The sequence below is a fragment of the Mixophyes fleayi genome, chromosome 6 (assembly GCF_038048845.1).
Source record: "Mixophyes fleayi isolate aMixFle1 chromosome 6, aMixFle1.hap1, whole genome shotgun sequence".
NCBI lineage: Eukaryota > Metazoa > Chordata > Amphibia > Anura > Limnodynastidae > Mixophyes > Mixophyes fleayi.
In genome coordinates, this window is record NC_134407.1 from 170,688,972 (window position 1) to 170,797,632 (window position 108,661).

General features: G+C 39.7%; 1 protein-coding gene across 2 annotated transcripts; it reads left to right on the plus strand.

Moving 5' to 3' along the window:
• Positions 1 to 50,866: 50,866 nt before the first annotated feature.
• LOC142094743 (NXPE family member 2-like) lies at positions 50,867 to 99,721 on the plus strand. Of its 2 annotated transcripts, XM_075177183.1 has the most exons (5): positions 50,867 to 51,434; positions 66,267 to 66,332; positions 81,885 to 81,898; positions 91,220 to 91,423; positions 99,186 to 99,721. In XM_075177183.1, the coding sequence occupies exons 1-5, from the start codon at positions 50,869 to 50,871 to the stop codon at positions 99,719 to 99,721; spliced, it is 1,386 nt and encodes a 461-aa protein (XP_075033284.1). In that variant the 5' UTR covers positions 50,867 to 50,868. The 2 variants fall into 2 exon arrangements, with proteins under 2 accessions (XP_075033284.1, XP_075033283.1); XM_075177182.1 differs by lacking the exon at positions 81,885 to 81,898 and having other exon boundaries at positions 66,267 to 66,328; positions 91,205 to 91,423.
• The last annotated feature ends 8,940 nt before the right edge of the window (positions 99,722 to 108,661 follow it).

The following is a 108,661-nucleotide window of genomic DNA, read 5'->3' on the forward strand; positions in this document are numbered from 1 at the left end:
CAGCCCCCTTCACCTTCACATCTTCAGCCTCAGTGTCAGGTGCCGTCCCCGCACTGTGTATAGGTGCTGGGGATGGATGCCTGCAGTCTCCTCCGATTCACGGCCCATTGCCTATCAACAAGACATACTTCTGGGTCTCGTCGCCTGCGAATGCGCAGTGTGGCCGCGTCCCGCTGCTAGGCAATGGGACGCTTCTTTCCCCTGCATGTCGGCGATCAGGTGCATCTGACCACTGAATCCACCTGCCACCTATCAGGGCCCACCATGGAGCATATATAGCACCTCCTCCCTTCAGCCTGTGCCAGAGTATTGGTTTCACGATCTCCAGCGTCCTGTATCCTGTTTCTGCTGTTCTTGGTTCCTGACTTTTGGCTTAGTTTCCTGACTATTCTCTGAGCTGCGTTTTGGCCATGCTTGATTCCTGGATTCTGAGCTACGGCTTTCTCCTGACCACTCTCTCGGATCACCCCTGTGTACTGCACCATTGTTTGGCTACTGACCCGGACCGTACGACTATTCTTGCTCTCTTCCGCTGCACTGATAGCTAACTGGAAAAACCGAGACCTGCGCACCCCACGCAGCTAAGCCCACACCTCCTTGTGGGGGTCCTTGGTGAATACCGGGGGTACGTTAGATTCCGCACCTCCCAGATTAGTCGTGCCAATATCAGTCAGTGGTATCTAGTCATTATCGTGACACTCAGTAACGCTCATGCATGCATTCGTTCTGCTATACAGGTATGATTTCAATGAAAACTGAATGATTAAAATTGCCATGACCTATTTAAAAAGCCTAGTGGAGCAGAGTGTTGAAAGCACTGGAACGTAAACATTGATGGGGGGGTTGCAGGAAGCCATATTTTAAATTAAGGACAAGTTCATTTTAACCTACCGAGTATTAGCCTGGCGTAAAAAGTAAGGGGACGCAACAAGTGTATTTGCCTAGGGCGACCTGAACCCATAATCAGGCCCTGACTGTATTGGAAAGTATAGCTGCCAGAACACCTAATTACCAAAATATAGTGGCTGCAGTACCAGCATTATACTCAGCCAATGTCATACACTGCACAGCTAATCAGGACTCAGCACATACTCTGCATGGATCTGGGTGCATCTATTCCAAGAAAACAGACTCTGGTATTTTAAATTCAATTAAAAGAAAATCAGTTGTTCTTCCTGCAGCAGTTGTGCATTCTTTTTTCTCGTGTACCACACTGTAGTCTATTTTTTATGATGTTGAGAGATATGCTTGCACAGTATGTTGGGTTATCTTGCTGCTTAACTGACAACAAAATTTCTAAACTTTTTTGGCCTAATCAGGCCAGCCACTATCCCAATTGTAATTGTACCTAATACATAACATAATACATAATAAATAACTTTTCAAACTTATCCCTAGACGAGCAGAGTTTTTCAACAGTTCCTGTTCAATGTATACAGACTGCAAATCAAATACTACCATGGCAAAAGTTTCCATGCATCATGAGATAAAGCTGAGAAGAACACACAAGATTGTGTTTGCTCGCAGTTAAAAAGAGAAATAAAACACATAAATGTTGCCTCTTCTCCAAGTTTCAGTTAAAATGGCAAAATGTTATAGTATTTTTAACATGTTTTAAATTGATGTCCCAACATTACTGTGTTCGAGTAACTTTAATAACTATATCAATAAAACTAGTAAAGCCAATACTATAATACTTTTATACTATTATATTAATATTGTATAGTGTGAAGTGGGAGTTAGTTTATTTGCAGATCAAAAGAAAACAAAGTTTGTGAATTAAAAATAATAATAATAATCATCACCATCATCTGACACACTTTTCAAATACACATGCAGATTTGACACACATTTGGCTCACCGCTGACCGAAATGTGCTACATTCATACATCTTATCAATTAACTACTTTGCATGACTGTACAGCAGCTCATTGTGGTTAGTTATAACATTCCACTTTTTCTGGCTCTGACCCATCAGAGCAAAGCCACACACTATTTAATAGACAAACAGCTTAGTCTGTCATTCATGAAGCTGTTCCTCTTGTATCCCCAATGGATTAAAAGAAGGAAGAGGACTCTTCGTGGATTTAGGTTAATAAAACATGGGCAAAACATGTGTTGTGAAGTTTCTTTTTTTTTTTTAAATAAAGAACTTTGTCACAGTGTCAGTGTGCTTATTTCAGTTTATTTTTCTAACAGGTGCACTACAGGTCCCTGCAGGCCCTGGATGACAAGGCATTCTTGTGCTTGAATTTCTACAAGTGCTCTGGCAGTCATGGGTTTGCTTGCACTTTTAATTTTACTAGCATCAGCATTCCCAAGCAATTTAGCACTGTCAAAGCATGCTGAGTGGGACTGGTTCCAAGAAAAACAAATATATTTGCATTAATGAAGTCTTTATTGGCCTACACCAACCACACCAGGGCTATAAAAAGAGCCGTCAGGCTTTTAACACTGGGCTGTTTTCTCTAGGTGGAAGCTTGCATTTTTTTGTTTGTTTGCTGAACAATAACCCTAGGTAATTCAGCCCCATGCTGAACGGGGTAGGGCTGGTTGACATTATGACATGGGGCTTTCCCTGTTACCATGTCACCAGCCCAGTCTATCATTGTCTGGTGCTATTAGCAGTTTCTGTTCAACTGTTTTTCTCCCCAGATTTAAATAGAGTTTTTTCAACAGTTCCTGTTCAATGTCTGCGGATACAAATTAAATACTGCTACCTCTAAAGTTTCCATGCAAAATGAGAAATAGCTAAGAGGAACATTTCACAGGGGCAGAACTCCTATAGGACAACTGACTCAGGAGAGAGTGGCATGGGTTTATGTAGGAATCAGATTACAAAAGGAATGGCAATAAACACCATTTATTTCACTGAGATAAGAAGCTGAGCAGTATCAGGCAAATGACAATGCCCGAACTTGTTAAACAAGAAGCACTGCAATAAATATCTACCCAGATCCAGCCAGAATTTTATAAGCTGTTTTCTTGTGTTCAAAATTCAGTGTTGAAGTTCAAAGTTTATTTCTAATTCCCAGTTAAAAAATAAATACATAAATTTTGCCCTTTCTGCCAGTTTCAGTTAAAATAGCAAACGTTTAAAGTATTTTTAACAGGTTTTTAGTTTGAAGTTGAAATATTACTTTATTCGAGTAATGATATAATATCAATAACTATATCAATAAAAATAACTATATGAAGCCAGTATTATAATACTTATATACAATTATAATATTTTAGTATAATGTGAGATGTGCATTCAAAAGGAAACATAATTCATATATATAGTAAATAGTTCATCTTAATTTCCCTATTCTTCATTAAATTAAGGTGCATGCTATTTTTATTAAAACAATTAAATCAATAAACTTTTTTTAAGGCATGAAGCATCAAACTAATTTTTTAACCTTTCTAAACAATCTTACTTATATCCCTCCTCTGATTTACACTGTTAACATTATATCTCTCTCTTGTACTATATTATATAATGATCAGTATAAATCCAGATGTAATCTTTCATAATGATAATCTTCTAAACTGACTTGTAACATTGTAAGATGTGACAACCTACTTAACATTTCCTTTAAATCTATTATACAGCAAAACCTTTTTTCTTATCAGGTCTACATAATTAATCTGTGTGTGCAATATCATAAGTGACAAAGGTGCAATCAGATATCTACTCAATAATTTCTAATGCAAATATAGATTGTCCAGAATGTGTCCGTGTGCATTTTGTTGTCCATTGTTGACTCAAAGATATACATATAATACAATTTTGAAATTAGTTGTGGTAATACAGATACATTTTTACAATTCACGGTAATCTTTGACTATAGGAGAAGAAACATAGGGATAAATTCCCTAGTAATATCTAAGAAAAGCATTTTTAAAGTAATAACAGTCCTTAAACCCTGTTGCTGTATCCTAAATGAAGTGAGAAAAAAAAAACATTAATAAAATATAATCAGTATATTATAATAACTTGAATTATATGCTTCAAACTAGTATATAAATTACGTGTTTAAATAATTTAATTAACAGCTTGTCCCCTGTAGAAAAAAATAAACATTTGGCTTTGGGTCCCACCCTGTTTGGCTTTCTTAGGAACAAAGAATGAATAGGTTAATGTTAATTAAGTTAGCAAACAAAAACAGAAGAAGATACCTGGAAACTTAATTTGTAGGCACAGCCTTTTGTAGTATCCACAAACATAAGTTAAATACTTTGGTGTGGAAGGAATATTTCCCATGAGAAAATGCACTTGATCAACATTGAAACAGACAGTAGACTAAAATCTTAATAATAGGGTAAGTTTTAAGTAAAACAATTTAAAATCTTGGAAAATGTTTCTATCAGATATGTTAGTAAAAGCTAGTTAATTTAAGACTAAACATGACTTCACTAATATTATTATCTCAATGTATTTCTATATCTATTATTTCATACTTGCACAGATGTGACTATTTGTTCATTCTTTGGATAAAATCTAAAACTTAATATAATTGTTCATTAATTCTTTAGAATCTTTCCAAACGCATCTATATTTATAGTCACTAGTATTCTTGTAAAATAAGTTAAATAACTCACAGCACAAATCTATGACTGTGTGTATTTTAACTACTCAAAGTTTATTTAATAGTTTATTTCATATCTGCAATCCTTGGCCTCTGAAACAACAAAAGAATAATTTTTTAGTTATACAAGAGTATTTCTAAACAAATGCTAAACATATACAGTTTTCAGGTTATCTGTTCATTTAGTAAGCATTCCATTGTGAGTCTCTGAACCCCATCCCCCCCTCAAAAAAAAACAAAGGCAGTGGCTGGGAATGGTTTGCCCCTATTTAATGGGCTGCAGTATCTGTTTATATAGTATACACATCTGTCACGACTCAGAGTCAATTATTGGATCCCTTGTCTCTGCCAAGGTGGAACCCTCTCATGAGCGCAGATTCAAATGGGTAGGAGGTTTTCACCAGTGACCCCCGCAAGGGGATATGGACTTTGCTGCTCCAGTCCCGCAGGTTGCGGTCTCCCAAACGGATGCTGACAGAGTGGTAGTGGAGCTTAACATAATGGATAATATAGTATTACAGAATCCAAACACTGGCTAAGAGTTCTTGAATCGCTAGTAATAATAGTGCTGAGATATAGTGGCTGAGATATAGCAGGGACTGTAGGACACGGACAGAGTAGGATGACATAAGATAATTCAAGGTAACGGCAAACACAGGGCTCACGGCAACTGGATCAGGCTGAAGGGATGGAACACCACATGCTACTTCATTTAGGAAACCTTTAGCAACTGCAGGGAGTAAATAGAGCAGCAGTTCAATGCTGGATATGATTAATGTGGAACTAGCTATCCAAGATGGTAACTCACAGCAACAAAGACAAATCACTGATACAGCAATGGTTCAAACGGAGGTAGTAGAAGTTTAGGACTAGGCTGATCCACAGATGTAACTCAGTGCAAGGAAACATAATCAGTGACACAGCAACAGTTCAAACAACGAAGATGATAGTATAGGACTAGCTGATCCAAACATAATGATTCATAGCAACTGACGAGTACAGGTACAGCAGTAATCCAATAACATATTAACAAGGAAATAGAACTTAGCTGATCTGTAGGTAGCGATTCAATGTAGCGGGTAAGTTGCTGGAATAGCGGTAGTTCCCATGTAGGTAGACAGAGGCGTTGACTCGTTGATCCACAGATAGTAATCCCAAGCAGCAAAGATGAATACGGGTATGACAAGCAGTTCCTACTTAGAGGTAGCGGAGAAGTTGAGTAGAGCCGTGCGTGAAACTACAAATGACAGGTAGTTCGACAGTAGTCCCAATAGCGAAGCAATAACGATGTTGAGACAGCCAGACAGGAATGAGGGAGTTGAGCTGGAGCAATGAGTACAGGTGTGTTAGGGAGTTCGTAATAGCAGTCCACCACGATGAAGTAGCAAGAAGTGAAGTTCAGCTGAGCCGTGCGTGGAACTACAAGTGACAGGCAGCTCAGCAGCAATCCCAGTAGCAAGGCAATTGTGGTGTTGAGTCAGCTGGACAGGAGTAGAGGAACTGAGCAATAGCAATGAAGAGTCAAGGTGCGCCAAACGGTAACAGCGAGGAGTACAGTTGGTTCCAAGCATACAGTGGACAACAAGTAAGACAAACCTGAGGAAGCCGGGTTCTAGTAATGAGTGGGTAACACGAAGAACAGGCAAAGAACAGAGGACCATGGGAAGTTTGAATAGTGCTCCAAAATACCAGAACCAATGAGAACAGGTAGGAGGTCCAAACAAGGTAACAAGGAGCACATGTGCAGGAATGATGCCTCAGAACAAAGTAGTAGGTCTAATCACTGCTTACAAGAGGAAGGAAACAGCACCAGTACCTGTTTATGGGACCGGAGTGTGACAACATCCTTTTATAAAGAACAATTGTACTGATTACTAAGAACAAAGATATGCAGATTACTCATTTAAGATTCCAGATAATCCCAACTGCCAGGAGTTCAAAATTTTAAATGAAAAATAGAAGTTTCAACTGCCAATTTACATTGTACTGATATAAAAGATACCCTCCAAAAACAACATATAATTCTCTTTTAAAGTTACGAAAAACAACTTTTCCTATTTTTACACATATTCTGCACAGAAAAAAAATAATACAACTTTAGAACCATTTTAAATTACTTAGTTTTTTAATCTATTACAAAATTCTCCTAATTAACTATCATTTTGAATTTTTCCATCTCTCCAGCTCATTTCTATAAAATACTTTACAATATCTTTATCAAACATGCCAACAAAAGGAAATGTTTTTAATATATTATACAATATATTATTGCATCTCCACCTTGCTTATCTTTAAAATGGCCGCTCCATATGGCATTTTACAAAGCAGCCATTTTAAGAGTCCTAAGAATTCCTAACTTAAACTAATGAACTTAAACTGCTTATAAAAATACAGTGATATTTTAAGCTGCAGTCTATTGGTATGATGCAACAATATACATTTAACACATTACTTTCAAATTTACACATTACACAGGCCTGAAAATATACATTAAATCAAATAGTACAGTTTTCTCAATTGACATGCTTAAATCAGATACCTCTATTTGCTATATTTATATAACCAACTTAATATTAGATTTGCGACAGCATGAAAAAATTCATATAAAACTACATTTAAACTTACATTTTTACAGCAAAATATACAATTGAAATAGATATTTTAGGACAAGAGTTTACCTTAATTGTCCCAGAATTCATTTTAGAAGCTTTCAACTAATGGACAAGCCTTCAGTTCTTCACCAAATAAAATAGTTTCTTACCATTTTTCCTTATTCCACTATTTTGTTGATGTGCTGAGACTGGCCATAGCCGAAAGATTGAAAAATCCCATTTTCGAGCCCCCATCTTGTTGAATTCACTTTCAGAATAAATCAATATTGTCCATTCCAATTGTAGGTTTTGCAATAAAAAGAGATTTACTTGATGTTTTATCTTAAGTTACAAAGTTACTAAAGAGATAGTTCAGTTCCCATACAACCTGCAAGCCCATGATTTTGTCGCAGAGAGAAAGATCTGAGTTGGCTGCAAGCCAACTTAAAAACTTAATTTAACTTACAATGGTGGGTGTGTTTACAAAATGATATCATTACAGATGTCACATGGATGGTTCAAAATGAATCAAAATTCACTTCATGGATCTACTTTCTTAGAAGAGATATTTGCACAAGCTATAGTTCCTAGCCTTTTCACAGTATTTTACCAGCAATTCCTTAAAAAAATAATATGTATTATAACAGTAATATATAATAATATTGTAAATCAGGTTGCTCACAATAAATATTATTATTATTATATATACAACTTTAACAGCACTCACATTCAATACAGAAACCCTGCATTGCGCTATAGCCTCTGAAATATATTAATAGCTACCACCAACTGCACATTACATTAATAGCCCCCACATAACATTACTTTCTCCACCAGCCCCCAGATAAAATTACCCCCCTCACCAGTTTCCACATTATATTAACCCCTCATATCAGTCTCCATATAACATTAACGCCCCCAAACAGACACCATTTCCATTTAACTCTGTAGAATGCTGTGGGCGATAATGAGGCAGTGGTGAAGTCTCCATGGGTACCAAGGAAAATAGGGGTGGAAAGTGAGGAGGGCGGTGAAAGGGAGGAGGGCACAAGGAACGGATTAGGGGAAAGATACATGACACAGTAAGCTGGCTGGTCCCGGGGAGCCAGTAATGACCAGCCCGATATTCATCCAAGTTAAAAAAATGGAGGAGGAGGAAAGTAAAATGTTATGTCAGGTCCCCAAGGAGCAGCTCTGCTGCCTCATTATTTGACTGGCCTGAGGCATAAGCCATGGATTTGGAATAAAGAAATATTCTCCACAAGTAGAAACTAGATTTCATAAGATATTAAACAATACAATATTTTTGTAATTTTTCAGCAGAACTTGATTCATATGTTCAATTGAACACTTAAGAGGTAATTTACACAATCCTCTTGAGTGACACATGGGTCTCAGTTTTCAGCAATGCGCCAAAGTTTCTGTACAGTATGCATAATTCATGTTCATATGGCAATGCTGTTTAAACAATTCATAGTTGCTGATTGTGTGTTAATATTTTTAAATAATGTATAATTGTTTTGCATAGATCAATGATGTTTAAACCATTTATATATTCTGCTTGTATCTTAATATTCATTTAGCCATTAGCATGGAGAACTGACCATGTCTAGTGCACGACTAGATATACAATACAACTGCCATCTTGTTTTATACTTCACGTCTTGCACATTTATAAACAAATCAATGTTCCGCCATTCTTTCCACATTTTGCTGGCTTCTAGATTGTTTGGATCTTTATTGAGACCTGTTGCATGATATAATAATGCCATACTTGCGGGAGGCGTGATGACTTCTTGAAGGCCTCGTCCACTAAAGACTAAGGTGAATTGGGATCTGAGAAAGTGGCTTATTCTGCCAGGAGTTCAGAGGATTCTCCAAAATTCAGGAATCTCCCAGACATTCAGGTGAGTAGGCAAGAATGAATAATACTCTAGAACAGGGGTTGGCAACCTTTTTCTTTCAGTGTGCCAGCTAAAATCTAGTCAAGCCCAGGTGTGCCACTTGGGCGCGTGTGTGTGTGTGTGTATATATATATATATATATATATATATATATATGTAATATCATATTATTAGTAATGGCACAAACGTTCATGTTGTGCACACAGCAGTGCCCCCACTTTGCATTATGCCACATGATTGAGCCCCAAATTCATATCATGCTGCCTTATAGTTGTGCCCCAATTCATAGTATGCCACATTTTTGTGCCCCCAAATCATATCATGACACTTAGTTGTGCACGAAAATCATATCATGACACATAGATGTGCCCCCAAATCATATTAGGACACATAGTTGTGCCCCCAATTCATAGTATGCCACATAGTTATCCCCCCAATTCATAGTATGTCACAGTTGTCCTTCAATTCATAGTATGCCAAAAAGTTGTCTCCCCTATTCATAGTATGCCACAGTTGTCCCCCCAATTCATAGTATGCCACAGTTGCCCCCCTATTTGTAGTATGACACTGTTGTCCCCCCTATTCATAGTATGCCACAGTTGCCCCCCTATTTGTAGTATGACACTGTTGTCCCCCCTATTCATAGTGTGCCACTGTTGTCCCCCAATTCATAGTATGTCATATAGTTAATCCCCCCTATTCATAGTATACCAATTAGATGTGCCCCTCAATTTGCTGCTCTTACTTACCTTTGGAGACACGTTTTCCTCCAGAAACCCGGGAGCTGCTTCAGTAAGGCAGCCAATGACAGCCCAGAAGCTCCATTTCGTCCGTTATTGGCTGCTTTACTGAAGCAGCTTCAACGCCGGCGTGCCAGACAGAACGTCTGGCACGCGTGCCGAGGCTTGCCGAACCCTGCTCTAGAATCTAGATATTATATAAAGGGATTTATTACATTGCTCAAAGATACAAAGCTGCCAAACAAAATCATAACAGCCAATTAGTAATTAGCTTTTATCTGTCTAGCTCAGGTTAGATGTCTGTTTATATCTATGATTTCAGTGGTTAATAATTTTCTAAACTGCATATTATTCTCTTGAGAAAATATGCCTAGAATTTCCATTATTTCACATTCCCCGAAATGTAGTTTGTTCAGTGCATAAGAGTCATTCTGATTCCATGTGGGCATAGTAAAAAGTGAAAGTGTTAAATCTCTTTTCACTTACTTTGTAAATTATAGGAATATAACATTCAGAGGTAAATATATTTAGTGTTGAAAAACAGGACTCTCCTGTACGACCAAAGCATATGGAAGTCCTATAATTGTTTTATAATTGTTATAAAGTAAAAGATGTTGTATAATAAAAACCTCCCTTGCCAAGTTAATAAATAAGCTTACTGACATTACATACAGTCTCCACTGTTGACTGAAGACTTCATACACGTCAGATTCCAGTAGCTGAGACCAGTGTCTGTGACAGCCCATTATAATATAAGTGCAAGTCATATTGTTTTATACAAATTCATCTTACAAGTAGATTATTGAATTGCTTGTGAAAACTTTCATTAAGGTAAGAGTTTTATTACAGAAATTTGGTGATGTGTATATCTAGTGTTAAGTGAAATGAGGGCTCTTTTGGCTTAATCCATTTGTGGACATGTTTCAAATTAAAGTATGCAACAGTGGCAAAAGTTTTGTTAAATATACCTAATACATAGTATATCTAATAAACAAGATATAGCAACGTGGGACAATTTGCAAAAATGTCTCTTTGCATCATTAACATGAAAAAAGTCACCAAAAGTTCTCTAATCCTTTAAATATAGTTGTAATACCAATTTTTAAATGCATATAAAAAATTATTTGGAAGCTTGAATTGATGTAGGGTTGTCCTTTGGCCATCTGTTTTATTGTAAAAAGTATGTTAAAACATAGATTTACATTTTACAAATATATTGTTTTAAGAAAAATAGACTGTATTAAACAAAGCACAATGCACATCAAGTTCCACCTTTTCTCACTTTTAGAAAGGGAAAACAAACACTCTGTGTGACAGCTGCTAATTTCACCTCGGTAGGGGAGATAAAATTTATTCCTGACCTTATATTTGGCAAGCAGCTAACTTTTTTGATTAAATCTTAAATCTTACACGTCTATCTGTCTTGTTTTTCCCCTATGTATTATTCAATTCCCTCCCTGTGTATGTCCAGGTTCCTCCCTCCCCGGCTATTTGTTTCTATTTATTATGTGCCTGTTTAACCATACTGGTTAACAATGATGATTTTATAAATACAACTCTACCTTTGTAACCTTTCAATTTTTATTACTCTGTTTTCTTGCACTGTAAATTTGAAAATAAAGAATATATAAAATAAAAATATATATAAAGCTTATGCTAACTTAACATTTATATAGATGCATTTATATACAGTACATGTTCTTATGGCAAAGAAACACTTTCTCAGTAGTCTGCTTCCTTTGGGTATAGTTAAGTATCATAGTGGGTATCCAGAAAATTTTTTTTTTTATATGTTTAAATAGTCTAATTATTGCTAGGCATTGGTTCAACTGTCGATGTTGAGGAAATATATAGATTACCCTGTTTTATTTAAAATCATCAACACTAGGACGGAAAGATTTCCCTCATAGGGGATTTGCATACAGCAATACAGGAAATAAAGCCACCCGGCTACAAGCCTTTACTTTAAACACTACCAATTCATATTCAATTCATCTGGCTGAATGGCACTTTCTCACAGCTCTAGAGGGGATAGGAAACATCTTACAGAGTTACTCTCATCACACAGTCCTTACAAGCACATACATAGTCTAGCACTGGAGACCCTGCTCACCACCCACATAGAGAGAAATAGATTGTCAGTTGAGCCACCATTCCAACAGAATGTCGCAGATAATCATGTCCACCTTGTAGAGTCACAGGACAACCTGGTGTAGACCAGCCCAATCCAGCTGAAGAAGACTCATTTTGTATATGGACAAGAGAGTGAAACTAGCTTCCACTTCATTAACACATGTATTTTCACCTAACTCCATTTCTCTCTACGTGTACTCTACAAGTACTGCTGCCAGTAATAATCTTTTACAGTTGTATTACCAATTTTTGATTGCATATGAAAAAAATATTTGGAAGCTTGAATTGATATAGGGTTGTTCTTTTGTAGCTATTTGTTTTATTGTACATAACATTTTAAAACATAGATTTACATTTTGCAAAAATATTATTTTAAGTAAAAATAGTCTGTATTTAACAAAGCACAAATTCATCAAGTTCCACCTCTTCTACATTTTAGAAAAGGAAAACAAACACCCTGTGAGACAGCTGCTAATTTAACCTCGATATGGGAAATAAAAATGATTCCTATAATTGGCAATCAGCTAACTTTTGTGGTTAAATCTATCACATAATATTCTAATCAGTGGCGGATCCAGGGGGGGGCGATCGGGCCATTCGCCCCCCCTAGCAGCAAAAAGCTAGGTCACAGCCGCCGATTAAAATGGGAGGGGTGGGGCTAAGCGCGAGCGGGGGGCGGGGCTAAATGTGGGCCAGCCAATCAGAGTGGTCCCAGCCGGCGACCACAACGGGAGGGGGCGGGGCCAATCGCGGGCAGAAGGTGGGGTTAACGCAGGCCAGCCAATCAGAGCAAAGGAGGGGCGTGATTATGCAAAATCGCCCCCCCTAAACATAAAGTCTAGATCCGCCCCTGATTCTAATTACAGCAACATATATCATTTCTAGTAAGAAAGGCTTTCAATTCACCAGGAATCAGGAAATCAGTTGTGGAACAAAGTGTTATTGGTTTCATACACATATTCTTTTTCTTTTTTGGCTTTCAAATGGTTCAATAGGGGGTGTCCAGGTAGTGCACAAAGTAGGTGCATGATTTTGAAGGTAAAAGGAAATCAAAGGAAAGGGTTGGATTTTTTCCTCCTTTAGCAGTGTTTCCAGGTAGAATGTATTCATCCTCTTAACCCCCTGTGTAACTCTTTCAATCTTAACACACACTATTAACAAACACTGACAGCTTTTTACTAGCGTTCACAGTGGTATAATGTTTTTAATCCGCTAAAATTACAGGTTTTGTTTTATAGGCTCTTCCATTTATTAAATTATAATTATATGTGTACTGTGTATGCCTTGTTTTAGTCACATTCTTACTATAATATGTGTAAATAAGTTTCACCCAGCAATTGCACAATAAAAATTATTTTAGAAATTATTCTAAATAATTTTTACATTTGAAAAGAACAACGTTAATTTATTGATGATCAGGTATTAACTTTCTCCAAGAAACCCAACATATGAAAGATCTGGGTCCATAACCAAAGTTTAAAAATATTGACTTTAATATTTTTAAAATATCTGTGCTGCATAAGATTAATCCTTTAACTTTAGAAAATAATATATATATTTCATATATTCTGCTAGATCACAGCTTGAAATGGTTTAGATGAAACAACATGCAAAAATGCAAATTATATAATAAAAAAAAATGTTGCTTGGCTGACATTTGTCCTTTGAATTTATCAGTGTTGATATTTCACTAATAAAGCATGGCTTATAGTAAGTATTTTATTATCAGCATACAGTAAAGTATAAATTGATAAAGACTCAGTTTGTTAGCTCTTCTTGTAGAGAGATTTTCGATACATAGATTGACATCAAAAGCAATTTTGCACATTTGCAAAACCATGTTTTGCTATATTAAAGTAATTTTATCGTTTTCCAATAAGCATTGTCTGAGCGATTGCTTGTGTTTCCAACGCACAAATTAATTTATTTAGCATATGCAAAATTTAGCAGTTCAATACATAATTATAATACAGTACAGCCCATATCAAATATATACATACATACCGCCGCGCTCTTCGCTGCGCTCCGCCGGGACCAGCTTACAGTACTTCATTCCAGAATACTGTGGTCAGAGAAATGACTGCAGCTGGTCCAACGAGGCTGTGTTATATACACTCAGTGTTACAGAGAAAACAATGCAGATGATGTGGCTTGCTTCTATAGATCCAGGCTTCAGGAGGGTCCAGTGTACTGCAGGTCATAGGCCAGTTCAAACCAAAATATCCAAAGGTGGGGGTTAACTGTCCAGGGGATGTACTCCGATTTTCCCGCCAAGACTCCAGTTTTAACTAGTCTATTTGCATATTACAGTCAGTATCACTTTAAACATTTATTCCCTAACATCTCTAACTTGAGTATGCAATGTGCAATCTCTTCGGCGAATGAACTGGACAAATATCACTAAAGTGTACATATAACTTTAAAATATATGTATAACTATAAACTAAATACCATCTGCTCATAAATCACTGGGGAATGGAATCATTATAATATGGAATATATAAATAACTAAATGTTAGAGTGCGATTGTGTGCGTGCGTATTTTACAGCGTGATCGCGCCATGCCACATGTTACGTGGCATACTGATCGCAATTGCACGGTAAAACAATAATAACCGATATACTTTCGTTCATGCATTTTCGACAGCTACGTTCAGGGGTGGTGGGGATCACAGTATTAAAGTTATAAATGCACAGAGACACCGTGTTTTGGTTTTGGTTTTGGATCTGGATTTCATTAAAATGGCTAAAACAGGTAAAATCATGTAATTTTTAGCTGTTTTTTTCCTACGTTAGTATTTTATATTATTAAAATTAATTTACAGTCATTGACACCTCACAACTGTCAATATTATCATCAATATTAGACAAAGGCTGCAGCGAGCTGGCTGGCAAATAAAAGTAACAGAGCAGTGGCACAAACACATGGCAGTTTAATAAAGTAAAGGACACCATTAAAACATACAGACAGATCAATGGCTGATAGGATAGTCATTTTAGAAAAGAAGATATCCCAAGGTGTGCCCATCGCACAAGTGAACTGGTTTGAGAAAATCATCCTATTTTGTTCTCTATATTATACATGTAGCACCCCCTTTCCCGTAGATCAGCTGGGTGTCTATATAAGGTGTATTGTAATCTGTGCTGTTTCCTTTACCTTTATTCTTTGTGGTGAAACGAGGTATTAATATCACCTTAATCAGTTTGTCCCTGTGGATTATGGCACATACTTTTTATAGCCCTTGCTTTTGCTCCCCAGCTCAATAGAATACCACTGCAGAGTCTAATTACATGTGTATAAGGGGACATTGTAGCTCATTGTAAATATGTATATTGTTTATTGTATATTGGTGATGTGGCAGTGAGGTTGTTATTCATTGTCTTTAAAGTGAAGCCGGGTGGGTTATAGGTAAAGAACAGGATACAGGTGTTGGGGCTGGAGCTGCATTCATTCTCCCCCCTCCTTCCTCTACAGGAAGTATGGAACAGCTGGGGACCCTGTGACATCACAAAGTAGTGCAAGGGGTTAATTTTAGGAGGAGCTGACTGCTACCTTATCTTTGGAGGTGGGGGAAGCCAATTAGTATAAATTGTTCTCCATAGGACTAGTCCAGATGTTTTTGTCTGCGTCTCAGCAGGGAGCTTCTGTGGAAGTACAGCTCATTCACACTCCCCTCTTCAACCCCCCCAGCCCAGGACTCACCCATGTTTAACAATGAGAGGCCCAGGGAGGGGAGATCGCTCTGATTCCATGAGGGAATAGTAAAAAGTGAAAGTGTTAAATCTCTTTTCACTTACTTTGTAAATTATAGGATTATAACATTCAGAGGTAAATATATTTTGTGTTGAAAAACAGGACTCTCCTATACGACCAAAACATATGGATGTCCTATAATTGTTTTATAATTGTTATAAAGTAAAAGATGTTATATAATAAACACCTCCCTTGCCAAGTTAATAAATAAGCTTAATGACATTACATACAGTCTCCACTGTTGACTGAAGACTTCATCCACGTCAGACTCCAGTAGCTGAGACTAGTGTCTGTGACAGCCCATTATAATGTAAGTGGAAATACATTGCTTTGTACAAATTCATCTTACAAGTAGATTATTGAATTGCTTGTGAAAACTTTCATTAAGGTAAGAGTTTTATTACAGAAATTTGGTGATGTGTATATCTAGTGTTAAGTGAAGTTGATCGTGGAATGAGGGCTCTTTTGGCTTAATCCATTTGTGGATATGTTTCAAATTAAAGTATGCAACACGGCCAAAAGTTTTGTTAAATATACTACACAGTATATCTAACAAGCAAGATATAGCCACATAGGACCATTTGCAAAAATGTCTCTTTCCATCATTAACATGAAAAAAGTCACCAAAGGTGTTCTAATCCTTTAAATATAGCTAATGTTAATCTCATACAGTTGTAATACCAATATTTGATTGCATATAAAAGAAAATTATTTGGAAGCTTGAATTGATGTAGGGTTGTCCTTTGGCCATCTGCTTTATTGTAAAAAGTATGTTAAAACATACATTTACATTTTGTAAAGATATTATTTTAAGGAAAATAGACTGTATTAAACAAAGCACAAAGCACATGAATTTCCACCTTTTCTCACTTTTAGAAAGGGAAAACAAACACTCTTTGTGGCAGCTGTTAATTTGACCTCGGTAGGGGAGATAAAATTTATTCCTGACCTTATATTTGGCAAGCAGCTAACTTTTTTGGTTAAATCTTAAATCTTACATCTCTATCCATCTATTTTTTCCCCTATGTATTGTTCTATTTCCTCCCTGTGTATGTCCAGGTCCCCCCCCCCCCTGGCAATTTGTTTCTACTTATTATGTGCCTGCTTAACCATACTGATTAACAATGATGATTTTATAAATGCAACTCTACCTTTGTAACCTTTCAATTTTTCGTTACTCTGTTTTCTTGCACTGTAAATTTGTAAATAAAGAATATATAAAATAAATATACATATATAGCTTATGCTAACTTAACATTTATATAGATGCATTTATATACAGTACATGTTCATATACCAAAGAAACACTTTCTCAGTAGTCTGCTTCCTTTGGGTTTAGTTAAGTATCATAGTGGGTATCCAGAAAATGATTTGTTTTATATGTTTAAATAGTCTGATTATTGCTAGGCATTGGTTCAACTGTCAATGTAGAGGAAATATATAGATTACCCTGTTTTATTTAAAATCATCAACACTAGAACGGAAAGTTTTCCCTCATAAGGAATATGCATACAGCAATACAGGAAATAAAGCCACTCGACTACAAGCCTTTACTTTAGACACTACCAATTCATATTCAAATTATCTGGCTGAATGGCACTTTCTCACAGCTCTAGAGGGGATAGGAAACATCTTACAGAGTTACTCTCATCACACAGTCCTTACAAGCACATACATAGTTTAGCACTAGAGACCCTGCTATCCACCCATATAGAGAGAGAGAGATTGTCAGATGAGCCACCATTCCAACAGAATGTCGCAGATAATCATTTCCAACTTGTGGAGCCACAGTACAACCTGGTGTAGACCAGCCCAATCCAGCTGAAGAAGACTCATTTTGTATATGAACAAGACAGTGGAACTTGCTTCCACTTTATTAACACATGTATTTTCACCTAACTCCATTTCTCTCTACATGTACTCTACAAGTACTGCTGCCAGTAATGTATCTTTTACAGTTGTATTACCAATTTTTGATTGCATATAAAAAAAATATTTGGAAGCTTGAATTGATATAGGGATGTTCTTTTGTAGCTATTTGTTTTATTGTACATAACATTTTAAAACATAGATTTACATTTTGCAAAAATATTATTTTAAGTAAAAATAGTCTGTATTTAACAAAGCACAAATTCATCAAGTTCTACCTCTTCTACATTTTAGAAAAGGAAAACAAACACCCTGTGAGACAGCTGCTAATTTAACCTCGATATGGGAAATAAAAATGATTCCTATAATTGGCAATCAGCTAACTTTTGTGGTTAAATCTATCACATAATATTCTAATTACAGCAACATATATCATTTCCAGTAAGAAAGGCATTCAATCCACCAGAAATCGGGAAATCAGTTGTGGAACAAAGTGTTATTGGTTTCATACACATATTCTTTTTCTTTTTTGGCTTTCAAATGGTTCATGAGGGGGTGTCCAGGTAGTGCACAAAGTAGGTGCATGATTTTGAAGGTAAAAGGAAATCAAAGGAGAGGGTTGGATTTTTTTCCTCCTTTAGCAGTGTTTCCAGGTAGAATGTATTCATCCTCTTAACCTCCTGTGTAACTCTTTCAATCTTAACACACACTATTAAACACTGACAGCTTTTTACTAGAGTTCACAGTGGTATAATGTTTTTAATCCGCTAAAATTACAGGTTTTGTTTTATAGGCTCTTCCATTTATTAAATTATAATTATATGTGTACTGTGTATGCCTTGTTTTAATTACATTCTTACTATAATATATGTAAATAAGTTTCTCCCAGCGATTGCACAATAAAAATAATTTTAGAAATTATTCTAAACAATTTTTCAATTTGAAAAGAACAACGTTAATTTATTGAAGATCAGGTACTGACTTTCTCCAAGAATCCAACATTTGAAAGATCTGGGTCCATAACCAAAGTTTAAAAATATTGACTTTAATATTTTTAAAATATCTGTGCTGCATAAGATTAATCCTTTAGCTTTAGAGTATAATATATATTTCATATATACTGCTAGATCACAGCTTGAAATGGTTTAGATGAAACAACATGCAAAAAAGCAAATTATATAATAAAATAAGATTTTGCTTGGCTGACATTTGTTATTTGAATTTATCAGTATTGATATTTCACTAATAAAGCATGGTATATAGTAAGTATTGTATTATCAGCATACAGTAGAGTCCAAATTGATAAAGACTCAGTTTGTTAGCTCTTCTTGTAGAGAGATATTCGATGCAAAGATTGACATCAAAAGCAATTTTGAACATTTGCAAAATCATGTTTCGCTGCATTCAGGGTTGGTGGGGATCACAGTATTAAAGTTAAAAATGCACAGAGACACCGTGTTTTGTTTTGGTTTTGGATTTGGATCTGGATTTCATTAAAAATGGCCAAAACAGGTAAAATCATGTAAGTTTTAGCTGTTTTTTTCCTACGTTAGTATTTTATATTATTATAATTAATTTACAGTCATTGACACCTCACAACTGCCAATATTATTATCAATATTAGGCAAAGGCTGCAGCGAGATGGCTGGCAAAAAAAAGTAACAAAGCAGTAGCACAAACACATGCCAGTTTTAAAAAACATACAATACCTATGAACATAATGGCACAGCAGTGACAGATAGGATGGCAGTTTAATAAAGTAAAGGACACCTTTAAAACATACAGACAGATCATTGGCTGATAGGATAGTCATTTTAGAAAAGAAGATATCCCAAGTTGTGCTCATCGCACAAGTGAACTGGTTTGAGAAAATCACCTATTTTAATCTCTATATTATAGATGTAGCAGCCCCTTTCCCGTAGATCAGCTGGGTGTCTATATAAGGTATATTGTAATCTGTGCTATTTCATTTACCTTTATTTTCTGTGGTGAAACAAGGCAGTAATATCACCTTAATCAATTTGTCCCTTGCTTTCTCACAAAATGTGGATTGTGGCATTGTCACGATCCGCCTGGCAGCTCCTACCTTTTGGACTTTATTATTTGTATTTGTTCTTTTTATGTGTTTGTAGCAGTACCTCTGATGTCCAGAGGTGCTGCTATTGTGCATTTCTTGTGCTTTAGGAGTTAACCTTTCTGTTCACTAATTATCCCATGCACCTGGGTGTGGTCTCATTTTCCTTATTTATACCTGTCACTCCCAGCACACATTGCTGGTTATTGATGTCATATCTTGTTGTTGCACCCTGTGGATTCTTCCTCCTGCCTTGCTCCTCTGGTTACATGCTGCTTGGAATCTGTTCATACCTCCTGCTTCCCTGCATTAGCTATGTACCTGCCGGTTTCTGAACATTCATATTACTTCCTGCATCAGCTTGCACCTGGTATTTACTACTACTCTTGATTACCTCCTATTTATACTTTTCTGCAAATAAACAGAGTGTTTTCACCATATTCGTGGCTCCTAGCTGTACTCCTGTATGTAACCGTGACAGTATAACCAGCCCAAAAAACAGCAAGTTTTTTATTTTGGGACCTTTTTGTTCTGCAATTCATTTTTCGTTTAATTTTGGAACATGTCTGCTTTACCAGCTTTTGAATTGCCACAGCTACAGGACATAATCCTGTTATGCTCCCAGCTAGCTAAATTTTCTACTTTGCTTATGGACCCACTCAGGAGACTGTCAGATTATGTCTCTCCTAATCCTGAAGCTGCTGATCTGTCTCAATCCACCTTCTCTGCTGATGAACCTGTGCAAATAGCACCTCTTAAAAGTGCTTCTACAAATTTGCTGTTTTCTAAGAACTATGGGGTAACTAATTCCCAGTTCACAGGTGGTCCACGCCCCCATCTGACCGAAGAGGAGCGACAACACAGAATAACAAACAAGTTGTGTCTCTACTGTGCCAGCAATGCACATTTCTTGCAGGACTGTCCTATCCGTAGACCACGTCAGCTTACTGAACCATCCCTGTTGTTTCCTCTCTGCATTCCAAATCTGTTTATGCTCCACCATTCCTGTTCTCTGGGAAGAGACCCAATCTGCCAGCTCCAGCCGCCTGTCCTGAGGCGCCAGCTCCAGCCACCTGTCCTGAGGCGCCAGCTCCAGCCGCCTGTCCTGAGGCGCCAGCTCCACCCGCCTGTCCTGAGGGGCCAGCTCCAGCCGCCTGTCCTGAGGCGCCAGCTCCAGCCGCCTGTCCTGAGGCGCCAGCTCCACCCGCCTGTCCTGAGGCGCCAACTCCCTCTGTCTCCTGTTGCGAGGTCCCAGCCTCTGTCTCCTGTTGCGAGGTCCCAGCCTCTGTCTCCTGTTGCGAGGTGCCAGCCTCTGTCTCCTGTTGCGAGGTGCCAGCCTCTGTCTCCTGTTGCGAGGTGCCAGCCTCTGTCTCCTGTTGCGAGGTGCCAGCCTCTGTCTCCTGTTGTGAGGTGCCAACCTCTGTCATCTGTGCCGAGGTGCCATCATCTGCCTCTTGCTCCAAGGGGCCATCATCTGCCTCTTGCTCAGAGTCTCCTGCCATTGTGTCCGGTCCTGAGTCTCCTGCCACTGTGTCCAGTCCTGAGTCTCCTGCCATTGTGCCCGGTCCTGAGTCTCCTGCCCCTGTGTCCGGTCCTGAGTCTAATGCCACTGTGTCCGGTCCTGAGTCTCTTGCCACGGTGTCCGGTCCTGAGTCTCCTGCCGCTGTGTCCGGTCCCGAGTCTCCAGCCGCTGTTTCTATTCCTGAGCTACAGCCTGCTCTGAGGGGGCACTGCCCTTAAAGCCTGCTCCGAGGGGGCGCTGCCCTTAAAGTCTGCTCCAGAAATGGCGCTGCCCTTAAAGTCTGCTCCAGAGGGGGCACTGCCCTTACAGTCTTCTCCAGAGGGGGCGATGCCCTTACAGTCTTCTCCAGAGGGGGCGCTGCCCTTAGAGTCTTCTCCAGAGGGGGCGTTGCCCTTACAGTCTTCTCCAGAGGGGGCGCTGCCCTTACAGTCTTCTCCAGAGGGGGTCCTGTCCCTCCAGTCTGCTCCAGAAGAGTTGCCTGTCCATGCGGTTCAGCCCGAGTTGCCTGTCCATGTGGTTCAGCCCAAGTTGCCTGTCCATGCGGTTCAGCCCGAGTTGCCTGTCTATGCGGTTCAGCCCGAGTTGCCTGTCCATGCAGTTCAGCCCGAATTGCCTGTCCATGCGGTTCAGCCCAAGTTACCACTTGGTGCTGTCTGCCCCGAGGCTTCTCACAGTGCTGTCTGCCCTGAGGCTTCTCACAGTGCTGTCTGCCCCGAGGCTTCTCACAGTGCTGTCTGCCCCGAGGCTTCTCACAGTGCTGTCTGCCCCGAGGCTTCTCACAGTGCTGTCTGCCCCGAGGCTTCTCTCAGTGCTGTCTGCCCCGAGGCTTCTCACAGTGCTGTCTGCCCCGAGGCTTCTCACAGTGCTGTCTGCCCCGAGGCTTCTCACAGAGATGTCTGCCCCGAAGCTTCTCACAGTGCTGTCCCCACCAAGTCTGCCACCCAGTCCGGGACTGCTGCCAAGCCTGCCGCCCAGTCCGGGCCTGCTGCCAAGCCTGCCGCCCAGTCCGGGTCTGCTGCCAAGCCTGCCGCCCAGTCCGGGCCTGCTGCCAAGCCTTCTGCCCAGTCCGGGTCTGCTGTCAAGTCCGAGTCATCCTGTGCTGAGGGTACCAAGTCTGACCCGTTGCCTTTATTTGAGGGGCACATTTCCCAACTTAGTGCCCTTCTGAGATTTGCTGTTTCTTATGTTCCCTTTATACCAGAGCTTGTTAACAGCCCTAAGAGACAGGTACTGTTCCTTATTTCACATTTTAGAGGAGAAGCTTTGGAATGGGTAAACCCTTTGATTAAATCTGATCACCCCATCCTGTCTTGAATTACAACTATTTGTTGAGGCTGTGATCAACAAGTTTTCACCAACACCTCCCGCTATGCCATCTTGCGGGGCCTCTACATTATCAGCAGTACCACCCATCTCACCTGGCCAAATGATACCTTTGTGCTCCTCCCAGTTGGCGCAGATCCCAACTCCAAGGAAGTCCCGTAAGAGAGGAGGACGTAAGAAGAGAGGTGGTTCTGCAGTGCTTGAACTGGCAGCTGGCATGGTCCCATTTGCCTTTCCGCCCATGGACAAGGACTTTTCTGCCAGGGCCCCTATTGTGGACTATGATTCTGATGAATTCAGACATTGGTGGTAATTTGGGCGTCTGGAATCCGCCCTTAAGGGAGGGGGTACTGTCACGATCCGCCTGGCAGCTCCTACCTTTTGGACTTTATTATTTGTATTTGTTCTTTTTATGTGTTTGTAGCAGTACCTCTGATGTCCAGAGGTGCTGCTATTGTGCATTTCTTGTGTTTTAGGAGTTAACCTTTCTGTCCACTAATTATCCCATGCACCTGTGTGTGGTCTCATTTTCCTTATTTATACCTGTCACTCCCAGCACACATTGCTGGTTATTGATGTCATATCCTGTTGTTGTACCCTGTGGATTCTTCCTCCTGCCTTACTCCTCTGGTTACATGCTGCTTGGAATCTGTTCATACCTCCTGCTTCCCTGCATTAGCTGTGTACCTGCTGGTTTCTGAACATTCATATTGCTTCCTGCATCAGCTTGCACCTGGTATTTACTACTACTCTTGATTACCTGCTATTTATACTTTTCTGCAAATAAACAGAGTGTTTTCACCATATTCGTGGCTCCTAGCTGTACTCCTGTATGTAACCGTGACAGGCATGTACTTTTATAGCCCTTGCTTTTGATCCCCAGCTCAATAGAATACCACTGCAGTGTCTAATTACATATGGATAAGGCAGGGCCACCTTCAGAAATCATGGGGCCCAGTACGGGCCCCCCGTGCCCCTCCCCACCCCCATGAGCAAGAGCGCAACACATACTTAGCTGGGGTCTTGCAGTCCGCTTGTCTCCGCGACTCTGTCTTCAGCACCAGAATGCTATCGCAGGGGTGGAGGAATCATTCCCCCTGCGATCATGTGATCTGTCACAGGAAGAGCACATGATCGCAGGGGGAATGATTCCTCCACCCCTGCAATCGCATTCTGGTGCCTGGCTGTCACGGTCACAGCCAGGCTGAAGACAGAGTAGCGAAGACCAGCGGACTGCAAGACAGCGGGCCCCCAGGTAAGTATGTGTTGTGCTGTTGTACCGGGACCCTTGGTGAGCCTGGGCCCGGTACAACAGTACCCCCCGTACCCCCCTGATGGCGGCCCTGGGATAAGGGGACATTGTAGATGTGACAGGATGGACCACCTATGCCACCCTGTCTGTTGTTGCTGGGAACCGGCTGGGCTTACTTTGCCACCGTCCCCTTTCGCTATTCCGAATACGCCCCTCCTGCCGCAGTGGGAGGGGCCTGCTGCCACCACTGAGCTCCTTTTATGGCACTCAGAACAACGTTCCTTCTGGATAACTGATGCTGCTAGCATACCTCGTTGCTGGTGTACCTTGGCTGGTAGTCCTGAACTCTTACTATGGATCAGGGTTGCTGTGAATGGATCCCCCATGGCCTATCACACTGACCAGGGCTGCATGGGTAGCAGGAAGAGTGGTGGTACTGGAGATCTGGGTCCAACCTCAGAATCAGCCGGGGAATGGATTAGAGTTTGGGTCTAATCTGTAGGCCACATGATCTTCAGCATGGAAGATATTTTCAAGCAGGTCTATGAAGCGGTGATGTTTATTTGCTCAAACACTGGTTGAAGGTACCAGCGTTCAGGTCAGATGAAATCAGAAAGATTCATTTCAGTGCACAAGTCAGTGCATTTTAAACAGATTTGGACACAGGCTATTTTTAGAATCAGGATGTAACCCCGTTTACCAAAACATAGATTTACATGCATCGCAAAGCTAACAATATTTACACTTATTTGTAAAATTCTAGAAATGCTGTGATATCCTGCATCTTTGTTTTAGACACAGGAAATGTAGCAGCAAGTTTAAAATTAAACCTTCCTGTCTCCAAGTGAAACCTCACATCAAAAGATCCAATCCACATGAATCCTTTCTTTAGACCGTAGCAGGATACGTATTCCCAATGACAGGAACAATGAAGCATTTCATTGCACCAAGATATGCAAAAGGCTTTCAAAACAAAGACTTATTGTATCACATATACATCAGAGATACAGCCAGGTGACTGTAACTCCTTAAGATAGTGGGGTAAGGGACAGATGATGTGGTAAACCTGCCTGGCATTTGTTTACTGTGTGTGCATAATAATCTAGGGCCTGATTCATTAAGGATCTTAAATGAAGAGGTATCTTATTTCAGTCTCCTGGACAAAACCATGTTACAATGCAAGGGGTGCAAACTAGTTTTCTGTTTTGCACATAAGTTAAATACTGACTGTTTTTTCATGTAGCACACAAATACTTGATAGCTTATTTGTACACTGAAATTTAAAGTTGATATTTGTGTGTTACATGACAGGACAGAGTTGACAAGTCTGACTGGGCTCCACCTCCTGTCAGAGCTGATACTCCTCTGTCCCACCCGGTTGTTTCCTCCTGCGCTGATTTTCTTCAGACACTCACAGGGCTTTTCTGCTGACAAGATGACATTTGTTCTTTCCTGACAGGTTTCTCTGCTGACCGGTACCCAGTCCTACTCTTCAACTGCCAGTTTTAAGTCATTCCTCTCCCCTAACTGTCACTTTTCCCTCTAATATAATTCTTCTTCCTTCCCACTGTCACTCTCCCCTTAGCCTGCTGGGAAAAGTTATTTTTATTTATCATTCCCTGACAGTAGTGCACATGTGCGAGCCATCATGGCCGCCGGCACTACATGCAGCAGGTGTGACATGGAGAAGGATAGCAGTGGCAGTAATAAAATGTCATTTTAGAAATAAACTGGACCCAACCCACAAGTGAAATGGTTTAAGAAAGAAAACCGTTGAATTTTATTTGCAATGTTATACTACATGCATGACACATTAGAAGGGAAGAGCAGCGGCAGTAATAAATTGTCGCATTAGAAAAGAAGGTACACCAAGTTAGGCCTCACCTAGAAGTGAAATGGTTTGAGAAAGAAAATGGTCCTATTTCTTTTTCAGTGTTATACAACATGTGTACGGTGGAGAGGGATAACAGTGCCAGTAATAAAAGGTCATTTTAGAAAAGACGATACATCAAGATGGGAAAAGCCCATAATATAAAATAGTATATGATGGAATTGCCCTTGGGTACTCCCACCCACCCTTGTGTTGTATATTGAAAAGGACATGCACAGTTTAGCAAACCAAGCACTTCATCGACAGGGAATAATACTTTTGTGGCTGAAGTGTTTGATTTGTTTGTGCCCCAACAAAAGAAAACATTTTGCTTGTTGTCTGTTGAACTATAGAATAGATAAGGATTTTAAAAATGTACAAATGAGCTTTAGTGGTCTTCTTCCTCAATGTTGACACCCTCATCATCGTGTTCATGGAAATATTATCATCATCACACAATATTAGTTCATCACCACTGGAATCTAGTGTTAGAGATTCTGGGCTTCATTCATGAAGGCACACAAAACGAACGTATTATTTTTTTAAAAAAAACCCACATGTAATTCGGACATACGCATGTCAGTATTCAACTAGAATCTGTTCTGAAGAAACGTCTCTTGTTGAATATGGGTGTAGGTACCTTCTGCATATACAGCACTTGACGTATTGAGACAGACACAACGCAATGTTCGATACACACAATATATATGTGCAATATAAAGTCTCAAAAGAACTGACAGAAAATAAAATATTCAATTATTGTCACCTAATATAGTCAAATATATAATATATAATGGGCACCATGCTGCCCATATATATATGGGCAGCACGGTGGCTTAGTGGTTAGCACTTCTGCCTCACAGTGCTGGGGTCATGAGTTCAATTCCCGACCATGGCCTTATCTGTGTGGAGTTTGTATGTTCTCCCCATGTTTGCGTGGGTTTCCTCCGGGTGCTCCGGTTTCCTCCCACACTCCAAAAACATACTAGTAGGTTAATTGGCTGATATCAAAATTGACCATAGTCTGTCTGCGTGTGTGTGTATATTAGGGAATTTAGACTGTAAGCTCCAATGGGGCAGGGACTGATGTGAACGAGTTCTCTGTATAGCGCTGCAGAATCAGTGGCGCTATATAAATAAATGGTGAGGATGATGATGATAGTCAAAAATGAAAAAAACATTAAAAAGAAACTTTTTTTTCATTTTTTTTTTCGACCATAAAATACATTTATCAGGATGTTATTAATGTCTACTGTACATGAAAATGCATTTTTACAGTTCGTCTTCATTGCAAACACATGTTCTTGCATGCATATGCAACTGTCATTACTAGCATTTACTCTCTGTAGTTGGTGCAAGTGATATTACTGAAAATGACATACCTTATTGATGTCCAATTGGACGCTGCTGCGTTCGCTCGTCCTTGGCACGCCCTTACTGTACATTGACTACGTGCACACGACCCCTCCCTCCCCCAATCCACCCATGAAATCATAGGCAGTCGGAATTGTCATTTGCGTTCGAAGATGAACCATCCTTTGCATGTTCATACTCGTATTGGATGGAGTTATGGGCAAAGTGACACATTTTTTTGAAAAAAATCCTTTAAACCAGCCCAGATGTTAATTTGTTCTGGTCTGCCTCCTGCATCTTCCCTGCTTCTTTTTGGGAAATTTAATTTACGAGCAGCAGCAGCTTGAGAAAGTAAAGGAGGACACGTCGTCAAGCCGAGGCCCAGTTCAGTGGCCAACTCGCTGAGCAATAGCTCCTTGCAAAAGTTCACATCTCGCTCATTTACAAATAAAGACTTAATGTAGGTCTTAAACCTTGGATCAAGCACAGTGGCCAAAATGTACTGATCCGAGTTCAAGAGCTTAATAACTCGAGGATCATTGTGAAGCGAATGAAGTACTTGATCGACAAGGCCAACATACTTTGTTGAATTGCTTGCTTTCAGCTCCTCCTTCATTTTCTCAAGCTGCTTTTCCAATAGTCTAATTAAAGGAATGACTTGGCTCAAACTAGCAGAGTCTGCACTCAGAGCCACCTTAACTACATTATGGGCCCCCGGGCAATGCAGTGCACCGGGGCCACTAAATATATATATATATATATATATATATATATATATATATATATATATATATATAAATAGTGTGTGTGTGTGTAAAAAAAAAATATATGTATGTAAAAAAAGTGATATATATATATATATATATATATATATATATAAAATCACTTTTTTACATATATATGTAGGGGTCCCCTTAACTTTACCTTAAGTCCGATCCCCTTCTCTTCTTTTTTCCGCGCCGCTGAGTCTCTTCTGTGCTCCTCTGTGCTTGCAGTGAATGTTGGGTGTGACATGACGGCCAACATTCACTGCGAGCACAGCACGGAAGAGGGAGCCGGATCGCTGCTGACGTGACCGGAAGGTAAGTATTTTCTTTTTTTTTTTTTTTGCAGGATTTTTTTTTCCAGCGCTGCATCGGACGGGCCCCCTTGCCCGCAGGGCCCCCAGGCACCTGCCCATTGGGCCCAATGGAAGAGATGGCCCTGTCTGCACTCACCTCACATGTCAGAACTTCAAATGGTTTCAGCAACTTGCACAGCACTGAAAGGATTCCCCACTGTGTAAGAGTGAAATACATGCCCCCTCCTTTTCCAATGTCAAGGCTTGTGCAATATGCTTGGATGGCTTTGCGCTGTTCCTCCATCCTCTAAAGCATGTACAGGGTGGAATTCCACCTAGTTACCACCTCTTGCTTAAGTTGGTGGCAGGGCAAGTTAAACTGCTCTTGGAGCTGCTGTAATCTCCTACATGCTGTGGCTGAATGCCTGAAATGGCCTGAAATTTTACGGGCCACCAAAAGCATCTCCTGCACCTCACGGTTATTTCGTAGGAAGCTCTGCACCACCAAGTTGATGGTGTGAGCAAAACAGGGAATGTGCTGGAAATCACCCAGCTGTAATGCTCGCACTATATTGTTGGCGTTATCAGAAATGACATACCCTGGGGAGAGTCCAAGTGGTATAAGCCATGCATCAATCACATCTCTCAGTTTGCGTAACAAATTGTCAGCTGTATGCCTGTTAGTGAAGCCGGTGATACAAAGAGTGGCCTGCCTGTGACAAATGTTATGTAGTGGTGTACATGCTGCTGCTGTTCCTGCTGGTGAAGGTGAATGACCGACCCAGTGGGCTGTCACAGTCATATAGTCTTTGGTTTGGCCACTTCCACTTGTCCACATATCTGCGGTTAAGTGGACAGTGGGCAGAATGGCATTTTTCAGCGCAATCTCTACATTTTTACACACTTTTTGGTATAGTTGTGGAATTGCTTTACGGGAGAAATGGTGTCGCAATGGAATTCTGTAACACGGACACAAAACCTCAATTAACTGTGAAAAACCAGCTGTGTTTATTGTGGAGATTGGATGCAGATCTAACACTAACATTGCAGCCATGGCATCTGTGATTCGCTTGGCAACTGGGTGACTGCTGCTCATTTTCTTGACCTGCCTCTGGGCTGACGATTCACCCCCAACAGCAGCAACAGCAGTAGTGGGACTAACGCTTTCTTCAGAGGAATCAATAATAGTGCAGGAGTCATCCAACCTTAATAAGTGGGATGCCGGGCTAACTCCGAGCGCTACTGAGGATATTGATGAGGATGGTGTGGTGGGTGTATTTTGTAGCAGTCGGGATATCGGTGAGCAGAGGGTCCTAGCTGATGATGGAGTGCTTGTAATTTTTTGGGAAGAACTTTCAGCTTTTCCCAACACTTTGCCATGAACTCTCGTTAAATGGCGTAACATAGACGAGGTTCCAAGATGGTTAAGGTCCCTCCCTCGACTGACTGTGACTTGACATCAGGGCCGGACTGGCCATCTGGCACTTCTGGCAAATGCCAGAAGGGCCGATGGCCAGAAGGGCCGGTCCGCATGTCCGCCGAGCAGCAGCACCCTGCGCGCTGCTCGGCGGACGGAGAGTCAGTGACTGGCGACTATGTGAGTAATCACATGGGACGGCACCACGCCACAGGCGCCGTCCCATGTGATTACTGCATAGTCGGCAGTCATTGATTCTCCGTTGGCTGACCAGCGCGCAGGGTGCTGCTGCTGCTGGATGTAAAAAGGTAAGTGTCTGTGTGTGTAAGTAATAGTGTGGCAAACAGTGGGGCTGGCAAACTGGGGCAAACAAACAAACAGTGGAGGAAAAACAGTGGGGCTAACAAACAAACAAACAGTGGGGCTAACAAACAAACAAACAGTGGGGCTAACAAACAAACAAACATTGGGGCTAACAAACAAACAGTGGGGCTAACAAACAAGCAGTGGAGGAAAAACAGTGGGGCTAACAAACAAACAGTGGGGCTAACAAACAAACAAACAGTGGGGCTAGCAAACAAACAGTGGGGCTAACAAACAAACAAACAGTGGGGCTAACAAACAAACAAACAGTGGGGCTAACAAACAAACAAACAGTGGGGCTAACAAACAAACAAACAGTGGGGCAAACAAACAGTGGGGCTAACAAACAAGCAGTGGAGGAAAAACAGTGGGGCTAACAAACAAACAGTGGGGCTAACAAACAAACAAACAGTGGGGCTAACAAACAAACAAACAGTGGGGCTAACAAACAAACAGTGGGGCTAACAAACAAACAGTGGGGCTAACAAACAAACAAACAGTGGGGCTAACAAACAAGCAGTGGAGGAAAAACAGTGGGGCTAACAAACAAACAGTGGAGGAAAAACAGTGGGGCTAACAAACAAACAGTGGGGCTAACAAACAAACAGTGGGGCTAACAAACAGTGGTGCTAACAAATAAACAGTGGGGCTAACAAACAAACAGTGGAGGAAAAACAGTGGGGCTAACAACCAGACAGTGGGGCTAACAACCAGACAGTGGGGCTAACAACCAGTGGGGTTAACAGTGTGGCTGTGGGGCTAATTTTGTGCATGTGTGGCCCCATGTTGCTATAGTGTACGTGCGTGTTTGGCCATGTTCATATAGTGTGCGCGAGCGCAGTATTTTAAATATAGCATGTGTGTGCGCGCAGTATTTTAATATAATATGTGAGAGAAGGGAGGATCTTAATATAGTGTGGGAGGTAGGCTATTTAATGGTGGAGTGTAGGTGGGGGCTAATTATTTAAGGTGAGGTGAAAGAACCTTTAATTTAATGCTGGGGTGGTTTAGGGCTATCAATTGAATATGGGGCTGATTTTGGGGAGAAGGGCTATTTATTGAATGTGAATATAAATTATTTATTGTCGGGATTGGTTGTGGAAAATGGCTATATTTATTACATTTTAATGCTATTTAATTTATTGCTGGGACTGTTTGGAGGGAGGGAAATATGTCTTGAGTAAATGGGTATACTGTTAATTTTATGTTGGGGCTGGTTGGAGGGAAATTGGTCTACTTAATTAATGTGAATATTATTATTGTGGGGACTGGAGGGAGGCCTAATTATAAAACGTGAGTGCTATTGTTTTAACATTGGGGCTGGTTGAAGTTTTCTAAATCTCATGTACCCATTTTTTTTTTCAAAATAGGGCATCCAATATTCCAGGTTCGAGACAAGAATGAACTGAGCTAAAGAAACCATCTGCTACAAGTGGTGAAAGTGACCAAGACAGGTAGGAGAGAGCAGGACAGTCTGCCAACTGTCCTGAATCTGGTAGGGCAGTCCTGAATTTGGATGACTGTCTCCCTTAGTCAGGATTTGGTCCGACTGCAAGGACAGTTGGGAGGTATGTCCCGCTTCACAACGTACTGCTTGTGAAGGCAACGCTGTGTGCTTCTAACAGTAGGGCCTGTGTATTTGTCTAAAATGCTAAATGTAATGTATTATTATAATGTATGTATCAATGCCCCATGTTGGCCACACCCACAACACAATGAGGTCACGCCGTGTTCAGCGCCACCGCTACGCGGCGGCACATATTTTCATTTCTGCTGGAACTGAGGTGGGCCTGTGTACCTTAAATGCCAGGACTGATTTTTAGTCCCAGTCCGGCCCTGCTTGACATACACTACAAATGGCTATACAATTGTTGTCTGGATTTGGGTAGAAATAATTCCACACATGAATTTGCATGTGAGAGAGTGTTAGGTAGACAAAGACATTATTACAAGATGGAGGAAGACAGTATGGTAGACAGACAAGAAGTGGATTTTTTTGTTTTATGCCCAGGCATGACAATGGCCTTTTTCTTGTCACGTGCCAGAACTGCTGCATCCTCATTAGCGCCCTCGTCGCCTACACAAATCTCCCCCTCATCCTCTTCTAATTCCAAAGTGGCATCCACACTCGGGCTATTAAGGCACACATCAGCAGAATGCTCACGATTAGACATCCCACTGTTGGATGGACTTTCCACAGGGATTGGTGTCATTTGTGAATCAGAGCAAACATTATCCTCTAATGCCTTAATGTTATCTTGCAGCTCGGCTTTGACGCGTAACAGTAGCTGTGCACCAATTGTAGGCTCAGTTACTTTTTGGGATCTGCCACTAATAGTCAAAGGTGAGTCCTCATTCTCTCTTTGTCACTGCGTGTGTAGAATGGCATGTTGGCAAAAAAAAAATTATCGGCACTTAACTATTCCTCAGTTACACTTCTTTTTCGCTTCAACACAGTAAAAAAAAAATTTGTTTTTGTTTTTTGGACTGATTTCGAAACACTGTGTAGTTTGACATCGCCTTGCCAGATGACGTACTGGAAACACTACTATCAGGACTGGTGACAGAACCTGGTTGCTCATTCTGATCATATGTGGACTGCTTTGAATCCATTCTGAGCCCAAAGCACTAGCAGTGCTAAAAATTATTTGGTAAGATACTGCTGACAGATAGTAATTTTGACAGCCAGAAATATTTATGCACAATTATAGGGGACACCCCAAAAGCACTGGGGAGTGCTAAAAATTATTTGGTAGATACTGCTGACAGATAGTAATTTTGACAGCCAGAAATATTTATGCACAATTATGGGGGACACCCCAAAAGCACTGGGGAGTGCTAAAAATTATTTAGTAGATTCTGCTGACAGATAGTAATTTTGACAGCCAGAAATATTTAGGCAAAATAATGGGGGACACCCAAAAAGCACTTTGAGTGCCAAATATTGAAAAAAAAAAAACTCCTCTATCCTCCTCTCTTCTATAGCGATTTTTGTTAGCACAATTGGATTCAGAATATTGTATTCTCTGTCCCTGCTCTAATCAGCCTATGACTACACCCTGCTCTCTCCCTCTGTCAAATGGCGATGGATTGCTGTGGAGGCGTGTATTTATAATCTTCAAGTAACGTGAGAACCGAGCCCCGAGATCCGACGGCGTCACAATGACGTTCGGCCTCGATTTGGATTCCGAACGGGCGGGAGAGTACCGAGCCTACTCGGATCGGTACTCGGATACCCAAAGTTCGGGTGGGTTTGGTTCTCGGGGAACCGAGCCCACCCATCTCTAACTTGAAGCTACTTTTAGCTGCCACCACGCCAGGTGAACACCCAGTAAGATAGGGGAAAAGGGAGAGTTATCTTGCAATTCAGACACTGCTCAACAATATCATTCAAATTAATACAATTGGTTTGTTAAAAAAATAATACTTTATTTTTTGGGGGAGTTATGCTCACAGTCAAGCAAAGAGCCCTGTCTGTTAGCCACATGCTATTACAGATATGATACTACCCCTTACTCAATAGACTTCAGATATGAACACTTTTGATTGAAAAATCAAGAAAAACATTGTTTTTTTGTGGGGTGTGCTGCTTACAGTCAAACTCAGCACCCTGTCTTTTGGCCGCTTACTAGTACAGATGTGAAACTGCCCGTGAGTACATTGGTTTCTCAGTTACTCAGGAAACCAGTTAGGTTTAAAAGTTACTTATACTTTATTACATAACAACATTCAGACATATACTGTATATATATCCAGACCTGGAATAGTGGTTGCATGAACGTGCAGTGGGAGAAATAATATAAAAATGCACAAAGAAGTAGAAGAGATAAGGACATCTACTGCCACAAGCTTAGCCTTTCACCTTTTCCTCACCACCACTGTGATTACAGCCTTCAAAGTAAACAACCACATGCATAGGACACAGACCAAAAAGAGGGGACTGGGACTGCTATGACAGCAGAATTACCCCCGGTCTGTGATTCCATATTAATCTACTGCACATTAAAGATAATGTATCAAACAATCTGTAGTTTTTTTAATGGAAACTAACTAACGGATTGCAGTTAAGTGATAATTGTGACAATAGTGTAATTGATAAGCACAATACTGGACAAAAAGGTTGTTCGTATAGGTTTTATTTATGAAGCAGTAGCTCATTGGTGATCAAGAATGAGCTATTTTGCCCCTTTTTGACAGAAGACATATCTGGAAAGGATTCCAGCTATTCTTGGTAAATGGATAATGTCCTTAAAGGGTAGCATGTGATACAGTGTTATTTTCTGAAAGCAGCGATGTTGCCTGTGAAAGGGTACATACTACCGGTGCTAGTTCCATGAGAGTCTGCTATTGCTCTCTGATAGCACAAGGGTCCAATGGTGTGGTAAATATGCCAATAATCTTGTATTAAAGTAATTCTATCGTTTTAAAATAAGCATTGCCCAATCAATTAAATGTGTGTCCAAAGCACATGGTGGTTTATTTTAACAGATGTAAATAGTCAACAATTCAATACATTATTATATTATGATACAGTACAGTACAGCACAGCCAATACCAAAAGATAAGTACATACCAATGCAATCGCTTGCGCACGCGGCGCAACCACGGGACCCGATGGACAATATTCTGTATAGAATATTGTGTCAGAGTTGACTGAGGTCCCAGTGAGATGCAGCTAATATATATACAGTCAGTGTTTCATTGTGAACAATAGAGATGACATAGATTGTTTCTATAGGTCCAGACGTTGGGTGGGTCCAGGCCAGACAGGTAATAGGTTGATTCAATCTAAGGAATCCAAAGGTGGGGGTCTTCTCTCCAGGGGGTCTGCTCCTTTTCATAGCCAGTATCATACAAAGGTTTACTCTCTAATATCAATAACTAAAGTATGCAATGTGCGATCTCTTCGCCGACTGCACCGGACAGCTGCTGATGATTAGGGCTTCAATATGATATCAGGTATGACACCTTTCTCCTATTACCTAAACCTTTAATAACACTACAATGTACATATAATCACTATATATATATATATATATATATATATATATAGACTAATAATAAACCGAATACTATCTGCTCCTGAATTACAGTGTAACAGAACCAATATGAAATGATATAAATAACTAACTGTTGTAATGCGAGTGTGTGCGTGCGTATTTTACCGTGCGAACGCACCACGCCACGTAACACGTGGCGTACGCTTCGCAATACGCACGGCAAAACAATATTAAACCAATATACTTTCGTTCATCCAATTATACGACTTCAACAGTCCACCCTTTGATAGTACAATAAACTATCACCTTAAAGATGTTATAAGCAGGATCTCAGTACCACGTTTCATTGTTATGTAATACAAATCCCCCTTGGTGTATGTCCACGCTGTTTGTAGATCTAAACAAGTTATCATAAGAGAGAGTCTTAGTCCTCTAAACGACTTCTTTTACTATAAACCGTACACTTCTGGAGCTTGGAGATAACCTTTAGTATGCCCTTCAAGGGTGCAATAAAACACTTAATACATTATTTGGAAAGGTACAAGGTACAGTAGAACATGTATCAGCTATACAGAAGCTATACAGAATTCTCTACTACAGTTCTTCAAGTTTAACAGGTTCTTCTGTCCAACGCATGTCTTTAAGCTCAGAATACATTTAAACACTTCATGTTCATCAATAGCATCATCCTATGTCTATCAATAATGTCATATGCAATCTCCTTCAGCTTGCGTTAATATACACACATCTAATAATGTCACCAGTTCTTTTCATCAACACTTGTGGGCGGGCTATTGTCTGTTCGTTCTTCCCAGTCTCCCAATACTCAGATTTAACAGTGATCGGCTTGTAAAGCATTGGGAGACTTCAGACTAAGGGACCTAGGTGTCCTACTTTTTCCCCTAGTGACCTCCCACCCATAGTTCGGGTACCTCAAGAATATTTAGTGGAAAGAGAACTAATCCTACTTGATATAATCACTGAGGCACATGTGAGCACGCCCAGCACTTTGTTTGGTCTAAAACCTTACCCTCCCAAGAATGATAATCATTCTCAAGGATGCCTGCTCAAGTCCGAATATTACTGGACTGGCATCGCTGGGTGTGTCTCTTTTTAACTATGGGACGCCATACTTACGGACGTAATGCTACTCAGACAATAGCCCCTCGCACTTTCTCCAAGCTCCAAGGTTTCCAAATTTTCCTTTACCCCTGAATTGAATAGAGTAATTGACTGGACTGATTATGCTACTAACTTCTTCCTCCCCAATACCTCCTTATCATTACTTGAACCAGTCTCTGTCACCTGCCAATAATCGAAAGAATTAACCGCCCTGAGAAGAAAATGAAATGAGAGAACACAAAACAGGAAAAACTACAACTTCATGCTGGACAACAGTCTTAGCCTTTGGCTCAGGTGCTACTAACTGCATTCGAGGCCTTCCAGTACAGACTCATGAGTGCCCTTGGACCCTTCTCTGAGTGTTGGCCCCTCTGCAGTGGGTGGTATGGGCACCAGTGTGTCTCTGCTACCCTTGAAGCCGTGAGGCTGGTAGCCTACACCTGGTACCTGTCTGGCAAATAACCTAAGCTTAAGAAATTACTGCTCCACAACTTACTCTCCTGATCCAACATCCTGACAGTTAGTACGACCTTTCAGGAAACAGTGTTTTGGACGTTCTCGGTTGCTGTCTCACTATTTACCTTCTCTCAAGGTCTAACCTAGCCTCCCAGTTACAATCTCATCTCACGAGAGGTCAAGAACATTTCAAAAACTGACAGGTTAGGAGTCTGCCCAGGGGTGATCTCTTGGTAGCGGGAAAGGACTAGTGGCACTTCAATCAAGTTCCAACTCTTATTCTATTCAATTCATTCTACCGAGTACCACTACTTTATGTTCACACTGGTTTATGGCTAACTGAAAGTATGTGATTTGTTACTACTACTCATACATTATACATCTATTATCAATAACATGAATACCCCTATCACCTATTATAACTCTAGGGCCATCACATTGAATAACAAAAGCTTTGAGTATGACACAGTAATACATTAGACATATTTCAATACACCTCTACCCAGACATATTTCATTGGTACACCTGTGTATACTTGAGGATCCTGCATGGTGGTAATTGGATGACGTGCATTTGTTTTACCTGGAGGAAAACCCATCAGCAGGAGGGATATGGGATGGCTCTATTAGTCTACCTTGTCCGTCTCTCCAGAGTCCACCAGACTCCTCACCACATCTCTTCACCTACCAGACAGTTTATCCCTCAGGTAACACAAATCTTCCTATATTAACCAATATGTGTATGCGTGCATGTGTGTGTGTGTTCACCTTTTTAAAACTAAAACAATACAACGAAAAACAAACAAAACATAGATTTGTTAGCTGTCACATAAAACCCTGTTGTCTATTTGACAGCTATGTTCTCCCTGGTGTGACAGCCTTGTATGGTTGTGCGTGTAAGTGTGGACCTTACTAGCAGCTACTCCAGTTGGTAACTGTGTCACTGTCTAAAGTCCTCTATGTAGTGTCCTAATCATGTGCTGGTATTGCTATAAAACGATTTCTCAGTCACCTCAACATCGCCCTTTAGACTAGAGAAATGCTAAAGACCAATGTATATCAATCGATTTTCCCTCTGCCAACTCACATGTCATTCTCAGTACCTCATATTCAGCTACTTGACTAAGCGGGAAAGGCTAAGGGGTCTTTTTCTATAACACTTTCTTCAAATATAACAGTATCCCGTACATGCCTGTCTAACAGTGAAAATTATAAAAACATGAAAATTCTACATTTTCTAGGGTTTCACATTATGTCGTATCTTGTGGTAAAAATCCTACTCCAATGTTCTACACAGAGATGCATATCTGTATGCCTATCCTCTAGCAATCTGCTGTCTCCACCCTTTGTGCATCCATAAAAAGGCACATTTTTGTACAGGAGGCACGAACTAAAACAAACAAAAAAAAAAAAACAGATATGCAATCTATAAAACATGAATCGTATTTCCACAACAGAACCTTCTGCTTAAAAAAAAATCAGCCGTTTCTATACACATGAAAACAAAATCCCTGACTGTTTCTGTAACTTATGTCAATCTAGTGTGTGTATCTCTGAATTTGTCTTATGTAAAAACATAAAAATATGTTTTAGCCCCATTGTTGAGACTGTGTCTGATTTTATCTCTACCAGAGCAGAGAGAGAGAGGGAGAGAGAGAGAGAGAGAGAGAGAGAGAGAGAGAGGGAGAGAGAGGTAGAGAGAGAGAGAGAGAGAGAGAGGGAGCGGGAGAGAGAGAGAGAGAGAGAGGGAGAGAGAGAGAGAGAGAGAGAGGGGGGAGAGAGAGAGGGAGAGAGAGAGAGAGGGAGCGGGAGAGAGAGAGAGAGAGAGAGAGACTAGCGTTTGTGTAAAGAATGAGAAATAGGAAAGCAATGAATGATGGGAATACAAAGGTTTGAATACAAACATACATGTAGAAAGGGAGATTTTTACAACAAAATGACAGCTGGATTGGACTCTGACTCTATGGGGAAATGGCTGTATTCATTCCACTGTTCCCCTTAGCTATTTGCTAACTATGACCCCTCCCCATACTTGACTAGGGGTTCTTAACAGTGCAATCCAGTGTCGTCTGTCATTTGTTCATTAAGAACTCGGTATCTCATTGACTACATACCTTTTCAACTGACTTTTCTAACTTATAATAGAGAAATGTAAAAATGTACTCTTAGTGACTCATATTTTCTCTGAAATACATAAAACGATATTTTGGAGCAAAGTATGAACATACTTCATTGTTGGATAATGATTCTCAACCAAACAAATTATCATGAGTCACTGCAGCCTAAAACAAAAGAGTGTTCCAATTGTCTATTGTTAATTAGTCTTTCAAGAGTAATTCTTCTATTTCTCTATCTCACCCCTTTTAAACACTTGTCTATACTTCTTTTGTGTCCCCTTTATCTGTGAAAAGAAAAACAAGATAGTTATCTTAAAACAGCAAACAAAACAAACATTTCTATTCTTTGCCGTCGGCTAGTGATTTAGGAAAACAAACATGTGACAACATAAAACGAACAAACAAAATCAACAAAGATTACTTTTAAAAAAATAAGTTTCTTTCTACATTTTGCACCTTAATGCTCACCACAGATTAACTCTAGAGTCGGCTATATTTCTCCCCCAGAATATTAGTTATAGAGTGTGCAATCAATTAAAGGGGAACCTCTGAGAGAAGTGTACGCCTCCTTTGTGCCTTTGTGGATGTCTATGTGATTCCCCCTTAGGTGTGCCAAGTCTCTTTGCTTCCGCTCTTGTCATTGTACAGTCCTGTGCTTGGTGTCCCATTTTAGTGCATCTAAAACACTTTCTCAACTCACGTTGTTTCTCTTCTTTTTTACAACCTCTTGCGAAATGGCCTTCTTCGTTACACTTAAAACACCTGATTTTTCTATGTTTCTTATTATGTGGGTTGTATGTTGGTGGTCGTGTGTGCAGTCCCTCTAGTGCTGGGATACTTACTATCATTACCCTATCACTTAGTGTCTCTTTCTGTTTATTTATACTTTTATCATGTTCTATAGCTGACTCCCTGAGAGCACTTACAGTGGTTCCTTTCCAGTATGGTAATGAAGTTTGCACCCTTCTTTTCAAGTTTTCCCTGAGGCCATCCATTAGAACTTTAACAGCAACCTCTCTGTAATATGGATTATCTTTTATGTCTGGTACCCCAGTATATTTGCCCATTGCTATCAAAGCTCTGCAAAAATAGTCTGCTGCATTTTCACTATCTTTTTGCTGGATACTAAAAATTTTACTCCAGTCCACTATCACTGGGAAATATATAGCCAACTGTGTGATTATATGTCTAATATTGTCCTGATTATCATCCTCGGTTAAGGATTCATCCTCCTCCAACATACAATCCTTAATGAACTTTTGTATATCAGTATTGAGAGGAAGACAGGCCTTCAATAATACTCGCCAATCGTTATTAGTTGGCTCATACACATTAGAATAATAACTAATAAACTGCTGACATTTGGTCAAATCTTTCCTAGGATCAGGGAAATCAGACAAAATTGAAAATGTTTCAGACCTAGTGCATGGATCATGCTTTGCTACATGTTTTAAGGGAACATCACTATTCCTGTCTGCTTTCCCATTGGGAACTGCTGCTGCGCAGACAGGATGTAAGTCTACCAAATCACTAAAACTAGTTGCTGAAATTGCTGCTGCAGTACAATGGATGTCTCCCCCTGTGTTAACCTTTTCATTATCCTCACCACTTTCAGCAGCTGCCCCTGCTGGTGGGACCGTTCCTCTTCTTTTTCCTGAAACATTACTTTTAACGTTACTTAAAACAACATACAACTTACTAGTTACAGTTTTTACATTTTTGGTATTAGCTGTACTTCCCGCCCCAACCGAATTTATCGGGGGCGTGTTTGCGCTCAGTTCGCCACGCTTTGCAACGCACACTTCCGGAATGCTTGTTTCCGGTACGCTTACTTCCGCTGAACACGTGTTTTTCCTTACACTCACTTCCGCTGTGCGTTCGCTGCTCTGCCACGTGTTACCTTCGATTTGCCACGATTTTAAACAATGATTATGTGCATTTCTCACTTTCGTTGACTTAATCAACCGTACTTTATCTTTTACGGTATTTCGCACCTCTGCATTAAAACTCCCTGTTGTTGGGAAAGGCCTATCACAATCTTTGGTCATTTCGACCCACGTCTCACAATACACAGTTGCGTATGCACCATATTTTGCACACATGAGAAATCTCGCTGACTCAATAAGACCTTCCTTAGGCAGTAAATTGGCAATCTCTAGCGTATGCCTAGCACCCATGTTGCACAATATACTTTCTACTCGGAACACAGACACACCGCAATGCTCTGTTCCTTCTGGCCAAATGTGAAATACAGACACACCGCAATGCTCTGTTCTTTCCACCAAATAATTTCAACTCTGTTGCTATACTCACCGCTAGAGATCTATTATGCTCGGTGAATGTATTTCCTGTTAGCCGCGTTCACTCGCTTTTCTCGCACCAGGCGAGGATCCCTAATACAGAAATATCACTGTGGGCCCCAAGGGATATCAGCTCCTCGATACCCTGGCTCAACCACAAAAATCTGCTGAGTTTATTATCGCTGGGAGCACAAGTTAATACAATCAACCTGCCTTTCCAGTATAATTCCTCCTAGCTGCTTCACCAATTCGCACTAACGGTGAGATCGGATCGCACTGCCTACCAATACTAATTATTAGCAAACCTTGCGATCTATTGGTATCGCTTTTGCGAAAACTTCGTTTTCGCATTCGGTATACCTGCCCTGTATACCGTCCTTCAGTTGGGCAATCCGCCTCGTCAGACAGCAACTGAGCACCTCAACAATAAACAGTATATCTACGTTACAAAATCGCACACTATACACCTTTTCTGCGCAGAAAATTGAAAGTTCCCAACAACCGTAATAATGTCTCAGAGGCTTTCACAAGTAATTATACTATGCATATAATAACTATCAAAACAATTGTTCAACCACGTGGCAAATCTACCGGAAGTTTGCGTACGCACAGCAGGAAGTACACATACGCACAGCAATGCAATACACTTTAAACCATTAAAACGACAATAAAAAGAAACATTTTTCTTTCTTGTCCCTAGATTCTAATTAGCGTTCCTTCAGTCTATGCAACAACGGACATTCGGTTTCGCAACACACAGTGAACCACAGGTATTAGACGCATTACGTTCTTTCCTGCTTTATGCGACGCGTCCGTCAATCCACCCTTTGTTGAGGAACCGAATATCGTAAGCGTTGCATACCTGCCGGTAACGTAACTCCTAACTCAAGAGCCCCCAAATTATTAAAGTAATTCTATCGTTTTAAAAAAAGCATTGCCCAATCAATTAAATGTGTGTCCAAAGCACATGGTGGTTTATTTTAACAGATGTAAATAGTCAACAATTCAATACATTATTATATTATGATACAGTACAGTACAGCACAGCCAATACCAAAAGATAAGTACATACCAATGCAATCGCTTGCGCACGCGGCGCAACCACGGGACCCGATGGACAATATTCTGTATAGAATATTGTGTCAGAGTTGACTGAGGCCCCAGTGAGATGCAGCTAATATATATACAGTCAGTGTTTCATTGTGAACAATAGAGATGACATAGATTGTTTCTATAGGTCCAGACGTTGGGTGGGTCCAGGCCAGACAGGTAATAGGTTGATTCAATCTAAGGAATCCAAAGGTGGGGGTCTTCTCTCCAGGGGGTCTGCTCCTTTTCATAGCCAGTATCATACAAAGGTTTACTCTCTAATATCAATAACTAAAGTATGCAATGTGCGATCTCTTCGCCGACTGCACCGGACAGCTGCTGATGATTAGGGCTTCAATATGATATCAGGTATGACACCTTTCTCCTATTACCTAAACCTTTAATAACACTACAATGTACATATAATCACTATATATATATATATATATATATATATATATATATATAGACTAATAATAAACCGAATACTATCTGCTCCTGAATTACAGTGTAACAGAACCAATATGAAATGATATAAATAACTAACTGTTGTAATGCGAGTGTGTGCGTGCGTATTTTACCGTGCGAACGCACCACGTCACGTAACACGTGGCGTACGCTTCGCAATACGCACGGCAAACCAATATTAAACCAATATACTTTCGTTCATCCAATTATACGACTTCAACACTTGTTAATTATGGGTTATACAATTTGCAATCTTTTATTGCTATTTTCATTCATATCTAAGAATGTGTTACCCATGACATCTCATAGCTATCCTCATCAATATCTAACACTTCGTTATCCATAACACTTCACAGCTATCCTCGTCAATTTCTAACAATTTCTTACACATGCTCCTATGTGGCATCTCTATATCACCTTCCTAAACTTTCATCTTGTACCATGACCAACCATAGAGACAGTAGTTCCAGTTTTTACATTAATGCATAACAACCCGAAGTCCATAAGAGCTACTTATACAATCTCCCTTTTTGATCTGGCCCTCGTCCAAGTATCACCTATGCTTGATAATTCCGTCAAGGTAACCTACTTCCACATGTAACATCGCCTATTCCAAAAACAGTCTTACCAATAACTTAACCATTTGTGTAAACATACAGACAAAATATGTTTATATATATATATATATATATATATATTTATAAAACACATAACAGGAAAGGCACTCACGTTTGTAGATATTTCTCCAGCCTGGGTGCAGGAACTCCAATAACATGAATGTAAAAAATAGTATAATTAGGAAACCACAGTGTAAAAGAATATTACCACCGAATAAGGGAGCATTTTGGTAATCATAGATCATCCATTAGAGCGGCCTATAGAGATCAAACATCAGATAAACCGGTTGCAAGACATTTTTTACACCTATAACATCAGGTCACAAGTCTGAGGTGCATAATAATTGATCATGTGCCACCACTGTCCAGAGGTGGCAATAGACTCAAAATACTTCTACAACGCGAAGCCCGCTGGATTGCCCAACTGAATACGTTAGCCCCTGGTGGGCTAAATAATGAGAATTATCTTGGTTGTTTTTTATAAAAACATTTACATTATGGTTATTAACAGTGCTCTAGTTATTTGATCTTTGTTGTTACGCTTTCCTTATTCGGTGGTAATATTCTTTTACACTGTGGTTTCAGGTTTATTACTTTTTGGTTCACTTATACAAAGTTAGTATATATTTTTTTTATTTTTTATTTTTATACACCAGATGGCTATTTTTTGGATTTAGTGATTTATATAGGTTTGCTATAACAGACAGCAACGAACCTTTATATAGATCGTTTACGCTAAGTACTCAAATGTTTTGTATTATTCTTGCTTTGATTATAACTGAATATCTAATGACATATTAATATCTACTGTATGTAATATATTGCACTTTAATGCTACAAGGTATTTTTTACTTGTCTAATTTGTTGCAATTCTTAGTGAATAGATATGTATGTACCTATTATATACTAATTACTGCTTGTATATATTGCATCAGTTTTTTCTTTATATGTTTCTCTGGTAGCTCACTTAGCTCATTAGCTGTTGATTTATTTAAAACGTTTTTTTCCTTCTTGGTGTGCTTTGCACTTTGTTTAGCCAATTTGCACAGCTGGTGATTGTCTGATTGGTTCACTCCCACTGTATAGGGTATATAAGGGTGTTTGGTTCACTGTGGTGTTAGTCTTGATAAAGGGCCGTGTGGAGCCCGAAATGTTGACTTTTTTTCTAATGGAATAAATACTTTAACAATCTGGAAAAGTCCTGTGAGGGCCTCCTAATTATTATAATATATATGTATATATATATATATATATATATATATATATATATATAATTATTTTGCTTCACAGGTGACTTTGATATTATAGACAGTACATATAAATCCTTGTATACAATACACATAAGATGATGTAATCCAACAGATAAAAGGATCATACAATACTATCAAGTCATAATCAGAAGTGAGTTTCCAGTTTATCTCAAGTAATGTGTTATTCCCTTCAGTTACCAAGTTAACGTGGTATATTATTGGTCATTTCATATGTGTATATATATCATTGAAGAGCTGGCAAATATTAGCTGGGGTGCAAGGCTCGACTCAGCAGTCCATTAGGAACGTTTTAAAGGAAAAAAAAATGCAGGTGGCTCAGTGACCCAGCCCAAGGTAGCCCACTATAGGACCGGCCCAGGAGACAGATGCCTTCCTGCCCCCAGTCTGTCCCTGTCCCTAATATGTATGTTTTATTATGTGAGTTTGGAAAAGTGAGATAAAATAGAAATAATGTACGTAAGTTAAATATCAGAAGGTCCTCTCTGTGTCTCTATGTATATGTTAATCAAGTGTGGTTGAGGGACGTGCACGTGAGAGAGGGAGAGAGAACCATGCATGTGAGAGAGAAGCATGTACATGAGAAATGTGTGCATGTGAGAGAGTGTTAGGTAGACAAAGACATTATTACAAGATGGAGGAAGACAGTATGGTAGACAGACAAAGACAAAGACAAAGACAAAGATGGTGGACATGCTGCATGGAAGAGAAGACAAAAACAAAGATGGTGGACATGCCGCATAGAAGAGAAGATAAAGACAAAGAAAGCATTGGCTATATTATAGGGCTTAGCAGGGTTTGGTTTAGAGTATATTCCAGAAATAATATATTGTACAATATAGTGAGGTTAACGCACAACATAATATAATCTATTGTTGTCTTAGGCAGATAATAGAGAGTAAGCCATGTAATAGAAAGAGGGCCAGCAGAGTACATTTCAGGAATGCAGTGTTAAACAGTATTACAGGAATATATATATAGATAGATTGTAGGCTAGAATACAGTGTTATATATGTAGCACAGTATAGATAGATTGCAGGATAGTATAGATAGGATGTTTACTACAGTATAGTAAGTTGCAGCATATACATATATATATATATATATATATATATATATATATATATATATATATATATATATATATATATATATATATATATATATATTATATATAGCAGAAGTATATAGATATCTGTGAAAGATGCAGAGTGTACAGGGAAACGTGACCAGCAGCCAGGAAAGTTTTCTATAGTGTAGGGGGTCTGGAGAGATGTGTCTCCAAAGCCTGCGTTCATATCCTGTCCCCAGAGGTGCCTCATTAATACTGCGTATGCCCCAATTTGGCAGTGCTGCTAGTTTTTATAATGCACATGGGCATTGCTCTTATAAAGTATAGTAGATGGAGGCTTATTGCGGCAATCCTTTTGTTTGTTTCTTAGCTTTGTTCCGAAATCAAGCTTTTGGAAACCCTTTACCTCAGAAATCCTGCATTTGTCGCTGAGCCTTCCTGACAGGTGTATATGCATCTGCATACTTGTATTCCTCAGTTGCATTTACGAAAACATGCCCTTTCTGTACTTGCTGCCTCTCTGTTACCGCTTTCCTCTTTTATAAGCTTAATGAGTCATAAGTGTAAGATACATTTGATTCTGCATATGCATTTTTATTGAGCATGAGAAGTATGGATATGCATATTTTGCACACCCAAAAAAAATACAGAAATGCGTCAAACTCTACATGAGGCCCGATATGTGCTTGTAGAGAGTACAAGACAGGAACTCAAGAGCAAAATTAATCTGGTATTGATTGCAGTGAAAGCCAGACTCTTTAATGCTAGGTAATATGTACGCTTGTTAGTTGCTGGAGAAAGAAGCAGGACTCATTAATTATAGAGCTGCTAGAGTAGCAAATGATCCAGATGCAGCAGCACCTCTGACTGGATATACCAAACCAATAACAAAGTCTAATATCTGCAGAGATCAAAACTCCTGAAATCTAAGATGACTGGGGATGCCCTCAAATCATATACCAGAATCTCTTCCATAGTTTTGATATCATATTGGGACAATTTAGGGGAAGCTTGGAAGAGCAGAGGACTCTTTTATTGTGGATCTCACCAGGTTTGTGCCTAGTTATGCTATCTTACTTATCATCATCAGCAGCAGCTATTTATATAGCGCCACTAATTCCACAGTGCTGTACAGCAGGGGCGGGCTGGCCCGGGGGGCAGGGGGGCACCGGTCCCCCGGGCCGCTCAGTCTGACCCCTGTTCGTGCGGCTGCATCGCTTGTCATGTGATTCGACCGCCTGTGCTGTGCCAGCCCGCGCCTGCTGTACAGAGAACTTACTTAAATCAGCCCCTACCTCATTGGAGCTTACAATCTAAATTACCTAACACACACACATACACAGACGGAGAGAGACCAGGGCCAATTTAATAGCAGTCAATTACCCTACTATTATGTTTTTTGGAGTGTAAGAGGAAACCAGAGCACCCGGAGGAAACCGACACAAACACAGGGAGAACATACAAACTCCACACAGATTAAGCCATGATCAGGGGTCAAACTCATTACCCCAGTGCTGTGAGGCAGAAGTTGAGGCAGAAGTGCTAACCACTAAGCCATCATGGTGCCCTTACTTATGGGTTAGCGCAAACGTAACCATAATATCCCGTTTAGTGTGAACATGCGCCAAAGTTAGCGGTGTTAGCTGTAAGACTTATAGACTCTGTTTCTGGAGACCATGCTCCCCCCCCCCCAATCATACTCTAATGAAAACTGCCCAGGGGCAGGAAAACTTTGTGGCTCCTTGTCCGTTTCTCCCAAAGATCCAATGCCCCCTCCCCCAAACACTCAAGGGACAACTGCCCAGTGGCAGGCAAATATGGGGGCTCCATTAATGCTTTGCTTCTGGGAAATCCTCTGTCACCCTCCCAAACCACTTGTGGATGCCCCTGATTTGTATGTTGGGGTGCATCTCCCTTCCTCCCCTCCCCTGCTACCACATGCAACTGTTGCACTACTTCCCTTGCCTCTGGCGCATCAGGGTAGTGTGAATCCTCATTGGACCCAGACTTGTCCTCCTGGCAGCAAACCATATTGGATGGTCCAGTGCTGGCTTCTGGTATGGCGTCCTGGGTCCCCAGATTTAAAGCTGAATTACGGTGCTCCAAAGGTTGTGGGGATGGTGATTCTTGCTGTGTCAGTGTCCTCTCAGGTTTGTACTTGGGCAACATCTCCTCATCTGTTAATTCTGCATAGTGAAAGGTGTAGGAATAGTTTTCCCAGGGTCCCATGGTACTGGCCACTGCTATCTTCACAATTTCTCCGGCATCCTTTCCCTGCTAACTTGAAACCTCTCAATTAAGTGCTCAAATCTCTTGGCCCAATTGTAACATCTTATGGGCTGTCTACTCCAGCACCTTCTTTGACTCAGGCAAACTCAACTCCTTTTCAGCTGTTGACCTCATTCCACACCATGAAAAGGTGCTTCCAGGGCAAACACACCCATTCATCTCTGGGGGAGTGTGGCAGTTGTAGGTCCTGGAAGTATAATGGCGTGCCCCCATCTATGCTGGATCTTGCGCTGCTACTGCTATGGCCCTTTTTTCTTTTCTTCAGGGCCATCTTTGCAGCGGGGCTGGGACCCGCTAATGTATTGCACTGTGGCGTTGAGTCCCACTACACTTACTGGGGCCACCTTACTGTGGTCCCCCTATATCTGGGACACAGCCCAATACTCAGACATCTGCTTGCAAGGCAAGCCTGCACTTAGGTAAATATTAACCCTAGCCTAATGCCGACAACGCTTTTCGGGACACTTTCTACCTTAAAGGCTTTAGAAGTAAGTTCAGGATAATGTGGTAACTGGTTTCTAGTTCTAACTGCTTTGCAGAGCCCTGGAATGCATGATGATACAGTTCCCCTGCAGCTCTACCCAGAGAGTATCTGAGACTGAGTGACCCCACTGCTTGCCACCAAAAATGTGCAGATACCGGGTTTTCTGACCCAATTATACCCACTTCACTATGGCTGGTCACCCACGGGTGCCTTCCTAGGCCAGGGAAGCCTAGCCAGTACCTTCTAAGGTTTTTATTAGTCACTCAGGCAAATGCAGTTAGAAAGTATAACAGTACATTTATTGTAACAAAACAATCACTAGAATATTATGTACACCCAGTAAATAAATGCCAGGCAGGTTCACCACATCATCTGTCCCACTAGCTTAAGGAGTTACAGTCACCTTGTTGTCCAGACTTGAAGACCCATGGTTCTGCCAATGTATTTCACTGGTAGCGCCACCAGCCACCCTGCAGCTTCTAGCCATCAATTCCCAGAATGAACATCACCTTCCGTCGTGGAGTGGCTCCTTATATCTAGGGTCAAATTTCCACAGTGTTTTCCCCTCCCTGGGCAAAACCCTGTGTCTCTCCCTGTCAAACATTGGTGAGACCTGGGCTAGGGGGTTGGAGAAGGGAGTGGAAATGAGCTGTACTTCCACAGAAACTCCCTGCCAGATAGTAGACCAAATGTCTGGAGTAGTCTTGTGAGAATAATGGATACTAATTAGCCTTCCCCTCACCAGTATCTTGCAACCTGATTCCTACTTATAAACCCCCCTGGCTTCACTTTAAGGACAATGAATAACAAACTCATTGCCATATCAACAATATACAATAAAGGATATATATATTTACAATGAGCTACAATGTCCCCTTATCAACATGTAATTAGACACTGCAGTTGTACTCTGTTGAGGTGGAGAACAAAAGCAAGAGCTATAAAAGGTACATACTATAATCCACATTTTGCGAGAAACGAGGGACAGGCTGGTTAGGGGGATATTAATACCTGATTTCACCACAGACACCAGTGTCTTTTGTTATATGATATCAAACTTTTCCTTGGGGTGGACCTGATGTTCCAGCAACTTTTCGGGTTTTCACACAAACCTTCACAAACCTCATGCCATGAGATGGGGACGAGAACTTATATTTGTTCACTAATGTAACTCAAGCATGGTTGAATCTGATATTTTATATTGGAAAATGGAATATCCTTATCAATTATCTATACATCATAAAGAAGGAGGACACCAACATATACTTTCACATTGCAGCTCATACTAAACCATAAAACATTAGTCAATAAGTGACTTTATTAGGTTATCCTTAAATAGTTCTCTGTGTTTGCCCTTCATCACCTACACCATACCTTGAATAAGATAACCAACTTACATAAAATAAAGACACGGAGACTTGAGTAAAGTGGCAAACTGACGTATTTTATTATAACCTAATTAAACCTGGTGGCGGAGAAAGAGCACTGCGGATCAGCTCCAGCGATACCCAACCAAGCGTGGACATGGCAATATAGCCTTAAGTCCACCCACTTGTCTCAAAACCCCACTGCTTGGCCGGCCCTAACCTGGCGTCAGAGTAAACTGCACTCACCTCACTACTCACTCCCCCTCCCTCACTGAACCGGGCGGGGCTCCTCCCCACGGAAGGGACAAGAGTTACCAATTGCCTTGTAAGGGGACAGATACCTGTGGCCAATCACGATAGAGCCGTATATATCAGCCGCTGATCGCAGTGCCTTCCTTCCCCACAAACTACCTATAAGCCCTTAATAACCAAGTTAAACAAACCACCATTCCTAAAAAATTAAACTTAAAAATGGCGTGGGTGGGTGGGATTTTGCCAGCCGAGTGACTCAGACCAGGAAGTGCAGCATACTATACAAAGCCACAAGACCCTCCCCTTAGCATCATTGGTCGGGTCTATTTCCCTTTTAACCCCTTCAGGTAAGTGCGAGCTCGAATGCAACACTCTCACTATTTAATAGCGTTCGTCTATAGGAGACTCTCTTGTAATTAATATCATAGATAAATTAAAGTTTAAGCCCTGAACTTTGAAACTCTGCAAAAACCTACATAGGCAAAATTATAGTCAACACCAGGGGGTGAATGTATGAACATGTGGGTTCTTCAACACCCGCGTGTTCAGCGTGTTCGGCGATTACATTTCAAGCGGCGCTGCATTGTAAAGGGAAACTTCCCTTTACAATGCAGCGCCGCTTGAAATTTAAATCGCCGAACACGCTGAACACGCAGGTGTTGAAGAACCCGCATGTTCATACATTTACCCCAAGGCAGAGATGTGGAGAATGCATGAGGAAACAAATTGTGGGTAGGACATTTTTCTTTCTCTTTGTTGTTTTATATATCATTTATTCAGTAAGAAGAACTTCAATTCACTTCTTTTTCAGGACAACAATTAGAATGTCCAAATCTGGCAAACAAGGTTTTAGAATTATTTTGGCTCTTGCAATAATTTGTATTGTGGTCTTTGGGTTCATCATTCATCTGAAATATTTCCAGGTATGTTTTTTATTGATTAAACAAATCATATTTTATCTCTGTGGACAGGACTTAATATTTTCTAACAGAAGAAATATTGTTTTCCATCAGCCTTCAAAATTTGAATTTCTTCAAGTAAAATATGCTCCGCTCTCTGCCTGGGGACCATCAGAAACAATGACCATTGAAACTGAACCCAAGAACATAGATCAGCAAATAAACCAGCTATTGAATGCCATAAATCATACAATTCCAAATGTAGACTTTATGTATCTAAATGAAACAACCAATGCTAAAAATAGCATCGCAACCATATTAGATTATAAAGAAAAGTACTGTGTCGGAGACCCCTTAACTGTTAGAGTTGAAATGTTCAATTATTTGGGTGAAAAGAAGACCTATGGAGGAGACTTTTTACGAGCCCGGATTTTTTCCTCCAAACTTGAAGCTGGAGCATCTGGGAAAATTGAAGATTATAACAATGGGACCTATAATGTCTATTTCACTCTGTTTTGGGAAGGTTCTGTACAAATATCAATCATCTTGTTACATCCAAGTGAAGGGGTGTCTGCTTTATGGAAAGCAAGAAATATTGGATATAAATATATCAGTTACACAGGAAAATTCCTCAATAAAAGTCAAGAAATTCATACAGAATGTGGATTTCACTTGAATTCAATAAAAGAAAGGTGTGAATATGTGGACAAGAAATATGGAGAATTATTCTCTTGCATAAAGCCACCAGGTGTAGCTTGTGAGGCTTTTATATCACTGATGAGTGGGAACACACCTTACACTAATCTCACCAACGTGGAGAAGAATCTTTTTATTAGGTAAATATTTCCTTCAAATAATGTAGTCGTTTGCATTTTAGATACTTTACTCTCTCCAAACCTAAATAGATTTGTAGAGATGTTTCTGTGACATATTACAAAAGGACATGGGCACCATTCCTTCTATGCAGTACACCATTAATGACACAATTTGCAGATGAAGCTACAATCTGGAAAGTAGTACTGATAAAGTGGTTTTCCACTGCTGAATAATCTACTTCAAACAACTTCCATTTCGTTAGTTTAGCAGGGCCTCTTACCCAGTATCATATGAGTAGAGTGGCAGAGCAGTAGAGGCCATTGCTGAATGAAAAACGCAAGAAGTCAGGAGGATAAAGCAATGTAGTTAGTAAATGTGACAGGAAGGGATGCACACGCTATTTAATTAGTCAGTTTTAGGTGGAAAATATGTTTAAACTGTTATAATTAAATAAATGTGGGGCTGTTGAGATTTAATGTTCCTAACCTGCTAACCTCAACATTTTTAAATATTCCTTATATGGATGATTTCACATCTGTAAAAGTTGTTTCTTTTTACTGTACCTGTACCGATACTATTGTCTGCATTTATTTAATTTCCTAACCCTATCAATGCAGATATGAGGCTCTTGCTGAAATGGGCAGAGTCCCATTTGCCTTGCATAAAATAAATATTATTAGATAAAATTGTTAGATTTTAAAAGATTGTCCATTATTTCTTCGTAGTTGTCTGCCTTATTTTTCCCTAAGAGGTTACAGCAAGTACTCTTAAAAGACTCCCATGCAGCTTTTTCAGCCTGATTCAACTGACCATCAAAGCTCTCATCTTGAATCAGTTCTCTTATTTAAAGTCCTACAAATATTCCCTCTTTGATCTTCAGGAATTTTTTACTTAAGTATGCAAATTTAAGTCCACTTTGACCCATTGCTTTAATAAAGTTCTTCATAAGACCAAGCTTTATATGGAGTAAAGGTAGATATTCTTTTTCCGGGTCAACAAGTGGTGCACTGACAACATTCTTCTTTCCTGGGGTTAGTAATGATCACCTTTTCCATTACTTCTGAGTGTAACGATTTCTCCGGTCTCTGCTGTCCCAGTCACAAACAAAACAACAGGACTTTGTGAAACCAAGGCTTAGTCCAAGCAAAAGAGTAATGACTCAGACATTCCATTTGTTTTCTTCATACTTGATTTCATCCAGCAGGAGTTTCATGCTCTCATATGTTTCTTTCATATCAGCAGCATGAGCTAGTGGTACTGATCAAAACTTATTTGCATTGTGGAGAAGCACAGCTTTCAAGCTAACTTTAGAAGAATCGATAAATATACGCCAATCTTCTGTTTTGTACTCGTGAACCAATCATAACAGAATTAACATTATTGCAAAAACCAAGTACATCTTCATGGGAAAGGAGATCCCTAAAGTCACTATGCCTATATCTAAAAACACATACTTTTGGTTCTTTGTGGGGGAGATTCCAGCCTTTCAATTAGGACCCTGAAAGTTCTGCTTAGCTTTTAGATAGGATCAAATCTCTGATAAGGTCATTGAGATCTTCTTGGGTATGTAAATGTATTTCAAAAGACAAACAGGAAGCTTCAAATGTTGGATCAAGCCTTAAGTGATCACCACCATGCTGTACAGGCTCTTGTTCTTGTTCACCATCACTAAGTATGACATTTTCTGGAGACTATGACACAGGAAATTCTTCACTATAAGGCACAGGCCTTATGGTAGATGGTAAAATAGGGTATATCACAGTGTGCTTTGACTTAGAACTGATGCCTGAAATGTTCGTAAGACAAAAGTAATAATCTGTACAGTGATCTTTTGGTTCCAGTCAAATCTTTGGAACAGCAGAATTCAAGTTCTGAGAACCCTTTGATCAATCTGTGAGAAGTCTGACACAAGTGATGCAACATAAATGAGGTGCCCAATTGTTTTATCTTGGTCTCCAACGTTGTGTCCAAGGTAAAGCTCATAACACTTCTAAATGAGTAGATTAAAACAATGTTTCTGATATTTAAATGTTACCTCACCACAAATGTAGCAAAAAGAGTTTGGATGGTTAACACAGTTTCTAGCCATTGTGCCACTTGGTATTCTAACACTATAAAATATATTTTGAACTATATAAATATCAACTTATGACAGAGAAATACACAGCATTAAATGTTTACAAAACGAACTCTGACCACCAACTGGTTAGCAATGGTCACTTAAGTGCTCACATTGTCCATAGCAACTAATCAACATCTACTTTTCATTTTATAGAATATACTTCATAAATGCTTCCTCAAAGTTGATTGGTTACTATGGGCAACTTCTCCACTGGTTCACTTTTCCACTCTTTTCACTGCTTGATACATGAACCCCTTAGTAAGAAAGGTTAACTTGCTTAGTCATCACTCCTATGACTCATCATGTCCAAAGTGCATCATCCAGCAGAATGTGACTCAGCTGTTTATGATTTTGTACCCTTCTTAATTTATACTAATCTTCCCAGAACAGTATAATAAAGAAAACAATGGAAATTTACTGAAGAAAAAAAAAACGCCATAAATGCTGTATAAATTTGTTATATATCATAATGTACATTCTCAAAAAGGGCATAACTTTAAAACTCTGAACTGATATAAAGATTCTAAGACCATTTTTGGAATCAGCATAGAAAATACATATATAATACCACTTGAGGTGCCCTGTGACAAAATCATTGTTTACCAGTGTAATCTTTCTGTATCAGTTTCAAATGAGCCTTCTATTGCTACTGTTCTGTTGGAGGACCCTGCTTCCTCAACTATGTAACTTTCAGTCTGCAGCATCCTGTTTCTCTTCATTCTCCTCCAAGACACTGCCCTGTTACATGCAGCCCTGTTGTTACTTGCTCACAAGCATGAATGAATAGGTTACAGCTTCCCACAAATCAGTGATCAGTGCATTCATCTGCTGATATTCTCTATGTGGCTTTGAAAATACACATTATTTAATTGGCCATAGATTGTTCTATCCCTGTCACTTAAAATCTGATAAAATACTAATGAGCATGAGAGGATGATTGATAACAAAGAGGTGCTTTGACCATAGCAAAATATCCCATGTAATCATTTTTTCATTATAGAATTTGCAAACATGCATTAAAAAGTTTTCGGAATTTAAGTATCTTTAAATTAGGCTTGACGATAGAGCTAACAAATTATAACATTTGGCCAACCAGCCTTTCCTTATGTAACAGCTGAACTTGAATTTAAATAGGTAACCCCAATCAGGTACTAATTCTCCACCAGTCTATCCAGATTGAAGCTCTCCAGACACAGAAACATTCAAGCTAAATACATTTATAAAGTTGTTGCAAAAAATGGTGTCATTATACATTGCTTTTATAAACTGTGCTTCTTACTATACTTCCTAAACTGTTTTAGAAAGACACATTTAGGATCTCATGTTTTGTTCTTAGTTAGAATACATTTCCTGAACAGTTACATGTCTATATTATTTAACTGTGTTTTGAACACAGTAGAAATAAAATGAAAATATAAAATGAAACATGCTCTTTTATGGTTCAGTGTTCTTAAGTGCATTTCACTGGAAAGTGAACAAATTTTGATCAGTGAAACCAAGGTGTGCTTCTTTAAATTAATTATATGAGTACAAGTGAATAAAATCATTTGGAAAGTGCACCCAAGACATTTAAGACCACAGTGTATGTGTTAACAAAAGTGAATGTAGTCCGGCGCTCTATAGCGAACAATATAGAAATCACTTAAATCGCCTAGCAGTTTATTTACACCTTAACTGTACATGAGTACCCTTATCAAGAATTATCTTACCTAATAAATAAAGACACTTGACACTTGCTTGGCAAGTGAAAGGTCACAAATTTTATTAAAAATAAATTAAAGTGGTGGCAAATAAACAATGCAGTCATTCAGCTATCAGCCATTCTTATAGCGTCCCAAACGTATTCAGACACTTCTAGATAATGGAGCTCCACTCTCCCCTATTTGGCTCAATAGCTGGGGCGCCCTATAACTCCTTGAGTGTACTAACAATGAACCTCCCTATTAAGTGAGAGTGCCCCACCGCCTCCCGAATGTGTCATTTATGGCTGCTGATTGGCATGCTTTTCCGCTAAAGCTAGGTCCTGAATGAAGGAACCAAAGTGCGCCACCCACTGTGACCTCTCAAAGCACAACAAGAACCTGAAAAAGCTGCTCCACAAAAACAAACTAAACATTCATCTGAAAGGTGCACTCCAGCCGAACTGTACAAGTAAGGAAATTTAAACTAAATGTCTGGATGGGCCACCACCGAACACCCTTTTCCCATCAGAAACTTCCCAGTTGCCGGGCTCACTCTAAAATGGGCCTTATCGAGGCAAACCAGATTAATAGCGCCTCTCCATGTCCTCCCAGGAATAATATCTGACCAAATTATACGGATCCAGCGAGACAGAATAAGATCAAAATTAGACTCAACGTGCTTGGTGAACTCCAAACCCTGCCCAAATGAACCACCAATACCTCGGGATGCCAAGCTTGGCTCCATTCAGGTAGAGGGTACTTAACATTAAACCCCCACTGGAGTCCCCTAGCTCCTAACCAAAGAGCCCATCTAGCACCAGGGAAAATGCTTGTGCAACGAGTTGGTCCACTCTTATTGGCCAAATACACAAAAGAATGTCCCACCATACACTGCTTCATGGAGTCCCGTCTACAACCTGAAACATGGAGGGATAAGAAATGTAAAAACAGCAACCCAAACATGATAACAGGGAACCAGGGGCAGAGAATGAACAGATAAATACAGCAGGCTTAGCCAGAGGAAAAGAAGCACAGGACAAGCCAATCAGGCCCCTCATCTTCAGGAGAAATTAATAAAATCCCTTCATGCCCCCTCAAAAATGAGACAATTAACACCCATCAGGGGTCAGTCCAGTCAGGGAAGGAAGCGAGTATCAATGCTTAATGCACAGCCTAACATATTTCTTGTAGTGCCATAATGGTTTCAACAGAACAACCATTCTCAGCGGCCCACTGATCCTAACAGAATTACTGCTGTAGTCAACCAAGTTTAAACCAAAGCTACACAAACATTGCTGAAAAACTGCCCTGAACTGGTATTTAGTCAGATAAGACATATCGGAATGCCTCAACCGATTACAGCCAGTATCCAGACTCCTGCCCAATTAGCTACCAGCCATACTTACTGGACAAACCAGGTTAATTGGCTGTTATCAAATTGACCCTAGTCTCCCGGGCTGTGTGTGTATGTTAGGGAATTTAGACTGTAAGCTCCATTGGGGTAGGGATTGATGTGAGTGAATTCTCTGTACAGCGTTGAGGAATTAGTGGCGCTATATAAATAAATAATGATGATGATGAAAGCATAGTCCCTATACAACAACCTGATTCAACGCCCTTTACTGAGCTGATCAGTTTGTGACTTGTGGATCTTAAAAACTAAACTATGACAATGAAAAACAACATTCTTTTAAAGCAAACCCAAAAAAAGCCATAAAGAAAGCCATGCAAATTAAGCAAACTTCAATCACATCAACTGCAACCACGGCAACAGCCCCCATCAGGCTCAACAAAAGATCCCCATCAATAGTCCTTCTTCTCTCCTCTACCATCTGGGAAAGCCTGACCTAGCCCTTTAAATCTTTGCAAACCAGAAAAATCTTAGTGACATCCTCGGAACCTCTTAACTGTTAAAAGAAAGAAATACCTGCCAGAGTCAACACCATAGGGGCCTTACACTTCCCAGAGGAAAAACCATCCCATATAAAAGCCAACAAACACTGAACCCCCATCTGACCTCCGAGACCACTCGTGTTACTGAAACAATCCTATGATATTCACGCCTCCCTATACTTCTTCAAAGTTGTCAGTGCAAATGCATTCCCAAACAGACCTTCTATGGCTTCTTCATAATATGCCAAACATAATCCAGGCATGACATACCCACATCAATAGCCGCAGGCGCAACAGCTCAAAATGCAGCCCAATGAAAGTGCAACAATGCATCGGCAATAGAGTTAACAGCCCCAGGGACATGTCTTGATTTAGAAAGAATATTGATGCACAAACATTTTAAGACCAGGGGGTAAATGTATCAAGCTGAGAGTTTTCCGGCGGGTTTGAAAAAACAATCAGATTCTAGCTATCATTTATTTAGTGCATTCTACAAATTGACAGCCAGAATCTGATTGGTTGCTATAGGCAACATCCCCACTTTTCAAACCCGCCGGAAAACTCTCAGCTTGATACATTTACCCCCCCGATGTCCAGGAAATCTAATCGCAGGAGGAGAGGAATTATTATCTGTTTATTAATTGCCTCAGAGACCCCCAAATTATCGCACTAGAATACAATGCTCCTGTCCTGCAAACAATTCCCCCACAATCCAACAGCCACAATGATCAGAAATAACTCTAAAAAGATGCAGATTCTTTGTGAGTCCCTCCTCATGCCAATCATGGGGACAGGGTGCACCACTCACCATCCAGGTAAGCCCCAAAGCCGGCGGACCCAGTTGCATCAGTAAACAGCTGAATGTCCCCGTAAGTTGTGGGAGAAGGAACCCACAAGCGAACCTCATTGAAAGGTTACAAGAAAATCCGCCACATCGCCAGATCCTCTCTAATTTCCTCAGGCAGCTTAATAAAATGATGATTTCTCACAACACCCTCAGTAGCCCTCTCAAGCTTCCTACAAAAGATCTGTCCCTTCCGGATCACACAACATGCAAAATTCAACAGCCCCATTAGAGACTGAATCTGTTTCAGCATGATTTTGCTAACCCCAGCAAACAAATCCAGCATGTCCCTCAACTTAGCCACCTTGTCTGCTGACAACCAGTAACAACCTGCCAGTGTATCAATCTAAATCCCCAAATACAACAACTTGACAGTTGGACCCTCAGTTTTGTCAACTGCTACTGGCACACCTAGCACCATAAAAAAAGTTGTGCGCCGAAAACAAAACCTCCTGACAACCAATGAAATCTCCTGGACCTACAACAAAAAGTCATCCAAATAATGCACCACATCACTGTGGCCCTTCCCAACATCTATGCACCCATGAGTGAATTAATTAAAACACTTAATAAAGGCACACAACACTGCACAACCCATAGCCAAGCATTTATCTACCTAAAAACCGTCATCCAATTTAAAAGAATCAGGGTGTAGGGGGAGGAGACGTAAAGTCGATTCCACATCCAGCTTTCTCAGCAGCACATTTGACCCATACAGCTGGACTAAAGTCAAAGCCTCCTTAAATGACTGATAGACCACCTTGCAATCATCCCCATCAATTGTGTCATTCACCAATAGCCCTGGAGGGTGGGGCAAATGTTGGATCAAACGGAACTTATCCGGTTCTTTTTGGGCATCAACCCCACAGGGGAAAGGATCAAACCTGTTATGGGAGGAGAAGGTAATGGACCACACATTCTTCCCAAGTGCACTTTCTGGGCCACCTTGTTCCTAACAACCTCAGGCATCTCCCGGGCTGACTTTAACTTATGAGGAGAACAGCCCCAAACATCCCCATGAATAGGCAACAAGAACCCTTTTAAAAACCTTTCAAACAAAAGCAGAGTGGCATGACTATGGGGGTCCCATCCCAACCAATTAGAAAACTCAGCCAAAATCGCCGGTGAAAAACCTGAAGGCTGGGGGCCTCCTGACCAGGAATGCTCAGCGGGTAGTTGACCCACGCATCTAGTACAATCCCTCTTGGAGTGACCCCCTTCACACCCAGAACAAGCATGTCTGAAGCGACAGGAAGAGCCTCTGTCGCAATGCCCGCTGTTAAATGCAAAGCACTTACCTCTGGACATAAAGGACGTGCCAGGCCTTTCCTGCACCTGTCTCTGCCTGTCAGCCCCACCATCAGGAACACCAGTTTGAGGCTGCATAACATCCAGCCATATCTCAACATCCTTGCAGCCAAAACCCATCATATACAAGCCATCCAGTTTCTTAAGAAAGGCACTCATCATATATAGGTGACACCTGGAGAAATGACATTTACAAATGTGAAGCTGGGGACAGTGAGCAGAGGCAAGTTCACTGACAACTACCAGGAGGGGAGAGAATGCTGGTGCTGCAGGTCTGCCTTCTCCCTGCAGCAAAGAATACAGGGATGCTGTGCGCACCACCTCATCTCTGAGATGAGCGGTGCAAGGAGCTGTAAATGAGGCAGCGGGAAACAGGGAGGGGGGAGGGCACACTGCTGCCGCCAGTGACAGAGCCAGCATTGCAACCGCCAAAACTGAGGGAGGAACATGGCAAGAATGCGGGAATGGGGACGGGAAGCGCTCGCCACCTGTTGCATGACTGCAGGTGTAAAGTAGGGAATGGAGGTTGAGCCCTCAGCGTCGCATTGGAGCCTGCACACAGAGGGATGGTGGACAGTGGAGGAGGGGGCCCCAACAGCGGCAGGGCAGCAAAGCATGGGATGGCCATGTGTTACTTCTGACAAAACATGATGAAAACAGGAGGGGGACAAATAGTAGGAAAAGAGAAAGGAAATAAAGGGAGCAATGAGCTAGAGAAAAAGGCATAGGTAAAGCAGAAACGGAAAAAAAGATGAAAAACAGAGAAAAGGAAAGCAGACAAATACCAGTAAACAGCAATGCACAAAGAAAAAAACAATACATACAATAAAATACAACAGTAACAACAACAACAACAATAAAATGCTTCTGTATGTTCACCTCAGGAAACTGAAACAGACCCCCTACATGAAATTTATAGTTTCATTATTACTTATAGACCAGGATCAAAGAATGTCAAGGCGGATGCATTATCCAGAAGTTTTGTTTCTCATCATTTACCAGTTCTGAAACCGCTGCCTATTATACCACCTTCAGTTATTCACGTGGGTTTAGCCCAGGATTTGGGTATTAACCCTTTGCAGATTTCAAAAATTTGCTCCCTCAGAGACACCTGCAAACTGCTTATTTGTGCCAGTTCACCTTCGAAAGGCTATCCACGAAAATAAGACTGCCAGAAATCACAGTATCTTTAAAACCACGGGAAATTTTTCATGTTCTGCTTGGTGGCCCACCATGTCTTCAGATATTTGAGACTTTGTTATATCCTGTGAGATTTGTGCTAAAAACCAAAACCTCTAGGGTCAGCTTATGCCATTTTCTGTCCCTACAAGACCTTTGGACATACTTGTCTATGGATTTCATTGTGGATCTCCCATGTTCAGCAGGGCACAATACTATTTGGGTAGTGGTTGACCGCTTTAGTAAAATGTCTCAGTTAACTACAGAGTCTAGCTTTACTTTTTGTCAAGCACATTTTTCGGCTCCACGGCCTTCCTTTAGACATTATTCCGGATCGCGGCTCTCAGTTTGTCACCCAATTCTGGAAGTCTTTTTGTGGACTCCTCGGAACTAACATCAACCTTTCTCCAGCATACCATCCACAATCGAATGGACAAACAGAAAGGGTTAATCAATCTCTGTGGCAATTTCTACGCTTGTATACTTCTGAATTCCACAACAACTGGTCAGCTCTGTTACCATGGGCTGAGTTCGCATACAACAACTCCTGCCATTCCTCCACTCTTACCTCTCTGTTCTATTGCAATCTTGGCTTCCACCCTAGGTCTAACTCCTGGCTTCCCTTAACCCTTCTGGTCTCCCAGGCATACGCGCTACGGCTTCTAATCAGAAAATGATCTGGAAGAAAGTTCAGTCTGCCTTAAGGCGAGCCTAGTTTCATTCCAAAAGGTTTGTGGATCAACATCGTAGAGTCTGCTCTTTCAAAGTAGGTCAGAAGGTTTGGCTCTCCATCCATAATATTAGGCTCAGTCAACCCTGTAGATAACTCGGACCTAGATTCATTAGCCCCTTTTCCATCATTAAGCAAGTTGATCCTTTGGCCTTTAGGTTAAAGCTTTCCCACTCTCCATCTGGGCTTGAGAAAGTCCACAGTACGGTGGACAAAACACGTTGCCATTTGTTACCACACCAGCACATGCTGTAAGCTATCTGTGCTTATCTACATCTTGACCGGCCGAGGAGTAACCCAGTCCTATCTATTGATGCAAGTACACTGACTAAGGACACATCAGGAACACTCTGGCGTCTATTCTGTTTCCCACGGACTAACATCAGGTGCGCACCTGCTTCTACTGATCTCTCTACAGCGGAGCTAGCAAGCTGGCCTGCTGCGACTAATACTATCAAGGAGCTGCAATCGGGATCCCTCCAACATTTAAGGCAAGTTTTGCATTTTATGAGGATTGTGGAGGTACTAAGCTCCCAGACTTAATATCTGATCGAGGAGTAACCTGGATATATTCCATTCTATCCAAAATATCGGAGGACTCCATGTAAACCAGTAAGATTGTGTTTCACACATCTTAAACATCTATTTAGTCTCCAATCTGCTGACATTCATTTTCTATCGTATCATTGGATTTTTCTCGATGATCCACCTTGTGCAGATTTATTCATTGGTTTTATAGGCCTATTTAGGATTATCCATTATTATCTGTATCCATTTTTATTTTATTTTTTTAATTATAGCGCTATTATAGGCAAACCATCGATGGTATATCTATTGAAGAATATTTTAATATTTTTTTTATTACTATTGTTTGACATGTATTTTTTGTGATGGAATTTTTATATTGAAAATAGAGAAAATAGAGATGTGTATTTATCATCTATTGTGTATGTGATTAAATCATTGGAATATAATCTCCAGAGTTTCCTTTGTTCATAATACTTGGAGATTATTTTATTGACTGACATCTCACTTATGATGTTTGTCTTGGTCTGAGATTTTCCCAGCGCTGTCTACATTTTTGGTTCATTTTGCATTACAGCCTGCAAATTTTGCTTCTGAAAAGGCTAATGTCTCTGAATTAAGTTGGAATGATGAGTCATTAGTGGCAATTTTTTAGCAAGGCCTGTCTGATAAAATTAAAGACAAACTAATCTCCAGTGAACTGCTGTCTAAATTAGATGATTTAATATCAGTATGCAACAAAGTGCATATTCGATTTCAAGAAATAACTGTAGAAAAGGAGTAAGCTAGGAATACCACTTTCCAGGTTGCAATTCACTATCAGACACCTGTAACTCCATACGATGAGGCCATGCAGTTAAGACATTTGTCAACTTAAGAAACAGAACAATGATTTAAACACAACCTGTGTTTGTACTAAGCAGCTCCTGAGCATTTAGTAAAACAATGACCTAAGAAGCCAGGAATCTCTAAAGCTTAGAAGGTACTGGGGAGATCTTGCTAGGTGAATTATTGTGTATCCCTAACAAACAGAACTCTCTACCCTTTCCATTAATTGAGTCTACTGCCTTCCACATTTCTGGTGCAGCAGGGAACTTTATTTGACTCTTTGGTCAAGCAATTTGGTATCTCTGTGACTCCAATGCCCAAACCACTGACATTGGTAGCTGTAAATGGGTATATAATTCCTGGAGATGCCATCTCTTGCCAAACCATAACTCTTCATATGCAAGTTTGAGCACTCCATAAAGAGGAAATCTCATTCTACTTATTTACTCAATTACTTACCCAAGAAATTAATCCAGTGATTCTAGGATTACCCTGGCTACATTATCATGTTCCTGTTCTTAATTGGAGTTATAGTCAAGTAATGACTCCGCACCACTGTTCTCTGGCTGTGTCGATCTTAGCTGGTGTTGTGTTCACAACCCCAGATCTGATACCCACAGATGGAAGGTCGTGAGGGTTAGCAGAAAGCAGTTGACTACATTGTTGAAGGAAACTCACAAGCACTGCTAACTCTAGAATACAAAGGTAAGGTATCAGTTTGTTGTCAGACCCTGCAGAGAGAGCAGAGCCTCTTGTTCAGAAATAGAATCTTCAGGCTTAAATTGCTCAATGGCAGCCTGTGTAAAAGCCTTCAAATCCTATAGCAAAGTGCTGTTCCTTTCATGAGGGTAAATGCTGACTTCATCAAAATAAAAGTCTTCTGGATATGCAGCAAAATAATTACTACATTGCAGCAAACATTTCCTGAGTTGCTTACATTTCCTAGAAAAAGTGTCTGCAATAGGCGCTCTGTGACTTTTCTGCACCTCCTTGTCGACTCTTTATATTGCCAGATCAGTATGTAAGTCTGATACACCAGAAAATGTGCATAAAAGATGTCTATCACACGTGCCCGAATAAAGCAAGAAAATATGAATAAATATGCAAGAGAGGGACCATGAAGCAAAACACAATGCAAGAGAATGTGTAAAACATAATTGAAAAAATCAGCTAATATAAGATAATATAGGATAATTGTCACATAAGAAACATTCAGGACTGGGCAGAAGTCACCAGGAAGGAGACAAACATAGTGTATGACAGTCAAGAAATAAATCCAAAGAATCAACCAGTAATACAAGATTAAACCAGGACCTGGGCCAAGTTAAAACCAGGATGATGCACACTCAAGGCACATTAGACTAAATGATATGGCAAGGAGTGTCAGACTCCTTGATAGCAGGGTCAGCTGCAGTGGGGTTGAAAGTCTTTAACTTATGATACAGTAACAGCTGCACGAAGATTTACAGGATCCTGACACTATACTTCCTAGGGCCCCATTGTTGTGAATCAGGATATGATAGAGTTTGGTAAATGGGGAATGCCAAAATTAGTTACTGTGTCAAGTGTCTGGAGGGATGAGTAAAGTGCAAAATAAAAATATGGAAAAACATCCAAAACCTCTTACACTATATTCTGTTATTGATTTGTTATATATGTGTAATATGCCTCTGTCACCTTCAAATGTAACAAATTCTGTGCAAAAACATGTGAAACACACCTCCATATGAAATAAGGTTCATACATTCAATAATTTATATATATATATAGATATATATATATATATATATATATATATAAAAAAAATTCCAAGCATAAAGCTGCCAATAACTTTCTTAGCTATCAAGTATTGAAAAAGTAAGCTATCAGACAACATAGTGACAGCGCGGCAATGCGACAAAGTGACAGAGCGACAAATATTGAAAACATAATTTTTGGGTTGTAAACAATTGTTTGACTGCTTTGCAACAAAATTACATAACAAAGCAAAAAAATTCACAACATTTGCATTTTTTAGGTGTAAGTATAACGTTAAAATAAAATCTTTAAGTATGCCATACAGAAGGAAAATTTTTTAGCGTCCCAATGGGAGTTCCTGCTGCTGAACGTTGTGCAGAACTTTGACCCGGGGAACCTGTTCAGGCCCTTTCACTGGATGGTTTTGTATGAAAACTTCACAGAGGTGGGCAATTAGTCTGGGATGCCTAATGGAGTGTTTGGGGTTCCGGTCAGGCCTCCAGTTGGTGTACGCTGGGCAGAACTTTGACCCGGGGAGCCCGTTCTTGGCCATCCACTGTATGGATTTGGATGAAAACTTCACAGAGGGGTGGAAATTGGTCTGGGATGCCTAATGGAGAGTTTGGGGTCCCGGTCGGACCTCCCGCTGGTGTATGCTGGGCAGAACTTTGACCCGGGGAGTCTGTTCACTGGATGGATTTGGATGACATCTTAGCAGCTAATTGTTTTTAAAATGTTGACAGTTACATCCAACTTATTGATAACTTAATAACTTGAAGATTTAAGCCAGGCAACGCCGGATACTTCAGCTTATATTTAAAAAAAAATAATAATTATATATATATATATATATATATATATATACTGTATATTGTGGATAAGGGAGTGATTTACCACGGTCTGGAAACCACAGAAAGGTACAGACAGGGTTAAGGATCCTGTTGTTACCTTAAGGAAGGATTTTACGCACAGGTAGATGACATGGGTGTGATTGCTGATGTGTGTTTGTTAAGAATAAAAAGATTGTGGGATCTAGTGGGCAGGGCTTCCGAACGATAGCTTGGGCTGGTGGGTTTAGCTAGTGTCAGGAAGCCGTGGAACATTTGATGGTTATGTTACAGTGTTGTTTTGATAAAAAAAACAGCAACTTGCTTATAAGACTGGAGTAAGGAGTCTCTCATTTGGTAATGGCAGATATGTAAGTCCTAAATTCCTGTCATTTGTATATTAAAACACCAGGGAGATTGTGTTTGAGGAAGAGCATCTCAAAATGTTTCTCAGCTGTAGGAAAATATGGTAAGGGTCTCTGGTGTTATGTATGAAGAGAGAAGGGTGGGCTCCATACATAAGGCCCAGTCCAGGTCTTATGGTCTGCCAGTATCAAAAACAGACTAATAAGGAGCTCCAAGATGCTGTTAAAAGACTGCTAGGCAGTTCAAATGAGTCTCTCATTGTCTGGGGAGGAGGTCAGATCGCTCCTGAGAGAGATTGCTATTTTGATCTGTAAGATTTATTGTTTGGTTTAAGTGTGGGACCCTAGGGCCCTCAGTCTAGAGAGGGAATATCACTGTATTAAGTTAGTAGCCAGATGGCCAGGATTTTTTATTATGTTTTGTTTTGTTTGCAAGCTAGTGAATAAAACTAGCTGAGGCTATTGAACCTGAAGCACTGGTCTTGTGTGATTCATCTGGCTGAAGTGCAGCCGTCTACCCCAGAGGACGGTCACCCCAATACGATCTTGTGAGAATATATATATACACATCTCAATGATTGAATGTATGAACCCTGTTTCATATCGAGATGTGTTCCACATGTTTTTGCACATCATTTATTACAGTTTCTAATATATATATATATATATATATATATATATATATATATATATATATATATATATATATATTATACACACACACACTATATATATGCAACATTGTTAGAAAAATATGTACTTAGGTATAATATCTCATTTTATTTTTATTTTTTTCTGCATAACATCAAAAGGTCCAATATTGGAGTAGAAATTCTCAAACACATTGAAAATATTGACGTTTTGAAGTGTACAAGTAAGTTGGTTTTTTGATCACTTGTAATACTTATAAAACATTTGCAGAAATACAACATATTATAACATTCAACATTAAGCTGAAATGTAATTACTAAATTACTTTATTAACAGAATTCAATAGCTTTTTTTATATACTATAGTAAGGTAGAAATTTTAACAGCGGAGTATAATGAATAAATAACTATATTATCAATCACTATATTAAACCTAGTGGTAACCGGCTTAGATTAAACTGAAATATTACTTTATTAACAGAATTCAATAACTATTTATACTCTACATTACGTGTAAAAAAAAAATTGTTATACGTAAATTGTTGTGATAATATTCTTGACTGTAAAATCTTTGAACTGTGTGCTCTGGGCGACCTGTAACGGTCCCGCCACGTTGACATTCTTGAGGGCGGCCTCTTGGCTTGTTTGCTGTAAACAAAGCGAAGGTAAATGAATAATGAAATAACACAGCAGTCCGTGATTGTGGTCCTCGCAAGAAGCTCATATATATGTTGCTGCAAATAACTGTCACAGTTTCCAGACCACCCAGTAGGTCACATGTTCCATGTAAACCAGCAGGTGCACAGGGAGATTTCACTAACTGCCACAGATTCCAGATCAACCAGCAGGTGCACAGGTGTGATGCGCTGACATATGTGACTGCAAATAACCGTCACAGTTTCCAGACCACCCAGCAGGTCACATGCTCCAGAGCAACCAGCAGGTGCACAGGTGTATTGCCAACGCTTAAATTTTCCAGAGGACAATGGTATGCATTGTTGTAATTGGCAGGCAGACATTTTGCGAAATAACTCTGAAACAATGCAATCGATTACAACGCCAATATTTTTCTGCAAATATACAGACCATGACCTTTAATTTGGTATATTGTTGTGCTCTGCTCAGACAACGGCATCATAGAAATAAGTCGCTCATAAAAGTTGTATTTATGCTATTAATATACAGACTAGAGAAACCTGGCGGTAACCGCCTTCAATTAAACTGAAATGTAATGTCTAAATTACTTTATTAGCAGAATTCAATACATTTTTTATACACTACTATACATGTAGACATTGTAACAAAGGAGTATAATGAATAAATAACTATATTATCAATCACAATATTGAAGGAACTGTAGAATTCCTTTATACACTACAATATATGTATAAGTTCTTCCATCAAAGTTACATTGCTAGGCATGGTCCCCACAAGATGCGCTGATATATTTGACTGCAAAGAACTCACATTTCCCAGACCACCCAACAGGTCACATGTTTCAGAGCAACCAGAAGGTGCACAGGTGTATTGCCAATGCTCACATTTTCCAGAGGACAATGGAAATGCATTGCTGTAAGTAGCGGGCGGATGTTATACGAAATAACACCGAAACAATGTAACCTATTACAACGCCAATAGTTTTCTGCAATCCTACAAGACCTTTAAGTTATATAAGATGTGCCCTGCTCAGACAACAGCATCATAGAAATAGGTCACTCATAAAAGTCGTACTTATGCTTTTAATATGTAGATTAGTAATACTTTATAAAATCAATACATACTAAAACCTTTATCATTTGTGATTGGGATGCTGCCCATGATTAAAGTTGAGTTTCAATGGCATCTTCAATTTGGAACTACAAATGAAGTGTAAGTTGTACTTTATCCCCCTACACCTGGAAGGGTGGGCCGGTGATGTACAACCTGAACTTGTTTACAGTAAGGGCATGCATACATAAGTGGATTAAGTGGATTATTCAGATTTGGCTGCAGTTACAGATGCATCTCTTAGGATGTGAAAAACTTACGGCTACACTTTGTCTTTACTAGTAAAATGTTAATGTGCTCATGTAGAGTTGGACATTCAGGTGTTTTTTCATAAACTACACAATTCCAAATTGCACATGCTCCAAAATTGAGTATACTTACGTATGTATGCAGGGTTTGTTGCATCTTACCCTTACGATTCCTTACACTTGGGTAGGTGGAATGGGGGAGGAAAGCAATGGGAAAGCATAGATTGAGTACAGTAAGGGCATTTACACGAAATTGGAACTCAGGTAGACCTGAACAAATATGCATATATACTTGTCAGGAGGTGTTTCTCTTGCGTGTGCTGTAGGGCTGTTGCATTAAGATGGTGGGTTTCCTCCGGGTGCTCCGGTTTCCTCCCACACACCAAAAACATACTGGTAGGTTAATTGGCTGCTATCAAAAATTGACCCTAGCCTCTACCTCTCTGTCTGTCTGTGTATGTGTGAGTGTGTGTCTATATTAGGGAATTTAGACTGTAAGCTCCAATGGGGCAGGGACTGATGTGAATGAGTTCTCTGTACAGCGCTGCGGAATTAGTGGCGCTATATAAATAAATGATGATGATGATGATGATAATGGTGATGATCTGCAACAGTAGGTATCTGTTTCTTGTATCTTAAGCCTCCCAGTGATAGTATTTCATTTATTGGTGTAGGCGCTATGATATATGAAGTCACAAACATTTGCACTACTTAATTGATATTTCCAATTGGACTGTGGCAGGAAAGAAGCTTCCGATCTGATTTTTAATGGTTTAAACAAGATATCTGTATTTTACTATGCTTCATATGCTGAATGAAATTCTTGCATCTATAAATAACACTGTTCAGACACTATTCTCTTGTTTGTATAAGATAAATAATTACATTATTATTAAAGATGTGCGCGGACACACATGTTTTGGTTTTGGATGTGGTCTTGGTTCTAAAATGACTTTGTGTTTAGGCTTCATTACAGGTTTTTCCCCAAAATCATGAAAGGTTTGGCTTTGGTTTTGGATCTGAATTTAATTAAAAATTGTGAAAAATAGGTAAATGGTGTGATCTTTAGCTGCTTTTGCTCCTATATTACTACTTATAGCACTAACAGTCATTTGCAGTTTTCTAATGCCAATGTCCACATTTTTCACCAATTTTGGCCAAAGTATTGCTGCTGACCCTCTCCAATGTATTGCTGCTGACCCTCTTCAATGTATACAATGTATCCGATGTATATAAAACAAAAAATACAGTTAACAGCGCTTATCCTTAACTCTGCATGCATATCTGTGTGTATCTAGAAAAATGAAAACATGAGGTATTAGTTCATATTTTGATCAAAATATTTAAGCCTGCATCCCAACGTCAAAAGCACCTAATTATATGCAGACCCTCTCCAATGTGTCACACATGATGTCTAACAGTTGCCTACTTGGTGTATCTTCTTTTTTTTTAAAAATGAAAATGTAATTGATTTTGACATCTTTGATGAGGATGATGATAAAGGTGATAACATTATTATTGTCATGACTGTTATCAAAATCCCATGATTTATTTGTTAACATCCCTATCTATTCTCCAGTTCAACAACCAGATTGTTTGCTTTTGGGGGGGCCCAAACAAATCAAGCACTTCAGCCACAAAATGGCAGTCTCTGTCGCTGAAGTGCTTTGTTTGGTAAACCATGTGCATTTTCTTTACAACATAAGGGTGAGTGGGTGGGCCCAAGGACAACGTCATCTTGAATTGCAACATTTAACATTGTGCCCTCTCACTATATTTTCAATGTCTACTAATGCTGCTGACCGCATTTGAGGTCTTGTGTCCACTCTCTTCTTAATGAAGGATTTTGTAACTCTGTCTTTGTTGCATTTTCTTTCTCCGTTTCAAGTAAAAAAATAATTAACCAGTCTATACAGTTCAGTAACTCCATCACATAGCGTAAATCGTCACCCATCATATCTCCATCTATACATGTATTCTTTGCCAGTGCCAAATTCAGTCCTCTTAATTTCTTAGAATGTGGACTTTCAATTGCATTGTCTTGTCAAGACAGATGTTTTTGTTACCAAATCTGCATCAATGTCAGTTATACACACTTACTTGTGTGGGAAGGTCAACTATTGGCCTATCTGTACTGCCTGTTTTACATATTTCTTACACTTGACTAATATAACATATAAATTACACTGGTCAATACTCTTTTTATTGCCAATCATAATTGAGTGATTTTGGGCTAACTTTGTGGTGCTGATTCTGAATATGACATCGGATTTGCTAAATGGCTCTAATTTTTATATAATTGGTACCCCGTTGAAAAACATAAAAATGCAAAAAATGTAATGTCAGGCAGAACCTACTTATAAATTATATTGAAATTATCTCAAATCATACAAAAATAAACATGAAATACATAATAGTATTTAATTCAGTATAACAGATAAACATAGTAAGCTGATTCTGATCATTACAATTAATGCATAGTAAAATGCTGTTTGCATGATTTTATGTTGGATATCAGGACAATTACATTTGAGGCATCATATGTCTGTCCCATGTGCCTTGATACCTTTCCTCCATCACCTTTATATCTTTGTCACGGTAAGATGCAGAAATATAGGATCCACAGATTTGCCTAACTTGGCACTACTCTACCCTGAGGCGCAGAGTCTAATAGGACAGGTTGTTCTTACCGGGAACCCCCGAAGAAGGTATGGGCTTTGCAGCCACTGTCCCGCAGGTCGCTGCCATCAGAGAGAGCATTAGACGAGACCCATATGGAGAACAAAGGAAAGGGAGAAGCTCTGCAGAGAGAAGCCGCAGAGTGGCACTAAACAGCAACCGCAGAATCACTGGAACAACGAGCTGAACACAAGGTGGTGATATTTGTGGATGATTGGCACTGAGCAGCAACCAGGGAATCACTGAAACAGTGAGCTGAACACGAGGAGGTGAGGGTTGTAGATGAGAGGCACCGAATAGCAACCAGGGAATCACTGGGACAGCTAGCTGAAGCAGAAGGAGCAAAGAGAGCCACGTCTGTGCACTGTCAGGGCTTGACATACAAAGAACAGGCACCTGACTGCAGGTTCACGTGCCTTAAATACCCTGCTAATGAGAAAGGCACCAATAGTAAAGAAGAGGAATTTTTAAAAGAATATCGGGTCTGCACATGTGCAGACCCAAATCCAAGATGGCCACCACCATCGGACGGACGCGGCGCTCAGCACTGTGAGGACCCCTGAGTGGAGCAGGTAAGTGTGCAGGGACCCGAATGCAGTTCCGGCATGTGATAGTACCCCCTCTTTAAAGGTGGCCACTGGATACCTAGGAGAGCTCTTTCAAGGAAATTTGGAATGGAATTTCCGTAGGAGAGCTGGAGCATAGATATCCGAGATGCTGACCCACGAACATTCCTTGATCCCAGTCCGGGATATCTTAGAGTCAAGGATCTAAGTGATCTCGAATTCCTCCTCTTGTTGAAGCTTGAGTGGAGGAGACGTAGGTGTGCCGAAGAAAATCTGTTGATGATTAATGGTTTAAGCAGGGAGACATGAAATGTATTGGAGATGCGGAGAGATGGAGGAAGCTGTAATTTGAAAAAAACAAGATTAATGACCCGTAAAATCTTGTAAGGACCGATGAAGCGTGGAGCAAATTTCATAGAAGGGACTTTAAGATGACGTGCTGGGTGGAAAGCCACACTATATCTCCCACTCTAAGTGCCGGAACTGCTCGGCGCCTGTTGTCAGCAAAGCGATTATAATGATCCAAAGATTTTCTGAGTCAGGTTACAACCCTGGACCAGATGGAAGAGAAGTCACGCTGGAGAGCGTCCACAGCAGGAACCTAGGTGGGAGGGAGGGCTGAAAATTTGGGAAGAGGAGGATGTAACTGCCTCTTTACTCTCCATGATGCATGTTGTCTAACATTCCAAATTTAGTGTGTGCTTATTGTTTCCACATTTTTATCTCTTGCACACTAATGCTTGTAGCCTGGGCTGGTTACCACTAGTGCAAGGGGACAAAAAGCATTGGATCCCCCAGTTATAATGTTTACCAACCACAACCTGGACAGCATGGGACTGAATTCCCAGGGAGAATAAAATGTGCAAGGTCCCCCCTGGAGCAAACTCGCACTGTGCTGAATAGTACTGGGGAACATCCCAAACCCCATAGGACAGTAGGGGTTTGGGGTAAGGAATAAAAGTCAGTAAAATGTTAGTTAAGTGTGTGGATCTACAAGTGCCAGTAAGCCCTGACAGCCATTAACTGATTGGGCATGGTGGTGCTTGTAGGATTACAAGTGCCAGCATGCCAATAGCTGCAAGTTGCTCCCAGAGCATTTAACATGAATAAGATATACCCTTGCAGCCAGTGCCCAATGGAACCTGTAGTTCTACACACTTAAAAAACACAAACTTCATTTTAAGATCCTTTATTAGAAATAAAGTCTCATTACCTTGTTCCCATCTTTATTATACATCTAAACCCCTAGTTATCTTCTTTTGTTCTGCTCTGAATTATCAAATAAAAAAAAACCCTGGTAGGAAAACATACAACATGCACCTAGTAGAACAGTGATGGAATTAAATTAAAGGGGCCTGTCCGTGTCTAACTAATCAGAGTGGTTAGTCTCTAATTGGTTTTCTCACTCTCCAACCATTCTCACTAGTTAGTTGTATATAGACCCCCGGTGGACTATGCATGACCTACATGGTATCATTGGGAGGTATGTATAATCTCAGGATCAGTTATTACAGTGCTAGCATACACTGTATCACTGCATTGTATTATAGCTGCAATTCTCAATTTCTGTCCTTCTCAGGGCAGTTATATAAGAGAATGTGCAGATTGTGAAGCTTCACAGGGTGCATGTGGGACAATAGACTTATAATAATTACATTTATACACGAAATTTGTACTGTGGATAAGAGGAATGGAGCGGAGAAGGACAGGCAAGTATAGGCTGAGTACAGTCATGTAATTGCATCACAATTAGATGTGGGCACATGCGCAGATATACCTTTTAGAAGGCGTATCTTTTGCGGGCATGGAGGGCTGGTGAATTAATATGCCATGATGATAATGACTACTATCAACACTTTATAGTTGTGTCTGATTGGTTGATTGTGTATTGACGCTTCCAGCTGATATTACATAAATGAATAGCATCAGCTATAATATATGAAGTCGCAGGCATCTATTCGCATTACTTGACATTTGCATTTAGACTATTGCAGGAAATTCCCATTTGATTTTTAATAGATAAATAAAAGATGTATTAAATTAAATGTTATATGGAAAATTAAGTTATTGTGTATTAAAAACTGTCAAGAGAATATTCTCTCCCGTACATGATGCTTCATCACATTATTATATTGTGTACGAATATGGTATTGCAACATAAGCAATTACTACAAGCACTCTCAAGCCACATCTCTAAGCTATTGTGAGGTGTATTTTAAAAGACAACAAGAATCGCGCTCCCACTTACGTGTTTATGTTTGCATTATAGAAAACTATGCTACCAAAAGGTTTGTGGAAGTTCCCAATTCCACGGCTATCTGGTCTCTGTAAGAGACATACCTTGGCTTAAACTAGTTATGCAAATGAACATATTGTGTGAGTTTGCCACTAAACTATGTACAGATATGTCATATATATAACCCAGAAATAATCTCTATAGCGTCTTTGTGCAGGACATATAAAAAGATTCCAAATATTATTTTCTGTGATGTTTCTATAAACTATAAACAGTTTATTAGTTAGAATAAAATTACTTCTCTAAAATAGACTCAGTAAACCCATTATCATATCACATAGTAAAAGTGTTGCTGGTGCAGTACAACATGAAGCATCTGCACAAACTTATGTTTCACGCTTGGCCTTCTGCCCACCCTGATCATTTCCCCTTTTTGTGCAAATCACCTGGAGCACTAGAAAATGCAGAAAACCATAATGTTTTTTTAACATTGCTTAACCCAGTGGTACTTTATTATTATAAATCTTAAATATTGAAAATAAATAATGCAACAAAAAACAAATCTCACTTTATATTGCATTTTATATGTTCCTGCCCCCTACAGCACCTTTTTTTTACATACCTGGTTGATTATAATGGAGTATATATTTATATCATAATATAGCAATAGATTATATAATATTGTTCTATTACAGTACTGAACACAGGGGCTGATTTCTAAAAGTGCAAAAAGCCTTTTTGGTTTTACAAAATGGATATTTTTTGCCAGCAAAAGGGCTTGAACAGAGCACTGGCTCTGGGGGGGCTGGGGCACTTAAGAAAGTGATGTCCCTATAATGTAACATGGTTATCATTTTAGATAAATAAACAGGCAATATTTTGTAAAACTACTGTTAGGTGAATGTATAGTGTGAAGTGGGGCATACCCTCCAACTGTCCTTGCAGTCAGACCAAATCCTGACTAAGCGAGACAGGTACACAAATTCTGGACTGCCCCACCAGATTCAGGACAGATGACAGACTGTCCTGCTCTCCCCTACCTGTTCTTGTCGCTTTTACTACCTGTGGCTGCTGGTGTCTTTAGCTACTGTTTGTCTGGATCCTGGAATGTTGGAGGCTCTATTTAAAAAAAAAAATGGGTACATGAAATTTAGAAAACTCCAACCATCCCTGGCTTTAAATAAATAGCACCCATGTTTTATAATTGGACCTCCCTCCAGACCCAAGATTAAAATAATAGTACTCACAGTTGATAAATAGATTTATTTCCCTCTAACCAGCCCTGACATTAAATTAAAAGCAAACATAGTTAATAAATAGACCTTTTTCCCTCCAACCAGCCCCAACATTAAATTCATAGTACTCCCTTTTAATAAATAAACCAATTACCCTCTCTCAAAACAGCCCCAGCAATAATTGAAATAGCATTTATGTTTAATATAACCATTTCCCACAACCATTAAATAATTCATATTCACATTTAACAAATAGCCCTACTCCCCAAACTCAGCCCCATATTCAATTAAAAGCCCCATATTCAATTAATAGCCCCAAAGCACCCCAGCATTAAATTAAAGGTCCTGTCACCTCACCTTAAATTAATACACCCCACTAATAAATTAAATAGCCCAATCATTACCTCACAAATAAATATATAGCAACCACCATTAAATTAATAGTCTACCTCCCACATTATATTAAGACCCCCTCCCCCCCACTTTATTCAGTTACTGCTTGGCCAAATCCTGGAAGGCTGGTGCCTTGTTTGGAAAAATAATCACTTTCTGGAAAGCTGCGCAAATAATAAACACTCTCTGCACCCCAACAAGCACCAAAATTAAATCAACAGCATTTGCATTTAATAAATAGTTTATTTCACCTAATAACCCCCAACATTACATTGTTAGCACCCCCATTACATCCATAAATACCATGACAATACATTATTAATACCCAAATTACAGCAATAAATAACCCTCACACACACACACACACACACACACACATACACACACACACACACACACACACACTCATACTACATCAATTCCCAGCCACATTACAGCACTCAGCAATACCCCTACACTTAACAACAAAACTTACACATTATAGCAACTAGCATTATGCCCACATTACAGCAATCCACATTACCCCCACATTACAGCGGCTCACATTATCCACACATTACAGCAATCAGCATTACCAGCAGATTACAGCAACCCTCATTACCCTTAAATTAAAGCAATAAACTATCCCACTTATTAGAAATACTAACCCCAAACACACAACAACATTACCACCACAACGCCACCCCACACTATAGCAATACCACCTATTATACGGACGCCACTGTAGGTAATAATCTGCTTATTTTAAATCTCCCACAAAATAGCAACAACAGAATAGTTACAAACATATAATTAAGAAATACTGTTTTCTTTTAATTAAATTGTAATGGCAGAATTTCCAGGAATCATTCTACGTGAAATAAAACGCTAACAAATATATCAGAAGAAAACAATAACTGTTGAATGATTACCTGAATCTACACCGCCACATTAAAAGTATTTCTACCTGCAGAAAAATGTCAGTGGAAAATAATTTTTTTACTACAGTAATTGGATATGCTGATACATTGATATTGGACTGTGCTCTAACCAATTTGCAAAAGTTGCAATAACCGAGGGTATCCCTCCCTGTAGTTAGTACAATATTAGTTATACATTTATTGACTGATCACTATGACGTGATTGTGTTTTATTCGTAGTAATAGTGGTGCTAATTGAGCTAGAGAAATATAAGAGTATTAACCATGCTTTGATCCTAGCAGAATCAGGTGATGTCAATAATGTGAAGTTAATAGTAAAATTTATTTATATTTTCTCTTAAAAAAATCTATGTAAAAATATAAATTCAATTTATGTACCACAAAGCCTACCAAGGAACTATTGCACAGATCCTAATAAATAGCATAAGACCATAAATGCTACACAACCTAACAAACAACATAAAAAATGTAATTCATAGCAATCCTAACTATTAAAACCACCTAAAAACACAGCATATAATGGAGGTAAAATAAGGGGAACACTATGTAATAGATATATACATGCTATACAATGTTAAAATAATTAATTGATCACAATTGATACATCATTTAGATAAAATCATATAAGTAATGTAAAATGCACCACACACATAAACTGCAACATTCCAGGATCCAAATTGCTTAATACTAGGGGTGTGCACCGGACACTTTTGGTGTTTTGGGTTTTGGCTTCTGATTAGCTTGAGGTTTTGGGTTCTGATTTGTTTTGCCAAAACACCCCACGAAAGGTTTTGATTCTGATTTTGGGTTTTGGGTTCTGATTTCTTTTTAAAAAAGCATAAAAAGTGCTAAAATCCATATTTTTTTATTTTTTTTTTCACTCCTACACTATTATTAACCTCAATAACATTCATTTCCTCTAATTTCCAGTCTATTCTGAACACCTCACACCTCACAATATTGTTTTTAGTCCAAAAGGTTGCACCGAGGTAGCTGGATGTCTAAGCTAAGCGACACAAGTGGGCGGCACAAACACGTGGCCCATCTAGGAGTGGCACTGCAGTGGCCCACAGGATGGCAGTTTGCAAGAGTTTGCTAGAGGTGCAAGATGGAATTGTCCTTGAGCCCTCCCACCCACCCTGATGTTGTTGAAATAGGACATTCGCACTTTAACAAACCAATCAGGAACAGTGAACGTAGTTTAATCTCTGGTACTAATATTTCTGGACTGCAGGAACAGTGAACGTAGTTTAATCTCTGGTACTAATATTTCTGGACTGCAGGAACAGTGAACGTAGTTTAATCTCTGGTACTAATATTTCTGGACTGCAGGAACAGTGAACGTATTTATATATTGCAGTACTAATATTTCTGGACTGCAAGAACAGTGAACGTATTTATATATATTGCAGTACTAATATTTCTGGACTGCAGGAACAGTGAACAAATTTATATATTGCAGTACTAATATTTCTGGACTGCAGGAACAGTGAACGTATTTATATATTGCAGTACTAATATTTCTGGTCTGCAGGAACAGTGAACATATTTATATATATTGCAGTACTAATATTTCTGGACTGCAGGAACAGTGAACGTATTTATATATTGCAGTACTAATATTTCTGAACTGCAGGAACAGTGAACGTATTTATATATTGCAGTACTAATATTTCTGGACTGCAGGAACAGTGAACGTATTTATATATATTGCAGTACTAATATTTCTGGACTGCGGGAACAGTGAACGTATTTATATATTGCAGTACTAATATTTCTGGACTGCAGGAACAGTGAACGTATTTATATATTGCAGTACTAATATTTCTGGACTGCAGGAACAGTGAACGTATTTATATATATTGCAGTACTAATATTTCTGGACTGCGGGGACAGTGAACGTATTTATATATTGCAGTACTAATATTTCTGGACTGCAGGAACAGTGAACATATTTATATATTGCAGTACTAATATTTCTGGACTGCAGGAACAGTGAACGTATTTATATATTGCAGTACTAATATTTCTGGACTGCAGGAACAGTGAACGTAGTTATATATTGCAGTAGAATTTTTTTTATACTTTTTTATTAATTTTTTTATATTTTTTTTAATTATTTTTGTATAATTTTTGTATAATTTTTTTATGATTTTTAAATAATTTTAAAATAACAAATTAATGGACTTAACAGAACAAAGCACAGGACACAGCACCACTGGACTCAGCAGGACAGAGCACTGGACAAAGCACCACTGGACTCAGCAGGACAGAGTGACAGGACACAGGACACAGGAGCACCACTACAAACTACAACCTCCCTCTTCCCTGATCTGAGCCCCACTGAAGATGGCGGCCGCAAGCGGGGAATTTATGCAATCCGAGACTCGCGAGATCCGACGCGAGACTTGGACGTCATAGCCTCTGTTTCATTTTTTTTTGCCCGCCGGAAATACCCGAACAGTGCTCGGATCTCGTCGGATCCGCACTGTTCGGGTGGGCTCGGATTAGCGCAATCCGAGCCCGCTCATCTCTACTTAATACCAGTAAAAATTTTCCGTATTATGAGAAAAGAGCTTATGGACCTAAGGAGTTTTTGTAACAGAGTCCAGCAGTAAAAGATCAAAGGGAGAAGGAGGTGAAGATAAGGAAGAGGGGAAGGAGGGGACGGAAGAGCCCTGATCCGCGTGGCAGATGTAGTAAGGTGGCTGGTTCCTGGAAAGAAGCCAGCCACCAGGAAGCCAATCATTGTTGGGGACAGCCTTTATAAGGTTACGGCCAGCCCCGTTAGCTTTCAGATCCCAGAGGATGTAATGACCAGTCCGCAGTGGCCCATCTAGCCATCGGCCCTTCTGTCATTTGCCAGAAGTGCCAAATGGCCAGTCCACCCCTGCTTACAATGCTACTGGACTGTATTTGTTCCCAGGAGAATGCTAGGAGTAATTCTTTTTTAGAACGAACAGTCTTTCGGTTTCAGAGCTTAACTGCTCTATTCCCTATGCTGCGGCCACAGCTTTAATTCACTGACAGTGTTAATTAATGTTTAAAAGACCTGCTTTCTCAGTTCCCAGTTACTTCAAATTAGTCCGGGTTTCTGAGCACTGTCAATGAGGCGCTGCTGCTCCGTACTGCTGCAATATGTCTAAGCAGTGCCGTAACTAGACATTTCAGTGCCCTGGGCGAGACAGGGCATCGGCGCCCCCCATCTTAATAGGAGTGACGTTTGTCGAGTGGGTGTGGCCACCCTAATGTAGGGGTGTGTCTAGCATTTTTTCTTCTATGTCTGTAACTGATATTCTTGAAAGTTGTAAAGAAGCCCAACAATGGTGAAAAAACTTGTATCTATAAGAAAACCCGTACACACTACAATATATTTATATATATATATATATATATATATATATATATATATATATATATATATATATATATATACATACACATACATACACAGAAACTAATAATCCCTCTCCCAGTGTAATTATGTGATATATATGAGGATATAACTTATGGTCCCTCTCTCAGTGCTGTGTTGCAAATGAAAAGACTGGTCCACCCACTGTGCCCTGAGAGTGGTCAGGTGGCGTGTTTCTCCGTCTCTAGTCGTTGCACCCGGTCCTGGTCTGGGGCACAGGGGTAAGCCGTTCTAGAGAGGCGTTCAAAAAAAAAATGGCTTAAAGCAAAAATAAAAATAATATAGCAATCCCAGACATTGTAGCCTTTTCATATATATATTACTCTCCCAATCCCAAGCAAAATGTACAAACAACAACACTCTTGGCAGAGTGAAAGGTGTTGGTATATTTGGAGAGACAACTGATTTGATGGCGATATCAGCTATAGATTTTTCTGCATATTAAAATAATAGGTAACAGACTCCTCCTAAGCTGGTGACCATGTTCTCATTCCGGTGTCTTGGCCATGTGAAGATGTGTGCTCTCTGATTTTAAAGATGTCCCGACAGAAATAAATAAAATAACTCCTTGTATTCTTTTTAAATGTTGAAATCTATAAATTGCAGAGGCGGATAGATGCTTGGTAGTACAGGGAGAGGAAACAGTGGCAGAAAGAAGTAATAATGCCACTGTATAGGTCATTGGTACGGCCTCATCTAGAATACTGTGTTCAGTTCTGAGGCCATATCTCCAGAAGGATATAAATACATTAGAGACTGTGTATAGATGGGCAACTAAAATGGTGCATGGCCTACAGCACAAAACTTACCCGGAAGACTCAAAGATCTTAATATGTATAGTTTGGAGCAGAGAAGAGAAAGGGGGGACATGATAGAAACGTTCAAATATATCAAGGGTTTGAACAAGGTACAAGAGGGAACCATTCTTCAAAGGAAGAGAAGTATTAGAACACAAGGACATGTACTGAGACTGGAGGGAAGTAGGTTCAGAGAAGATGTGAGGAAAATTTACATCACAGAAAGGGTAGTGGATAAATGGAATAGCCTCCCATCAGAGGTGGTAGAGGCTAATACAGTATAGCAATTTCTACATGCTTGGGATAGACATAAGGATATTCTTAAAAAGAAACAAGAATTAAATAGGTTTGAGGTTACCATAGGTTAAAAAAGGTGGTTCTTATCTGCCGTCAAATTCTATGTTTCTATGGAGAGATGCTAGCACGGTGTAGGATATTAAATGATTTGGTTTGCCGGGAATATAAAATGTGGGGGAAAAGCACAGACTGTATTATTAAAGTGACTTTCATTTGTTTTCCAGATTTTGCATATGTGACTGTGGACAATTTATTGCTTCATATTTACCTTTTCATCTTCTCTTCTATACTGCTGTATTCTTCGTCATTATCCTTCTTCTGTATACTGCTGTCTGAAGACAGTTCTTTTCTACCTTCTCGGTCCAGCCGCCCCTGTGCTGTAGCTCCTGGCTCTTCCCGACTCCTCTAAATCCACTAGCAACGTTGTGAGATCAGGAGCTGGGTGCTGGGCACCATTTTGGAAGCGCTGGGCGCCTAGCATCGATAATCTATAGTCTGTGGTCACAGACCCAGGGCACAGAGGCAAGTAACAGGCAGCCGTTGCACTCACTTAGCACCGCCATGGCTCTGCTCCACAGTACTGAAATCAACAAAACCTTGCCAACTCTCCACATTACAGCAACTGGCTATACCAACGTCACCTTGTACCAGTACAACCCATGTCCCCACACTGCCCCAATGCCAGTCTTGTCCCCACAATACACCAATGCTACCCCTCTACACCAATGCCAGCCCTATCCTCATACTACACCAATGCCAGCACTGGCCCCACACTGCACCAAATCCACCCCCCCCTACCCACACTACACCAATGTCACCCCCCTACCCACACTAAACTATTGTCACCCCCTCTACCAACACTACACCAATAACAGCACTGTCCCCACACTGAACCAATGTCAGCCATACTGATGCAGGGGTGAGAGGAGGAGATTTCACTTGCATAGGAGTGAAGAGGGGAGGGCAGACAGAAACTTTCACACACAAAGGGGAGGGGAGGGGAGGGACAGAGGCTGACTGACACACAGAGGGAAAGGGGAAAGACGATCTCACAAGCAGAGCAGGAAATGGGAGGATACAGAAGCTGTCACACTCGGGGATTTGTTTAAAAGACAGAAAATATACGTTTGGACATAGCTCCGCCCACTTTCGGAAAGCTCCGCCCCTTCAAACGCCGTGAATGCCGAAGCTGTCACAGACAGATATATATTGTGAGTCTGAGGGGAGAGAGACTGTCCCAGGTAGAGGATAGCAGCGAGAGACTCACATACTTAGTCTGCGGAGTCTCCGAAGTCCAGCCTTATAGAGAGCATGTGTTCCCCGGCAGCCTGCAGTCACAGAGCCAGGCACAGAGGCAAGTAGCGGGCGGCTACTGCGCCCCCTTGGGCTTGCGCCCTGGGCCACGGCACCGCCCGCACCTCCCTAGTTACGGCTCTGTGTCTAAGTGATTCTGATTGTTTTAGACTGTTTCTTTCTTAATAGTGTAAACATTATCTATATATTAATAGTATAGTAGTATTATTTTATGAGTAACTTATTTCTATTCTACCGTTGTCTGAGCAGGGTACATATGCTAAAGTAAAGGTCTTGGTCTATAGATTTGTAGGCAGATATTGCCGTTGTAATCAGTTGCATCGTTTCTGAGTTATTTAGCAAAACGTACGCCTGCCATTTACAACTATGCATTAAAATTGTCTTCTGGTGACAGTTGGCAATACACCTGTGCATCTCTTGGTTGCTCTGTAAACTGTGACAGTTAGTGAACTCTTTCTGTGCGTCTGCTGGATGATATGGAACATGTGACCCGCTGGGTGGTCTGGAAACTGTGACAGTTATTTTCAGCCACATATATCAGAGCGTCTTGCAGGAGGGACCTCAATCACGGACTACTGTTATTTCACTATTCACTTATTCTTGCTTTGTTTACAATAAACATGCAAAAAGGCCGTCCTCAAGGACATGGTAGAACCCTTACAGGTCTCCCAGAGCATGCAGTTCAAAAATCTTACAGTCAATAATATTATCATTCCAATCGACATAAAACAAAAACAACTAATACGCCACTGGCATTGGATATGACGTATTCGCCACAATACTACTCTTTGGGTCCTATAGACATGTAATGTGTGAACTGTGGTGCCCTACGCTTTTTTGGTAGAGGAGATTAACAGCCATTTTTCAGACTGCTGTCACAATGGAAAGGTTTTTTTGCCTGATGTGGTTGTTCCACTATATTTAGCAGAAGTGTTTATGACAAAAACCCTCAAATTACGTACTCATTATCTCCATAATATCCTCAGTTACAACTCTGCATTTGCCATTGCATCACCTTTTGCAAAATAATTCCGAAAACAATGCAATCGATTACAGCTCCAATTTTTTTGTTTCGTCATTGCATTTAAGTTTAATTTAAGGCATTATCGTCGGTTTTCCCTAGTGTATTTTGAATATTGTGAATCTATCACGGGAGTCTTATCATAACATGCTGGAGTAGTGTAGATGTAATCAGTTGATCATTTATGTTTCATCTCAGGGCTAGATTTACTAAAAGTCATGTTTGGTGACAGTTTCAAACTGGCTCACACACATACATTCATTGTAGTGCGGCTTGAAGCTGGAATGTTAAACTGCCAGCTTTGTGTGGTGGTTTCAAAAACACCTAAACCATCAGCGAAATATATACTGTATATATAGGCACTCCTAGGGTGATAATAGCAGGATATCTTGTGAACGGGATCAAATTTAAAGTCTACTCAATATGTTTCATGACCAAACTAATTAAAAATAGACACAATAAAAATGATTAAATACCTTAGATTCACAATGATTCCCATGCAGAGTGATTAATAACAAGTTAACCCGTGCATGATACTCATGCATTCTAGTCAAATCAAGCTACTTAAGGTGTTAAAAAGGTTCTTGTCATGCATTTGGGCCATAGCCCAGGCCTCAACCACCAACCACTCCCCACTGTCACCCCCGGCAACCACCAACCACTCCCAACTGTCACTTCTCCTTCAAGAAATATATATATATATATTTTTTAAGTCTTTAAAAACACTTTACAATTAACAAATTAAATTAACAAATTAAAAACACCTTAGTATACCAAATTTCAGCCCTTTCTGAATTTTTTTTTTCACACACACTAAGAATTTAGTAGGTCAGTGTATAACTCCGCCCAGCAGGTGGCGCTGCAACTTGGTTTTATTTTTTCCACATACAGACAGACTAACACACGCCGCTAGACATTTATATATTAGATACACAATATCATAGCGCCACATAATAATTATATAAGAGATACTTTTCAACCATTTACAATGGTGTGATTAACCCTTGAAGGTGGAGTCTGAATTAATATAATATCCAGATAATCCAGAAGAAATCCACATGTCTCTGTTATAGAAAATCATCATACCCTGTCAAAATCATTACCCTTTGTCACATTATACCATGGAAATTGAAATAAATTAAATCAAACTTTTCCAGCTGTATTTGCACATTATAACCGTCAACATCAAAGTAAAAGTAACATTTACAAAAATTCTTAACAATTAATATAATTTAATTACTAAAATACCTGGTGTGGATAAGTGATACCTTAGAGTAACCATTATAAACTTGTTCAGGTACAACTAATTATCTGGTTTTGATTTCTTCAGAATAAAACCAACTGTCCCTTGAGGATTCAACTACTAGTAGTGCATGGTAAGGCAAGAAACTCACCATGTTTGGGAAGGTGCTGTCAAAAGGGCTACATCATAAAGTTGTGGAAAGGCACAAGTTAGGAGAAGGATACAAAAATACTTCAAAATCTTTTACTCTCCCTATCAGTACCCTTCAAAGCATTATTAACAAGTGGAAAGCATATGGCACCACCAACACCTTGCCTCCAAACTGGATGACAGAGCCAGGAGGATATTCATAAGGAGAGCTACCAAGAGGCCAAAGGCAACTTTGAGGGGCTGACAAATTTTTATGGCTGAGATTAGTCGCTCTGTACATGACAACTATCTCACAAGCTTTACACAAATCTGGCCTGTATGGCTAGGTAGCAAGAAAGAAGTCTAATCTGAAAAAGTGCCACACTTAGGCTCATCAGTGCTTTTAAAAAAAAAAACACTTGGAAGATTCTGATGCCATGTGGTAAAGGGTTGTATGGTTATACGAGACCAAGATACTTTTTGGACTGAACTCCATGTGGTACATTTGGTCTAAACCAAGCACAGCACAGCACCCAAAACACACCATACCCACTGTGAAGCATGGTGGTGGCAACATTATGTTGTGGTGGTGTTTCTCTTCAGCAGGAACTGGGCGGGTGGCCAGGATTTGTAATGGATTAACTGGATATAATACTAATCTTGATTGGCACTGGCTTACCTGAGGTGCAGAGTCTATTGATCACCGGGGTGATCACCAAGGGTGTGCAACAAGAGGGGGTGATCAATGGTGGTGAAGGCTGTGGAGAGGTCTAGGAGGATGAGCAGGCAGAAGTGACCCTTTTTTTAGCATGAGAAGTCATTTGTAACTTTGGCCAGGGTGGTTTCAGTAGAGTGGAGAGGGCGGAACCTGGATTGGAGAGGGTCCAGGAAGGAGAGGCAGCATGGTCACACAGACAGGGTCAATACACAGGAGGCAGACAGGAAGCTGGAAGCACAGGAATCCACGAGGAAACAGGAACCAGGAAGCAGGTAAGTTGCTCTGACACTCACCGAGTGTCAGAGCGAGGTTTAAATAGTTTTGGGGAATTCAAATTCCCCGCCCCGGGTTGTGGTCATGTGACCGCCGAACCCGGGAGTGCGGCTTCCGACGGAGCAATGCTGGAGTGAGGAGAGGTGAGTTTCGTAACAGGATTGAAGGGAAGATGGATGCTGCCAAGTATACCCAAATTATTGAGGAAAATCTGCGGCCCCATGCATTAAATACATAATTGCAATAATATTAATACAGTAACACTAATGCAGTAACATTAATTCAGTAACACAACTATAGTAACATTATTGCAGTAACCTTAATACTGTAACATCAATGCAGCTCACCTTCCAACAGAACAATGCCTCTAAACATTCCGCCAAGAAAACAACACAGTGGCTTAAGGATGGGAAAGTGAATGTCCTCGACTGGCCAAGTCAGAGTCCTGACCTAAATCGGAAAGAAAATCTATGGATGAACTTGAAGAGAACAGTCCATTCTAGCTTTCCATTTTTTTTATTAATTTTCAAAACTTTGCCTTTTTTTCGTTAGTTGAATGTTTGAAGTCGAAATGTGCAAATAAAGCTGGAAAAAGTTTGATTTAACTTATTTCAATTTCCATGGTGTAATGTGACAAAAGGTAATGATTTTGACAGAATATTATTATTTTCTATAGACATTGTATATGAAGGCTCAGCCGCATCACTAGGGAGCACCATTTTTCAAGAAACCTCAAGTTATAGAAATCCAGAAGGAAAACTATAATAGATCTCCAGCAGGAATTCATTCAAAATAATATCACATGCATTAGAGCTTCCTTTACCAATATCAACAGTTAAACCCAATGATCTTTGATCATTTGTTTTATATTTTTGTGATTGAAGAGACAGTCCCTATCTAACAACTGAATATTAATAACTATAAAATAGTTATTAATATGTAATAGATTATAACAAATCTCTCATGGTAAGAGTGTTGTCTATGAGATGAAACAATCGTATATATTTCATTAATCTTTATGTGAAGAGCTTATCAAACAATATAAATATTTGAATAACTCAATCTCAATCTTTTGAGTAATACATATGGTTCAGCTTTATTAACATATTCCTAATAAATAGTAAATTAGTATCAAACTGAAATTATTATTTAAATGCTTTTAATATTTAGCTTTTTAAACACACAAATTATTTTAAAGGCATCTAATAGAGGTTATTTTTTTTATTGTCTATTTTTGTCCTAGGTGGTCAAAAATCATATTGAGTAGACTTTATATTTGATGCCATACACAAGACCTCCTATTATAAATACCTTAAGAGCGTCTCATATAAAAATTAGCTATTTTTCTTTGTTATTGGATTGTCAAACATTACTACTAGAGGAGAACCCAAGTACACATATATATAAGATACTAACTATATGATGTGTAAAATAGTGGGTTGAAGCATCTATATAGAATTTCTGGTTCAGTTAAAGATGGGCTGTTAAGACCTGCTTCTGATGCAGGCTGTTTGAGCTATCTTGCCATTCCAAACATAAGAGGAGACACCACTAACATATGAATTATGGGGGCAATCATTATTTATTGCTTAAGCATGCAAAATTCATTTATAACTAACTTATGGGCGCAAATTTTATTTTGCACTTGTACCCATATGCATGCTGGAGCTTATAGTGCCACATGTGTGTAGTATAAATGGTGCCCCCATCATGAATAATTATTGCCCCCATTATCAATCAAATAGTATTGCACCCTTAATATAATTATATATTCATATTGTTTCCAGGATTATTATGATTATTATTATGAATATTATTATTATTATTATTATTATTAATAATATTATTAATAATAATAATAATTATAATAGTAATCATGTATAGGGCACCACAAGACTTCCGCAGTCCCGTATAGAAAACAGACAGTGGACCATACAGGGTAAAAAAGCACAGAACCGTGAACAAAAATACCAGTGCTTCAATAGCTCCAAATATAGCTGGCACAGTGGAGTTGGAGGAGAAGACATGATAGAGAGAAAGGAGGGAAGAGGGCCCTGCTCGTAAATGCTTACATCCTAAAAGGAGGGCAAACAGACAGAAGGCACAATGGGGAGTCAGAGGGGATACTCGCAAGAGGAGCGAATAGAGAGAAGGTTATGTGTGTGGTGGTAGGCTTTGAGGAACTGATGAGTTTTAAATGCCCGCTTGAAAGTGTACAAATTAGGAGACAGTCGGATGGAGCATGGGAGGTCGTTCCAGAGGCCGGTGGGTAGAAGGATGCAGCAATCAAGACAGGAAATAATGAGAGCATGGATGATGGTTTTCATGACATCCTGAGAAAGGAAGGAATGGATGCAGGTGATATTGCTTAGCTGGAAGCAAAAGGATTGGGCTAGAGATTGAATGTAGGGGGGCAAAGGTGAGGGGAGAGTCGAGGGTTACGCCCAGGCAGCAGAGTTGGGAAACAGAAGAGATGGTGATGTTGTTAACAGAGATAGAGAGATCAAGAGCTCGATTTTAGCAATGTTAATTTTAAGAAAGCATGAGGACATCCAAGGGGAGATGGCAGAAAGGCAGTCAGATACATGAGAGAGTAAAGGGGGGGAGAGAAAGGAGAAGAGATGTATAGTTGAATGTCAGAGGTGATATTGGAAACCGAAAAAGGTGGTGAGATCACCCAGGGAAGTAGTATACAGCTAAAAGAGTAGAGGTCCAAGAAGGGTGTGCAACAAGAGGGGGTGATCAATGGTGGTGAAGGCTGTGGAGAGGTCTAGGAGGATGAGCAGGGAGAAGTGACCCTTTATTTAGCACAAGAAGTCATTTGTAACTTTGGCCAGGGCGGTTTCAGTAGAGTGGAGAGGGCGGAACCTGGATTGGAGAGGGTCCAGGAAGGAATTGTCAGAGTACCCTCTCAAGTAATTTAGAGGCAAGGGGGAGAAGTGAGATGGCGCGGTAGTTAGCGAGAGAGGTGGTGTAAAGATTAGGATTTTTGAGAATGGGAGAGATAAGGGCATGTTTAAAGGAAGAGGTGACGATGCCAGTGGAGAGTGACAGATTGAAAATGTGAGCAAGATAGGAGCGGGCAGTGGGGGAGAGGAAACAAAGGATGTGAGAGGGGGTCTATCCAGGTGGCAGGTAGAAGGGGACGAGGAAAGAATGAGGGAGCGGATTTCTTCACCTGAAGTAGGGCAGAAGAAGGACCAGAGTTGGTTTTACAGAAAGGCGGAGCAATGAGGTTGTCAGGAGAAAAAAACAAGAAGGAGATGTCAAGTCTGATATCCTCAATTTTGGAGGAGAATAAGGAGGCAAAGTCGGTGGCAGAGATAGAGAGAGTGGGATAGGTGGGAGGGGAGAGAGAATTGAACATGGCAAAGAGACGGCAGGGATTGGAGAACTGCACTTCTGAAGAGAACAGGTGAATTTGGAGTGCCAGGTTTGGTGTAGCAAGTAGCAGCAAAGGACAGAAGAGGCGGGGACGACCGCATCCAGGACGATGGTGAGGGAGGCGTTAGAAAGCAAAGTCCCGTGGTCAGAGCATGCCAGGGTGGGAAGAGTGGAGAGGAGAGTTTCGAGAGAGGAGGAAAATGAAGTAGTGTCAAGAGCATCAAGATTGCGCCTAGTGACAGTAATTGTAGGCGGGGTGAAGCAGGGGAGAAAGACAGAGTAAAAGAGAGGAGATGGTGGTCAGAGAATGGAAAGGGAGGGTTAGAGAAGTCAGAAAGATCACATTGATGAGAGAAAACAAGGTCAAGGGAGTGACCAAGACAGTGGGTGGGGGAAGAGGTCCACTGAGTGAGATCAAAAGAGGAAGAAAGGGTGAGAAGTTTAATAGAGGCAGGATCAGTGGGGTTATCAATAGCGATGTTAAAATCACCTAGTATGATAGAGGGGAGGTCAAAAGAAAGGCAATGAGGAAGCCAGGCTGTAAAATTGTCAAGAAAAAAGGAAGTGGGGCCAGGGGGATGGTAGATGACTGAGACACGGAGGTGGATGGGAGTAAACAGACAGATAGAGTGGACTTTAAAGGAGGAGAAAGAGAGGGAAGGCACAGTGGGAATAACCCGAAATGTATAATACGACAATACAAAAATATTGTTCCTTTTATTATAGTGGAAAATAAAATTTTACCCATAATTATAAATTAATTTTGCCTCCGTAATCAATAAATAATGATTGCCCCCTTAATTAACCAGTGGTACATCCTCTTATGTTCTGAATGGATAAATAGCCCAAACAGATTATTGAGCAACCCTGTCTCTCACAGCCATCTCTTTTTCTGGCTCTTTTTCTAGGGATGGGGGGTTTCCATGTGTTGTTAACACGTAGCTTAGTAAATCTTACTGTTCGTATTTTTATCATGTTAAAAATTGGGATGGTGATTTCTAATGTGGCACTTTGTTCAACTGTTGTGTTTAGGCAGTTTGGCCTTTAGTAAATCTGCAGAGAAGAGGTGGTTTTAACAAACAAACCACCTTTAGTTAATCTAGCCCTCAGACTTCTTCATTGAAAGTAGTGTAGGTGTCTGCACTGGACAGTCTGTTTTTTAAAAGCATAATGAAGTTACATTCAAATTAACCAAATCCCATTCTGTTTCTTTCTCGTTTACATTATTAATAGATTCATATTTACACATTGGTATACATTTTATAAAGGTGTAAAAACATTAAAAATCAAATATTTATATATATAAAAGCATTCCTTGATAAACAAGGTGGTTAAATCACATGATGTGTGGAGAGTAATGCATGTTCATGTCACTAAAAATATTTAACAGGAGCCTGATTCAAGTCTGAACGCAACTTGTGGCTGAAAAAAAAGAGTACGGAACTTGATTGTAATTCCACCCATATTTAAATTCGAGCGGATCTCGTGATGATTGCAAACACATGTTCTAGCATGCATGCTCAGCCATCATCACTACCAATTGGCACTTAGACAAGACCTGTAGCTGGTGCAAGTGACACAAATGAATATCACGTACTTTACAGATGCCCAAAGCTTGAATCGGACGCTGCTGCCTGCGCTCGATCTTGGCACGTGCTTACTGTACATTATCTACATGCATATGCCCATTTCCCTCCCTGTTCCACCCCTGAAATTGTAGACTGTAGTTAGGATCATTTGCGCTCGAAGATGAATTGAACGTTGCTGCGTGACGTACGGTCTGGTTCTTGTGCAGACAAATTGTGCGCATTATACGTAACTTATCACCAGTCATGCTCCTTAATAAATCAGGCCCACAATGCATTTTTATAGTCTCTCTTACTTGCATACACATGTTTTTGTTATATGTAGCTGAATGCATATTTGTAGTTTTTAATGCAATGTCGTGAAAGTCATCACTATCTGTTGGCACTAATACTGGTCTTGTAGATGGTGCAAATGATATGGCTAAAACAAGAATATTTACAACAAACACAGGACTCAAATCGGCCACATCTCCATTGGAACGCCCTCGACGCAGCCTTACTGTACATTGCATATATTCGTCCTCCTCTTCCCACTCCCATTCTGTCCTTTCAAGTCATAAGCAGGTGTAAGTGTCATTTGCGTTCGGACATGATTCACATGCAATTGCGTTCATTGACATAAGTCCCGTTTTGGCGCATGTGCAGGGCGAATTCATGCAAGATCCGGCACCCAAATGGAATTACGTCTGAACATGAATCAGGCCCTTGGTGAGCAAATGTGTCCAAGTGTAAATGAGCCACTATAACATTAAGTGCTCCCTTAATTATATATACATGTATATTCATTGTGAAAGGTATGTGATATTGTGCACACTGTGATATTGCTCTAAGAATATAATGCTTCATTTTACTTTTTATCCTGATAAATTAATTTTTCAGGAACATCTATGAAAGTTACTTCAAAATGCAAAATTGGGATGTCCCTCCCTTTTCCTAGTGGCTATTTCCTGAAAAATCAATGGTACCCTCTATATTGCAACTTATCTTCCTATGAACCCTTATCTCAAATTCAAAAATGTCTAGCTGGCAAAATGATATATCTGATGGGGGATTCAACAATTCGTCAGTGGATACAATACTTCCCAAAGTTCCTGAAGTGTACGTAAGTCTTTTGTTCTGCGCTTCAGCCATGTTTGTTACACAAATAATTTGATTGCTTTCCATAAGTTTTTATTGATTTCTTTGTGTTATGTAACAAGATAAAGGTATCTTGTTTTCAAACCTAGAACAAACTTCCTTGTACATCATCAATGTATTGTTTTGCTTTACAGGAAAGGTAAAAAATCTAACATTTTTTGTTGCAAATATTTACACCGTTAAAAAAGGCCTCTTACCTCCTTTACATATTCTGGTGTCTATTTATCAATAGGAAAAATCCCCTAGATTCATTGAAAAGAGTAGTTTTGCCGGATTAAGCGAAACATCCCCATGTAAAATAAAGTATTTTTTCCTTTTAATTTAATAAAGTTATTTAAAAAAAAAAAATTAAAAAAAAATTAAAATACCTTTTTTTTTTTTAATAGAACCTGGAACTGGAAGCCCATGTCTGAACTTCAGTTCCAGTGCGCATGAGCGAGCCAACATGCCGGCTCACTCATGCGCAGAAGGAACTTGCACTTTCCTGGTGAGCGGAAAGATTCCTCTTATTGCTGCCAGCCAGTATCGCCAGGAAGCTAAGTATCGCTCAGCTGCCCCAGTGATCTTCTATTGTTATATTATCTATTAGATTTTTTATAGCTGCGACTGGTAGTGATAGGGAATCTTCCATAACACAGAGTCTTAATAAATATACCCGTCTCTTTGTTTGCATTTAGCTGCTGTGCAGGTCCATCTAACAGGTGTTATTTGTTAAATAAATGTAAAGTCCATATTAATAAGTTACATGTTTATGAATGGAAATATATTATCAACAGGGTTCTGATTTGCTAAAGGTCATAAAATGCCCATAACAGTTTGTTCGCAATGGTGCCTATTTTAAAGCTTGCACCACAGTGAGAACAACATGATGTATTGCATACAGTACTATTCACCAAGATTCTCTCACCTTGAGGCTTGGTTACTTCAGCTGCTCAGATTCTACATCTTAATAGAATCACTTTCTATTTATTACGGCCACTGTCAGTTCTCTGGTCTTTTACTCTAGTCCAGTGGTTCCCAAACTTTTGCAGTTCGCGGCACCCTTAGAGTCTCCAAATTTTTTCAAGGCACCCCTCGAAAATAATTATTGAGCAGTCCTGTTTTAGAAGTAGTTGGGTCAAAAAATTATAATAGGTATTTAGGTCAGGACAGAAATACTTATTTAGTTGTATGCAAAAATGCCCCCTCTGCATCCAGACACACTGCCCCCTCTGCATCCAGACACTCTGCCCTCAGACACTCTGTCCCCTCTGCATCCAGACACACTGCCCCCTCTGCATCCAGACACACTGCCCCCTCTGCATCCAGACACACTGCCCCCTCTGCATCCAGACACACTGCCCCCTCTGCATCCAGACACACTGCCCCCTCTGCATCCAGACACACTGCCCCCTCTGCATCCAGACACACTGCCCTCTCTCACACTGGCCCCTGTCACCCTGTCCCCCCTCCACTGCCCTTCTCACGCTGTGTCCCCCTCCACTGCCCCTCTCACGCTGTGTCCCCCTCCACTGCCCCTCTCATGCTGTGTCCCCCTCCACTGCCCCGCTGTCACTCTCCTCTGCCCCGCTGTCACTCTCCTGTGCCACTCTATCTGCACCGCTGTCACTCTTCTCTGCCCCGCTGTCACTCTCCTCTGCCCCGCTGTCACTCTCCTGTGTCACTCTCCTCTGCCCCGCTGTCACTCTCCTGTGTCACTCTCCTCTGCCCCGCTGTCACTCTCCTGTGCCCCGCTGTCACTCTCCTGTGCCCCACTGTCTGCCCCGCTGTCACTCTCCTCTGCCCCGCTGTCACTCTCCTGTGCCCCTCTGTCTGTCCCGCTGTCACTCTCCTGTGCCCCGCTGTCACTCTCCTGTGTCCCTCTGTCTGCCCCGCTGTCACTCTCCTGTGCCCCGCTGTCACTCTCCTGTGCCCCGCGCCAGACATAAAAAAAACTCAAAGAACACATAAACTTACCAACCTGCCGGGCGCCGGGACCCAGCAGCCTCCTCTCTCCGCAGCTGTCACTGAATATCGACGTCAGTGACAGCTGCTGCGGGAGAGAGGATCCCGGCGCCCGGCGGATTGGTAAGTTTATGTGTTCTTTGGGTTTTTTTTTATGTCTGGCTCGCGGCACCCCAGTGTCAGCGCCGCGGCACCCCTGGGAGCCGCGGCGCACAGTTTGGGAACCGCCGCTCTAGTCATTACTGCATGGCTCAAATCTGTCTGCAAAAGTAGATTGTCCTAAGAAAAATAGGGATGAGGAAAATACTGGGAGGAAAAAAAACAGTTCCACCCTTTGAGAGTATACCTTACACTCTCACCCTTTCAAGATTCTATTGCAGGATCATAATAGTATACTTCATTTTCAGTGATATTCGTAATACTATCATTTTATCATGGGATATTGTAATTACTTCAGGAACTACTTTTCCTAGGAAACATATACCTTTGGAGCTCAAAGTTAACTATTTGTACGCCATTAGCCTGCAAATGTAATATACATTATCTGAAAGGATAAAAGGCACAATATAACCTGTTATATCAATACACAATATTTTAGTAAAGTTCCCCATAACTAGCATTTTTATCTGTTTAAAGCAAGTCTCAGCTTGTATAACATTTAAACAGTAACCTACAGAAACTTTCCCAACTAACACTCTCTGATGTCTGTTAACATAACCTTGTTTATGATATCTTTCAGCCTTTCTGGTTAACAGTACTTTAATAATATCAGTGGGTCTTTCATCAACACTTGTGGGGTGGGCTTTTGTCTGATCATTCTGTTCAGCTTCCCAATACTCAACTTTCGTTGCGTGTGAAAAATTTAGACACCACAGAGATCTGTCTACTGAGTATTGGTAAAGTGTCAGACTAGGGGACATAATAATATTATATCTCCCTTCTATTGGCCTCTCCCCGTTATTGGAGTATCTCAGGGATGTTTAGTGGAAAAGGTACTAGTCCCACATTATTTTATCCCTGATGCATGTGAGATTACACCCAGCATTCAGTTTGGTTTAGGACCATACCCACCAATGAATGATAATCATCTAATTGATGTCCACCCAGGTTCAAATTATTATTACACTAACTTTGCTGGATGTACTTCTCTTCGTTTATGGGGTCACAGTACATACAGACATACTATTCTTCAAACAATAGCCCCTCACACTGTCTCCGGGCTCCAAGGTTAGCAAACTTTTTCTTTACCGCTGATTAGAATAATGTGTTAGGTTAAACTGATTGTGCTAACATATTCTCCTTCAATTCTACATTATCAGCACCATCACCAAAACCAATCTCCATCTCCTGATCACCACTGCAACGGGGTAGACGTTTCAGCCCCGTCCTTGTCTTGAAACATCTCCGAATTGTAGACTTCTCTGTAGTGGGTGGAATGGACCCAAGTGTCTCTTTTACTACTTTCAGAGATGTGGTGCTGGTCATCAACACTTGGTATGGGCCTTCCTACCTGTCTAAATCATCTTTGGGATCTACATCAAGTGAGGTTGTCTGACAAAAAGTATCTCAAATGTTGATAGGTTAAGAGGTGGTCTAGAAGTGGTTCTGATGCTGTGGAGGACTAGTGGAAAAGCTTCTGGCCACTTTACTCTAGTTTCAGCTATCACTCTACTCAATTTATTCTTGATGGTACCATTTATCCTCTCTACATTGCCACTAGCTTGTGGCTTATAGGGAGTATGTAACTTACTATCAATACCCATGAGCTTACAGATAAGTTTAAAGATATCAGCAGAAAAATGTGTATCCTGATCACTTTTAATGATATTAGGGATACCAAACCTACAAACAAAAATTCTGAACAATTTTCTTAGCAGCAAAAACAGCAGTATTAGTAGCCGCTAGATCAGTGTTGGCTATCCTGTGACACTTCAGGTGTTGTGAAACTACAAGTGCCAGCATACCCTTCCAGCAATAAGCAGCTATACATTGGCAAAGCATGCTAGGACTTTTAGTTTCACAACACCTGGAGTGTCACAGGTTAGCCAACACTGAGCTAGATTGTATGACCTGGAAAGGTCCACCTGTCCTGCTTGTGGGAAATAAAGTTAAAGTGTTTAGTATCATACACTGATGACATAAACAAATCAGAAAACAGCAATAAATTATCTACCTATTGAGCTAGGACAGATTGATAAACAATGTAAAACAGTAATGCAAGGCTTGTATCAAGATACTGAGGCTGTCTCTAAATCCTTGAGACACTATGTATATTGTACCCCTTTATAAGAGAAAGAAAAGAGGTACTTGACAGTCAGAATATGTAAGAACGGAGAAAAAAACAGCAAATAATAGTGAAATTATTTGCAGAAAAGGAGATTTGCATCAAAATGACAGCTGGATTGGGCACTACAGGGAATTGTCTCTCAACTATTTTATTAACCCTCCTTAAATCTTGAATTAATCTGTAGCCCCTTCCCCATTCTTTCTAATCATACCGGGGAGGTACTTCAACCCTCAATACAGTCTCCTGTCCATCTTTAGTCCATAAGGGACCCGGTATCTGTGATAACATTTGTTTTACCTATAATGGACTTGTATCTATAACAGTGGAGTGCAACATTAACCCTTGTGAAATGTACAGTCTATCCTCAGTTTCTTATATGTGGTTGACAATGTAGAAACATTAATACAAATCTGGTCGTCCCTATGTCTAAGAGAAAAATATAGTAACAGATATAAAACACATTTTTTTACTTTTACTTTTGATTCTTATCATTAGTCAACCAGACTTTAGACCTTAGTCTGTTTACTTATGTACCCATTTATTGGCAGCAAATGTTATATCTAGATATTACTCTATCTGTAGTCTTTTGTCACTTCAAGGGTATTGCATTGACCATATACCCTTATCTGCCTTATCATAGGGAATAGCTATTGTCTGCACTGGGTATAATTCTACACAACCATTGCACCCAGAGGCAATAGCTGGAACTATTGTCCCTGCACAATGGATATTTTTTTTCTTACTGATATGTGTGGGGGGTTTTATTAATGTCTGTAGTAGTAAATGAGAATAGGACAGTAATACTCCTCTCTGAAAAAATAAAAGCTATTGCAGGGGTTAAAACAAATATATTACCCTCCACTTCACTCAAATCAATACATTTACTTTACTCTTTTGTATAAAACAGTGCATAATTTACAAGGTTCACTGTATTGCCTGGCTGTTGCCTGCTCAGATTTTAAGCAATTGTCTTTATTCGTCTGCGCTAATTGCTTGCATGCCATATTTGCCTTTGCCCTGCCACAAATTTAGACACGTGATATGTTTAATCCTTACTTTTCTTAAACTTAGCATACAAATCTGGTCTTAAACTTTAAATATATGAGGTTCAAAGCTACCAACATTAGGAAAAAAAATTCACACATCCAGCAGTTTTTTTTTTTTTCTTTTTTACGTCTCACAATACACAATTGCTCTAAGACCATACTTTATAATGTATATTATAGACCCTTCCATTCCTATCATATACTTATGCTCTTATGTTGTCCCATATCGTGCCTGCCTGACTCCCACTTCAGACTCTTGGGTAGGTTAATAAATGGCAATTATTAACCAATACAGGTCTTACACAATTTACACGTCCATGGAGTCGAAATGTTTCTAAAGCGACTTCAACTCACTCTTCTCACAAGGAATGTTTTCTCCCAATGAGGCACTCCTCCTGACTGGACAACCTTTTTTCGTCAAAGTATTCCCATCACACATTTATTTTTCTTTCTATGCGCGGTATCCAACCTTCCACGAGGTATCTAACCTTCCCGCTTGAAAACTTGTTCCTGCAAGGTATCCCTTCCCGTTTAGAAAACATTTTTCTTTGTGGAATAAACTCTGTATATACTTAACATACTTAGATTATAGTATAATATATTACAATGCTGTGTATTATGTTCTAAAAGGTTTTAATCGCTTAGATAGACAATACATTAATCATCCACATTGCATGCCAATACAAAAGTGAGACACAAGGCAGTATCAGTAACGGTCTGTGTTGCGTGCCTATACTAAGTAATCTCATCGTTACACCCCACATATATGTACACATTCACAGATACACTTTGTTAGTAATATTTTCTATTGTTGGCAACTTTGTTTCCTAGATACGTTTACCAAATTACTTTATTATATTATAACAAAACAAAACAGAATGTCTTATATATCTCTATACATAAATCTATGGCAGTATAGAAGCATAATATGTGCTATTAAAACAAAAAAAATGCTGTGCATAGCAAACGCAAAACAGGACTATGTAAAAGAAAATTACCTTCGTCCATGTATTTGCTTCAGCTCCTTTGTATAGACTCTTAAAAGCAGGAATTTTAATTTATCAACACAAGATGCAAATTAAAAAGTATAGAACGAAAAGTGTTCTTACTTTTGTTGATACGCCCACCCTTTGTTGATAAACTGAATATAAAATAAAAATTGTTCGCTGTGATCGCTTTGGTTCAAAATCACAAAGAATTTATTAGCAAAGCATAACAAGGCAAAGTTTGGTATGCATACGCATGCGACAGTTGGCACCAACTCAAGCTTCAATCAAAAAGCCCTGGGGTCAAAATACAGAGCTCAACAATTTATACGATGTCACTACTTTTACAACTGTACGATGTACAGTTGTAAAAGTAGTGACATCACAGAGAAATACAGTTACACTTGTAATGTCTTCATTCATAGGTTGAAGGTTCTTGCATTCTCAGGTACTTGACATGGCAGTGGTGAATTTCTCTGATTATTGTTCTTCAAACTGCCAGGTATCCTTTTCTCAGGCTACCACCTCTAAACCTGTATGTATTGGTTTTCATGACCCCTGAGTACTGGTTATTCAGTGTATGAAATAATGATATTATTTATAACTATCGTTTGCAAGATGCGAACGCTACACAAGTAACACTGGCAACGTTCTCATGAAATTTGCGAGCAGATTGATACCAAGCTCAAGACTACAGAAACATTATTTTGCTTTTTCCCCATTATATTTTATATGAAAATATTGTAAAATACATTAAACACACTTAAATGTTAGGATAAAAATTATGTTACGTAAGATTTGCATCGCAACTGATTGCAGTGTACAGGAATTATTAATTTATCTCTTAATACAATTATTTATCTTTAACATCTACTTGCAGCAAAACTCAGTAGATAAGTTGATATTAAATTGATTATCATCTCTTCAGTCTTAGGTTAAGAGATTTAAAAATATTATGTAGACTTTTCTTTAAGGAAACTTTTTTTAAAAATCTATTAGACTTAGGATCATATGATAGCATAGTTGCTTGTGCACAATAATTGTTATTAAAATATTAGTGCTCCAATATTCAAAGTTTATATTTTGGCAGTAGATATTATATTGATTTCAGTGGCACATTTTGCTCTTGCTCTCACCATTAATTTTTTTTTAATTTGTATGTGTAGATGACAAATAGGCATCAATTTACTTTTCACTTTATACAGTAAAATTGTTTAGCACATCCAATTAGACTGAAAGACAGGAGATAAGTAATGTAGGTTGTCTAAATGTAATGGCATTCAAGAGGATGGAGTTTTTTTATGTATATTAATTCTATATCAAATGCAGATTTGTATGAAGAACAGCTGGAATTGCAATTTATTTAGTATTAAAAATTGTATTTATAAATATAAAAATCGAGTGAGGACGACAGTCTTAAAAAATATATCTACTGTTGAATATAAATATTTTTTTTGCAGCTTTGAAGTTTTTTGACATTCATGGAAGTGGCTGGCAGAAGGCAATCGTAGCTTTTGATCTAACAAATAATATCTACATGCAATGGAAGAAGCATGGGCACCCATTTGTAACCCAAAGCTTCTTCACTATGAGAGATGATGCCTACATCACAAAGGAAATTAACCAACTTGGTGGTGGCTCTAACACAGTTATTGTCATTGCTCTAGGACAGCATTTCAGACCCTTCCCTCTTGCCTTGTTTATCAGAAGACTTATCAATGTACGCAAGGCTATAGAAAATCTGTTCTTAAGAAGCCCAGATACAAAAGTCATCATAAAGTCAGAGAATACCAGAGAAATCAATACAGATGTTGAACGATTCAGTGATTTTCATGGATATATTCAATATCTCTTAGTGAAGGACATCTTCAGAGGACTTAATGTTGGGGTAATTGATGCCTGGGATATGACAACAGCCTTTGGATCTTTTGATGTTCACCCACCAGCGACAGTTATTAAGAATCAAATCAATTTGTTCATGTCTTATATTTGCTAAACAATTGTGGAAAATTTACATATGTTATTACTTTTTTGTTTTTAGCTTAATTTTAATACTGATAAAAAACAATATCAATTTTTCCTTACTATGCAAGTTGATTATATATTTTGCTTTGCTATTTTTATTGCTAAAGTTTAGTTAGAGATACAGTTATATTTTTGGGGCAAAAATAACTTTCCTGGTAATAGTCTGGACTTGAGGGTTGGGTCAAGATATAATTGGAGTTTTTAAGTACTGCAACTAATTGCATAGTAAAAAGGAGCATTGTATTTACATTCTCTATAAAAGGTCTGATCAGTCATAAGAAAGATATACTTTTTTGTGCGATAGTTATAAAAAGTGGTAAAATTATTTGTTTAATTTTTAATAGATGGGAAAGTTTTTGTTGTAATATTTAGCCCATTTATATTTCCTGTGTTTTTCATAAATGCCCCTTTATGATTAAGTATTAATTATAAATTGCATGTTTGAGAATGATGGCTGCTCTAGATTAGGTATTAAAAACATTTTATACGCAAGCTCTACAGTTAAGGATACTTCAAACTACTGGAACTTTAAAATTTCATTAACCAGTAAATCATTTAAGAGATGTCACATGTGCTACAATGTCATTTGATGCCTATATCTGGAGCATAATTGGTGTAATCTCAGATGGAAAGTCATTGTTTTAATTACTGGATCATGTAAATTATATAGTTTCACTCGCTAGTTAAAACTATAAGATACAGACTGATCACAAATAGACATACAATTTATATAAATTATTTGTCAAAAATGAAAGGATTTGTGTTAGTAATTCTGCATGTAAGTCATGTTTGATGGACATGAAAGTTCTGTACTTAATGAGCGTCCCTAATTGTATTATACTAAAGCTATTACGTTTGTTGATTACAGTGTGTGGGTTTATACATGCCCCAACAAATAACCTTATTGTATCTCCTGGCTTTGTTGTTCAAATTCATTAAACCACATATTTGACTTAAATAAATATTGAGACCAATAATGCTCTTTACACTTGCTAATAGTAATGACTTGTGTACAGGCTTATAAATTGTAAATCCCATAAGGGTTAATGTTCTCCTTACTTCCAATCAAGGTACATAGTGCAGAGTATAATTAAAGGTGTTACTAAAAATGTATGTAGATAAATCCATTTAAGTCTACTGTAATTCAGGTTAGAAGAAATTAATTTGTAATAATTACTTTTAGCACCAAATGGGGAGTAAAGTGACTTTTCCCTCAAACTATGTTTATTAGTAAAACATAGAAAATAAACTATGCTTAGTGCAGGTATTCAAATGCATCAATACTTAATAAACATATGGTACCGCTCTCTTTTAGCAAACTATTGTGACAAAAAAATAATACAATAAACCTCTTTCTTTCAGAGTATATACCAGTGATGTCTACTACAAGGAATCATAAAACCTTTCTTGCTCTCACATTGATAACTATTATGCTGATAGGTTTTATGGTGCATCGTTTCACAGAGGTATGCTATGATATCCTTTTATTTCTTCAAACTTTAGTGTAGTAGATTTTTTTTCACTAACTTTAAAAATCATCTTATCATCCCTTTAACTTATTGTAGGTGGTGTGCAATGCTAATGTAATGGATAGAACATAATTTATTATGTACCCTCTCATTTAGCTCTCCATTGAAAGTCCTTAAAAAGGTCCCAGTCATTACCTGTACTGTGCAGCCAATCCAGCAAAGAGAACATCAGTTATCTACACAAATTGACAGGTGGTTAAAACAGGTGGTTACAATTTCCTGTTGCAGCCAATGTAATGTCTGATTGGACAGGAGCCACGGCAGATTTAATAATGAGCCACAAACACTGTACACTCAGTCGCCTATATGGCAGGTCTGAAAGTTCGATGCAAATAGTGGAGGGGATTCTGGGAGCTGGAGAACTCACCTTTGGTCTTCTGTGGTGGGGAAGCTATCAAAAAGTGGACAACCCCTTAACTATATTAGAACTATTACTAACCATATTAGAACTATTAATCACTATATTTACTATTACACCTTTTTCTGATCCTTTCTATCATGCATAGCATATCTTAATAATATCATAATAGCTAGACACCAACTTTTACTTAAATACTAACTTAAAATATAAATAGCTTTCACTATATAAACCCCATTAGAGAATAACCTTCTGATTGTTGTGCTATTTAAAACAGTGTGCCAATATCTACATTTTTGTTGAATCCATTCTCAAATCATATATTCCTGGTTTAGACAGGAGCAGCTAACAGTTGTTTTGTGTTATCAACATTTTCTACTTTTTCAATGGCTAATCTTTACTGGCTAACTGGCTAATTGAAAATTAAATTCTCCATAAACCTGTTGTCACTCACCAGACCGTAAGTGCCTCTTCTCCTGTTATTAGGAACCGTGGCCGTCCGCCATCCTGATGGTCTGCGCATGCGCAGCCTCTATGAACCCTTCAGACCTGTTGCTTTTAGTTAATTGGCTGATCAGGCAACACTCCCTATTTAAAGCACCTGTGGTCATTACCTCGTTGCCTGTTCTTGGAGTCTCATTCCCTGTGAGTCTCTGAAGGTGTTCCTGTGTTTCTCCTCGTGTCTTCAGTTCCAGCTGATTCCTCTCTATTGCATTGCCGGTTTCCAGACCGCTTCAACGTGCCGGTTTCCAGACCGCTTCAACTCTCCTGTGTTTCATTGTGTCTTCAGTACCAGCTGAATCCTGACTATTGCATTGCCGGTTTCCAGACCGCTTCAACTCTCCTGTGTTTCATCGTGTCTTCAGTTCCAGCTGATTCCTGACTATTGCATTGCCGGTTTCCAGACCGCTTCAACTCTCCTGTGTTTCATCGTGTCTTCAGTCCCAGCTGATTCCTGACTATTGCATTGCCGGTTTCCAGACCGCTTCAACTCTTCTGTGTTTCATTGTGTCTTCAGTCCCAGCTGATTCCTGACTATTGCATTGCCGGTTTCCAGACCGCTTCAACTCTCCTGTGTTTCATCGTGTCTTCAGTACCTGCTGATTTCTGCATGAATCATCATTGCTCCACTCGTGTCAAGTTCTCTGCCTGTGTGCTACACAGACACGGATTACCGCTACCACTCTCCTGTGGTCTCTACTCGTATCGGCGTTCAGCCGCTCAGCTATCCCTGTGTTTCTCTCGTGACAGCCTGCTCAACTGAATCGCGGTATGCTTACCTTCTATTGACTTTACTAGTTTATTGCATATCCGCTTGGACTGTGTCCTGCTCATCTACGGAGTCCTCTATCTTAAGAAGATATAGATGCTATTGACTTTGTCTCATTTTGACCTGGATCTCAGTAGTGACTTTGTATCTCTCAAGCAGCACTTGTCATTTGCTATTGTATTGTATACACCATTTGGGATCAAGTTCCTTGTGCTCTCCGTGTTACCGTCTATGTTCCACTCATCTACACTAGTGCCTATCCTCACCTATAGCAGTGGTACAACTTGCTGAACGCAGACCACTGACTCCCTGTTTCCTATTGGCACCAGTTACAAGTTTCCTCTCTATAAGCAGTGGTACAACTTGCTGTACGCAGACCACTGACTTCCCCGTTACCTACTTGCACCTGGAACCAGTCCCATCACTACAAGCAGTGGTACAACTTGCTGTACGCAGACCACTGACTTCACTACCTCCTATCTACTCCTGGACAACTCCTCTCACTATAGCAGTGGTACAACTTGCTGTACGCAGACCACTGACTTCACTACCTCCTATCTACTCCTGGACAACTCCTCTCTCTATAGCAGTGGTACAACTTGCTGTACGCAGACCACTGACTTTCCTCACGTCTTCACGTCCATCAAGATCCTCGTGTTCATATTGTCTAATCCATAACCAGTTGCTGCTAGTCATAGACTTTCCTTTAGCATCCTCTCACCATCTGCTGATTCTCCTGTTCCGCTAGTCACCCTGCTATCAGAGGACCACTGTGTGTATACACTACACTGGTAAGACTACATCTGGTGATATCCTGGGCAAAGACTCCTAGTGCCCGTGACACCTGCTACCCTCCAATTTTTAATTCATGTGCTTTTAGTGAGACTTCTTTTACTCTGTAGAATGCTTTCCTTCCATACCTTATTAAAACCCTTGGTATATTTAAAAGCTGCTATCATACCCCCTCTCCCTTTTCTGTCCCCTGTTGTACATATTGATTTATTTTAGTCTTTCCAGGTTTGTGATATAGAACATGCATTGTGTTAGAAGTCCTTCAATCTCTAATTTATTAATTCAAAAGCAGAAAGTATACAAATTGGCACTTCAGTGTGAACATGTATATGACTACCCAGTAATCAATCAAAAATCCATGAATAAAGTCCAAAATTTTACTAAATGTTCAATGGTGTATGGTGTAAATCTTTTCAATATTCAACCATTTCCAGGCATACATAATAATATTACAATTTCATGACAGAGGAGAAATTATGTGGTTACAATGTATTTAAGCACTCATAAGACTAAAACATTCCTTAAATCCTTTCTATTACAATACATGATAGTTAGAGAAAAGGAAGAATGTAATGGAAGTGCATCTTGCCTGCATGTCGCTATAGAACCTAGACATTTTTTATCATCGAGGACAGTTCCTATCACATAAGCTACAACTATTAGAATATGTGTGTCCCATCTGATGCTATTATGCACCAGTGTGTTAACTAGCATTCTAAAATCAATAAGTCCTAATAGTAACCTATTTTTTTCAATTGATATTGAAATGTAGAAATAGATAAATTGGCTAGTCCAATCCCTAAATATGTACTTAGCAACAAATATACATAAATTTATATCCACTACCATATTTTAAAGGGATTATAGTGAAGAAATTATTATTATTCATTTTTATATATATAGGGCGCCACTAGGTGTCCGTAGCGCCGTACAGGGACAAACAAGTACAATACAAGGTACGGCACAGTACAGTAAACAATAAGCACAGTAACTCAGTAAGCTCAAAGCACAGCTAGAGAGAGGGGGGAGGAAAGACCAGCAAGCGCCGGAGCCCAAGAGGAAGGGCGCGGATGACGGGGAGACCCCCAGAGGGGTGGGGGGAAAGGTAGCTGGAGAGCAGAGTTAAAAGTGTAGGAAACAGGAGGAGAGATGGCCCTGCTCAAGGGAGCGTACAATCTAAGGGGAGGGGTAGACAGACAGAGAGACACAGGGGTAAGAGGGAGAGAAGGGGGAACGGAGGCAGATTCAGGGGAGGGAGAAGAGGGGGGAGAGGCAGAAAAAAAAGGTAGGAAGTTAAGTGGGAGACTGGAAGGCTTTGAGAAAGAGGTGGGTTTTTAGAGCCCGTTTGAAACTGGACAGATTAGGGGATGTTCTGATGGAGGGAGGGAGCTTGTTCCAGTGGAGGGGGGCAGCGTGGGAGAAGTCTTGGATACGCGCATGGGAGGAGGTAATCAGAGGGGAGGAGAGGCGACGGTCATTGGCAGATCGAAATGACACAAATACCTATTGGACATTGTTAGATAATCTGGGAGTTTCATTCTAGAAAAAAATTCAACTCAAAATCTAAATGTAAACCATTAGAATGTAAAGTATCCAAATTAAAGATCGACTTCATAACAGATTTTGCTAACATTTTATCTTATCTTCATTTCTCCATTGCCCTTCACAAAAAAAGATGTTAATGAGCTCAATGAACAAAGATGTCTTCTTTTGAAATGTTGTGATCCTGTGTCCTTCTCAAATCCTTTTTTGATATTCCTTATATGTTTAGCCAGCCTTTTTAATGTGTGAGTCCAGCCTACATGTCGTAGGCCACATTTACATTACATTAAATAAACACAGTTTTTACTATTACAGGTCATGAATTCCTTGACAGTGAATTTTTTTTACCATTTTTGGTAAAATGGAATTCAAAGGTTTTATTTCTGTCCCTTTAAATGATCGATAGGCTGAACCAAGTTAAATCCTGCTTTATTGATATGGCTTGTTTTTTTTAAGTAGATGGAGCACTTTTAACTAGTGGATTTCTTAAATTATCTGCTCTTCTATATATAAACTTCATTTGTGACATTATCAGATTTCTAGTAAAAATATTCCAATGTTGGTTAAAAATCTTTTCAATTTCTTTATATTGTATGTTGTATTTTGTTATATAAACCAGTTCAATTCCCTGTTTATGTTCCTGATTAGGTAATAATACATCTTTTTATAACTGTTTTACTTTTCTCATTTATTGATTTATTTATTATTTATTATTTCTGGCTTGTACTCCTTATTTAAATTTGGCCTTTCATTATTTCTGCTTGTATCTGGAAAACATTCTCAAAGGGTGTAATTCCACTTTACCCTCTTCAGTTGTCCTACTGGAATATTACTTATTATAAGTCAATTAGCATATGTGTTGCTTGTGGTTTGAATGTTTGTCTGTGCATTCCCTTCCTCTATATAAATAATTAATTCCCAAAAAAACCTTGAATATTACTTACATTAAAAGTGAGTGTGATGTTGAACAGATTCTCATTTAAATAGTAACATAATTGGTCTAGGGATTGTCTATGTCTTTCCAAATGAAGAAAATCTAATCTATATATCTTCCCCAAACATCTACATTTATCTTATATTCCTGCGTATTCCAAATATATTTATCCTCCCAGCAGCCCATAAACACATTTTTGCAACCGGTGGCAAAATTATTTTCCACATCTGTACCTGTGTTTTGGATGTAGAATTTGTCATTGAACCAGAAATAGTTGTTTTTGTATAAATTTAATATCTTATTATATTAACGGTGTTAAATTCTCAGTGTATTTCCTTTGTTCCAGGAAATAATTAATTAAATCCAATACTAACTTATGTTGGATGATTGTATATAATGAACTCACATCAGTGGTGATTAGCATGTAATTCTCTTTCCATTAAGTTGTTCTCAAGTATTTAAAAGATCCAAAAGTAGGAGTTCCTCAGGGCTCGGTTCTTGGACCTCTACTCTTCTCATCACCTCTTTCAGTATCCAATATCATCTTTACGTCGATGATAATGAACCATACATCTTTTCTCCTGATCTTTCCCTCCCCCCTCCTCTCTCATGTATCTGCCTGTCAGCCATCTCCTCTTGGATGTCTTAACGCTTTCTCAAAATTAACATTGCTAAAACTGAGCTTATTGTCTTCCCTCCTTCCACATCCTCATCCCATCTTGAGCTCTCTAGCGCTGTTAACAACATCACCATTATTTCTGTTTCTCAACTCCGCTGCCTGTGCATCACCCTTGACTCTTCTCTATCCTTTGCCCCCAAATTAAATCTCTAGCCCAATAATGTCGCTTTCAATTCCGCAACATCGCCCGAATCCGGCTCTTCCTTTCTCGGGATGCCACGAAAACCATCATCCATGCTGTCATTATTTCCCGTCTTGATTACTGTAACCTTTTCCTCACCAGCCTCCCCTTCTCCTGCCCTGCCCCCTCAGGTATATACTCAATGCAGCTGCGAGACTCATCTTCCTCTCCTGCCGTTCCTCTTCTGCCTCCCCTTTCTGCCTTGCCCTACACTGGCTCCCCATCCCCTACAGAATCCTTTTCAAACTGCTTTCCCTGACCTACAAGGCTCTCTCCCACTCCACTGCCCCATACATCTCCAACCTCCTCTCCATTCACACTCCATCCCGTTACCTGCGTTCGGCCAATGACCCTCGCCTCTCCTCCACTCTGATCACCTCATCCCACTCCAGAATTCAAGATTTCTCCCGGGCTGCCCCCCTTCACTGGAACCTGCAACCTTCCATGCTCCATCCGACTGTCTCCTAATTTGTGCACCTTCAAACAAGCACTTAAAACTCATCTGTTACTCAAAGCATACCACCCTTACTCCTGATCTCCTTCCCTATCATCTCCTGTCACGCTATTCACTCTTTCCTCTGACTCCCATTGTGCCTCTTGACTGTTTAGTCTCCCTTTAGGATGTAAGCTCTTATGAGCAGGGCCCACTTCCCTCCTGTCTCTCTACCTTTTCTCCTCCTCCAACTCCACTATGCTAGCTATGTCTGCAGCTATTGAAGTACTGGTATTTTTGTTCACTGTTCTGTACTGTATTACCCTGTATAGTCCACTGTCTGCAGAAATTTTGTGGCATACTATAAAAAAAGATTATTAATAATAATAATAATAATAATAATAATAATAATAATAAAATCCAGGGTATCCCTCAATATGACATGATTTTAACACATATGGTTGAATGTCAATATAAGTTTCAAAGTGAATTAGTTCTTCTATATTATTTTCACCAATCACCTATACCTGTGTGAGTGCTTTCACATAGGGGGAAATCTTGTTTTGGAAAATCATTTTTCATGAGTAAAGATTGTTCTTTATTTTGAACAGAGGTTATTGTGCTTACAGATTGAATCACATATAACAAAATTCATTTTTAATATATTCTTTCACAGATTATATTACATTTTTTGTACAGCCTTAACTATTTTGAATATTTTAATGTACTACACTATATATGTTTTTTATTTCTTTTTATGGTACACCTGGAAATGAGGTTAAGTTAAAATGTTGAAATATTTTTGAAAATGTAAGACTTTTTTTTATTTTACTGATTTGATGTGGGTGATACATTGGTATATTTTAAACTGCACCAATTGCGCTTGGGATTATTAGGCAATTGGCCTAGACAACTTAAAGCATTGATTTATATAACGGCACCACCCTTCCTTTCTGCAATAAGTAGGAGAATTTTAGAATTCAGGTCTTCTACACCTCTTGCGCTGAATAGATAGCTGCCGCATCACCCACTTAGTGCTCTAGACATGAGCACAGAATGTCAATGATTCAAAATTCTCCTGGTTTCTTCAGCAGAGGATTTGACCCATACAGAGCAGCCAGTAGGGTTAGTATGTGTGAAGTGGGGGAGTCTGAAACACCAGACCCCTGTCATTGTTTTAAGTAATATGGATT

Bases quoted from the DNA above. Each gene is read 5' to 3' on its own strand.
- LOC142094743 (XM_075177183.1), top strand. From the start codon at position 50,869: ATGTATCTAAATGAAACAACCAATGCTAAAAATAGCATCGCAACCATA. The intron at 51,435-66,266 runs GTAAATATTTCC...TAACATCAAAAG, and splicing joins GAGAAGAATCTTTTTATTAG to GTCCAATATTGGAGTAGAAA. The intron at 91,424-99,185 runs GTACGTAAGTCT...TTTTTTTTGCAG, and splicing joins CTTCCCAAAGTTCCTGAAGT to CTTTGAAGTTTTTTGACATT.